The sequence below is a fragment of the Orbicella faveolata genome, unplaced genomic scaffold (genome assembly GCF_042242905.1).
Source record: "Orbicella faveolata isolate gen_17 unplaced genomic scaffold, um_ofav_v1 contig_14, whole genome shotgun sequence".
In the NCBI taxonomy this organism is placed as follows: domain Eukaryota; kingdom Metazoa; phylum Cnidaria; class Anthozoa; order Scleractinia; family Merulinidae; genus Orbicella; species Orbicella faveolata.
This window is the reverse complement of record NW_028301541.1, coordinates 3,068,133-3,209,681: the sequence shown is the minus strand read 5'-3', so window position 1 is coordinate 3,209,681 and position 141,549 is coordinate 3,068,133. Positions and strand designations below refer to the sequence as shown.

The following is a 141,549-nucleotide window of genomic DNA, read 5'->3' as shown; positions in this document are numbered from 1 at the left end:
GCGGTAAATGAAACGAGATGACGGTAGCGTCGCGATGAAAATGCACAAATAAACTAGAAAGACGCATACAAAAGGGGACTGAAACAAAGCAAAATTATGCGAAAAAACCTAACAGAATATCGATAACGTGAAAGCGAGATAAACGAAAAGAATGCGATGATCACGAAAGAATGCACGTACAAACCGAAAAAATAACAAAAAATTAAATGCGGCTGCAACAGGGGGTGTACATGTATACGTTTCAGATGTACATGTAGTGAAGGGAAATATGAATGTGCGACTTTTATATAGTTGTAGTGCTATTGGCGTTTAAAAGGTTTCTGCTCTTGTCAGTTTTCAGAAACCGTGAGATGGTCGACATATTCTTTATGTCCCACCTAGTTTGGTTCACACTACTTATATTTGTTTTCTTTTTCGTTGCTTCAAGGGACTGTTCATCTTTATTTTTCATTGCTTAGCCGATGAAAGGGTAAGTCACATGGCTTATGCATAATCACAGAGATAGACACTGTATATAATTAAATTATTACCCAATCGGTACTCCCCATTCTGAGAAAGGATATGAAGTACACACATATATAGTGAGGATTCTGGCACAGCACTCACGCAACACAGTGCAAGCGTAACACAACTCCTCATCTGAAGATTCGGAGTTGTGTTACGCTTGCACTGTCTTGCGTTCGCTTGTGACCAGAACCCTCACTATATATGTGTGTGTGTGTGTGTGTGCTGTGCCAGAACTGCGTGTGTGCGCAGTGCCAGAACTGCGTGTGTGTGCTGTGCCAGAACTGCTGCATGAGTGCTGTGCCAGAACCGTGTGCGTGTGTAGCGCAACAGCACAGCAGTTATAGCAGCGCATTTTTTTTTCGACAACCATTTTTGGAGAAAGGACACATTTTTTGGTTGCAAAAAGTACAAGGTCTAGGATCTGCGAACAAATACCGTTTTGTAGAGAGCTATTTTACCTCGCAAGCTTGGTTGTCGAAAGTGCGCCCAATTCGAGCGCATTCTTTTTTCGACAATCATTTTTTCGACAACCATTTTTGGAGAAAGGACACATCTTTTGGTTGCAAAATGGACGCAGGTATTTGGGGAGAACAAATTTTCGGTTGTCGAAAGTGCGCACAATTAGACAATAGATGCAAAAACAGAACAAACATGGTTTTGCAAGAAAAACCTGTGGATTTCGACAACCAAACAATAGTTCTCCAACCTTCCAATCTTGTAGCTCTATTTTTCCCAAGAGCCAAAGACGCAGCAGAAGCAGTCGAAGACGACGATGCAGCAGCAGACAAAAGCCCAGCAAATACAGCGACAAAACAAGCCTTCGAAAGCGAAGACGAAGACGCAGCAGCAGACGAAGACGCAGCAAAAACAGCGACAAAACAAACCTTCGAAAGCGAAGACGCAGCAACAGACGAAGACGAAGACGAAGACGCAGCAAAAACAGCGACAAAACAAACCTTCGAAAGCGAAGAAGCAGCAAAACAAACCTTCGGAAACGCAGACACAGCAGACACAGCAGCAGACGAAGACGCAGCAAACACAGCAAACATAGCGACAAGAGAAACCTTCCGAAGCATGGGGCTCCGATACGAAAAAAACGTCGCAGAGCACCTTCTTCTGGAAAACGCGTACCAAAGCAACCTGTTGTCCGACATTTCCAAGGTAGACTATCTGGAAGGGAACCTCGGTAGCACGAATTTGCGCCCGCTGGAGGGTCTGCCGCCATTCGTAGACGACATATTTGTCTTTGGCTACGTTTCTCGAGAGGAGTGCGTCTTCCAGAGAGGAAAACTGTACTGCACAAGTGGGGAGAAGGGGGCGGCAAAACTAGTGGTGGCGAGCATCGCGAACGCTTTGGAAAGAGCCCTGGGGAAAAGGGGCTACATGCAGACGTCCCTCGTGCACACGGTCGCGGTCGGAGAAGCTGCAACCAGCACAATCCGCGCAACAATTGCGAAAATCGAGAAGGACACACTCTACAGTGCGAAAGGAAAATGGAAAGAAATCCACCCGAAAAAAGAGATTGCCGGGTATTTCGTGGCGAAATGCGATGTTTCCGAAATCCCTCTGGAGGATATCCACAGCAGTCTGCATGTTTTCGAAAAATGTCTGGAGGGCTATGGCTACGGAATCTACAGCATAGACTACACGCATTATTTTTCAGGAGTTCTGGATCGCGAAGCGCTTGTGGCCCACCTTGGTTTTCGAAAGGCGGGGGATTTCTGCACAGCAATCGCCGAAGAACAGCCGACGATTCTAGAAAACACAAAAACCGTCGGGAAGCACGTCTGCACCTGGATAGCGACACCCGAGGAAGGGCGCACAGAACGCACAAAAATATACAACAAAGTCGTGTCGAATTTCGAGGCAGGAGAAATCCGCGAACCTGTTGGCGGCCATCTGGCAGACTACGCCGACTGCATCAACCCACACCTCCGCCAAACCTTCCTACACCCGGACGTGCAAGCCCGAGGGTGCACACGCATCGAAGTCTCTCTGTACGCGCCCCCACGGTACGAACTTTCGAGCAAGAAAGCCACAGACTACATCGGGAAAGTCTTGGAGCAAGTTTCCACCGAAGACGAGAAGGACGGCGTATTCGTGGTCCAACCACCCAGCAAACAGTGGCAAAACCTTGCCAAAAACCTGGATCGGTGTCTGGTTCTCGCGGACAGACCGCAAGGAAATATCTTTGTTGGCTGGTACGCGCACACAGGGACAGGAAGAATTTCGGGGATCCACGTACGCCCTGCACCAGCGAAAGTGCGAGACGAAGCAAAGTGGGAAAAAGCTATCTTGTGGGCCGCGGGGGACTTTGGCTTTCGAAACTGTCCAATTTTTCGGGTAGACATCCTGTCCGCAGACGAAGAAGGGGTGGAGCTAGGCCCGTTCCGTTGCTACACGAAAGACGAAAACGCTCGCACAATACTCGCCGCGAGCAAAAAACCAACACAGCTCCACCCAAACGGGGGCGACCCGTCGGAGCTTCTGCCGCCAACAGACAAAGTTGTGTGGGAATGGCGGGACAAAAAATGCCACGCAATCGGCAACGATTCTTCGAAATACGAGCTCCAAGAAATACAAGAAATCGCAGAACAGCGCAAAATATCCGCACTTTCGACAAGAAACAGAGAAAAAGTTCTTGCAGAGATTTGGCACGCCCGCACAGCCGAGGAGTGGAGACGAGAGATTTGGCAAAGAGAAGAAAAACAGCGAAAAAAAGAGGAGGAAGCGGCAAAGGCTCGAGTAGCGGAAATTGCCAACCTGCGAAAGTACGCCGAGGCGAAGAAAAAAATCCAAGCAAAAAGCTGGGAGATTCGTGCAACAGTGGTTGGCACTCTGTCTGGTGCGACAAAAAAAGTTGTGGAATTGCCAGCAGGCAGAAAATGGGATGTCCTAGGTTTTCGAGGCAAAGAAGACAAAGTCCGTGTTGTATTGCGGCATGGGAAAGAAGCGGCAATTGCTGTTTGGGCGACAAAAGGTTTGCAAAAAATCCTTCTAGAATGTGTGGACAGCTTCCGTTCGGACGAGAAAGACAGCACTGGTCGGCAGCTTTTCTGGCTAGTCTCTTTCACAGGTGTCGAAAAATTGGGAGGGTTCGGTGCTGCGAATCGAACCTTCGAAAACTTTCAAAAACTGGGAAGGAAAAACCATCGTGTGGAACCCCATACAAGTGGTATCCGCGCCAGACAGCGGAAGACTTGCATTCTTGCGGGCTCTAGGATCAAAATGCGAGGAGTACGAAGCCCTTCGTGTGGAATTGGCCAAAACCTGTCTGCAGAAAATCCCCGCGCCGGGAAACAAAACGGCGAAAAAAACAACAGACTTGCCGGAAGGGGAGTACATATGCAAACGTTTCGCTACTACAACCTTTCGAAACTCTTTGCGGACCATTCTGTTCTTGCTCCCGCTCGGAGAGGATGGGGAACCGGCAACAGACGAAGAAACTCCAACACACGGAGTCTTGCTAGAAAAAGAGATAGCGGCGATGGGCGGCATCGAAGCGCTAGAAAAAAGAAAAACCCCATTGCGTTGCTTGCTTGGCGAGGAGAAGACAACACCGAGCAAGAGAAAGTGCCGCAGAGTTGCGATAGCGTAGCCTTCTACACGGGGACAATAGTTCCGCCTTCGAAGCAGAAAGGAGAGTCTCCATCGCAAGCAACAACAAAGAGTTCTCCAAGATTCCAGTCCAACCATTTTTTCGCTGTCTCCGAGTCGATATGGCCTACAATGTGCGCCGATTTGTTTTCCAACGAAGAGACAAACTCGCAAAGAGCGGACCAATCCTTCCAGCAAACCTCTTTTTCTTCCAGCTGCTGGTATTTTTTCTCGCATGCACGGAATTGTTCGAAGCGGAAACGTGGAAGCTGTCCTTCTTTTCGAACAAGTTCCATTGCGTATATACTTGTGTTGCTTTTCTCCAAGCGCCGCGACACCTTCTATTCTACAACATTGCACGAACTCCTCTGCGCACAGCCAACGGCTCTTTTTCTGGTGGAAGGTACTTTTTTTCGGGTGGCGTGTCGCTCTGTGCAGCCTTCCACTCTTCCAGTTTTTGAGATCCACATAGCCACAGAAGAAGGGCAACACCACCAAACCCCAAAACAAGTCGGCCGCAGCGCTAGAAAAAAGGAAAACTCCCCTTCGCTGCTTGCTTGGAGACCAGAAGACAACACCAAGCGAGAAGAAGTGCCGCACGGTTGCTCTGGCGTAGCCTACACGGCAACAATAGTTCCGCCTTCGAAGCAGAAAACAAAGTCTCCATCGTAAGCAACAACAAAGAGCTCGCCATGATCCCAGTCCAACCATTTTTTCGCTGTCTCCGAGTCGATATGGCCAACAATTTGCGCCGACTTATCTTCCAACGAAGAGGCAAATTCGCGAAGAGCGGACCAATCTTTCCAGCAAACCTTTTCTTCTTGCTGCAGGTATCTTTTCTCGCGTACTCGGAATTTTTCGAAGGGGAAGCAGGGAAGCTGGCCTTCTTTTCGAACAAGTTCCATCGTGCATATTTTTTGCAGCCTTGCATCTTTTCAGTTTTAGAAATCATCCGCTTTGTCTGCGGGTTTTTTATCGTTTATTTTTTTCGCAGCTAGCAGGAAAAGAAAGCCAAAACCAAAAACTGCAGCCGCTTGCACAAGAAGATACAAAACAGACGTCGCCGCATTGCCAGCTCGAATTGCTGCGTTGCAGTTGTTCTCTATACTCTCCAAGATGCTAGTTTCCTTTTCTTCCACGCCATCTTTCCTTGGCAAATGTGCGGCAATTATTTTCAGGTGTTGGGATATTGCATGCACGTCTTGGCAAAGGTATCCAAACAACTCAAAAAAGGGGTCTTCTTCTTCTTCTTGGTGTTCTTCTTGGGGTTCTTCTTGTTCTTCTGGTGTTCTTCTTGTTCTGGAGCAGAGTGTTTTGGGTCCATTTTGCCGGCTTCTTGCCAAATTCTATACAACCTTGTTGTTCCAGTCCCGAAGCGCTCCCGGATCGATGCGATTGTCTCATCTGTTCCCCGCGCGGCAACAATTTCTCGTTTTTCTTCGGCAGAAAGATTTTTTGCAGGAGGCATGTTTGCATATATTCTAGTTTCTGCAGAATTCAAAAGAAAAGTGGTGCCTTGTTTGGGCGCGGCGGTTGTGTCGCAACATTGTTGTCTGTCGGCCGCGGTTGTGTTGCTGCTGTGCGAAAAAAAACCGCGGGATCAGTGCGAATTATTTTTTCTTGCCCACTCTTATGTGCGCTTATTAAAAACCAGTATTTCTTTTTTCAAACCAGTATTTCTCAAGAAATTTTTTAGCAATTCCTTAGAAATACTGGTTTTTAATAAGCGCGTGTAGGCTACGCCAGAGCAACCGTGCGGCACTTCTTCTTGCTTGGTGTTGTCTTCTGGTCTCCAAGCAAGCAGCGAAGGGGCGTTTTCCTTTTTTCTAGCGCTGCGGCCGACTTGTTTTGGGGTTTGGTGGTGTTGCCCTTCTTCTGTGGCTATGTGGATCTCAAAAACTGGAAGAGTGGAAGGCTGCACAGAGCGACACGCCACCCGAAAAAAAGTACCTTCCACCAGAAAAAGAGCCGTTGGCTGTGCGCAGAGGAGTTCGTGCAATGTTGTAGAATAGAAGGTGTCGCGGCGCTTGGAGAAAAGCAACACAAGTATATACGCAATGGAACTTGTTCGAAAAGAAGGACAGCTTCCACGTTTCCGCTTCGAACAATTCCGTGCATGCGAGAAAAAATACCAGCAGCTGGAAGAAAAAGAGGTTTGCTGGAAGGATTGGTCCGCTCTTTGCGAGTTTGTCTCTTCGTTGGAAAACAAATCGGCGCACATTGTAGGCCATATCGACTCGGAGACAGCGAAAAAATGGTTGGACTGGAATCTTGGAGAACTCTTTGTTGTTGCTTGCGATGGAGACTCTCCTTTCTGCTTCGAAGGCGGAACTATTGTCCCCGTGTAGAAGGCTACGCTATCGCAACTCTGCGGCACTTTCTCTTGCTCGGTGTTGTCTTCTCCTCGCCAAGCAAGCAACGCAATGGGGTTTTTCTTTTTTCTAGCGCTTCGATGCCGCCCATCGCCGCTATCTCTTTTTCTAGCAAGACTCCGTGTGTTGGAGTTTCTTCGTCTGTTGCCGGTTCCCCATCCTCTCCGAGCGGGAGCAAGAACAGAATGGTCCGCAAAGAGTTTCGAAAGGTTGTAGTAGCGAAACGTTTGCATATGTACTCCCCTTCCGGCAAGTCTGTTGTTTTTTTCGCCGTTTTGTTTCCCGGCGCGGGGATTTTCTGCAGACAGGTTTTGGCCAATTCCACACGAAGGGCTTCGTACTCCTCGCATTTTGATCCTAGAGCCCGCAAGAATGCAAGTCTTCCGCTGTCTGGCGCGGATACCACTTGTATGGGGTTCCACACGATGGTTTTTCCTTCCCAGTTTTTGAAAGTTTTCGAAGGTTCGATTCGCAGCACCGAACCCTCCCAATTTTTCGACACCTGTGAAAGAGACTAGCCAGAAAAGCTGCCGACCAGTGCTGTCTTTCTCGTCCGAACGGAAGCTGTCCACACATTCTAGAAGGATTTTTTGCAAACCTTTTGTCGCCCAAACAGCAATTGCCGCTTCTTTCCCATGCCGCAATACAACACGGACTTTGTCTTCTTTGCCTCGAAAACCTAGGACATCCCATTTTCTGCCTGCTGGCAATTCCACAACTTTTTTTGTCGCACCAGACAGAGTGCCAACCACTGTTGCACGAATCTCCCAGCTTTTTGCTTGGATTTTTTTCTTCGCCTCGGCGTACTTTCGCAGGTTGGCAATTTCCGCTACTCGAGCCTTTGCCGCTTCCTCCTCTTTTTTTCGCTGTTTTTCTTCTCTTTGCCAAATCTCTCGTCTCCACTCCTCGGCTGTGCGGGCGTGCCAAATCTCTGCAAGAACTTTTTCTCTGTTTCTTGTCGAAAGTGCGGATATTTTGCGCTGTTCTGCGATTTCTTGTATTTCTTGGAGCTCGTATTTCGAAGAATCGTTGCCGATTGCGTGGCATTTTTTGTCCCGCCATTCCCACACAACTTTGTCTGTTGGCGGCAGAAGCTCCGACGGGTCGCCCCCGTTTGGGTGGAGCTGTGTTGGTTTTTTGCTCGCGGCGAGTATTGTGCGAGCGTTTTCGTCTTTCGTGTAGCAACGGAACGGGCCTAGCTCCACCCCTTCTTCGTCTGCGGACAGGATGTCTACCCGAAAAATTGGACAGTTTCGAAAGCCAAAGTCCCCCGCGGCCCACAAGATAGCTTTTTCCCACTTTGCTTCGTCTCGCACTTTCGCTGGTGCAGGGCGTACGTGGATCCCCGAAATTCTTCCTGTCCCTGTGTGCGCGTACCAGCCAACAAAGATATTTCCTTGCGGTCTGTCCGCGAGAACCAGACACCGATCCAGGTTTTTGGCAAGGTTTTGCCACTGTTTGCTGGGTGGTTGGACCACGAATACGCCGTCCTTCTCGTCTTCGGTGGAAACTTGCTCCAAGACTTTCCCGATGTAGTCTGTGGCTTTCTTGCTCGAAAGTTCGTACCGTGGGGGCGCGTACAGAGAGACTTCGATGCGTGTGCACCCTCGGGCTTGCACGTCCGGGTGTAGGAAGGTTTGGCGGAGGTGTGGGTTGATGCAGTCGGCGTAGTCTGCCAGATGGCCGCCAACAGGTTCGCGGATTTCTCCTGCCTCGAAATTCGACACGACTTTGTTGTATATTTTTGTGCGTTCTGTGCGCCCTTCCTCGGGTGTCGCTATCCAGGTGCAGACGTGCTTCCCGACGGTTTTTGTGTTTTCTAGAATCGTCGGCTGTTCTTCGGCGATTGCTGTGCAGAAATCCCCCGCCTTTCGAAAACCAAGGTGGGCCACAAGCGCTTCGCGATCCAGAACTCCTGAAAAATAATGCGTGTAGTCTATGCTGTAGATTCCGTAGCCATAGCCCTCCAGACATTTTTCGAAAACATGCAGACTGCTGTGGATATCCTCCAGAGGGATTTCGGAAACATCGCATTTCGCCACGAAATACCCGGCAATCTCTTTTTTCGGGTGGATTTCTTTCCATTTTCCTTTCGCCCTGTAGAGTGTGTCCTTCTCGATTTTCGCAATTGTTGCGCGGATTGTGCTGGTTGCAGCTTCTCCGACCGCGACCGTGTGCACGAGGGACGTCTGCATGTAGCCCCTTTTCCCCAGGGCTCTTTCCAAAGCGTTCGCGATGCTCGCCACCACTAGTTTTGCCGCCCCCTTCTCCCCACTTGTGCAGTACAGTTTTCCTCTCTGGAAGACGCACTCCTCTCGAGAAACGTAGCCAAAGACAAATATGTCGTCTACGAATGGCGGCAGACCCTCCAGCGGGCGCAAATTCGTGCTACCGAGGTTCCCTTCCAGATAGTCTACCTTGGAAATGTCGGACAACAGGTTGCTTTGGTACGCGTTTTCCAGAAGAAGGTGCTCTGCGACGTTTTTTTCGTATCGGAGCCCCATGCTTCGGAAGGTTTCTCTTGTCGCTATGTTTGCTGTGTTTGCTGCGTCTTCGTCTGCTGCTGTGTCTGCTGTGTCTGCGTTTCCGAAGGTTTGTTTTGCTGCTTCTTCGCTTTCGAAGGTTTGTTTTGTCGCTGTTTTTGCTGCGTCTTCGTCTTCGTCTTCGTCTGTTGCTGCGTCTTCGCTTTCGAAGGTTTGTTTTGTCGCTGTTTTTGCTGCGTCTTCGTCTGCTGCTGCGTCTTCGTCTTCGCTTTCGAAGGCTTGTTTTGTCGCTGTATTTGCTGGGCTTTTGTCTGCTGCTGCATCGTCGTCTTCGACTGCTTCTGCTGCGTCTTTGGCTCTTGGGAAAAATAGAGCTACAAGATTGGAAGGTTGGAGAACTATTGTTTGGTTGTCGAAATCCACAGGTTTTTCTTGCAAAACCATGTTTGTTCTGTTTTTGCATCTATTGTCTAATTGTGCGCACTTTCGACAACCGAAAATTTGTTCTCCCCAAATACCTGCGTCCATTTTGCAACCAAAAGATGTGTCCTTTCTCCAAAAATGGTTGTCGAAAAAATGATTGTCGAAAAAAGAATGCGCTCGAATTGGGCGCACTTTCGACAACCAAGCTTGCGAGGTAAAATAGCTCTCTACAAAACGGTATTTGTTCGCAGATCCTAGACCTTGTACTTTTTGCAACCAAAAAATGTGTCCTTTCTCCAAAAATGGTTGTCGAAAAAAAAATGCGCTGCTATAACTGCTGTGCTGTTGCGCTACACACGCACACGGTTCTGGCACAGCACTCATGCCGCAGTTCTGGCACAGCACACACACACGCAGTTCTGGCACAGCACACACACACACACACACACACACACATATATAGTGAGGGTTCTGGTCACAAGCGAACGCAAGACAGTGCAAGCGTAACACAACTCCGAATCTTCAGATGAGGAGTTGTGTTACGCTTGCACTGTGTTGCGTGAGTGCTGTGCCAGAACCCTCACTATATATGTGTGTGAAGTAACCCGTGAGAGCGAGTGACAACAAAATTGGCAATACGCGTGCTTTAAGAGAATTCCTGAGGAAAATATGTAAAAGTGCACTTTTTTTTCTTTAACCGATTTTACTTTTTTCCTAGATTCGCACAGAATACAAACGAATCATTTTCTGTCATGGAAGTCGAAGGGATTACATTCGGAAAAGAACGATTGCGAGAACTAGACATTGCAAATCTCCCTCTACTATAGTAAGTATAGAATAGTCATGAGCATGCAGAATACAAAGCAAAGTAGTGTTGGCCTCATCCACGTCTGAAATAAAAAGCACGGCGTATTCCTATAGCTACAGATATGTAACAAACCGTACTCGGTTTATTTTCTTATCTTTTAGGGAAATGAGATTAGTGAAATCAACGGGGTATGATGGCCTTAATGAAAATATTGATTCGGCACAGCTAACACATCTGGTATAATTATAATTATGCTGATGGATTGTTGGGGAAAATGTAATTAATTACTTAGGACAAGAACACCAACAATTTTTATGAAAAGGAGCTGGTGCCTGTTTTGACCGGGTGTCCGGAACGAATAGATCGAATAGAGAACGATCATTGATCGAATAAAGCGAAAATGAAGTACTAATCCCTAGAATAAATCTGAAATTGATTGTGTTTTTGAATTACAGACAACAAGAATTGTCGAGAAGAAAGCCAGAGAATCGGAAGGTACAACCAACTACGTTTGTTTCTGACGAACCTTAATCTATCTTACTCCTCAATTTTAATGCGATTGTTATGCTGAAGGATGCCTTGCTGGACACTAATCAAAAATTGCTCTTGATACTGACGGCTCAAGTTCTGAGCATAAGTTCTCTCAAGCTCAATTTCCTGAGCATAAAAAGCTAGTCAAATAAAAATTGCCATGCTACGAAGCAGAACTTTATAAACTTGCTAACTTAGCTCAGCGACCATTTTTGCGTTTGAGACCACTTGTGATTATTCGGTTCCTGTACCGTTTTGAACTTCCAAAATAGTGCAGGACTTCAAAAATAACAATGACAAAATTATCGTTGGTGTTTCTGGAGTACTGATTAAGTTACCATTGTTGCTTTCCGGTCCAGAACTTGGTCGAGATAAAAAAGGGCTATGACAATGACTTTTGTTTACATTTTCTCCACCCCGCACCCTGTCCAGTGACACAGGTAGCTATAGCGTATCTTTTCCTAACCTACACCTAGTCTAGAACGTAGGTTATCGATTTTCGTACTGACCAGAGCCCCGTTAGCCGTCATTGGCGTTGCCCAGGATCCACGGCAAGGACGTGGGGTTGGCTTTTTGGATCCCTTCTAAAACAAAGGCTAATTATCGTTCCATGAAACTTCCTTGTCTTCGTAATTAATCATTTAAAGTATCTTATTATTTCTTTGTTGTTCTTTTTAGAGAAGAGGATCTCCCACGGTGATGATACTGTAACAGTAGAGACACGCAGTATCCCTAGAGTCAGTAGAGTTATGTTTGCTGATCAAGATTTAATCGAGGCAAGGACTCCCTTAATATCTTAGTATTCTCATTTCTGCCATTTTAAGTACCTAGATGCACATCCATAGCCAGGCTCCTTGGACTATGAAGCCTTCCGAGGACATACTTTCGTTTACTTTAGCACCGACACCGACCAGAGCAGTTACTCGAGAACATCATTTACTTTTCCTTTGTTTCCTTTTTTCGTTTGTAGCATACGCATAACCTTTATTGTCAAAAATTGTAGGGCTTGGACTGCAACCTGCAAATCCCATCATTGTCAAAGGCCAGCGAGGAAAATGCAGATGAGTGCTCAAAAACATGCCAGGATAACAACGTTAGCGAAAGCGATGAAGGAGAAAGCGAATACCATGACGACGAAAGTGCTGAGTCTGATGACGTTTTCTTTGAAGATATATCTTCGAGCTTGATCAACATTCGCAAGGGGAAGGTGAATAGTACCAAGCATTCGACCATTTCTAATCCATTTGAAAAGAAGCTCATTTGCGTTTCAGACTTGGACTACACCCCCTATTACAGTCAGAGAGAAGAACTGTCACACGACAATGAACAGAATGAAATGAAGAAGTCGTCATATCAGCGCTGTCACGGAAGTTGGCGCGTGGTTAATTTGACCAATCACGATTCAATGCAGCAAATTAAGAAAGTACGTGTAGAGGATGAAAATGAGTCGCTCGATTTTTCGGCTGATTTCGATCTCGAGTCCAATTATCAAATGCAATACACTTCTACAACGCGACGAGTTTATCGGTATAGTCAAGATTCACGTGTCTTAACTTCCACTAGGCCTGCGCAAATCGCACTAAGTGAGAGTAGTGTCATAAGCAGTGACTTCAGAATGAGTATTTCAACATTCGAGAATGGCAATTCAGAGCTGGAAGACGATTCCGGGTCTGTTTTTGAAGAAGTAGGGTTTGCAACAAACGACAAAGCAAGTGATAACGAAACATGAATCTGTTACTAACTGAGATCTTTATTGGATGACCTCGATACGAATTGCTTTAACGCTTGACTTTACCACAAAAATGTTATTTCCCTAAAGGAAACGTTTCTGAGATGTTCGGGTAAGTAAATGGCCGACAACCATTATTTTACCTTGAACTCAAATAAGATGCAGAACAACGAACAACGGACTGTATGGAGCTTGCATGAACACTTGGGAGGCACGTGTCGAATGATGTCTCATTGATATATCCGTCGTTCATCTGAGTTACTCCTACCACCATCATTAATGTACGTAATAATCGTAATTATTTAGATAAAAAAAAGAATAAATGCAATAATGCCATGGCTACTCACATAGAGTAGATGTACTAGGTTCGAATAATTCACACCATATTGTGCATTAACAACAAAGCAAAGCATTACAGAACTCCACGGAAAGAGAGTTAGAAATAGTTAACACTAAATAGACTATATTTCCATAACTAAAAGCGAGAGCTGTACTGAGAGAATATCGACGCTGTATAATTCCTTTATAGTGTGGAATAGCGAAGTCGGTGTCTTATCGGTCAGTCCTCTCTCAGGCATCTTTATTGTATAGAATCTATCAAGAAAACCCGACAAATAGGAGGGTGTAATGAAACTCGCTAAATATTCGTAGTTGTGGATAAAGGCATCCACCACGATTTTCTTATTTTCTTTCAGTCAGATAAATTTGTCCAAAACTTATTATGATTATTTAGCTATAGAATGGTAATTGAGTGCAGCAAACAAGAAAGAAAGGAACTATTTTAGGACTAAAATCTATAGTTCTTATCTTGCAAATGACAGTGCCAGTCACTGCGTCTATTTCTCTAAGAAAGAAACACATAATATAAATTTTACAACTAGAATAAAAGTAGAAAACAATAGTAAACTTTACTACATTTTGTCGTAGACAGTTCCGTCAACTTACGGGGAACATTGCAAGCCAGTAAAATACATTCTCCTCGGCCATCAAGCTAACCTTGAGGGTACACTTTAATTCAGTTTAAATAAACACTTAATTATTTATCTATTTTGCTATTAAGTTCAAAATCGCGATTAAATGGCATAATTATAAAACTGTGGAGGAACCAGTTCATGGCTAGACTAAAGGTCTATTCAAAAAAACAAAAACAAAAACAAAAAACTAAGAAAATGATTCAAAGCTAAGAAATCGTAGGTTTGAAGTACGTTTCTGTTGTGGAAAAAAAATATAATAAAATATTTCATTATTTCGCCGAACAGGTGATCGTATTGTTACGCATTTGTTTTCTCTCTTATATAAATCAGCTTTTTCCTTCATAGGTGGGCATTCTTCATACCTTGATTCCATAGGAAAGTGTATTCAGCAGACCCACGGACGGTAACGATTTACGAGATTCGCCTCATTGGCTATTACGATGGCCTAAAAGCCGCACTTTCGAGGGCAATATCCCACACTTTTTATTAATCTTAAAAGTTATGGCCAAATGATTTTACAATTTTTAAGCTCTGTGAGAATTCGCTATGTTGAAATTAACGGTTGAAGACCAGTTCTTGGAGTAAAAATGCGGCAATTTATCAGAATGGTTCCTGAATCCAGCCAAGCATATTTCAGTTTTTTCCATTAAAACATTAAAAGTTTAGCTTTGAAATATTAATGGGAAGACCGCCAGGAGATTTTCGCAGACTTTTACTGTTTTTAAGGTATATAAAATTCTCCAGAGGAGTTCACCCTTAAAAAAGGTAGAAATGAGCATTATTTTCCAGTCCTATTATCATAAATAAATCCGTGTGAAGATAAAGTCAGTTTCCATCGCAGATTTCTGAAAACAGCTGCTCAAAAATGCGACGGCAATTCAACAAAGGATTTTACTGAGTCGACGCGAAAATGTTTTGGCTTTACTCTTTCAGAGATCATTCTAAAAGATCGTCATAATTGGTCCAAGTAACGTCTCTCGTATAAACAAATGAATAATTTTAGTAGTTAGTAATTTGAATCTGGCTCATTTGCCTCAGTGACAGTTTATTGTCTGCTCATGTCGAACCGCGTGCTGAACGAAGGTAAGTCTTAACACCTTTACATTTTTGTATATATATTTTTTCTAATTCGTAAGAAGATTATTTCGTTGTCTATTTTTCCTTAAGGAAGTTTAAAATTTTGTATCACGCTGTGCTTGAAATCAACTTAAAGATTATAGCAGTCAGCGTCAGAAACAGCTAGAAACAGTCAATCAAAATTCAGTTCATCGCCGTTTGATTGTATGACTGAATGGACCACGAGTTTCCTCGTGTATACGCACATGGAGTTCTATATACATGTATGCCGTTTTGATTTATAGTACACGTGGTGTGGTCAGGACACTGAAATAAACGAAAACTGAAATTTTGACCAAAATGTTTTCCACAGCTACTTCTTTGTGTATTTTAAGAGAACCAATTCGGCAAAATGACAATTCTTGAGCACAAGAAATTGGGCAGCATCGCAATGATGCGCTTATTCTACTTTTAGGAGCAAAGAAACAAACAATTCAAGCTGTGAATTTAACTTCTTCATCTTTCGCTTCAACATTTGAATGTGTCCCAAGCTCTGTCGAAGTCTTTTCATTGAATAAATAATGCGTGTTAATTTCTTTGTTCGATATGGATCGCGGCAAACACCAAAGTATTGAGAAAAAGTCGTACGGCTTTGTCAACCTAATGTACGTACATCGAAGTTTTATACTCACTCAGCCAAATTCGTTAATTCAAATGTCAGCTACGCTTATACGCAGACTTAAGAAACTTCATTTCTCTCGCAATAAAAGCGTTCAAGTCAAGTTCCAAAGAAACATTGTTGACAATAAATTTTGACATAAATGGCCACACCTGTTGGAATGAAACACGCTTTGGTTCAGATCCAAAAAAAAAATAAAACAAAACAAAATGAGAATCTGAAATTAAATTGAAAGAGTCATGTTTAAATACAGGCGTTGCGTCACCGGCAGATCATGAAAATGTATATTTTTCTGGTTTTTTTACGAAACCGCAATGCAGTTTTCGCATGACTCATTCAGTCAAACAAAGCGGTGAACGAACAGTGGGTATAGCCGATATTCTTGTTTGCATTCACTTGTCTGTCCGTCCGTCTAAAAAGATAGTTATAAATTTCTGCACGCTACCGTAAACATTGAAACGTGATATTTCTGACATTTAGTTCTTTGTTTTTCCTGAAAGGTTTCCGCAAACCATCTGTTTAAACTGGAGTTGCTGCAGTGGTGGACAAGTCGACAAACATGGCATCAGCTTTGTACGAGGTAAAATTTAGTTTACTTTGAGCAAAGTCCTTATACCTACCGCTACACACGTGTACCATATTAATTTTGCCTAATATGGGCTAGGTCATGATTCTTTTGTTGATTCTTGCCTTTGGTCTATAATGAATTCCAAACTTCCGAATGAAAATGAAATATTCAAGCGGAGAGATGATATTCGAGAAACATAAAAAGGAAAGATGATTTGTAAGCATTATAGATCCTGATTATACATTGTAGATAACGCTGTAAATGTCTCTTGTAAAAGTGATCTAAACTTTCATCACATCCGTACTTCCTTTTTTCTACCTTCTCGAGACACTTCACTTTATATTAAGTTATATGCTTACACTCTGCAGTTTTCATGGGTTTCATGATCACTAGCACTTAAGTTGTCGGCTAAAATACGTAAAATATTGCAATACATAAACCAGTAAAAATATTGCTTAAAAAAGTGCTCAACGCCCAAAACCGACGGTATAATAATCACTTCTTGGTCTCAAACAGAAATGTCCATTTGGTGGCATGGATGTAAGCCGAATAAAAGAGTAATGAATACCTGGAGGTAATTCACAGGCTAAATGTTTTACCTTATAATTAAAAGCTCATCAATTTATGATGCATACAGATGGTGTTCGAGAAAAATTGCAGAGCGTTTTAAATTCCATACGAATAATTATACTCGTGTAACACGGATGTAAACAACAAAACAAACATACAAGCTCAGTTTGGCGCGAGCATTCACGCTATTTACATATTTTCCTTTCTTTGTTAATGTTGATTGTTAGTCTTCACAGAATAATAGCGTAAATTCGCGCGGAGTGAAAGGTAGCCTGTTCTTAATATTGCGCATGCGTCTGGGTTGCGTTCTTAATGTACTCGGTACTTCGGAACTTTCTTTGCGCTGTTTGCAAGAGCACGGTTGTGCTATGCCTATAAATAGTACCACGTATAAATTTAAGCCTTTAGAGTTTTCAGATAAGAAATATGCGGGACGCAGAAAAATTCTGAGTCCCCGACGGGAGTAGAAATAGGACATTCCGCACACAAGGCATGACAGTGAAACTTGTGTGCCGAGCTAAGGCCATTTACTATGATAGGTTTGTATTTAACATACTTCTTGCATACTGCTAGGAACAGCAATGTCGAAAGCACCTTGTGTAGAGTGCGAAGAGGATAATAAAGAGGAACATGGTATATTTCAGTTCGGTATAATCCTTGATCCAAATGGTCCAACAGTTCCCTCTAAATTTTGCACGTATTCTCGTCAGCGCTCTATATAGAGCAACAGTTCGAGTATTACTTTTAATACCAAACCTAAGGCAATCATCTCTATTTAAGCAAATACAAGTACTGAATTAAAAACTAAATTGATTGAGGAATTCTTCACGTCTAGTTGATTATTCCTTATATTCCCCTTATCTAAGGTTGAACAATGTATTAATATTAGAAGAAACTGATTTCTTATCAATAAAAGTAATTGTGATATCTTCGTATATTTCATTGAAGAATGTCGGAGAATGGCGCACAAATGTGGAATCAAGAGACATGCTCTCATCAGACGAAACTGAGCCGTCTGATTTCAAGGGAGATGCTAAAGATCACGACGATGAATATGAAGAGGTAAGCCCAAAACAAAATTCCTTAAAAGAAACATCTGAGAATACCTCACTCGCCAAAGAAAATAGCCACCAACATCATGAAATCATCGGTAACGCCATCAACGGCAACGGCATCCATGAAATACACCGTGAGGATCCACACAGCTATGATGATCGAGACGATGAGGGAAATGTAAAAGATGATATCGACGACGGTCAGGTCAATGGAGAGGAAAATTACAATGACAGAGCAGCTGCTGAAACAAATGAAGATGACCGTGCTCCTCCAGTACCATACTACGGAAGAACTCTTGTGGCCCCGGAATACATGAATTTTCAGCTTGAGGAGGCATCTCAGAAAGAAGAGAAAACCGCAGAGGACGACAACGATAATGAGATCATTGTCGCTGATGAGTCATCAGATGAGCTGGGCTCTCCCAGAGCAGAAGAAGAAATTCCTGACCAAACAATTCAGAAGGAGGTTTTAGAAGAAGACGACATAACGTTGTCTGAAGAGGAGTCAGATGAAGATGAAGATGGTAACATTGAGGAAGAAGACCAGAGGGTAAAAGTTAATTGTTATGTCGAAGAGCAGTATGAGAAAGAAGACCAGGAAGAGGAGGAAGAAGACGAAGAGGACCTGGAGGAAGAAGAGGGGAAGGAAGAGGAAAATACTGCAGGCGAGAACTCCAAGCATACTCCAGAGGTTTATAGTGTAGGCTCGCCACAGCTGGCTCAAGCAGAAAATGATGAGGAAGAAGATGAGGAAGGAAATGAATACGATGAAATGCAGGAAGGGAGCTCATTAAAAGAAGAAGTAGAAGTTGAAGAACAGGAAACTACGGAAGAGGATGGACAGCAGGCAACTCATAGCAAAAGCAGTCTTCAGTTGGCCGAGACAGATGATGACTATGAGCATGATGAAGAAATAGACATAGAGACCACGAATGAGTGCAGTCTTAAGCACTCGGATTCTCTGAAAGTACAGGTGGCTTCATCACCTCTAGACATCGGTGAGGTGGGTTCTGTTGCTGAATCGTTTGACGGCCGTGACGGAAAAAGTGTAACATCCGAAGATAACGACGGAGATAAACTTGACCGGGAGGAACAAGAATTTACTATAGAGGACAGGTCTTTTAATGAAACAGATGACCAACACGAAGAAAGAAGGAAAACGGTAAGGATATATTAGAAAGAAGCCGTCAGGTAATCAATCCGCTGTATGAATGTTAACTAGGCAGTTTTCATAAGTTGCTTTCTTCGCGGAGGCTTCTTTTTACAAATGCGCGCGAAGATATTTTATTGTAAGGAAAATGTAAGCCTGTGGAGTCCTAGAAAAGGAAATATAAAGCCCTCTTTTCTATTCCCCAACGTTCTCGCACGCTCTGATCTCTCTCTTTTGCCCCAATCCTCTTTTTCTCTTTGATTTTCCTTGGGAGCCTCCAAAACCGGATTGAAGTTTAAACATGATCTTGTTGCAAATGATAAAATGTTGGTCGAGCGCCCGATATAATTGCAGCGGACTTATTACTTTTGACTTGCAAATGGATCCTTTTTCTTCATTGTGCTGAACTCCTGACTGATGAAGAAAATAAATTTTTGCCTATAGTTTAATGGGCCGGTTCAAGAGTTTGAAAGCCAGGGGAATAAACACGTGGAAGAAGAGGAGAAAGATGATGACAGCTGTCAAAGTGACGATACAGAGGAAGACAGTAACGATGAAACTGCCGCCATCGTAGAAATCAACGATAAACACACTTGTGATGACGAGGGCGGTGCAGATCTTGACACTATTCCCGAAGGAGAGGACGTGGAGGGTAACAGTGAAGCCCAGGATGAAGAATATTCTGGTAAGAAATATGTGAAAGTGTTTGACAAAACAGAAAAATCTTGGTGCTATAACGTAATAAAAAGGCAACCAGCTATTTTTTTTTTCACACGTTTCAAACTGAAAGGACAGGACTTAGTATGGGCTTGGAGCGGGGGTTTGGAGCAAGTATGACCTGCAGGGAGCAAACCATTTAGAGCTCCCTGATCTTGATAACAAGGTTAGTTGGAGAAGGGCCCTTAGTAGCTTCCTGACCTTTTCACAACGATAAGGAATGACCACAATGCATAGAAAATGTTTGGAGTTACAAAATAGTCCTGGAGGAATGCCATACCTCCGCACTCGCCCCATTTTCATTGTGTTTTGTACTGATGACACGTATTCTTTTATGTCTCTCCGGCTGAATTACTCCCTGAAGTCTATATCAGTTCCCAAGGACAAAGCGACGAGTCAGACCTAGCTGGAAGAGTGAAAGAGCTCGGAAGAATGTTCGATCGAGGAGGTCCAGTGTTTCCTAAAACAGTAAAGAATGACACCGACGCAGGTATCTGCGTTTAATTTGACGTAACATTCAGAGAATAATTATCTTCGCACGCTGCGAAAACCGTTCCCTTTATCGACCTATAAGTAATAGTTGATTGAGCCCGATATTTTTGCCAGAGAAGTTGCTAAGCAGTATCATGAGTTTTCCAGGTCTTCGTATCGCCTCAGTGACTTAGCAACCGCGCATCAGTTCGATTTAACATACGTCTGCAAAGATATCTCCTAAACTGATGGCAATTGCTCCTAGATTGTTTATGCAACTTGAAGGGGAAAAAGAAACCCTCTTCCACCGGCCAGAGATTAGTATCAAGAGAAGTAGATATACTCCTAACGGTTCAAAACAATGCTTTGGGCGGAGTTTAGCTCAGGCTTCATATGAGCTTTGTGGCTAAATTTAAGTTTTTTGATCAAAGTGACGTAAGTTTCCCCAAAAGGTTGCATGTTATTCAGCGTACACCAAAATGACGCATGCAAAAGTCCAAACCTCCTATTATTTATGTCACAGTTTACACGAACAACGTTTTCTCCCCTTTTGTAGTTGATGGATCTCCTGTCAGCGTACGCAGGTACAAAGCGATCTTTGAACAAGATCAATCGTCAGCAGAGAGAGCCCGAGAACCTGGTACACATTTTAGAAACTATTGTAAACAGTATCTGATACGGGAGATTGTAAACAGTATCTGATACGGATATCAGATACTGTATACTGATACTCCCGTATCAGATACAGTAAACAGTATCTGATACGGGAGACAGACTCCATGATAGATTGTGTGGTCGAGTAAGTAGAGAAAATGGCACACGGCGGTCTTACATTGAAGTTCTTCAATCCAGCCATTAACTAATGTTCGGTGTTTTTGTTAGTCCCGAGTTCAACGTTTCGGCCACCCTTGCACGCTAACCATCAAGGCGGTCTCCTGCCAATTTAGATTGAAAAAATTGGGTTTTCTTTACTCAGCAATATTTTGTCATTGCCTGTTTATAAAATGGACCTGGAAGACCCACGTTTAGAGTGACAAACGTATTTAAAATATTAGCTATTTATTTTTATTATAACTGATATATTGTATAAATTCGACGATGACCACTCGAAAACACTATGTGCAGAAAAGAAATGATGAAGAGGACGATATGTACTTTGTGTGTTGCGGTGAATTCGTAAAAATGAAAGGCTACCAAATTATTTTTGTCATGGAGGAATCTCCATTGAGATTTAATTTTTGTTTTCTTAAGGACGAAGGGAGGAGTTAACGGGTCCTCCACGAGGCATTGTCAAAAATTTGCGAGGACTGTTTGAGAATCCACAGGGTTTTGAGGCCAGGAAAGGATAAGGTACAGTACAATGCATGCACTTTTTTAAAACATCTTGATATCACTTCTATCACCCCAAGTGGTTCGGTAAATCAGTGTTACTATTTATTTTTCTCCGATGTACAGTGCTTATTGCTAGTTTAACTTGTATTGAGTTTTCGAGGGGAGATCAGAAACGCCCTCTCCTTTCCCCATTAGGCAACAAAACATAAGCGACTGGGTATAAGGGCCGGTGAAACGCCAAAGTCTATGAAAGGAGAAAACTCCGCAAATTTATATTTGCAAACGACAATCACTCATTTATCTAGGGCCATATAGGGGCATGAACTAAACTGAATTTGACTTTTCCCCGCCCAAGCCCTACAGGAGTCTTGGGCAGATTAGGTTTTTGTCTATACTCTTGTCAGCTATTATCTGATTCCTTTGCAGCTATTGCTATTTCAGTTTCAATAACGGGCGTCATGAAGTGAAATCAAGATCAAGAGATGTGGTGCCGTTTAACCACAGAGACAATGAAGCATATTCTCATACGAAGAATATGAAGAGAGATCTATTATAAACATTTATTAAATAGGTGATACTAGTGATAACTAATCATAAAATCTAGCCAATCACTAGGCATTTATTAAACAACATTACAAGTTTAACAGTCAGCAATTTAGCTTTCATGGCGTAGCATGAAACATGATGAGTAATTGTACATACGATTTTGAGGATACCTTAAATCGTATTGGGATTGTTTGCGTTTTTTGGGTAAAAACCGACAACTGCAGAAATCCAAGTATTATATGTTTCATCAAGGAAGAACGAACGACGATTGGGCAATCTCAGGAGCAAAAATAAGTACTTGCCGTCCGGCGTCTTTACTGATTCATTTCATTGATCATGAAGTAACTAGAAAGTCACCTAATCTCAAACAAAGGTCGGCACACCCTAAAGGACATGTTTCTGGGACAAAAAGAAGTCTTTCTGGGACTTGAGGCGGAGAAAAGCTCCTTTGTGTGTACTCATGGAACGCACGTTAACGCAAGGTGATGTGCCCAAAGTGGAGTTTGGTTCATTTCTATGTTGTAGCAGGGACAGGTTGCAAGAGCAGTGCACAAGATGCGACATTGAAAATTGAGGCCATTTTGTCGCTATTTCATGACACATGAATTCAAACCAGCTGAATTTCACTGTTCCATGCATCATGTTCCGAGGACAAATTTTGGCAAAAATGTTTTGCAAAAACGGGCATGTCACGCCAGAAAAACTGTCTCTGCAACATGTCCCCTGGTGTGTGCCGACCTTAAGAAAAATCATAAAAGCACTCCCAATTTGTTGCTAAGCGAGTAAGCCACGCATGACCGACTGAAACCCGCATAGAAAATGGTACATGCTGATTTGCATCAATCAAAATTGATGGTTTTTGGCCAGAACTGTTTTTCCTCTATAGAAGTAAACACTGTAAAGTTGCAATAACGGATGCTTGAAAGTTTGGGTACGATCTTGCGATATTTCTGCTCAGTAAAACTAAAAGTAAATAAATATTGCTTTGGTATAACAGAACTGGAGCTTGCCTAGCTAGACCACTAACTCGCGCCTTCAACTGATCAGTAATGGCGTCTTGAAGACGTTTTTCGAGCGAGACCTGAGTAATTATTAAAATATTATAAAAAGCAAAACAAAAATAATAAAACTGCTTGTTATACAGTTAAGTTTGTACTCGTCTTCAACTTGACTTAATTAATTGTATGAATCCGATAGTATCTTAACAGTTTGTTCTGTGGCGTTAAGTTTCGCTTAAGTTTAAATGTCCCTGATGGAGGAAAACGTGGCACATAAATAAAAACAGCATTTACTTCCTGTAAGTCCAGCTTTTGTTCCGGGGGGGATACTCCCAGAAAAATTGACTGGGAGTTCATGATCAAAATCTGCGATTTTCCCTACCCTATTTATGACCTGACCAAAAATTCAGGTGGTCTCGCTCTGACAGTCGTACGGATCAGTCTTGCCGTCTATTTGTTTTATTAACAGAGGAATACCGTGTGTGAGATGGAGGCAAAATTGGACTCGAGTGGGAATTGGAGCACAAAGAACTGACGAGATCGTGGTCTGTTAAGGTTATAGAGGGAGTTAAAGTAACGACTGAGAAGCAGGATATCAGTCTGATTGAGGGAACAATGGAATTGCAGGGGAGTAGTAGGTCTCTTCGAGTAGTAAGAAACACTCGCACCCGATAAACTGGAAATCTGAGGCATTGGTGGGATCATTTGACAACACGGCGAGCTAGAGACAACAACCCATTATCTGAGAGACAATAGGGGAGAAGAGGAACTAATGTAACTCAGTCGGTGATGAGGAAAATTCAGTCAACGTACAACTCAAAAAATGATACACGCCACGTTCTATGTCTGGTCTGAGTCTTTAGTTTCGAGCACGCAGAGTCAGAGTAATATCGAGAACGTAGCCACATCTGCTGGCCCACACAGTAGAAATATGAGTTCGCGTGCATTTTTGAGATATTTTTTAAGAGTCTGTGGTATAATTTCTCGTTCCTGGAGAGAGGGAGGTCCTTTCCTTATCTTTACCCAGATATGAGAGATATTCATGTTTGCAAGTTTACAATATTTTCCTTTATTCATCCAGAGAAGAGTGATGTCAATTAAAGTAATTGTTCAGTTCATTTTTGCATACCTATTATAAAGCCGCAAATAGCAGTAAGTAATTTCAAGAGTCTATTGATAATCTTCTCTTGCCGATTGCGTGATTTGCATTGACAGCATTTTATTCTACTCTAAGTGTTAAATTTCCAAATAACAGAACACATTCATAGAGCACTGGTGATGTAGGGCAGTTACGGTCAACTTTTAGGACTGATGAAAGGCTTATCAGTAGCTCTATGTGACTTGTGAAAGACGTTAAAATTACTGTGCAATGGAAGAAGAGGTATGGTTGACATTGTTCAAATGAGCCCAGGGGAAAAGAAAAGAAAACCGTTTTTGTTTGCTAAACAATCCAAAAGAGTAACGTCGCAATTTCATCAAGATTGGCTAATTCATCAGAAAGGTTACATTTTACCGGAACAGTATTCAGACATCTTCATTAATGGGAAGTCTAGTCTGTTCTTATTGTTTTGCTGTCGAAAACCTCTAGTTTCTTGTTTTAGAGGTGGTTATAAAAACCTATTTAGAATGGTAATTGAGCCTAAATTCAACGCAGACAAAAGACTCGATCCTTGCGAAAAATATAGTCGGCCATTGTGATAAGGGCATTGTGATAACAGATAACATGTCAGTCACATTCAAACCCGGCCTCGAGGGAACGGAACTAAAGAAGCTTTCTTTAATTATTACGTGCATTTGGTTCAAGAAAGCAATTTCATCTGGAAGCCTCTACATCTGCATCTACTTTGAAGGTAAGTGAAAAACGAGATACTAGGTTTAAAGGATTTACCCGATCTGTCATACCGCTGTCCGGGGGTTCGGCATTTTTTCAAAATTCTGCAAAATCTTATTACGAAGCCAATCTAAATGTTTATAAAACCCGACGTTTCAGTATTATCTGTTTGTCATTTCGGAGGCCACAAGCCCCGCGCTAATGTTTGTCTATCATGCAATACATAAAGATCCTGGAGTCCTTTTAATCGCTACGTTTACTTGTGCAAAGTTTTTGACATTTTTCCTTTTCTGACTGAAACTCTTTTCGTAGATATACTCGCAAAATCATTCGAGTCGCAAGCGTAATTGACTCTTCTCAATATTATCACCCGGGTCTTATCAGTACGTGATTAAAGTTGGACGACCATTACTGTCCAGAAAGATTTTAAAAAAAATGCTCAGTCGATCTCGCTTGTGGCTTGTATTTTCCATACAAAAAGTCGTAGAAAGAAAGTTTTTCCACTAGACTCGGTAAGTAAAATACAATATCATGTTTTATGATTGTATACTGACGCTATAATGCTCACACTCGTGCACGTACATGTGAAAGTTTGACCTTTGTTTGACTAATCACGAAAACTGTTCATGGAAACAACAAAGACGGAAAATAAAAGTCGGCTATTCTTTGTCCGAATCGGGTTGTTTGCACCGTTTCTTCCAAATACGAATGATGAAATGTGATTTGAATTCGTGATAACACTCTAGTACTGTAATTGGGCTTACTGTCCGATAAGCCGACAAGATTTATCCGGCTGTGGCGTTTTAAGGATCTATTTTGGCACTTTGGCAAACCTGGATTAGCTTTGAAGACTTATTCAAAGAGTACCGTCTACCCATTGTCCTGTAACTATACTATTACTTGGTTCAAAAGCATAATGAAACCAAAAAAAAACAAAAAAACATACATATCTCGCGCTAATTAGGTCAAGTAAACCTCAAATTTTATAGTTGATGATTATGATATTGTTCAGTGTATTCGAGTGACCTCGATTTCAGTTGTAATGCAAGCATTTGAGCCCCAGTGTCAATTGAGTCCGTAAAATTTGCTGCAATATCTGCGCGATTTCCCTTACTTTATATTAACGTTTGATTATGTTTTCATATTACGAGGAGAGAATACATATAATGGTCAGCCTAGCAAGTACTGTGAGTTCGTGATCACTTCCAGCTATACTTTCTTTGTGTGAAAAGAAGTAAAAGATAATTATCCATTGAAATCTTATACAAAGTCAATTGTTGATATTAGATGATTATTCAACCTTTGACGCTTTTTCCGGTTTAAAACGGCGTGTGCCTACCTTCTTAACTTCCCCTTAACTTTCTGTTCTTAATCTACTTAACCGTCTTCAGACGGTTAAAACTTCCAGTTCCATAATGATGTATGTGTGGGAAACACAAGAAAGGCGTCCACACTTTCACAGTCTGCTAACGTTCTGATGAGAGCGAGTTGGAAGCTAGAGAATAAGAAAATAAAATAATTACATGTGCGTCGGCTATATATGAGATCTTCATTTACAATGAAAGCGGTTGAACCCTAACTTGATTACAACGTTGAGTTAGGGAATGTTTTACTTCCTCTGTTACAATGAATGTATCTCGCACTACCTGTATCGTGATCTTCGTGTATCATATTATTTAAATAACCTTTTGTTATCAAGCCCATGCAGCGAATAATCGAGAATAAATCCTCAATGAAGAGCTTTACACTGAAATAGAGTTACCAGTTATTAATATCTTCGGCATCGTTTCAAAGCATGCTAAATATATTGTTTTAAAATATATTTATAGATATATTGTTTAAATATATTGTCTTAAAAGCGCCATTGTTAACCCAAACAAAAAGGGAGTCGTGTTAATTGCTTTTTTAAGCCAACGTTTAATTAATGCTCCACAATGCTAACTCCTAATATCCTTCCCTGAACTGTGAATGATTACTTCTTTGATAATTAAATTAAGACTCGGCTCGACGTCTTGGTGTCAACACAGGTAGCCCAAGCTCAGTATGTGAGCGTCATGTGTAAGAGTTCAACCCTAATTAATCATAAGGGGTGGCGAATGGTAAATGCGAGACTTTACGAGAAGGCGAGACAAGCGTTTTTCCCTGGGAGCCCGAGAAATTTGGACTTTGTAGATTGCAAGACCGAGATTTCAAAGTGTTTTACGTGCAAGCGCGAGACGTTCAGACTCTTAAAACTCGAGTCCCAGATTTAGTTAAGAGCTAGACTGAGCTTGTCCAGCCTTTTAGCCAACTTCTTCGAACTGGCTGTAACTGGAAATTCGATTATAACACACTACGTTATGATATCCTAGAACAAAATAACTATTTTTCTGGCGCCAAATTAAAACGGACGTGTCGGTTAGTTTTGTAGCTTTTTGTGGAAATCAGACAAGTTAGGAGAAGTTACGATTTAAAACTTTTTCTCGGAAATTTTAAAGTTGCTACATTCAATATCAAGTGACGAGAAGTCGTCACTTATGGAAACAGATGAACGAATCGGGACTTCGAGACCTTTAGCCTTGCGAAAAATCGAGACACCGAGACAGCTCCTTATAAAAAAGGAGATTGCGGGACACACAGTAACCGCTAAAAAACGAGACTGCGAGACCCGTGAAATTCGACTAAAATTTTGCGAGACCCAGAGTTTTTGAAGGACCATTCGCCACCCCTATCATACGGAGCGTAATTAGTCATGACCTTCGTTGTAAGAGAGTGTATGGAAAATACTTCTGGCGCTGTAAAGTGTACGAAATTGGCAATAAAAGTTTCCTTGAAACTCACCTTAGTTGTTTTCTTGTCGTTTCTTACGATTCTGCAGCGTTGAAGGCGTCTTAATGCCTGGTTAAGACCTTTCGTGGGCAGGTTGGTTTTCCACCTCCTCCTCCTCACGAGAGGGGAGGGGGGTGGTGGGAAACCAATTTCGTACACCTCACAGTATTTTCCATACAATCTCTTACAACGAAGGTCATGACTAATTAGGGACCTTTAGCAATGACGACGAGAACGTGAACGTCACCGACCGGAAGTTGGGTAAACGAACTTCGAAGCTACCACGCATGCCCAATCGAGCACTACTCGTCGTCCACATCTCGTTCAGGACGCCATTTGCCGCCATCTGCCGTCTTGTCGAGAACGCGAGTATGTTTTATTTGTTTTCTAATTTCTATTTACGTATCTTAGGAATTTCTTTAATGTAAAGGGTCAGTTAATGAATAAATACAGTGCCGAAGTAATTTGATCGTACCGTGATGGAAAAAAACCTTGATTTCTTTCGAGTTGCAGGTAGAGCTTTACAGTATAAAGTGGAGAAAGCAATGGCGGATGTTAATAAAAGTACTGCAGGGTACGTGGTAGTGCTTTTATAAATACAAATCGCGGGCATTTCGTTATAGTTTTGTAATTTATACCAGTTGGCATTTTTAAGAAGACTTCTGGGCTTTGAAGAATATCCGAACTGCTCGGATCGACTATAAACTTAGCTTAGCTCTGAATCACTTGACGTTGATTACAACACTGAATAAACGTTAAATTGTTGTAGTGGATAATTTTTGCATTTTCAAATTAACGGAACATTTGACATTTGTTTGACATTTTCCTGTTGACTGCCACAGAAAGCTGCAGTAAAGGGTTCGTCGACGTAACCAGTTTACTAAAGTGTTTACGTTTCCCGCCGTGGACGACGGTCCCGTTCCAGGCCTCAATCGGTCATGTACGTCGTCGTCCACGTTCTCGTCGTCATTGCTAAAGGTCCCTATTATTACTACGCTCCGTATAATTAATTAGGGTTGAACTGCTTTTTAACCCCGAGCACCCCCGTCCTTTTTATATGGGAGTCTCCCCCCGGATTCATTCGTGCTACCCGACTTTTAAAACTATTTAGGCTGACGTTGACTTAAACGTAGAGCTACACTTGCGCCGAACACTAGGTATCGCCTGGTGTTCTGCATTGCATTTGTTCCCAAAGATTTATATCCAATGTTACAACTTAAACAAATTCATCTGTCGCTTGATACTGATGCAAAGAGCTAGCTAGGAAAAAAACTGGCAAGGCTTAGATTTCTCGAGTGGTTTACTGATTGTATCACGCTATGTTAAGAGGAAGTAGCCGTTTTCTATGTCTTTTCTTAAATATCTGAGAGAATTATCGAGCGTTTATTGGTCAAGAGCTATGGACATTTGGACATAAATTCTTGACAAACTCATGTCGTCTTCGAACAGAAAAAAGAAGATCTTACTAGATGACTCGGCCCGTACGAGCGATTTTCGAATCGATTTCTCTTTCTTTCGCTTTATTATCAAAAAGGATATCATAACTTTAGAATAATTTCTGGGAGACAAATTCATTCTCAGGCTTCAGTATATATTTAAAGGTGCACAACAGCTGTTATGCGTGAAGACGGGGACCTGGGTGCCACCAATCCAAGAATAAACCGCTGGTTAGAGGGAGTGGAGACTGCTATAAACGAGGGAACTTTGTACGGGAGAGAGGAGGACAAATCTGTAAGTGACAATATATGTACAAACGTGAAATGCTTGCTATTAACATACAGTACAAAAGAATTATTTAACGCTGAATTTAGTGAAACAAGTACAAATATTATTTTTGTTCTATAAGGATAATAAGCAATCATTTTTGAGCTTAAAACAAATTGCCCTGTTTTCTATTTCATAGTTGTACTAACACATAGTAGCATTCTCAGAGAATATAAGTTATCAAGCAGTAACAAATGGCAGTAAACAAGACAAATCATGATAACTTTGTTAAATTTTCCTCAGATTCACGTATTCACAGGCCAGATGTCCGAAAATAATTTACTTTGGAAAGCAATTTTCACATAGCATTGGCTTAAACGTTCAAGATTCGCTATGTCTGCCTTTTTTAAACACTTAGACTGCTTGATGCATTTTACAATTTCCTTCTCACGTAAACAGAATGATCATTTTCTTGATTAGTATATCGCCGCTTCAATAGTTGAAACAGCTTTGCAATAGAACAAAAAAGTCAATAAACTGAAAACACAAAATAACATAGGCATACTGCGTTGGCAAACTAAAATATTTCCATTTTGTAATTTCGACTCACTTGCGGTCATCTCTGGGCAACCGCTAAAGCCCGTTACAGAATTACATTTTGATTCAACGTTACAAGTCGAGATATGAAGATAGCAACTGAAATGCGTTAATGAGTTATGTTATTAGTCTGAATTAAAGAGGATTTTTTACTAGCAATACTGGCAGAAATAAATCGTTATTTAAAACATTTTTACGTATCAAAATGAAATGCTTTATAGGTATGAAAAACCTGATTGTAACAATTCAAGTTGTTATTTCATGTTGTAATTTTCAGTTCACGGACATCTGCCTACAGTTTATTTTTTATTTGCATTTTTTCCTCTCGTTTCTACGTTCAACGACGTGCTAATTTTCCTTATTCCCCTCGGTATGTTTTCGTTCGTTTTACGGCAGAGCGCTCAGTTTTTGTTGAAAGTAATTTCTTCCAAGTGCAGTGCTAATTCACCATCGTAGACAACATGTAAGTTTTGTTTATGAAGGCAACTTGGAAGCCAGAATAGCTGCTGAAAAAATACTACAATAAACAAGAACAAGACTTGAGGGCTATCTAGATTGGGCAAATAAGCTATTTTTATCAACAACACCTGTTCCAACGCTGACTGCGGTTTCACATCCTCAAGGCTTGAATTAAAAGGAAAAATATCCATCGCGTTAGGCGGCTGACGAGAATACTTTAAAACAACAGGCATTTGCGTCAATGAGCCGACGTTTATTAAGAAGTCTCCTATAGTGCGGGAAAACTGTCATTCAGTAAGGTAAGGCTTTTCATGTTGCTAATTTACCGGTCTTAAAGAAAAATATATTACAAATATCCGGAAATCCAATTCGGACGCGACGTATGCCGCAGAAAGCATTAGCAAAATGTAAACAGAAAAGCGCTCTAATGCCAAATCCAAAACCGGCTAAATTCAGCTGGTGGCAAATACAGTACTGTCTCACGCGTTTGAATTTCATGTTCGAACCAGTGGTCGACTCGCCGAGTACGATGGCTAAAGAACCATGGAAGATAAGTGGAATTGAAATTTTTTAAAAAAAAGGAACAATAAAGGTAGCTCTTTAAGATTCATTTCAACCGATTTCACTGGCATCACACTGGCTTTCAGCAAAGCAAGCCGGTCGTTTTGTTTTTAAGCCGCGATCAATGAATTGTTGAATAATTTAAAAACCCAACCAAAGGCAAATTATTAAAACGTTTTGAGCCAATGAGATGTACTAAAAAGAAATCAACGCTACTATATGGTTCTTTCAAAATTGATCTCAAGGGGAAGTCTCCTTAGCTGACATGAATTGCCACTCTAATGTCGGTAGGGTCACAAGTTAGCCAGTTCTGATTGGCAAAGAGAGCTTTGCAGTGCGTCCCTAATTTCGTATTGAGCTCTTTAGTAAGGTTGTCTTCCGGCGGCAAGCCAGTCTGCTTGAAAGCGTAAACAGTGATAGACAACATAAACAATTTCATTTTGATTCGTGATTACAATTCCAAATTTAAATCCACACAAGTTTCAATTTTCTGTGAATTAATGTTGAGTTAGAATTGCTCTCTCTCGCTGAGAGCTATTCCGGATTTGACGTCAATTGATATGGAACTTCAGGCTACCTATTTGTAGATTCTAATTCTTTGTCATGAAGAGTAATTCACTGAATCTCCCCTATCTGAAATTAACAGCTCTCTATTGACTTAAGTCCAATTATGTCGAACTTTTCAGAGTCAGAATCATCGCGTTACGACTTTTACTATTTGCACGTTATCGATTGATAAGAAGGAGTTTTAAATATATGATCCATTTAAATATATTTTTTTTAGTTGAGCTTAATTGCGTAGGCGGCCCAATATGCACATTCTCATTGTATTGGACCCCAACACAAAAACATCATTTTCCTATTTGACGCCATTCAGTTGTGTGCCTTTTTAATATATTCTGAATATATCCGAAATACCGTGTTATCTAAATTATCGACTTCTGAAACGGGCCTAAATTTATTTATACAAATTGTCTGCCAAAATTAGGTTGTGGTCTTGCATTAGAAAATGTCTGTCATTCCTTTTGTTGACTAATTTATAGTAATAGAGCCTTATCTAGAGCAAAATTCATTGTGCTCGACTGCAGTCGATATGTTTTCAAACGATGGCAGCCGTGGGAAAAAGATTTTTAAAGCATTCTTACTGAGCAATAAGATTCAGGGACATATATCCAAACGGGCGCAGATCCTGTACTTTTAAAATTCATTTAACCGCGGTGACAAATGGGAATTCGGAATTCGCCAATTAGCGCTGATAATAAGTTGAGTTCAAGATCCATATCGAGATCGTGGTTTTGTTGGGTGGAAACTCTCTGGTGACATAATTAAGTGACGCAAATGCTTTGAGTTGAACTTGCACACAACAAAATGGTAAAGGAAACGTTGACAATTTGGAATGTCATAATGTAGCATTTTGGAACGAGAATCGTCGAAAGTCCGCTAGAAATGGAATAGTCGGTGAGCGTGGTGGATCGTGGTGTAAATTAACATCAGTGTGCATCACAAACAGTGCATTCGTTAATTTGCATATTGCTCAAAATTGAGCTTGATCATGTAGTAGCTTGGCGAAATATTCTCGGTTAGTTTATTGTCTCAAATAACAAGTACTAAGAATAATTTTTGTATTTTGTTTCAATGCATACAGGAGGTGTGGACCGGCTTTAGAAGAAAAAGCGTTCCTTCGTTGTCGATCAACCATCAACTCCGGACAGACGGCATCCGTGATAACAATCACCATATTGAGTGGCTGGATCTTGACAGCTCACGCGTGTGTTATTTTCCTCCTCAAAATTTTACCGCTAAAGACAAAAGCACAGCTTTAATACTACCAGAAATTCCAAGCCAAGCTACTCAAAAGTACCCGAGATCGACAAAAAACAGGTTGGAAGTGATCGATTTGGAATACAAGGTCGAAACTGAGTTAATGAAAAAAGATACACGAATGGAATCAGCTAATAATCCCATGGATGACGACAAATGTGATTGTCAAGTGTCAATAACAGAAGGTGTCAATCTCCTCTCTTTCAATCAGCACAATAACAATGATGAGGAAGAATTGACCGATGACCACTTCTCCAAAAGTGCGCTAATCACGAAATGGCGTGGTTCGACAGGTTCTGTTGATAGCAACAGGGATCAGTTAACAATCACTGAAACAACAACGAACGATATGAGATATGAAACAATTACTAATCATGTTCGGGCTGACACACAGCCAAGCAGAGAGAAGGGAAAGTTTTCATTACCGCCGTTAAAGAATAACGAAGGAAGGCGCCATACTGTTCATGAAGTGCCCAGCATTACAGTGTGTCAGGATGGCGAGATTCGGGTAGGCAAGGACGCAGAGGACTCAATCTTCGATCCCAGATTTCTAATGCCAACCGAGGTAAGTCTTGTTATTTAAACATAAAGTGAGGTACACTTTGTTGCACTGCGACTATTTTTATGCGATACCTCTTTTTACGATCACCAACGCTTGGCTGGGCTCTGATACTAAATAAACTCAGTCGAAACCCGGTTTCAAACAAATCAAGCGAGAGTTAAACGCATTAAAAAAACGTGGATTTTTAAATGATTGATTAATTGATTGATTGATTGATTGATTGCCTGATTGACCGACTGATTGATTGCTTGATCGATTGATCGATCGATCGAATGATGACTCGATCAGTCGGTCGATCGGTCCATAGATCGATCGCTTGATTGGTTGGCTGGTTGGTTGATTGTTTGATTGATTGATTGATTGATTGATAGGTTGATCGGTTGGTTGGTTGGTGGGTTGGTTGGTTGGTTGATTGCTGGCTTGCTTGCTCGCTTGATTGGTGAATTCGTCAAATGATCGACTGTTTACTCTGTTTCTATTTTATCCACTGACATATCGATAACAAAAATTGATTTATTTTTTATCATATGTTATCATAATTGTTTATTTCAAGTCGAGTGTCGAGGAAGCTAGATATCTACTGGCGTCCACAGGAGGCTCTGGTCGACGCCTTAGTGCTGTTCGAGGCATGCGCCGTAGAAGTCTTGATATGGTAGTAGAGGAACAACCAACTGATCCTATAAAAGGAGACAGCTCAGTGACGTCACTGACCTCTCAGCTGAGAGTTCCTCGCCATCGGAATAGATCGCGTAGTCTTGATAACAGCTTTGAAACGAGAAACAGTTTTGAAGCTTTCAAAGAATCTCTCAAGGTACGTTTATCGGACGTGACCGCTATAAAGAGTTAATTTTAGAAGTAATTGCATTAGCAGCCCAAATCTCATATACATTTTTTACAAGTCCGTACACAGTTATTTGTTGATTTTGCAAACTATTCAAATTTATTCTTAATTTGGATCGATATTGTCCACATTAACAAGTAATTTGGACAGTTCCGTGGGTAGCATAATTAACAAGTACGACCTCGTCCAATTTTGGCTGTCCTTGGAATGTTTTTCATTCAGTTATGTCCAAATTGGATAGCATATAGTCCTATTATTTATCGGAAATACGTATTAAAAAGAAGCTTATTATTTTGGGCCTTTCTTTTCTTGTTTACCTCAAACAGAAACCGTCCGCGCGCTTACTTTGTTTCAGGCTGTTACAATGTATTACAAAACAGCCCCAAGAAAACACGCGCGCTGATTGGTTAAAAATCGTGTTTCTATAACTCGATAGAAACACAGAACTAGCACGGGCTGTTGACGTAATGATGGCGCGAGCAAAGAGAATTTACATTTTGATGTAAACAAGTTAACAAGTTGTTTTCCGTTTTTCGTCGCGGTGTTTTCTAAAAGAAATAGAAAACATGTTGTCTGTGTTTCTATCGAGTTTTAGCATAAATCTACTAGCGTTCTATCACGAATGCTGTTTTCTGATTGGCTACCCTACCCACTATCTATTCTGTGATAGGTAGTAAGAAGCGTAGCAGTGTGCCTTTGCTTCATGGCGTTTTCGAAGTGTCTGTGAAGAGGATTTAGATTAAGTTTTGAGCGACTAATAGATTTATACTAAAACAATTAGATTATTCGCTCTCGATTTCTATCGCGCGATAGTTGACGAGGGCGCAGCAGAAATCGAGAGCGAATAGTCTAATTGTTTAATAGAAACACTCGTGAAAGTTTGGGAGAACTCGAGAAAGCTGTGGAAACACTCGCCTGCGGCTCGTGTTCTCACAGCATTCGTCGTCCTCCCAAACTTGCACTCGTGTTTCTATAACTCGATAGAAACACGCTACACGTTTTCTATTTCTTAACTTAAGTGTGGTGGAGATTTATGTATTTTAACTATCTTTCAGTTGCGTGACGTAAAGAAGACAAGGCTTGGCACCTGAGGGAACCTTTGCAGTCGTTGTTTAACTCTCACAAACGCTCGTGAGGCTTGGTTCAAGCAACTTACAGGATGTCGCCACGTTGACAAACCTTTGATGTTCAACGACAATCGTCCTTGAGTTTTAAAGTATCTATGGCGTTTCCAATCTAGATGGGGGTGATACCATGAAGCTCCTTTGAGAAACGGACGCTGTAGAGTGATTTTTATTATTGTGGTCATCTCTCGTATTCTTTAAAGAACTTTGTAATAAAATTCGTTGCAAAACTGCGGTGAAATGAGACTAGAGTGAACACTCGCCGCAAGAAGCCTTTTGTGATGATCGATATGTTTTTTTTTCTAAAAAAGTACTTATACGCGTTGTATTTTACGTTTTTTTACATTTTTTAAAATAATTATTAATTCAGCGGTACACACTAGCTGTGAATATGCATTGTTTTACATTGTGAAGAATTTGTTAATATAATTAGAAAGGTTAGTTTATACTTTGTATCAGTTCTTGCTTTACTGAATAAATAGAAGGAAGCCTAGCAAGTCAGGACTGCAGCTCAGGCCGTGTCCCTGGATATAATTCATCTTGTGATATATAGACTATAAATAAATTCGTTGTGAACGATTCCACAAACCCGTTTATAAATTTCCCGGTCCCTTTTAAGGGGTCTTTTGTTAACTTTCCTAATGTTAAAGTAAAAATAATGATGATGTCGATTCCGCAGAGATTCACAAGCTTTAAGGCTAAACATTTTGCATGTCCCGAATAGGTTTGCTCCACCACTGACAGTCCTCATAGACCTCATACAAAAGCAGCAATGATCACTGACGAAGTCTTACTAGCTGCACGGAGTGGGCCAAGAGTTCGACAAACGCTTTCTAGAGCGAAAAGCAGTTTTTGCCGCTAAACTTCACAAATCTTCAGAAATCGGGAGGAGGATAAAGTTAACGGTTCAGGAAAATATTCAAATAATAGATCGACGCATTGTGTATTATAATATAAATATTGGGAACAACTTACCTATTAAATATCGACATGTAGGAGCTTTCCGAAGACGATGACACTACGAAAATCATGTGATTCCCTGCCTGAGTTTTCCTCAAATACAAATCCAAAATATCTCCTATGATTGTTGCATTTTCAAATTTCTCCGGCGTACCGTGGACGGAAAACATTTGAAGCTTTCTCGGAGTGAAAACGCCGTTTCCAAATTCCTCCGGCGTAGTGTGGACGAGGCCTAAGCAAAATACGACGGCAACAGCAACAAAAACGTTACCAAACAGTGAGAAATTTAAATGAGCTGAAAATGTGCACGTACGTTATAAATCTTTGTACATTTCTCAGCCGTCCTCTGTAAAACAAAATTGTAAAATAACCAAGCTCTGGCTGTTTAGAGAACCCGAACGACTGCGGCTAATTTTTCGCATTTCCTTTCCGTCATTACATGTCATGTTTAGCTTGAGCAAGTTTTGAGCCCGATAGGCACACGGAACAAATCTAGATAATTATGAAAATCGAAAACAATATACCATGTTTCGTTCTTTAGCTCCCGAATATTAAACACTCGCGGCAAACGGCAAAAACTGCCTCTAATTTTCTGTTCTTTTCCTGTATTCCTTAAATCAACCGAACACAATAGAAAGAAAATGCCTATTTGCAACAAATACAAATATTCTCCTTCGTGTACAAACGGCTGAATACAGACAGTAAAAGTTTAAATTTTGTCATCTCATATTTGTAAACGATTGTTAACTTTACTGGTATCAAAACTTTCAGTATTACTTTATTCGTGAATGGCTACATAAACTTTACAGAAATTAACACTTAAAAACACTACTTTGAAACTTACCTCTGTTCCATCCTATAAAATGAGAACACATAGATCCGTATTGCTGCTACAATTCTGTTCACGACACACGAATATTGAGATGCGAATTCTACTTTGACCAGCTTTTACACACATCTCCCCATCTAATATGGTGATCTTCTTTCCCTGGCAATTGCATTTGTCCCCAGTCAGCCTTTAACGACCGGTTTAAATTTCAAATTGAAGGATTTCAAATTATTTTTCCATGGAAAAGTTTTTCTGGTTTGGAGATCTGACGCTCGCGAAGTCACGAAGGAGTGCAAACTGTTCCCTCTAGATGACGGCCCGCGTCAAAAATTTCCCGCCACTCGATCGTGATGTCATCTGTGCGTCTACCCTGGAATGAGGCTATGTACTCAAGGCAAAAAAGAAGACATAGAATCTACTCTTAGTAACTAATTTCAAAGCTATTGTATGAATAAATGAAATGACCTGTTTTATTTGTCTATCATTTAGTGTCTCGAAATGACATATTTATTTACCCTTTCCCATTCTAGTCTCATTCTCTATTGACCGTATCGACCGAGGAGTACTGAGCCCCATATGTATGACGTAAGCGTCTCCACATGCGCCGTTTCTTTTCGCGCCAGATTACAATTTTCCGCCATTTCTGCGAACAATAGCGAATTCTGAAATTCAGTAGCATCTTGTCTGATTTTAATGGGTTTCTTTCATTTTGTCGATACGAAAAGGTTATAGGAACGTTGATGTGGTATATCTGTTATAAATCATGGCTAAAATCCACATCAATGATGTGACAATTCACCAAAATCCTTCCCCATTTTCGAGTCCCTTCGAGTTTCAGATAACGTTCGAGTGCACAGAAGAACTCAACGACGGTTTGTAGCGTTTTATTTGAATTTCAATATTTCTCACTGAGTTTATGTTAGCGTGTATTTAAGTTTAATTCTAAAGTAATATTTTTATGTTGATTGTGTAGATTTAGAGTGGAAAATTATATACGTCGGATCTGCTGAGAGTGATGCACACGATCAAGTGTTGGACTCGGTTTTGGTTGGGCCTGTTCCAATTGGGAGACACACATTTGTATTTCAGGTAAGCGTTCGTTTATAACTACGATTAGGTCGGTCAAATAGCGCAGGATCTAACGATACCTGAGCTAAAAGTATGTCATATCTGTTCTGTAATAATACACGTTTACAAGTGTACATGTACATCGAACAATTAACAATTATTGGACGAGGTTGAGCAAAATATCGTGATTTGTCAGGGGAGAGCAGATGAATTATATATTTTACAACAACTGTCCATTTTCTCGCGCGCTGACTGCTCATTTTTATCATCAATAAGAGTACAGACGGATAAAATTTTAATTTATGCAAAGCTTTCAAGTTCAACTTTCAGCTATATGAGTATAGCTATCAAACTGTCAACTTTTTAACCAATGAGATTTTATGGATTTTTTTAAGGTCATTTCCCAGTATTGCATTGTGCATCCTTACTGCGCATAATTTCTGGCGTCATTAGCATGCATTCGTGCACATGCACATCGAAAACATGGCGGATTTGCCTATATTGAGTGATATTGAGTTCTGTCAGTTGAAAAATGGCTGAAGCTCAGCAACGAGCTCAGGCACCCCAAATTTTTTTCCAGTCATTTTAATCAACTAATCATTAGCTTTGCGTTAGAAAAGACTGATCTGATTTCTACGGTTGAAAATTGAATAAATAAGGAAAATAGCAGCTGCACTGTAGTCTTTTCTATTTTGCAGTTTGATAGCTGTGGCAAGCAATTTGAAAGCAAGCAATATTTTAACAAGGATTCAGCTGTCTGTCAAAATCAAACTTAAAAAGTTCATTGGTGTCCGACATAAGTATCGACTGTAGTTTGAGGCATGTTTTCATGAGTCTGGGCTCACAAAGAGTTTACAATAACTTGGAATGTGTTCTTGTAATAAGCGTTAAATAATGCTAAAATGGGACATTTTCAGTGCCTCACTGCTCCTTAATGAGCATGGGCACCCCCTTTTTTATCTTATAATTAAAGTTCTCATATGATAAATATTCATTGGACAAAGTTTGAACAAAATTTATATGTGGTTTTATTTCAGGGGAATTACCTTAAGTAGCCAATCAAAAAGCGAGAAAACTATTGACAATATTCATGTCATGTTGAATAAAATTCACTTATCTTTGTTGACAGCAAGTTAACGGCGTCGTTTCCCCTTGTTTATTTCCCGGCATTTGACCATTTTGGGGTCTTGTTATTGTAAAAAACAAATCGACAGCAGTTTTTTATGCGTCTGTCCTCTTATTGATGACAAATTTTGTCATAACATTGTCAAAGTTTACTGCGGAACCACTCACCTGCGACTCGTGGTTCCATAACCACTTTGACAATGTTATGATGCAATTTATCATCAACAAGAGGACAGACGGATAAAAAACTGACGTCAATTTGTTAAACTGATCAAATAATTGATCTGCGAGACACTGACAAATAACAATATTTTGTGATGACAGATTTCAATCATTGTTTTATCATTTGAACACCTGCCACCAAATTTGTTTTCTCATTTAAATCACTCTTTGATAGCTCAGGGGAACAGTCTATCATTTTTCACCAGAGATCACGGTTACAGTTACGCATGAGCAGAATATTATTTAAAGCAAAACACATGTAGACTGTTGTGAAGTATATATGAAATAATTCATATTTGAACTGCGGTAGTAGATGAAAGTGAAGAATGATCATCGCAGTAAATTTTCCAATTTATGCAATTGGAAAGAAGAAGCCTGAAAAAAAATCAGGGCTTCAACGGGATTCGAACCCGTGACCTCCGCGATACCGGTGCGATGCTCTACCAACTGAGCTATGAAGCCACACATTGGGAGCGAGGTCAATTAATTGAGTTCACATCTTCCCGTGAGGGATGAAATGATGTGAAGTATATATGAAATAATTCATATTTGAACTGCGGTAGTAGATGAAAGTGAAGAATGATCATCGCAGTAAATTTTCCAATTTATGCAATTGGAAAGAAGAAGCCTGAAAAAAATCAGGGCTTCTTCTTTCCAATTACATAAATTGGAAAATTTAGTGCGATGATCATTCTTCACTTTCATCTACTACCGCAGTTCAAATATGAATTATTTCATATACACTTCACATCATTTCACTCCTCACGGGAAGATATGAACTCAATTAATTGACCTCGCTCCCAATGTGTGGCTTCATAGCTCAGTTGGTAGAGCATCGCACCGGTATCGCGGAGGTCACGGGTTCGAATCCCGTTGAAGCCCTGATTTTTTTTTTCAGGCTTCTTCTTTCCAATTGCATAAATTGGAAAATTTACGGCGATGATCATTCTTCACTTTCACATGTAGACTGTACTACACACGAGCAGACCATTACCAGTATTTGTAGGCAGTTATGTGCAGGTAATGTTGTTGGCTCTTGGCCACTGACAAGGAAGGGAAAAAATGCATCGAATGATAACTGGCTTTGATTGTGTTATAAACGCATGTGAATTTAGCTCAAACGATGTGTTCATTACTGGTATGTGTTTTCTTGATTTTCATGTAGTAATCATAAATGGCAGGGTTTTAAACAGGGGTGGTATTTGATGAGGCAGAAAAAAATAATAATTATTCCGCACTGGTTCTGTGAGAGTAATGACATTGATGGACCAAGAAAAAGTAAAGAAGGGCTTATACCCAGGGAATGTTGGGAGGGGGGGGGGGGGGGGGAGGAATTGTAACCAGACATTACTGGTTGATGGTCAATGACATTGATGATTAATCAATGGGTTATCAATGGCAGGGGTTTCATTAAGGGCTGGGCACTGGTAAATTGTGTGGCTGTTACTTGCCTGGTTTGACTTTTTCTTATAAAGGAGTTCATTTTAAAAAAGTTTTGCCCACCTGTAAACAGGGCTTGAAAAAATATTTGAATTCCACCTTGCCCGTTGGGCAAATAACTCTCAAATTTTGCTTGCCTAGGGCACTTCCCTACCTGCCCAAGTTTTCAAACTCATTAATAATCCATGAACCCAAAAATGGAAGTCAAACTACAGGCATGTTTTAATGTAATAAACCCATCTTGACTGTAGTCCTCTTGGTGCTGATCACTTTCATGTTTTAGCCATTATTAAAGAAGATCTTCTTTCCAAACAAGTATTAGGGAAGCAGAGCAATAGAGGCAGTTACCATCACCAGATGTTTTTATGGCATCAAATTCAACTTTCCTAGGAATTTTCAAATGTGATAAAAAATATGTCATCAGGAATTAAATTTTGTCCCACAGCATCTTTTGCCAGTGCCTCCCAGTTGAATAAACAAAGTTTGCAAAGTTGTTGTTGTTCGTTCGTGTAGTTACTTCCTAGTTCCTGTATTACATGCTGGGTATCTTCGTTATTATACAATCTTCAATCAATTTGTTCAATTCTTCGAAGATCGCGTTCGACTCCTTGAATGTTCACCTGCATCTTGTCTAGCTCCACGAAATCATCGTGAAGAAAAGTGCAAGAAATTTATAACATGCAGAATTAACAACAAGTCGCCTTCCCACTTCAGTTTTGACACAGGCACAGTGTCAAATTTGAAAAGCCGGCGAGAGCATATTTTTTCATTTGGGTGAATGAAAAATAGTTTCAGTCGTTTGAAAGAAACACTATTTTAAGTCATCTTCCAGGAACTCTGAAAGTATTTTGATGACTTACTCATCCATTTCTTTTTAATAGTATAATAGTTTTCATTTCATGCTGAATCCTGGAAAGAAATTTGATCGGGGCAGATTTTGATCACGTGCTAGGCAACCACTTCTGAGCCTTGAGTGCACATCATGCAATCAACAAAACAACGCTATAAGTTGAAATTTTCGTCAAGCTTCATCTAAACACTTAATTACTCTTGAGCCTAAAATTTACCTTTTCTTCTCAAAATCGTTATCAAAAATTTAGTTGGCGAACGGCTTGCCTGGGTCCTTGCCTGTGGGGCAAGTAAGGAGAGAAAGTTACCTGCCCGAAGGGAAAATCTACTTGTCCCAAAACGGACGGGCTGTTTTTTGAGCCCTGTGTAAAAACCAGTTGCCCACTTGCTGAAGCAAATTAATGAAACCCCTGCAATGAAAAATCAACTGCTTAGTCATTTTGTATTCGCAATGATCAATGGATAATTCATGAGTAATCGATGACCAAAATCTTTGTGGCCTATTGATCACTCAGCGATGTCAATGATTTTTTATCAATTCTACTGATTGCTCATTGATTACCTAATGAGTACTCATTGATTACCTAATGAGTACCCATTGATTATTCATTGATTACACATATATTATTATGCTGCATATCAGTTATGATTTTCTGGCATTTTTCTTTTAAGGTACAAATGTTCATTGTTTATAACTCACCTTTTTAGTATAATTTCTTTTAAATAAAAGATTGCAATAAGATCTATCTGAAAAAGTGAAAAACAATTTTTATGAAAAATGGTCAATTTTGGGGTATACTGATACATGTACCTTAAAGGTCTTGGCTTTTTTGGTATGAGGCTTAAAAATTTAATCCAGCGCAGTCTGTAGATCAAGTCCTAATTGTGTCAATTACCTTACATGTATATCTTTCACTCTTCCTAAAGAATGGGTTTCCTAATTACTGTTTTCCTGTTCCAGGCTAAATCCCCAGATCCAAGTCAAATCCCGGACGAAGACCTGGTTGGTGTGACTGTGGTCCTCTTGACTTGTTCTTACAAAGACAGAGAGTTTGTACGAGTTGGCTACTATGTGAACAATGAGTATACAGAGGAAGAGATGAGAGAGAATCCTCCAGCAAGGCCCGTCATAGAAAAGGTGCATGTAGAAAATGTTATTTAGCGATTATGCATAACGTCACTCCATTTAGATGATCTATATTAATTTTGCTTGCTCTGGAGACTTTTTTAAAGTTGATTTCACCTTCAAATACATGGTCATACAAATTGATTTTGTAGCCATGCACTTTCTTAAGGGTAACAGGTACACTAATATACATAATTGCTAAAAAAGCTGCCGCAGAGCATTTTTCATGAAATTATGGGCCAGGTTTCTTTTATTACCTCTGAGGACACCCACAGCTGTCAAATTTTTAAAATCAAATTACGGTCAAAATAGATCAAGCATTACTACATGTACCAATGACAAAGTTATGCATTCATTTGAACAATTTTATTTCACAGTCTTGATTTCAGTACTCCATTCTTGGCAACAAGTTAAAACTTGATTGTATGTTTGATTTATATCTGGCTCAAGCAACAAGTGCGAGAGAATTTGAAACTATCCCAAATTTGCACAAAAATAAAAAATCTAGTTCCAGCAGTTCACCAGTGGCATTTTAAAACTCTTCAGAACACCAAAATGCCATGCTTTTCCTCTGGCATTGGAAAAAAAGATTTTATTTAAATTGTCCACTTTAAGCTTTATAATACTAGTCACTCTTTTAATATACAAAAAATCACTAGCCATTCTGAGCTTCACTGTCCAAAAAAACATAATGAGTTTACTTTAATATCAAGTCAGCAGTTCATTATAATGGATTTACATTTTGCTTTAAAACTACATATGTATCTATTATCTTAAAATTCTGAAAGATCTATCAATTAAAACCTGAGAAGGACAGTCCTATAAACCTAAGAATAGTGCACTGCACTAATTTTTTGTAACAGGGAACAAAACTTTAAAGAATGGTGTTCTTGAAATAGAACACCAACTACACTCATGGGAACGAGTGCTTGTGATTGGTAAAAATAAATTGACTGAGTACATGTACACAATGCAAGCTAGTGAGGCATGTGACCTGCAATTAGTTTTAGCTTTACTGAATGTTTCTTTTTTTTTTTTTTCGTGTTTAAATGAAGATTGTCTTCATGTTAGTCTACAGCGTATGTCATATGGGAGAGAATAACATAGAGGAGTTTCATCCAAGGGAAAAAGGTTACCCACGTGCTACTCTTTGCCCTCTTTAGTCTACAGCTGTACATAATTTACAACACATTCGCTGAAGACAGCCAAAAAATTACAGTTGTTTAAATTAGTTCTTTTCTTTTTTTTTTTTTCTTGGACCTATTAAAGGGACAAAGGAGTCAGTTCTACCTACCTGATTGAAAAATGGTTTTATCTGTCAATAATTTATTCAAACCAGTATTTTTTAAACAATTTCCCATTTCCACATCCCCCATAATACACCTTGTCTGCCCCCCAAAATTTCGCATAAGTTGTCTTCAGTTTCTCTTGGGACGACTGTGATACCCAGGAGAAATGGGAAACAAAGGTTATTCAGAATTCTGGGGGGCAAACAAGGTGTATTATGGGGGATTTGGAAATAGCAAATGAGAATGTAAACTGGATTTTACTCAGACAATCCATGTAGCATGATATTCTCAATTCACTTTGAAGGTGGCCTATAAATACAAGTTCAGGAGCAGTCACATCTTTGAACATTTTAGGGTACATGCAAAACTTGCAATGATTAGATCTGCTAAACTCTGGAAATATGTTTTTGAATTTAGCAGTGAAACTCAAAATGAGTGCAATTATAGAGCAACAAAGGGTCTTTGTTTTCAAGTTAAGGGGTTTAAGGGGTTTTAGGGATTTCAGGGTCTTTGCTTTCAAGACACCCCTGGTGAGAATGATTTTTTTTGTGCTAGTATGTCAAACCTGCAAGTAAAGCTTACCTTTCAGTAAGCGAATAATTTGTTTTCTTTCCACCATGCGAGTATTGATTGATAGATAATTAGGTTCAAATAAATGCTGTTCGTTTCCAACTTGCATTGATAAATGACCTTGATGATCCTGCATTTATTTTTATCTGGTGTCTACTTCAAGCCAGCTTGTAATTTTAGCCCACTTGAGCAGTTACATCATAGTTAATAGAGAGGAATTGTTATGAAACCAGACATTGTTCTTTGTTGTATGTTTTTGTTCTCCCATACACAAAACACAGTAGTTCTTTACTTCTGACTGAGGAACAAACCAATAGAAGCGTTTTGGTAAAGATTGGATTGTGCAAGGTTGTGGACCTTCAAACATAACTCTTGTCGTCTTTGTTTGATATTTTGATGTTTGCTGGGCTTCATAACCATTCCCCTCTATTAACCATGGTTACATGTACTTCAGTCCAGAATACTAATAGATGTTTTTATGTTTGTGTTTTGTGTTGGTTATTTTCTTGTTACAGCTTCAAAGAAATATTCTCCACTCCAAGCCTCGGGTAACAAGATTTAAGATTGACTGGAATGACTAACTTAAATAGAAAGTCTGTTTTCATAATTGTTACATGTACATGATATTGTACAGCTGTATTTATATAGTTTGATTTCATGAGATGTTATCATGAGTCCTTTTGTAAAAAAATGTTGTATTTTAAAATGATTAGTGTGAAATAACTTTGTTTCTTTCCATTTTTTTTCTGTTCTCACTGGCCAATACTTTACTTGTGTACTTAGTGGAAATTAATTTTAAGTACTGCTTAATGGTGCATTCATTTTAATTTTGTGTTTATTATTTGTTGAGTTACATTTAATTTCTTGTGTAGTAATTTGTTCTTTTCCATGACCTCCATGCATAAATAATGTTTACAGACTTGCAAGGTCCTTTAATTTAAAAAGAACCATTGAACACTTTAATACTCATGACCTCTACGGTACATACATTGCACAGGTTCCATAATGGCCTAAAATGATCAAAATGAATTCACCCTGGAAGGTGTAAAATATTATTGTTTAGTGCTTGCCTGCAAAGTTTGCAAAATATTCATTAAGAAAGACTACTGAAATTATTTTATTTCAAGTTTTCTCTTTCAACCATGTTTTTGGAATATCGAAAAATTGTTATTTTTGGGAGAAACTTAAAATAACAACATAATGTTTTTGATATAACATTGTTTAAGTTTTAGACCATAAAAATTAACACATCAAAGTTTTAAGGGCTGGGTGACTGGTGTATTATGCATTACAGCTCACTATTTTGCTTCATAAACCTGTCTGTCTGTTCCCAGCATTCACTTCCTTTTTTCTCCCCCTTCATTCTTCAAACTTAGGGTAAAGATAACAATTAGGGTGGTGAAGGAAAGCTGTATTTTATAGCTGAATGACCCCTACAATTTTATGTTAAGACTCATTCTGCCTTGCTGCATTGTAATAAAAATCACTGAAAATTATCTTATACTGTATATATCTTATATTAATGATCCTCTTTCGAGGCTTGGTCTGAACTTCCACTAACGATACTACATTTAGGAAATAACACACTGGCTGTGGGTAAAATTTGGGTGGCAGGGAAGGATGACTGGGGAGTAGGGGCCCAGGAAGGGGGTCCTCCTGGGGGAGTACAGATCGGGTGGTCCCGGGGGTAGCCACCCTGGAATAAAAGTTCCAGACCTGCCTCCAGGGGTGAGGCCCATATCCCACAGTCCCGGGGGACTGAGGGAACCAGGAGGGGGAGCCCCTCCTGGGGGGAGTACAGATCAGGTGGTACCGGGGGTAGCCACCTTGGAATAGGTAATTTCTCCGGACCCGTCTCCAGTGGGCTAGAGCCTTACTGTGGGGTAAAGTGCAGCTAATGGGTGCACTTCCCTGCCACCGTCCTTTAATAGCAAACGACAGAAAGTCACCAAAATATAGTCTCTGTTCATTGCACCCTGAATGATAAGGTCTAAGGCTTGCTAGGAGACAGATAACCCTAGCCTATAGCCATTAATGGTATTATTATTATTATTATTTTATACTAAGCAAATGATATCATAAGTATATATGGATAAATGTTTTTCTAAAAGTAGCAGAGTAGTAATGTTCAGTATCTATACACGACATTCTGAATTGTAGTGTCAAAGCTTGCCCCCATTTTTTGTTTTTTGTTTTGGCAAAGACAGATTATTAGCCTTATTCATGGTGAACATTTCTATAGATCTAAATGATTTTGTTTATTCGCTTGAAGATGGTCCTAAAGTGTAGTATCAGGGGTTCAGATGTGTAGAGCAAGGGTCCCAGTCATGGGAGGGTGGGAGGGTAAAAGAAAAATCAGTGGCGAAGGATCGGCACAAACGAGACTGAATACAACGAGGAGTGTGTGCTTGACTAGAGGTCAGAAGCATGAGGTGGGCATGTGAGAGACATGACTGGAACCATTGATACACTGTCTTTTACAGATGTAGATAACAGTGGCTTTACTTAGGAAATGACAGGTTTGTTGTGATATCCAAAGGGGGTGATTGTTTTCAACTGGGAATCCCTGATGGACTTTGAGATCAGGAATTGGTGGCATGTTACCTATGTTACTGGGATTTACTTATGAGCATGACACGAGGTTCATAGTGTTACATGTCTCTGAAATAAAGTGTTACAATGCAGTATGTGTGTGCCTGACTTTGAGATATTGTCTCTCAGGTCTCATAAACATCAGTTTATGGCTGCCATAAACTTAAACTAAGATACATATAAGATAATACATGTTATTTCGTCTCAATTGGTCTCGAATGGGATTACCGCTATTAGTTAGATTTAGCTCTAAGAAAGATAAGTTCTTCTATCATTTGTGTTTCATATTATTATCTTAACGGGGTTTTGCCTTGCAGTATCCCTGTATGGACCTAAATTGTTTCAGAACAAGCATCCCTTCACAAAATTACTGTAACAGCTTTTGAAGTAGGAGATAATTATTCCTTCCAACAATCCTTTGCCGCTGCCTCCACTCCCCTCTTGATAATATATTATTGTTCTGACAATAAACCCACCAATAAAGACTTAAGGTCATTCCACTGAAATAGAACCTGCACTGTGATTTTTGTGAAACTTTGCTAATTGATTGTTAGTATTATAGGAAATTAAATTTTGAAACAAAAATGAGGGGTCCCCATGTTCGTTTAGGAGCAACAGCACCTTGTTTATGCCCATATAAATCCTTGTAATAGCACCATGATTGTAGTCACGATTACTCGCTAAATTCACGTTTCCGATGATTGTTTTTTGTTTTACACTGAGAATTGGTCCATATTTATTTTACACAGAGAAATTTATTACCCGGTACTTAGTTCAAAACAACAGAAAAAATGATAGGTCACCATACTCGTTTGCGAGGAAATGACGATTTACCTCCATGGCGAGGTCCAGCCGTAAAGAAAAGGCCGCTATTTTTTAATGCGTGCGCGTTAATCACGCGTGAAATTATGCGCCGTAGGGATGCGCAATGCAATACTGGGGAATAACCTTAACAACCGATATAATGCCAGGGCTGTCATTAAGTCAACTGTAGCCTTGATGTTCACGCCCCTAACAAACTTGTTATCTTTTGGGTGAATTGTATCAACCATAGTCGAGTTTACCCGTAACATTAAGGGCCCAGTAGTAGGTGTTACGAGTTACGGCCCTTATTGACAACCCTCTAATACTAGGGCTAACAAAATTATTTTACATTGAGATAAATAAGACAGGGTCACACGTGGCCTCAAACACTGTAAGACGGTTGGTGTTCATGACACCGGGTCAAGCCATCCAGATTCAAGTCCTGGCCGGGCACACTTTGTCATGTTCTTGGACAAGACACTTTATTCTCAAAGTGGTATCCATTTGTGTGCAAATGGATACCAGCAAATTTAGGTTTGGGAGGTAACCCTGCGCTCGGACCTTACCTTACCTCACCAGTAAAGTGCCACTTGAACTTGAAGATTCTAAAGACAGTGTACAGTCTTAAAGCATTCTTAGGTTTTGAATTCCCCAACAGTGTACCAGTACCTGTTTATTCTGGTCATAAATAACACCGCAGTTAAAGCTATGGCACTGTAACCTGGGGGGGAGGGGGAGGGGGAGGGGGTACTCTAAAAGGGTCTGTATGGTGAGGCTCAGTCCGAGGTCCAACCCCTTACCCTTTTGTATACAATTTTGACAGAAAAGATATACCTGTAAATTTGTGTACCTTTAATTCTAAAAAGGTACCCTTTTCACATACTTTTATAACTGGCCCATATTATGAATAAATTGCCAAGAAAGCAAAGTCTTGTAATTTTCATGTAGTGCCTAATAAATGAAATGCTACAGTCATACAGTATGTCTGTTCCAAAAATTTTAATTAAAAGCCCTTCGCAAAATTGTAAAGACAAATTTTCTTACCCTGTCATATACCTCAGCTTGTGAAATCCCAACCCTTTTATGTGCCAAAGGCCTGAAAACAGTATCCCTTTCAGGTAGATCTTCCCCATATAGGATTATCGCATTATAGGGAGTAACCCCCCCCCCCCCCGGGCACTAATCATTGTTTCTAGGAAAGGGAAGAAGGGGCATTTTTTGTGGCAAGGATGTTAACTCCACTGCAGTACCTTTCAAGCAAGGAAAGGTCTACCAGTTTGACCCCTCCACCCTTCCATCCCAACACCAAATGGAGACTATTGTTTATTTAGTCAGTGATAGGCACGGTTTGAAATACATGCCATTGTGGGAAAAAGATTTTAGAGCTCAGTCTGGAATATACTTCTGGAGTATTGAAAACATAAGGGCCTATACGGGGAAACTCCGCACGAATGGGTTACCTTTGAATATAAAAGGGTTTCAAGTATTTTAAAGATTAGGGATTTCACAAGTTTAGGTATATGAAAGGGTAGGGAAATCTGCCATTTAGGTATATTGTAAACAGGAACTGAGCAAATTGATACTTGCTCTTTAGTTTAAAACATCTCTTCTGGTAATGGTTCATGTTCTCCCGTAGTATTGTAGTATGGTTTATTGACTTCATTCCAAGGCTTTAGAAAAGGGTCGCAGTGTTCTTAAGTAGGTACGTTAAAGGGGTTCCTGTTCTATCAAAGTGGTATACAAAAGGGTTGGACCTTCGGGCGGAGCCTTCCCGTGCAAAATTTGTAGAGTGCGCGCTGGGGGGAAATACGGTGAGCATTTGGAGAACCCCATAGTGGCACAGCCCCTAGCACTTCATAAGGCACCACTGAGTTCGTTTACGATTTATTTTGCCACTAAATTAAGTCAATCTTAGTAGCCACAGTTTGGTATAAACAGCAGCGCATGTTATTTTGTTTTTAATATTACCAAGAAACTTATTTTGTTATACTTATACGTACAGCTTGGTGGATATTTTAGATATTGCACTGCAGTAGCGATTGGGGATTTCATTTTTGCATATGTCTCACTGAGCATTATATAACGTATCAAATCTAACGAACGGTGCATCTTAAAACGTTAGTAGTTCCCCAATCCTTCACAACTCTCTATTTTTGTTTTTCTAACTTACCAAACCAATAACAGTTGAATCCCGCTGTTTTGAACTCTCGGGGCTGACGAAACATAGTTCGAAAAAGAACATTAGGCTCGATTACCAGCCGCTGTTCGAGAAAGAAGCAACGTAGACCAGACAAGAGAGAGCGGCGGAAATCGAACCTAAAAGAACACTTGTTCGCAGGTTAATTCAAAGGAAAGCGTTTTGATTTCGAAATAATGGGGAATTCAAAATAATCGAGTTCGAATTAGTCGGGTCTAACTGTACTTAACATATCCGTTAACTTAGTCTTCAATATTTACTTTTAATGCTGGTCTCTATTTTGATTGTAACTGAAATTTGCATTCTGTACAAGTCACTCGCGATTTTAGAATTCAGGTAAAGAAAGGTTATCTCCGGGTGTGCACCTTAGCAAATCAGATTCGGTTAAACCATGTCCGTTTGCTTCGCAGCTTTTATATTGCATGGAGAAAGTCCTATCTGTTTTAACAAAATTTATATCTTGTGTTTGAGAGTGTCTGCACCAAGCGACTGATAATTGCCAGTGCGTGAATGTGCATCTCATCAAACCACACTAAAGCGTGCGACTACCACGGGGTCCCACGCGCGGCTCACGCGTGATAAGCGAACGCCCTGAGCAGTGTGCAGAGATACAGGCAGATCAGTGTAGTTCTAATTCTCTCCAGCTAGCGTGTCTTGTTCATTGACTTCATTGCTCTGCTCATTTTCGGATTCCTCACTGGCTACAGATGCTGTAGAATGCCTGCTGCCATCACGATGCTGCTGAAAGAGACAAAAACAGACATAGCACAGTCATGATTACGTATAGAAAATTGAAAGGCATTTTTTGGCTCAGCGCCATATATCATTGCATGTGCCAGTGTTGGAGTTTTGTCGTACGTATAAGTATGTCAATACCGCTGGGAGATCTGAGTTCAAAATTATACTTGATTAGAATGTGTTTTACCTCTCCTGGGGGCTGCTCAAAACTAGAAACACTCTCTCCACTTTGCAGGCGATTTCTTACTAGGTTTCTGTTGTACTCATCTGTAGCAACTCCACGCACGCGCACTTGACCATCTGAAAAGTAATTATGTGAAGTTCATTTTAAAACTTCCCTTCTTCGTACATACTGTTAATATGCTCACGGGAGACTATGCTCGGAAAGAACATTATAATTCAGAATCACGCCAGAGGAAACAGTTTCTTGGCAAACCGTAAATTTAAAAGCAGCAACATACCTGATACATGCACCACAAACGTGTTTCTTTTGCTCTCTATTGTCCCCTAAAAAAGTAAAATGTAATAAAATAAACAAACGGACACACTGACAGGCTGACAGACAGATCGCTGACTGAGACAGAAATTCGATTTGTGTGCCCGCTACTTCTCTACGTTCCAGTTAGTTAGTCCAGTTAGTTAATTCAGAGTTTGTTAAGACCGAACGTACAAAACGTCTAGAAATAAAGGCTAGTTATTACGATCAGCACAACTCGAGAGAAAGTAATGATAACCGAAAATTCAACGATACCACACCCCGTGGCATTGAAGGACATTTTTCACCAGTGTCAATTCAAGGGAGCCTCTCCTGTACGTAATTATCGAACTGTGTATGGTTACTGGTGTTATTCTTGCATGAAAGAAACTGGATTTTGTTACGTTGGTACGAGCCATCACGTGCAGAATTCAAAAGACTTTGTTCCTATAAGGGGCATCCATGGCAACTTATCGTTACTTACTAAAGAATCTGCTGAACTACTTATTGTTTGGTTCTTGTTCTTGAAATTGTCGATATGGCTTCTCGATCTCGATTCTGATTTGCTGGTTTCAGAGTTCGAGGGTTTCGTTAGCAAGAAGCGCTTGTCTTCCTCGCGACAGCATAACACTCGAGAATATTCGCGACGAACCTATGAATAATAATAATAATAATAAAAATAATATTTAATATTTCTAAGGCGCAAATTAACATGTGAATATGATCAAATGCGCCTAGAATGAATGGAACGAGTGTAAACTGATGAACAACACTATTTATAGCAAATTACCTACTGGAAACATTAAACGACTATTGAAAGTAAATGTATGACAGATAAAGAGTTATGCGAGTCACTGACTGAGCGATCGACCGGGCTGGTTGGTTGACCGGCTGAATAACTGATTGCTTGACTGACTGAATGGTAACTACATTAAGGTGTTACTGATTGACTGCCAGACTGACTAAATGCCTGCCTGCCTGTCCCCAGGGGGGGGGGGGGAGTTGGGGGGTACTCCCTTATATGGGCTATAGAGGTGTGTGCGGCCCCAAAGGGTATGGTTTTTTTCATAAATAGGTTATCGATTTTGGCCGTTTTGATCACAAATAGGGTGTGGTTTTTGCACTCCAGTCTTGAATTGGGTATGTTTTTTAGAAGCAGCTACTTTATCATCATTATCGATAAGCCCATCAACAAAAGCCCTTCATAACTCATGTGTAGGGCAACTGTGCCAGCCGCAACGATCATAAATAGGATATCGAATTTTTGGTCAGGTTATAAAAGGGGTAGCAAAAATCGCAGATTTTGGTCATAAATAGAGTAAGTGTTTTGGGAAGTGGGCCGCACACCCCCACCCAACTTTTCTGGGAGTACCTCCCGGCTGCCTGCCTGCCTGCCTGCCTGCCTGCCTGCCTGCCTGCCTGCCTGCCTGCCTGCCTGCCTGCCTGCCTGACGGACGGACGGTCGGTCCGACGGACGGACCGATCGGGTGACAGGTCATCCTTAATATTAATATTGGAATGTTGACAAAGAAGACAAAAACAGTCGAAACTAAGCCAACTTGATACTCACCTTCTCGTCTCCAATGCAGTGAAATAAAAATATAAATAAACCCTGAAAAAAAAAAAAAAAAAAATCAGAGAAAGATGCCTTCATTTCAGTGTGGAATGTTTTAGTCAAACAGACTTGGCGTTTCGCTTGGTTGCACAGTTTTCGACTTGAAAGAACAACTTGGCAATTGGACGTTGATAGCGACTGAAGAACGATAAATAGTAGTTGATAGTGATTTACCTGGAGAGTATTAAAGATGGTGAAACAGTACGCCATAAAGAGCGAATCTTGATTGATATAGAACACACCAAACAGCCAAGTAAGGCCAAGAATACATGTTAACAGCATACAGGCTTTTGACCAGCGTCTAAAAAATAACAAATATAAAGGTATTTGACGAGGTCTTGTTGAGAACATTTCACGATTCCCTAGCTTTCCCCGGTGGACTAATTTAGAAGTAACAAGCATTTATAGAAACTATGTTCAACCGAACTTTTAAAAACTGCCATCAAAAGTTATTTATGAAGAAATCCCTTGTTTTGAGCTTAGAATTAACAGGATTTAACTATCGCCAGTCACCTCAAAACCTAAGTAATTCTCGGAACGATATTTATTTACGTACCCAATTAATCGATGGTCAGTGTAATTGTTTAGGGCCTTTTCATTAATTATTGAAAACAAGATTAAAAAAAAAAATGAAAACGTTCTCAGCTCATTTTATCAAATTTACGCGAACTGTTCTTCTGATGGTTTGGTAGTAGTTTTCAATCAGTCTTACTGCTTAAGTATGGGTACTAATTATTTGGTGTCATTTAGGCTTTCATACCGTATTCTGCCTGTTCTTTTCTTGTTACTAGTTGGACCTGACTTAGCCATGACGTTGAATGTGATCCCTAGACAGATGAAATTAAACTGCGAAGGGAAAAAAAGCGATTTAATTAAAAGCAAAGCAATTTATGCGCACCCTTGTGAAAAAGACACAATTTTGCATATATAATTATTAATATTAGTTTTAATATCAATTTTTAATCGCACGTTCTCAGGGTTTCTTGTTAAGTATATGAGTTGAAATAAAGCAATTCCGACAAGGTGGAGACCCGCAATTACGTTTCGTTACGTGCCACCTAGCATCGCAACATTTCACCTAACCATTATTATCATAAAATTTGATACTGTACGTGCGTGCCCTCATTGGAGTTTGTTTCATGATTTTCAGGAAAATGTAAGATTAAAGATAAATTACACGGCTGAACAATATAAAATCTTCAATCCGTTAAATGACTTTTACTGTCTTAAAACACTCCGGGGATTTAAAAACTCTTAAGAAATTTAGAAAGTATTTCACTCGTCTTTCCAAATTCCTATCGTGTTTTATGAGAGTTTAATACATGGCCGTAGGCTTCGGCTTTATCTAAGAAAAACGTCAATTTTCAGACTATTAACTCACCGCAAGCACCAGTAAAACTGGTCCAACAAACGACCAGATGAAGCCACGCTCAAGAGAAAGCCAACAACTACAGAAATAAAGAAAATGATGTCCAAGGTCATTTTGGGCCCGCAATGCGTATATGAGCCGCATGTGTTAGTCAGTTGGTAGCAGCCTCGTTCCTAGGGTCTAACTTCGTTCCCAGGGTCCCTGGAACGAGGTTGAGTTGGTGGCAATGAAAGTTGTCAATGTCAGCTTATATCAGCGATAACTGAGTTTTGTTCACATATCAGTCATCTTTTTCGTAGAGGTGACTATGTCCTAATACAGAGAGACTCAATAGCCATGCATACTGTTCTGCATTGTGGCAAAATACTCTTGACTGCGTCATTGCCTGTTTCATATGTTCGTTATTCGACATCTTTACATTAACTAATCAGTATTACTTACAAAGCAGACGTGCCGTATCCTTCATGGAACAATACTCCAGAAACTACAACTATTAGGACAGGTATACCTACATGAGATTGAAAGAAAGTTGTAGATCACTTTTTTCTGACAGTAAATAATGTTCAATGGCACGTTACAAAAAAGCAAAGGAAGTTAACAACTCAGATCAAACTCACCCCATCCGAGGCAAAAGAAAATCTTCTTGCTTTTTGTTGGTGCAGTTTTAGTGTGGAAAACTTTCACGAGCATCAGATAGAGCATGACTCCCTCAAGCGCCATCCACGCAAACGCGACCAGGAAGAAATAATGAAGGGCTATGGCTATTCCTTTACACACCAACTGCAATGAATAAGAATAGAGGTCATAGGTAAGTACTTGGTGTCAAAAGTCTGCAATGCGTTCCAAGCGCCTGGTAATAAAGGTCTGCAAGGCGTGCTAAATGCTTGGTATTAAAGGCCTGCAAGGCGTGCTAATCGATTAATATTGAAGGTGTGCAAGATGTGCTGTAAAGGTAAGATGGTCAAGTAGCCGCCATTCTTGTTTTAAAAGCCGGGGTCTGATGGACAAACCTGTGATTCCCGGATCCCAGATCGAATTAGTATTTGAACGTGTTGGATTCTGATAGGCGTTTGCTAATTTCTGCCTACATGGCGACGACTAAACTTTATACAACTTAAGGAAGATCAAACTGTTCCGCTGCGTTTTGAGACAAGTGGAAGCACTTGGTTCACGACTATTGGCGGCTTTGACTTGATGTTAGCTGAGCAAAGACAGGAACACTACGCTTCGGTGCTAAAACAATGGTTTTAAGAATTATCGTCGTGAAAACAACGGAACATACCTTGTTCGATGTTTTGTTGACACCAAACATAAACAGCAGCTGGGCGAAGATTAGTGCCAGTGACAAGTTCTTATGGATAAAAGTACGGGCAGATTTGGAAAACCTGTAACATTTATCACACTGTTATAGTTTTCAATCACAAAACGCACTCGCAACTCTTCTGAGTCTCTTAAATGTCGCATCAGCTACACACCCCGATCCTTTGCCACTGTATGTCTTACCTAAAGAAGTAAAATGTGAGGAAGGCTAGGCACAAAGCTACAACAGATATGCTCACTCCGACATAGGTGATGAGAGTTAAAGCCCGCTGATGCTCCTCCTGCAAAAACAAAGACAAAAAGAGACAGGAAATTAAAGACATAGTGTAGGAAAGTATTCACGAATGAAAATTCAGCTTCAACCATAGTTGGAAGGTCAAAAGAATCCGGCGAATTTAAACTTAAAGAAACGACTAAGTTAGCATCTCACCAAGGAGTTATGATTTTACGTTAATTGTCTCTTAAGGCTAATGGGGAGATCAGAAAAAGGAACATGTAGCGCGAACAATTGTCCTGGGAAAAATGTATGAATGCTGCTTAATCCCTGAAGGATTCAAATGGGACAAGGTACGGTTAAGAGCAACTATAGAGCTATTTATTTCCTGCTTTCTTTATACTGGCGGCCTTACATGCTTTTGATCACATACTATGGCACAGTAATAACAGTAAATATACTCACTGATAAAGCAGACACGTCCTGTTTAACGCTCATTAAAACAGCAAAGCTTGTGAGATGATAGCAGTGACAAACAGTGTGAGTAGTGTTTGTTGAACTCACTTCGCATCCAGCCTCAGACCAGCTTATATTTCTTTAAACAGTAAATAAACAAATTAATAAATCGACAAATAAAGAAAGAAACAATAAAATGATCATGATAAAAATGTTAGTCGGTCATCTTGAGCCTTATGATCTCATGTTGCAGCCTGGACAATGGGGATGAGTGAGAGTGAGTGACGGGGGGGGGGGGCTCACATATAAAAAGGAGGGGAGTGTTCGTCGGAAATTTTGAAAAGACTCCCTAAGAGGTATCAAGACCCTACTCTGTGGGCGTGGCTTGGAATTTTTTTCGCTCTTCTAAAACAAAACATCATGTCCCGTCATTTGTTTTCGGGTCAATACCCTAAAAGGTACCGTATAAACTCCCGCTGTGGACCTTTTGAGACTGAACACCCTAAGAGGCAACAAAACCGGTTTTTAACCCGAAAAAGGTACGACGAGTACCCCCCTCCTTTTTATAAGGGAGTCCCCCCCGGGAGTGAGTGATCTTTTAGAGCGCGCTTGATTAACGAGGACAGAAAACCTTCACCGATCAAAACAATATTGACGGTGTTCGTATCCGTATTCAAATTAACTCAGTGAGGTAAAGTGATTCATTTTATTATGCCGAGCTTATTAGGTAATGTCTATTACAATTTTAAAACTTATATAAAAGCCAAGCACGGCTAGTAACTACAAGAGAAGCATTCTAAGGTCGATCTACTGACAAAATTTAGATCAAGTTTCTTACTTGTCTGTCTCCAAGAACACACATGATGGTTTATTCTTTCTACCTTCGCTGTCCTGGAATCAAGGAACAAATAAATATTACCTAAGTCGTAACAGTCGTATAGCCGTTAACTGTCCCAGAGAAATAAAATGTTACTGAAAGACTTAAAAAATCACCTACAGCGTTAAACAGCGGTAAAACTGACTACACGATTGAAACAAGTCATTTGAAAATTCGCTACTCAAGTCAGTTCTGAGTGTCATTTACCGTCAAATTACCGCATCCGAGACATCAAAATAATTCTATAAATCCTGTCCACCCACCATTGCGTTAGTTACATTTTAGTCGTTTCAAGCATAACTTGACGGCGGGAGGGAGACAACTTTGAAGCTGGCACAAAAGTACGCCGAGAAGGGAAGCTTAATAGATAACCGTTGATGTACTACGAAACGTTCTGCACTAAAGTTTAATGAAGCTTTCAAATACGCAGTGAATTGAGTCTGGAGAATTTTAAAAATTGACGCTTGCGTCGCAGAAAGCTAAAGAGAATAAAGCAGACATAGGTGGCCTAGGCGTTTTTGAGAGGAGTGTACTTACCACAGAATGGCGCAATGTTATAACTACGGGATCCTTGAATATTTTCTTTGTAAGTGGACGAAGATTAACGGACAAGATGGCTGAATTTATTGATGGGTGTTCCATGGTCCGGTGGTCATTCTCTTTCCTACAAATTATGGAAAAACTGCTAAGAAGTACTGTCTTTTGGCACTATTATGCTGTACAGGGTGGTTCTAACTTTTAGTCTATGGTCGAAAACCTAGTGTGTACTCGTCATTCGGCAATTGCAATTCTTTATTTTCCGGTTTTTCATAATTCACTCTGTTTGCCCCTCAAATTTTCCATAAACTATTATTTTAAATGATGGATAGTTATACAGTAGTTTAAGCAAAATTTGAGGGGCAAACAGAGTGAATTACAGGGAATTGGATTATGGAGAATTGAGCAGTGTTCTTTTACTGTGCTGGACAAGGAACCTTAAACTTAATGTCTGTCTCGTATGAGATCAAACGTATGCTAAAAAGTGGTGCAATGAGGTTCACCTCAGAGTTGACATTGCAAGAATCCAACTAAACGTAGTATAGTTTGAGCTAGATAAGTAAGTTCACCTTTTCTCTCCTCTAGGAGTCAGCAGAGATCCAAGAGTTTTGTATGAAACAAGGGTGGCAAAATTAGGTTTGGAAGCTGTAAAATGAATTGATTGAATTGAGTATGAGTACTGGTACTGGTAAACCTAAGATGAGGAAGCGACCAAAAAGACTTTACGTCACATTGTCCTCTCTCTCTAAGGCTAAAACAAGGTAAAGCGACAGATCAGATTAGTTTTCCTGTAAAGCTATTTGTTCTTTTTCATAGGGTTACTACACATTGATCTTTCTGCCTTTCATGCAGAATCGAACTCATCTGTTTTCTTTTCTAGTGACTCTAAGAGATAAAGTGAAGGCCAACAATTCATGAAGACAGAATCAATCGATGTTTGTGCCGTTAGTCAACCCAACCATTGAAGACAGTTTATCCATTTATTGCAGATAGCCGGCAAGGGCGTGGTTGAGTTGAGTTATACCTCTTGCATTTCGTGACATTTTTCTTACTAAACGTTTAATTTTATACGATTTTATTCGCTCTCAAAGTTAAAATATGACTACAATTTAAGTAATATATCAAACACGAAAAACCGTGTTTGACCACATTTCCGAACACCGAGAGGAGAGTTGAAAATACACGAGTATTTTTGACGAACTGGAAATGTGGTCGAACACTGTCTTGAGTATTTGATATATCTTCTCAATTGAAACCAAAACTTAGGAGAAAACGGAGAAATAAAATCGTAAAAGTGTATGCTAATTAAGATAAGATATCCAAATACCGTCACGGTCATGATTTCCTTTGTTTCAATTTGATGAACTATTAATGAGTTTGGGAGAGATCGTTAAATCAGCTTATAACGTTTGGTTATAAAAAAGAATTAAGCAATAGAGTACTCGGCTAACAACTTAATATCTTACCGGTGGAAGAATCTCCCCTCAACACAGACGCTGGAAAAGAAACTGCGTTCATCAGCGTCTGTCGACGTTCATCTTGCTGTGAGATAAGGAGGTCTTTTTCACTTCTGACATTTTCCAGAGACTTCACACTCATCACTATAGGATGTAAATAATAAAAATATAGTTCCTCTCAAAACTATGAGTGAATGTATAATGTCTTTTTATTCTAGTGGCTCGGCAAGATTAGTTCTAGGACAGGACCATGCATGGCGTCCTCCTGGACTGGCGCCGTGAGAGATTTTGTCTCGATTAAGAATCAGTGAATTTTTTGAATTGCTAATTTGTGTAATTATTACATGTAATACCGGCTAATTCTACCTACCGACATTATCCATTTCGGTTGAATTACTCTGCGATGAATTTGCCATGTCCAAAGCTACCACATCAAGGCTATCAATAAGGGAACTCGCTTTCTTTGTCTGGGAATCCTACAGATGAAGAAACAGGGTATTTGTTTAGTCAAAGCTGTGCACGTTTAGAATTTATCACTCAAGAACTTTAATAATACCACTTATTTAAGAGAGCACGAAAACGGGAAACTTTGTAACGCTGACTTTCTGTGATGCTCTAAGGTTGTTTTGAATCAGGTAGCACAATTCAGATTTTCGTTTGCTAAGTAACAAAGGGAATGAAAGTTTTAATGAGCAATATCTTACCCTCTCATTTTGTCATCTCCTATTCACTGGAAATTTTTCGAACGACCACAATTTGTGGAGAAAATTACTAAATTTAGAATCAGTTGTAAAGTTCTCAGCTAACATAAAAGTGATTATAATTATAATTCATTTTACCTTTGGCATGTATTTCCACGACTGCAAGTTCTTCTTGTCCAAAATATTGCTCGCAGTGCCAACGACAGCCTGAGGAAAAAATAACTCAGTTAATACGAAATACGTAGTAAATAGGAGCACGCGCGCTTAAAAATCATGCAAAAAATTTAAGATGGCTGCTATAGTTAATTGTTCCAGACAAAGTTTAAAGCCCTGGCCAAACGATCGCAACATTGTAACGGAACATATCGCAACATTCTTGGGCGCAACATCTTGCGCACGTTTGAACACCCTGTTGGGACATGTTGCGATTTGTTGCGACATGTTGGGTGTTGTTGGCTCAAGTTTGAAAATTGTCACATTTTTCATGCAGCATTTGTGGATGTTGCATGATGCTGTACTCGTTTGGCCAGATTCGTGCAACAATTTTACGCCGGGGCATGGGCACTAGTTCGATTTTCAACACCCAACGTGTCGGAACAGAGTGGCCAAACGCACGCAACATGTTACGCCCAACAACGTTGCGTCGAATTGTTGCGATCGTTTGGCCGGGGCTTACGACCAGCGATTTTATAACTGTTAGAACGTGTGATGAACTTTGAGTTCAGAGTTGCCTAATCAGTCCCAAAAAAGTTTGGAAAAACCTCTGTGACACCATCACTGCTAACCTTTACAAATGTCGACGAGGCGTCCGAGCTTTCGTTTTTACTAGTTCCAAGCCCCCTTTGCGATAACACGCCAATAACATCGACCAGTAATTTCAGATCTCCAGGATATAACGGTTTGCCAGACTTGACATCAGTCAGTCCTACAAGCTGATTGGCTACTAACGATACACTGACGTTTGGATTGTTTAGCTGAAATAAATAAAATAACTTTCGTTAACGTCCCTCATTTAAGTAACAAAAGGGTCACTACAGAGTTCTTTATCGTCGAAGTCCGAAGAAATGAAATAAAAAACGTACACAACATTTGCCTTAACAGCCCTCGATGGTGATCAAGAAGTTTACCAAAAAATGTTCGCTTCTATCAGTTTGAATAAGTTTAAAACAAACGACCTTATTTTGTTCTGGCCGTTTTCTCGTCGGACAAAAAACAAGCAAACAAAACAAAAGAAGAAGCCGATAATATTTCTTGAACAAAAGCATTTGGAATGACGTCAATTATTACCTGATTGCTGAGGTCTGACATCCATTTTGAGACGCAATCGCCAAGATCAGGTAGTTCCCAGTCCGCGGGACTTCCAGTACATTGTCTCGAGGCCACCCCTAGGAAGTTAAGAAAAATGATTGAAGTAACAAGCGAGTCGTGCCAAGCATTAGGCATTATCAGAAACTCGCGAGGGACTTCTGGTATTATGTATATACACGTTACATATTTCAGCAAGAAAAAAATTTTGAATTACCGACAGTTTCTTCAGGGCAAGCCGTCTCGTCTTTGCGGTTGACCAAGGTTTTCCTCCATTCTATGCCTGCGAAATTTGCTTCAGGGCAAAAGTCTTCATCGCTCAGTCCATCCGGAATTTCTATAAGAAATTGAAGAATTTTCTCGATTACTAATAGCCGATAAATTACCCTTAAATTTTATACTCTACGATACGAGTCTTGTCCTTTCTTGCTAATGAGCTGTACTTAAAAGTGACAAAGAAAGAATGTCTTACCATCACTAGCTTAAGAAGGAATCCACCAGAAGTTTGAGTAACAAGTGGACAAAATCTTTGTACCGACATTATTTACATCGTATTGCAAACTTTGGTGCGACTGTTTTAAAAATCTTCTCAAAAGACATTATTTCTATCAACACCAAATGTCCAGAAAAACTGAATTTTGAAGTTCATATGAAACACTTGAAATAACTGCATGGTAAAGTGAAACTAATGATGAAATTTTACCTGTGTTTAGACCGTCTGTTTACACAATTTCTCTGGACTTTGAAATGTTTTTTGTCAAGTTTCCATGGGAAATTAATTTCGATGTTAGTTGAGGAAACTATTTACATCTTTAGCTTTTGGAAAATGTAAAAAGGACTGTAATGTACTTAACATTATTCTGGTACAAGGTTTTTATAAACTAAAAACTAAAATTGCTAGATTTCCTATCGGATTTTGTCTTAATTTCCTAGATTGATTTTAGACGTGCAGTTAGGCCTTGGTGGATTGTGCTAGCATAATTTTTGGCATAATTGGAGCAAAAAAGCATATTTTTTTAAACGAGCACTGCCACGGCATAATTAGCAAATTTTAGCACTTTTTGGAGCATAAATTCATAAAATTTAGTAAATATGGTGTATTCTCTTCATAAATTAAATTTGGGTAGTATGTTATTGCAATGCGTGTTTTAGCTACGCTAATAGTAGTATTGACTTTGTTCTGACATGCTTAGTTACTAGGCCTCTTTTGGCGAATTCTGGCGAATTTAGCGATCAGCAGGACAGCGCTCTTGCAGACTATCTCCTGGCCAGCGTGATGCATGTTGCAGTACAATAAGCTCTGATGTTCACTTGTGTATACTACTCTTATCCATGTTTTTTCAAGCAATTATTGGTGCTGAAAGAACTCAGAACTGTCAAGACAAGTTGATTTACTTCGTGACTTGATACTTTCAACGTTATAGTTCGCTATAGTTTGAGTTAGTTTAACTCAAGAGAGTACTATATTCTTTTGGTTCAATTAGTATATACAAGTGTAATCGTTAAGTCGTTGAAGGCATTTTACAAACGGTTCAGAGATGCGAGCAGCTAATTTGGACAGCTGAGGGCCGAGACAAACTGCCATAAAACACAAATAAATTTACAACAACAGTTTATTTGAAAAACATCATAATTTGGTGTCGTTATTGCGCGCCTATATGTATAGAATATACGTCATTTTGTGAGCATAATTTCGGAAATCAGGAGCATAATTTGGGAATTCTGGCATAATTTTGGCATAATTTGGCAAATTTCGAGCACTGCTAGTAGCATAATATGCCACTTTTAGGAGCACAATTCGCCAAGGCCTACGTGCACTAGGTTTACGGTTAATATTGTTTACGGCTCATGATTACAATTTTCCAATTTTTACACCTAACGGCTAAACTTTTGGCCCTATTTACGGCTAACGGTTAACCCATTGCTGGCTAACTTTACACCGACTGTAATCCAACTCACCTTCGCAGTTTCTCCCATCTCCTATGTATCCCAGTTCGCACTCACACTTGTATGAGCCTTCGGTATTGGTACAAACTGCATTCACGTGACACATATGAGAATTATCTGCGCACTCGTCATGATCTGACGGGATGGAATAACAAATTAATCCAAGAGTTGATATATAGGTTTCTCTCTTGAACGCTTGAACTTAAAGTACTTATATTATATGTATCAAGCTTCATGAGGGACAGTCTCTCACTCACTGGCCGTCATGCCCACTAGCACACAGGGAAGCAACAAAGGACCTCCACAGCTGTTGCCAAAGCCCCAATTCTAGTGATACTAGTGATGATTAAATCGCATTTTAAGACCATAGAAGAGTCGACGTTACTGACACTGCTTTTTATTTACCTGGCGTTCTGAAGGGAATGCCAGTGACCAGAAATGGACCGTAGCCAAGTCCGTTCCAAGCCTGCGCATTCAGTGAATAGTTGGTCAGCTGTTTCAGGCCATCAATGCGAGCATGCGTCTGAATGGTTATGATAGTGACTTCTCCTTCGCTTGATCTGGCGATCACTCGATACAAATCAGCGAAGTCGATAGCTCTGCTGTGAAACGGTGAAGTCCAGTTTAAAACAGCGAAAGACCAGCCGAAGGATACCATGGTTACATTAATCGGAGGGTCTAGATATAACAATGAAAAAGAGAAGGTAATCGTTAAAAATAAATAGTACTGGTTGGAGTGGATGACATCGGATAGCCGGTTGTGACTATTTATGTTATAAGTCCGTGCGTGAAAAGGACAGGAAAATCTCTTAAGTTGGAAGACCACTGACGTCGCTCACGCTAGGGTAATTTGGCTTCATAAATAAATCTAGTGTATGTCCTTCGACAACTCAAATAAGTTGTTTGGATTGCGTACATTACCAACCTCGTTTCCTTGTCTTTTCCCTCCCACCTCCCCCCTCCCAATTTCTAGAGGAAACGCATTGGACACGAGGTCGGCAAATTACAGTAACTGCAAGAGACATCTCTTTACTAAAGAAGGGGATAAATAGAATGAAATCATAATTACAGACTGCGCTCTAAACTGAACATAGTTATACTTACCAACGATCGGAATGAGAGGAATTTGTCGCACCACATACGCCATGACATGAAATGTTTCTGCAAAACGCTTTATAGAATAAACACAAGACGTTGCATTTCCATCATACACCTCAAGCATGTTCTCTATCCCAGTATCGTTCCATTTAACAAACACTCGATAGGAAAACACCTTGTATTTTTCACGAGGCTTTTTCCATTTGATTCGTAAGGTCTCGGGTCCTGTCACTTGTAGCGACGTTTCCTTGACTGTGGACTTGTCTGTAGTATTAAACATCGAAACAAAGTGTATCAGTTCAAGCTATGATCAGCTGTTAAGCCGGGTAAAGTCTGCATACGAGCAAAGTGGCCCATCAGGCCGGCGCTTATCTCCGGTTTCTGTGGCATCAAGCAACTAGGAATATTTCTACTCCCCCCTGGATGGGATGCTAGTCCATTGCAGGGTTACCCCCAGCATTAAATTTGCTAGTATTCATTTATACACCTGGACGTGGAGCGGAACTGTGAGGGTAAAGTGCCTTGCTTAAGAACACAACACTGTGTTTCTGGCCAGGACTCAAACCCGGACTGGTTGATCCCAAGTCAACCGTACTAACCATGAGGCCCCTGCGCCTCTCGATCAGTAATTAAACACGAGAATATAACAAGAAAAATTAAAAGAAGCAAAACCGAAGAAAAACTGCACGAGACAGGTTCATTTATCTCATTTGGAAAGTAGTCAAACAAGTCACAAGTTTGCGCGCGTTTGCGAGACTCACGCGCGCAACCCTTACAACCTTCCTCAATTTGCTTTAATGACTGCTATGCGGGATAGCATTGAGCTTAAGTAAACTGTTTGTCGGGTTATTCTTCTCGAAGTTTTGATATTCTTGTATCAGGACTTATCCTCAGAAGTTATAAATTGTAATTATCCGATAGCAGCAGTCTTGCGAAAGTTGATGTTCTCGCTACTTTCTGAATTCTCCTACTAATTCCTTACCATTATCATCCGTCGTAACGGTTGTCACCACAGGAGCGCTGTCAAAAAACCGTTTATCGCCATAACTTGTCACAAGGACTTTGTATGTAGTATCATTCTGTAGTCCTTCAAGAAGGAATGATGTCATCGGGCCTGCCTTGATTATTATGGGCTTTTCGTTAGAATCGGCCATGCTGTACTCAATCTGGAATATTCAAATTCATGCAATTTTAATCTCCAGTAACGCAGTATTCCACTAAAAATATCGGCAGAAGCTTAGGTGATCAGTTTCTGGTTAAAATCATTTTGCGTATTTTCAATTGCAAATTAGTGACTAAGAGTTAGTGGCAAATCTGCAGGCAAGCGTTTCCTCTATACATAGAAAATGCATACACCGAACTGAATGGGTGAAAACTGGCACCATAGCTATTTTTAATTTTACTAGTAAAAGTAAAGGAGGTCTCAGTGGGAGAAAGCATGTTCGTTACTCTACTCTCACCGGCGACCCTTTCGGCGGGTCCCTTGACGAATGCTAGGGAGAGCTGACGGCAGGCAAACGCTGTACCTTGTATCCCGCGACATCTTCATGACTTCTTGGGGGTGCAATCCATTTCAGTAGGACACTGATGAATGATTTCATCTCCACTGTCAAGTTGAGTGGCGGGTCTAAAACTAACCAAAGAAAAAACGACGTCCACTTTAATACCGAGTCTAACACCAAGCCCATAATTTAGAAAACGTATTTCGAGTGGAAGTTCGGTCAGTGATAATAGAAATATCTAACAAGAAACAATGTTCAGCGCTGCTGCATAAAACAATATAATATGATTGTTTACCTTCAGTTTTTGTTCTGCATTCAATCATCTGACTCGATTTTCCAACACCGAAGCGGAAAGCATTTTGAACGCGAAATTTATACGACGAGCCCGGATCTGCAAAAGAAACGTTATCTTACTTACATGGAAATGACAGATGGCAAAATTATATACGTTTCGTTTGGTATGGAAACGGACTGGTGGCTGGGACGAAAACTGACTCTCGTGGAATGTGGTCGCACAGTGTGGCTGTTAGACCTCAGTGAAGAAACGTTTTCAGTAGCTTTTAAGGAGTTACGTGACGGTTTGCGCGTCTTGAAAAGTTTAGCCTAAGTTTTTCAAGTTCGTTGTTTGTAATCCATGTTAATCTTCTCCATCCTTCAGTTTCCCATCCTTGTTCCTTTATGGTTTATTAATTTCTCTTTGGTGTTTTTCTATCTTACTAAACTACTATTTCAGGTTTCCTTCAATTTAAAGGTAATTTGTACGTAGTTAAAAATACTGCCATGACTGAGCCCCTTTAAGATGTTGAGTGATCTGAGCAGTTGGAGCAGTCATACTCGGTAAATCGAGACCAAAATATTGATCATTCTCGGAGTAAATCTCGATCCTGATCACTCAGTCTTTTAAAACATGTACCAACAACAACAACAAGAATACTTTATTTACTTGCGTTTCCGAGTTATCCCCCTGCCTTTAACATGCAAAACAAAATGAGACCAAGGGATGAAAGCGACAAGTAAATAAAGTGTAAACACAGGTAGACAGACCAAACTATACGAGCAGTGGATATTCCAAGGAATTGAATGTTCAAAAAGTGAGCTACCCAAACCACTGTATACAAAAAATAAACCCACCTAGATCAGTGAGGTTCAATGTCGTTTTTTCATTTCCTAATGACAATTTTGTCCAATTGGAAAAGGGATCGCCCCAGTACCACACATTGTACCCGGTCAGTATGTCATACGTCATCGGGGGCGGAGTCCAGTTGATTGACAGCCATCTCATGGAAACTTTACAGGTGGAGTTTAGCTGTGGTGGCTCTGTTAATAAAAATGACAAGTTCACGGTTGCCACAAATCCATAATATTCAATTTCATTCGCTCTTAGTTAAATGTTATATTTTATATATATATATATTTATTTAGCTCTTTTCTTCTTTTCTATCCTGGACGTTTTGTGCCAGCTAAACATTCCCTGTTAGGCGGTTAGTGAAGTTCCGAATACGTTTCTGTGAACTTGTTTAAGAACTTAAAAAACTTGAAACAAGGGAGAAGTATAGGAAAAAGGTACTGTTTCGGCTGTTGTTTTGAGTCATCGTGGTGGGTGGGCACTCGAAATAATTTCAAAAACATAGTGAACAAAGGCATAACAGTACTTACATAATAACAGCATGTAGGCCTCACTGTAAATCTAGTTCTTTCATATCTTACACTCACCTAGCTTGTTAGGGCAAATCCAGTTTCTCTCATGAGATTCCAACTTGCGATAGAACACTGTCAGATCGTCGTACGATGCCTTAACGCCCAACTCTGGTTTTGCAATCTGTGCTCCGGAAAGACTCAAATAGTGTTCCAAAATATTTGACCGATTGCTTCTTCTGGTCGTTTTAAGCATGCTGTCCGATACTAGAGCCATCTGATTGCAGTTCAGAAATAACGCAAGTCCTAATTTGTTATCCCACGTAAACATCACGTGCGACCAAATGTCCGGTTTAAGGGTCAGTGATCCTGTCCATTCTCTTTGCCCGTTATTCACTCTTATCACAATAGAGTTGTTAGCTTTTATGTCGGAATCTTTATATATTGTAAACCCTTCTGAGAAAGCTAGGTGGCTCGACGTGCCCAACAGATATCTCCGACGTTTATTTGGGGAATATTTCAGCCATAGGAAAACCGTCAGTGCTTCTGTGCATCTTGCAGGTTCGGCCAAACAAGAGCCGGTAAAGTTTCCTAGGTCGACCCAGGCCTTACCGTTTGTGTGAAGAAAGCCATCTCTAGGTCCCTTGTAGAGAATATTCTCGATTTTGCCATGTTTGTCTCCAGTAATGTTGGTTTTGATATCCATAATGCCATGATGACGATCAAATGGCCAGTAATGAGCAACGGAATCGAACAGTCGAGGATTTCCTAGAAGAAAAACAAAGTTTGACATGGTTTTGTTTTTACAACTCTTTTGGTAAACCGTATTAAATCCTTTCGTCAGATCCAAAGTTGACCCTCTTCAAAATCCCAAAATCTAAGTTACTTACAAGTAGCACTACAGACAAAGAGTTTGGTACATTGTTTATTTCTGTCAGTTCTATAATACCTAAGTTTTTTTTTTTCCATGGAAACAAATAGATTTTGCCGTTATGTTATATAGACAGTACATGTTAGAAAACAGTTGTGAAGTCATAAAAGAAGCAACAACAAAAACAATGCTTGAGACAAGAAAAGCGATTATGTGGGCTGATCCCTTTAGATAAACATTCTTTTCGAAAAGTGATCAGCAACATCAGCCCCGGAGATCTTTCCAGTCTGAAAGAATAGTCTGGCATTTCAATATTTCAACAAGACTTAAATTCAAATGAATAAAGTTAAATAATATAAAATGAACTGCAGTGGTTTGAAGTGATGTCCAAGTGTTATGCTTGTGTTGCTGTGATAAACCTTCAGTGCATATTCTCTCTCTCTGATTAAAGCAATATGAGTCACGTAGTGCATGCTGAAGCATGCGAATAACCGCTCAATTTGTTCCTTTTCCCCGAAAAAAACAACAACCGTAAGGAAGGGTAATTCACCAAAGCGGCCTAATTCTTCCTTTCAATTTTTCGCAGCCCCGTCAAACGATTAAGGTGAACTGTAGAAAGAAAACAATACGTTACTATAGGTGTCACCTACGTAACTGAAACGCGAATTTTTGCAGTTGAATCGTGCTTAAAACTAACCGTTTTAAATCCTAGCCAGGAGTGACCCCCTTATTCTTTCGCAGCTTTAGAGTCATGAACTATTTGGGAAAGATCAAACATGCATGGCCGTATTTCACAAGTATTAACAAAGATCTGAGCTGTAATAAATCATGGATTTGTTATATCTGGCCTTGAGCGATGTTTCAAAATTGTTGTTATAAACCTCACTCAATGCCTCACTCATTGCCTCACTCATAGTAATTAGCTTTTATAATACACGCGATCGGAACGGAGGACAAGATGATGGTGCACAATCCTTTTCATCTGTTACTTCTTTCTAAAACAGAGGCCATAATAAAGTTCTCGAGAAACAACTTTCTATTAGACATCGAAGTGTTTTCTTTCAATATAGCGATTCAACGAACAAAATCTAGAATGGCATTGATGGCGCAGCGGAAAATATTAAGTTATGCTTGTATGCTCACGTATGATGTTTGTAACCATTAAACAGTTTCACTAAAATGATCGTACCTGCTTTCCCTTTGATCTGTAGAAATGTTAACAGCAGCACACAGCTAGCGGCAAATTCAATTGTGTTCATCGTTTTAGTTCAAAACTGAATTCCACAGTCAAGTCCCTGGCGATGAAAATATTAGTTTAGTCTCCTTCACTCCCAGACAGGCAATCAACACTCCTGCTTAACGTCAACATAAGCTTCTTTCAGCTAAATAACAAAATGGATTTATGCCAGTTTTTAGTAATAAGAAATTCAAGTAGTGATTTATCAACCGTTAAAACTCTCGAAGTGGTGTCAAATGGATGGGTGAAAAATTGAATTGTAAAACATCTTGCTGAAATCAAATCAATAGAGGGATAGCTGGTTACCCTATGCATGACAATTACGTTTTCTCGCTTCACTGCTTGACCATCGGATGAAAACTCGTGAGCTCCTTGCTTTGTTTTCAGCAACTTTTCACCGGTTGGGAGAAAAAGAAGGTTGTAGCCACCTTCGATACACAGTCTTTGGAAGGACCGTTACATAACGTTTCATGAATTTTCACCGAAAGAAACAGCAAGACGATGCTTTTCAAGGCAACAAATAATGAAAAATTTGTGCACGCCCTTTTGACCCTAAGCTTTAGAGATTTGGTTGACAGATTGAATATCATTATCAAGTTGTTTTCAATCAGTCGTACCGGAGGTTTGAAGATGATCAAATATTATACCGTCACTTTAATACACGCACTGTTCCTTCTGTTACTTTTTAATCCTTCTTGATACCAAAAATATAGTATGCATACATGTAAGAGTTAAAATTCGTCTTTTATTTGCTAAGTTGGCTTCTATCGGGACAAAATATACCATAGTTATACCAATAAAGAAATTTATCTGTTGTTCTGAAAGGTTCATTAACCTTGTACAAAAACAGTTTAATTAAATAAAATTGCTCGTTTGCAGGCAGCTGTCGGTCGATTGTGTAAAGGTAGAACACGACAATGATGTAAGGTTCAAATTTTATCTTACCAGGCGGTATTGCGTTACTATTATTTACATTTTCTGGAGTACTTAAGCTTGTAAATAAATATAAAGCTTATTTAACACAAGCAGCTGTCAGTGACGCAGATTATAACAACGGTATTACGTCACAGAGGGAGGCGCGGTGGCCTCATGGTTAGTGCGCTCGTCTCCGGATCGAGCGGTTCAGGTTCGAGCACTGGCCGGGGACATTGTGTTGTGTTCTTGGGCAAGACACTTTACTCTCACAGTGCCTCTCTCCACCCAGGTGTATAAATGGGTACTGGCGAACTTAATGCCTGCGATGGACTAGCATCCCATCCAGGGGGGAGTAGAAATACTCCTAGTCGCTTCATGCTACAGAAACCGGGATAAGCTCCGGCCTGATGGGCCACTTGGCTCGTACGCAGACTTTACCATTACGTCACAGATAGCGTATTTTGAAAAAACAAGAACAGGGTTATTCTTATACGTTTTTCTAGTTCTGCATCAGTTGTTCTTTTGTATCCTCTATCGTTAGTCATTCTCACAGAATCTCACTTGCAAGCGGATTCCCACATTTTTCTAAAAAATCAGAAAACAGCGCGGTGGTTTGACTTCCCTAGGTATGTCTTTAAACCTCCGGGCTAGTTAACGGTAATATAACCAGAAAACTGTTGACCCTAGTTAACATAATCAAGAATTTCTTTAATAGGCCACGTTCGATATATCAATATTATAACGTGGCTCCGAGGCTTTCGGGTCAAAATTGCAAATTTTTCTTAGTTTATTTTGTCTTTCAATTCCCAAAAAGAGATTTAGATACAAAGAAAACAACACCAGATACAGAAGTTTGTCCTGAAAACCTCGGAGCCATGTTAGAATATTGATCATACGTACAGAACGTGGTCTGTTCAAAGCGTATTTTGATGGGAAAAACATGCCGAGACGATAATTAGCATGATAACTGAGGTCTAAGAGTCTGATTTTGTAATATTAGGGATCATAGAATGAAGGCATGAGCACGCCTATATAATAACTTTATCGTACGCCTTTTTACCTAGGTGCCAAAAGAGTGCGGAAATAGCGTTAAATATCGCGTTTGTAGGAAAAAAATCCGGAAGCTGATGATGTCAAAACACTTCCGAAAAGTATGAGCTTTACAACAGTTACGAACTGCCAGTTCAGTTTATCAACGAATTTAGTTATTACCTAAGAAATTTAGAAATGAAATGTGAGCTTAGAAAGCTAAGAGTCGTAAAGTTTTTACGTGTTCAACCATTTGTCGGGGATAACAAAATCCTTTCATAGACGTGGCGCATTTGACCTGGCGCCATATTTGAACTCTTGGCGGGAAACATGGTGGCAAATATTGAGTTAAAGAACTGTTTAATATTGTTTAAAAGTAAGATATGGGCGTAAGTAGCTCAATTCTTATGTAGATATTTCCCATATTGAAGTCACCAGTGAGGCCTAACACTGCCTAGCATTGCGGTGATAAATATTCCAAACATAGAGCTCGCAGACAAAAACTCTAAATTCTGACCTGTCATCAGGCGTTACTCGTCGTAATGGCGAGTAATTTTAACCGTGACATGTTCCTGCATTCATATGCTTGATTTAACTAGGAAGTAGACACTTTCCTTCGCAGTATCTAAATAACAGACTCTCTTCTAACTACCCGAGGAAACCTCGTATACTAGGACATATACGAGGGCACCATAAACAGTGGCCCCAGTATAGCTCCGTTTCAATTCAAGCCGATCGCGGTGAATGCCAAATGTGGCTGAAATACATGCGACTTTTAAATAGATTAGAAGTGATCCAAAGCCGGGGAATTGTGGTGTTTTAAGACTTACATGTAATTAAATGTTTTCAAGTGTCAGTATCCTAAAGATGTCAAGCATGTCCAATTCTTCCGCTGTAAACAGGGATGTGGTTAGACCTACGACCTAAGGAATTCTACTCACCGACCAGTGGCGGGATAATTTGTTGTCAGTAACAATGTTCTACTATGTGACATCCTGATTTGGTTATGATATATTCTCCCGGCACTAATCGCTCTTTTTCGTTACGTGGTATAGGCTTAAAAAGAAAAAAAAGCCTTCTTTCTTACTACTTTCATCAGAAGTACTTCAGATTCAAAACCGTACGTCCGTTCAAAGCAGCTTCTTTAGCGCATATCGATTAAAGACCCAAAGAACCCTGTTTTGTTTTCTATTAATAAGAATAGTATATTAGACAGAAAAATCAGCCTTTCGATAGCAGTAAAGCAATCTTTCTCCCGAATAAATAATAACGAACTATCTCTCTCACCAGAAGTCGAGCTAACTTCTTTCTACTTACATGATAGCACGTTCTCGCATGTAACACTGAAGCGGTTCGATGGCTGAGAGGAAAGCGGCTTTTATATCGAAGAACTGGCCGAGCCACAGTAATCACCTCATTGTTACTCCTCCCGCGAGATGTTCTAAAAACCTGAAACAATTTCGACAGAAGTATGTGCACGTGTGCGTATTATAACAATCAACAGTCGAACATCAGACTGTTTTAATTCTAAGTCTTTTAAATCCGATATCATCCGATTTGAACCATCCTGACAATCAGTGCAATTGACATACACTTATCGACCCCATCAGCTATCATGACAAGAACTAATCTTTCAAGAACGGAAAGAGCAAACACCTTTTTCCCAAATGAATGCACATGATTACAAGCATCTACTATTGTAGCTTGAGCAAGGATCAGTTTTGAACGTGATTCAAGTCATTATTAACTAAGCTGAACGCCATTTGTTCATTGCTTTTAAAAGCTCCGACAAATAAGCTTTGGGTAAAACTAATTAGCTTTATATAGGATCAAAGATTAAATGTAATATATACTGCATGTATAGAGAAGTATGCTGATCGGATTTACAGACTCGAGGCGGAGGCAATTATTCAAGAGTTGTAAACCTGATATATCCTCTTCGTGAGATACAACATGAATTCTACACAGAGCTGCTCATTACAAACACAGGGTGCAGAGTGATGCAGGTGTCTTGTCGAAGCGTGAGAATCTTTTGTAAATCACAACAGCTAGCTAGAAATAATGTCATTTTCTTCGCGTCTCATAAATTTACTCTACCATAATATCTCTTCACCGGTGCAATACATTTGTAACCAAAGAAAAGCCTAAAATCGTAAACGAGGGGCTATAGACCGGCTGAACGTTTTCTAAGTGCGTAGCAAAGCTAGTTGAATAAACTAAAATCACAGTCCTTTACCATTATAAATAAATACTATGTAACTACAGTGGCTTTTAAGCTTCCTCGTAGTTCAGGCTTGAAATAGAAAATAAATCAGAGATGATTATTAAAAGGAAAAAAAATACAAAATTGTTATAATAAATACCTTAATTGTTATTCAATTACTCTTTAATTTTAAGAATGATCAAGATAGGATTTGTCCCAGTTACTGAAACGTTCCAGACAACGTTGTCACTGGGAGATCACCAAAAGTTATGAGAAGTAAAAAAAAAAAACATATAGGAGACATCGTCTGAAATGACTCGTGTTTTGCTCTACTGACAATTGGAAGTACCGCTCTCTGATGTACCACCAAATTGTCACCATATGTGACGGCCAAAAAAATAACTGAAGAACAATCAATCTAAGAAAACTCATATTTCCAGCTTGGTATTGAAACAGTGATATGCCTTGAAACCTAGGCCTTGAATCGTGCACTGCCTCACTCCATGATCATTATTTGCAATACAAAAGCTAGACCTATCAGGTCCTATTATGGTTTTATATGAAGCTAAACGAGTGTTCCTCAGTGTGTTTTAAGGTGGCCTTTATCATACCATACAAAGTGATCATTGTGATGATCCAACTTCTAATTTTGGAAGGTCAAAATGTAGATGAATCAGTGAAAATTAAAAAAAAAACATCTTTTAGGGGTAAGAGAATAGTGCCATTTTATTTTATTACTAAGGCAGATATCTTAGCTGGACATCATGATACCACCTATTATCCAAACTTACTGAAGAGATGAGTACGTTTAGGAGAAGTAATGAATATCCACTGCATGTACTGAACTTAAATAGCGAATATAACCTTTCTTTTCATCACAGTAAATTACCTCTTCGTCTAATATCTGAGGGCTGGTAGGTTGTGGTAGAGCCGTTGAAAGCTCAAATAGATCATAAACGGTATTGCATTGTGAATAAGGGACTTGTTTTTAATAGATTCCGATAAAGGAAAGTTTTGTATTTGTCAGCGATACCTTACATTACTGTGTTCGCTGTTCCAAATTCCTAAGTCAGTGTACATCGCGAACGTATTGTGCTCAATTTGTCCTTGTTTCAGAATGATTTGTCGACTATTTAACGTCTAGGCGAATTATTTACGCAGTAACAAAGTTGACTTCTTACCTTATTCCAATCTAGTTTTCCCCGCTTCTGTTTTCTCGTGAAGTTCACCATTAAAATAGTACTCCATGCGGTCACCAATGTTAATCACTTCAGTTATTTATTGATGGTGTTACAAAGATTTAAATCTCGTAACTCGATAACCGGATTTCATTACAGTTCCACATCAATCGTATGGATTGCTCGGGTAGGGTTGTCATAGCTCCAATACTTTTTCGGTGATGTCTGCATCCAATTTAAGAAATAGGTCCGCAATGAGTACAGGTGGGAGGCAGCCATGCAAAATTTTACTATTCAAATGACTAACAGCACCTCATTTTTTTAATTCAAGTAGTTATACATGAAATGATAACATCATCATCATCATCATCATCATAAATTTACTAATGTGTCGAAATTGTTTTAGCCTAGGGATAACCCTCCACGAATACAGGACAACTACCTAAAAAGAAATTAGGAAACCTAAGAATAGTTTTAAAATTAGTTTATTTACAAGTTGCAAACCTAATAAAAATTTAAAAATTATTGTATTTAAAAGTTTCGTGAAAATAAAAGCATTTTAAAAAAACCTAATTAAATAATTATTGCATAGATCGAAGCTACGGCATCCCTGATCCAGTAGAGTTTCTAGGTTCATCTTGCGTATGACATTCGAACAAGGACCTCAGTTTACGGTAGTTTTCAATTTCTCCCTTGATGAACGATTGCTTTAATGTTACATAATCGTTCAGAAATAACCTAAAGGAAGTTCGGCTGCGTGATAATTAAGGAAACTGAAAGTCAATGAACACTCGGTCACTACGAATGAATCAGGGAATCAGAACTCTTATGCTTGCGATTAGCGAAATTCAGTTTGGCTGAGTGTTTAGCTGCGAGCATCTGACCAACCTGCCAAATAAAATGATTTTGATTCCCATCAAAAGACGTGGAAATATTCTACGTTCTCCCATGCTCGTGACAGGCAATGAACGTAGGTTACAATCAACTCCTCAAAATGGACACCAATGAAAGGCGGAAACCTGGCCGCAGGTGGACATAGTTGGTTGGCTGGTCCTGGCCGAATATTACCTTAATCTAAACTCCCGGTCAGCAGACACTTCTCTAATGGGAAGAGCAAGAAATGATTCCGGGAATGGCGATGTCAGAGAGGGTTCACTATATTTAAAGAAAATGAGGCCGAGTCCAGCCTTGAATAGTACCTTTACTTTAACTTGAACAAAGATCCCACAGAGTAAATTTCGTTGAGGTGCAGCAGCAAACCTTTACTACAGTGACAAGAAGTTCACAAATGGTGAAATAGTTGCATATAACTGCCAATTCGCCTATTACAGCCTTAAAAACTAAGAACCATGATGACAGGTGGCCGTGAGGTTGGTAAAGAAAAAAGAATTAAATTGGGAGCAAGGCTCTTTCCACCGCACCTCCACATAGTTACTTATTTTTTGTTTCTCTCTTTTTTATTTGTGTCCTTCTTACTCTTGTATACCGTAAAGATTGCGAAGAACAGAATCCGATGAAGAAGTTATGATAGAGGCCCCATGCCTCATAAGGGGGCCGGAAAGAGGATTAAGTCAGTTGGTCAATTCTGTGGTATGCATTCGAACACTCTTCTGATGCCAAAGTTGACCACATTTCATGACCCATTTGCGGTCATGTCAACGGATGTAACGGCAATCCTTCAATTTTGTGTTTATTTGCACAGCACACGCATCAGGAGCCCTGGAACCTTTTCGTGCCCGCAAGCCATTTTTAGTTAATCGGTATCTAAAAACAGAGGGGTGTATACGCATGAAACTTCTTGTATGAAGGAAACTTTTGTTCATTGTAAGAATATGTAAATAAAACGGCTCTGTAATCCTAGCGTCTGAGATTTTGCTACGGCTTTTAATCTCTGGGTGCGAAAACCTTTCGGGACCTTCGAGAAACGGGCCCCAGGCTAAATAAGACCGCCGAAGCCTCCACGTTCCTGCAGCTGCTAGCTGTGGCTACCATAACTCAGCACTGTCGAGCTCTTTTTTAACGTACTGGGTACTTTTCTTATTAAGCTTGATCAACTTCTTGTTTTTCTTTCTCATAATTTTGTATGTGCGAGTAAAATTAAGATAAAAATCTTCCACCAGTTTTCTCATATCGTCTTCATCTTGGCATTGTCTTCCTGTAGAGAAAAAATATATAAAGATCTGCAACATGAATGAAAGTAATTTGCGAGACGCCTACAGTTCAGCTGGAGATTTTATCATAAAATATCTTGGATCGTGTTTTAAGATAAAATGTTGCCATAGGTGGGTAAAGCCATCATAGCACCTTTCAATTCATTTTAAACTCGTGAATGCGAAGTTATGATTTCTATTTTAAAATCTTCATGAAACATCTTAGATCTAATGTGTTTAAAGATAAAATGGTATCAGAAATGGGAAAAGCTACATGTTGTATCCATCATAACACCTTTCAGTCATTTTAAACCCTTGAATGCGAAGTTATCAACTAGTTTTGGCAGTTTGTTGAGACTGATTCACCGTGTCCCGACTGACGCTTGGGTGAAGCTCTGGGTGATACAAAATGGATTTTAAGTCACCAAGTCTTCTTTGTATAGCTAAATGCAGGTGGTTAAATTAACTTATGAACTCATTTGTATTACCAGTGTGGAAGCAGTTAAAAAGATAGTTTGATATCCTAGACGATGGCTAACAATAAACTTACCTGTTTGTACCATTTTTCTCCCTTTCCTCTGATAGGCTTCAAAGATAATCCCACACACGATAAATACTCCCAGAGTTGCCCCTCCAATCTGAAGTGTAAGCAAAAAGAATGGGCTTTCTGGCTCAAAAAACACCAAAGATGACTCTTCTTCAGTCTCAGTTATCTGAAACAAAATCCAGACACAATTAACCCTTTGACTGCCAACGGCGCATACACATGTCCTGAGTGGCCGTGCTCTTTGTACCACTTGTGACGTCATCGATTTACATGTCACGAGATATTCTTGATAAGCAGATAGTATCTATCCGCACGTCAGACGGTTTTGGATATCGAGGGCATTCTGACGTAGCAAATTGTAAAACAACGTCATCAGTTTTGGTGCAAAAATGGTGGTAAAATGGCCCATTATACCTACAATTGATCAAGGTCCCATTTCCAGGCTTGCCCAAGAATATGAAACGGTAGTCAGAGTACAAGGGCCCAGAAAAAGGAAAGGAAAGGGGCAAGAAAAAAAATTCGCTTATGCGCGTGTGCCAAATTAAAATATTGTACCGTTTTGTACCTAATCTTGGGGAAATCTATCTTTTTGGCAAAAAATAGCTTTCTCAGCAAAACTAAGGCCCATTTAGCTTCGTGGCGGCCAAAAAACTGATATAACTGTTAAAAAAGGCATTTTTTGTGAAAAATTGGCGGTCAAAGCGAAACAGAAAAGTCTTAAATAAATGAAAGGCGTATTCTTCAAAATGTTTCCATTACCCTCTAGAGCTGAGTTACTTCATCCCACACCGTTGCGTCACCTTAGTAGGAGTTGTAGTAGCGTATCTCAAGAGATTTTGAAGAGCGAATCTCCTTTCATCCCGAATCTAGGCACGCAATACGTGCAGAAGCATTGTGAAGGTCTCTGTCGATTTTGAATGTTACGTGCCTAAGTTGCTAAAAAATTACAAAGGAAGTATTTTTCCTAGTCTTTAGTGCTTTATTGATAGTTTTACAAGCTCTTATGATATCTTAAACGTTCTTTAGATAAATCATTGCAAATTAACCAAAGACTAATTCATTCTAACTCTGCCTCACCGTATGTGCCTCATGCTCTTCCTCGCTTTCGCCTTCGTGGCTTTCCTCAAGAAATTTTGTCTGCACGTTCCTCGCTTGAATAAGTTCCTCAAGTTGCTCTGCCAGCGCCATAGATATTCCTCTTAATTCAATACCATGTGCCATTCCCTTATCGACAATGTCAGCCACTTGAAGCCAGCTCGTGTCATTAAACAAGTCTTTTCTCTTAACAAGTACGTACATATCTAATAGAATGTTGTCTGTGACTCCTCTTTTCAGGGCATAGACTAACTTTTCGATGGTGTCATATTCAGTGCCTGTGACAATGAAATATTTGGTGGTTCATTATTTATTTTGCTGCTTATACATTTATTTGTTAACTTGTATTATTCACTTGTCAATTTAGAGTGGATTTCAGTTGAGCGTCGAAAGTAATCAGAGAATTACTCTGGTTTTGGTTTTGGTTTTACTAAGATTTGAAATTGGCAGCGTAGTCTAACTGGTAAGTAATTGGTTTGGTTTTGGTTTTACGATACTCAATTGAAGACCGCTCCGAGACTTACCTATAGTAATATTACATAATGGGTCCTGGGCTTGTATTTGTCTAAATCGGAAGGAGTTTTGTATTTGAAAACTGATCGAGCTCATAATTGGAAGGGAAGTAGCGTCTTAATCATCTTAGGTCCGCACTCGAATCAGAACTTCATGGCAAAAATCTATGAGCATAACGATCAAAAGGGCGATCGATCGATATCTCAAATCTTCAGATGAATAGCTGAAATCTCTGAAATATTCCTGTGACATAAAAAGAACCAACATCCATACAGCAAGGAAGTTTATAACTGGAAAAACTTAAACTGTTCCTTATTTAAAAAAACACAAAACAAAAAAAAACGACACTTAGCCTAAGCAAACATTAATTTCCCGTAATAGTTACATTTGACGGGATATGAACTTTACAACCTGTCTCGTATGTGAATGAAAAACTGTTAATCATTCATTTTAAAATATGAATACTTACCCATACTGAATCTGTTCGAAAGTTTTGTCACTACAACATGCTTTTCCTTGGAGTCTCTTATCGTTGAAATCTGCTTGCAAAAAAACAGGATGGTAAAAGCGAGGCAACTATACTGTCCACGTAGTAAGTAATACTTTAACTGATAAAGTAGTAATAATATGTTTGACTCATTTATTAACTGAGTTTTGCGTTTTAATTCGGCGTTGTTCTCACGTTAAAGTGGTACTATGATCAAATTTTTACCCCTTGAGTTTTTAGGTGCATCACATAGAATTCCATGAAAGAATAAAAACTCCATTTACCGTTTGCAAATATCTGCATTAGTTCCGGAGATATTTAAGTTTGAAAAATCTGTAAAAGATGCAAATGAGATGACTGATGACGTCTACACTCAACCCAATATTATATCAAGTATATAAATAAAGCTAACTTGGTCAATTTACAGCAGAGACCATTGAAACTTGGTAGGCCAATAGTTCTACATGAAACACACCTACGAATATAAAAAATTCTGTTCCCATGGCACCTTACTCTTCTCCAGTCCCCACCCACTTGATTTCAATATGTTAGTGTTTTGCAGCTCAGAAAACATTAAACGAGGCCACAAACTCTAGCTAACATTTACATACTTGCTGGATCATGCATATGAGGTACCATTAGCAAATATCAAAAAGGAATGCCAAAGGTGGGCAGAAAAGCCTTTAATTTTGGGGAGGTTAGGAACCTAGTATGTTGCCATGGTAACAAAACTGTTAGGCTTGTATTGTGGAGCACATTTAGTAGAATCCTTCTGCAAAGAATCAAACATTTCTGATACAAATTGGCTGAGATATCTTTCTTCATCATATTTGATCAAAATTTGGTTGAGTAGATGACGTCATCACTTGGCTAATTTGCATATTTTAAAAACTTGAATATCTCTGGAACGAAAAGACATATTTGAAAATAGTAAACTACATTTTCCTTCTCATACAGACTACTTGTTTATGTTTTAAAATGGCGTAGATAGGAAAGATGCGATTTTCGTCATAGTACCACTTTAAGTAACTTATTTGAGTTACCAACTACCTCTGCGTTTACCACAACCACACAATACCCTGATTTCAAGATATCCTATTCTATTTTGCAATTACAAGATTTGTTCTCTCTTGACGAGACTCAGCTAGCGTACAACCAATCATTTTCCAGCTGCAGTGGTATGATACTCACGTTCAGCAATTTCTCTGATTCAGCAGCGGGTCCTCCATTTACAACAACCACAGTGAGAGCAGCAGTAACTGCAGCAGAAAACAACCCGAACATGACCAGTCCGACTAAAAACCAGATCATGGCGAACGCCTTAGCTGCATCTGACTTAGGAGTTCGATCTCCATACCTGCAACATAGCAACAACAGGCTAGATCACGATCAAATTAAGATCAAACCCAAGAAAATTATTATTGCAATAATGTGGTAACATAATATTAGCGGCAGCCATTACGATATTAAAGTCGGCACGCACTGGGGGACATGTTACGGGGAAATGAAGCGGGGACATGTCGCAGCGGCAGTTTTCCTCTTGTGACATGCCGGTTTTTGCTAAATAGTTCTAGATCTCTTTCAGAGCCATTTTTTTCCCACAACACGTTGCAAGAAGTTCAGCTGGTTTGAATTCGAGCGTCATGAAGCAGGATAAAAATGGCCTCAATTTTTTGAATCTCAATTTTTCAGCTTTACAAACTGTCTTCTCTACGACATGGAAATTAACCAACATCAGCTTCGTGTGCACCAGCTTGCTTACTGTCCCTGCAACATGCATCCTACGGGTACACATGAGGGGGCTTGTCCCTGCTTCAGGTCCCCTAGTGTTTGCCGACCTTTAAAGTCAGAAGAAAGCCACAACCTGTAGCAAAAATAACGAAAATGCCATTACACAAGAAGGCGAATTGTCTGTTCCTTTTAGGTCAGGTTTTTGACCTCTTGTACATATTGTACTTTGGTTTTTGTTCCTGCAGTACATCTCAAAAAATGCCACAGCGCCAGCTGCTATATGTTATGTAACTCAGTTTCTTGACTACTTGTAAACTACGGTCAGATTTTACCCAGTATCATCGTGTTATGGTCAAGTAAAACTTTAATTTATGCATTTGCCTTTGGTCAGTTTGTCTTTTTCATTACCATTTATTGCTCTTCTATTTCATCTGAAGTTAAAATACACATAACCGTACCCCAACGTTGTCATGGTGATAAATGCCCACCATGATCCTTCACCAACTCCTTTGAGGAATGACGGTGGAAATTCTTCCGGGTTGGTATTCACATCCTAATTTGTTAAGGAAGTGATGTTATTAAGTATCATACTAAAAAACAATGATTTAAAATATTTGAATTGTGTTAGAGAGAACCAGTTAGCAAGTAGCCTTTTCTCCTATTAAAAGGAAGACCTATGACTCCAGGAATACGAGCGAAGTAAAAGCGTGATCAGAATGAATTATACTGCAAATCTTTGAGTCCACTGAACTATGAGTTCGTAGATGTTTGTGCTCTAGCAACAACCTGCTGAATCAGTATAACCTAGAACTTGTTCTTGATTACAGTCATGACATAATTGCATTTCAACCTTTAGATACTTTTTTAAAATGACCTAAACAATAGCAAACTAGAAAATTACGCCGTTTTATCGGCAAATTAAAACCCGGGGGGGAGATATCCTTGTAGAAGTTGAGGGGATGCTCGATCTGAGCGTGACTCAAATTTTATTTGACCCAAAAAGATGCAACTCTAAAACAGACATACAAAAATGTGCTACATAAGTTAAATGATATTTTCATCGAATTTCTTCATCTGTGAAAAAATCTTAAATGTTTCATTACAGATTGACGTAAATCATAAACACGAATTGGTATTTTTTTTCGGAATGCAACCCTAAAATACACCCCGCGTGGCTTGAAAACATTGGCTCTCCCGAGTGGTAGCAAAATTCATAATTTTCGAAGTACACCTTTAAACGAGACGATTAATATTCCACCCTTTGACATGAGAGTTCCTCCCCCTCCCTCTCCGGGTGCCAAGAGAGATATTTATTTTTCTTACCAGTATCCAAATCAGCATGCCAGCTGCAAGTGTCATTGTTCCAAAAATTGCAAATATGGGCCAAGAGTTCACGACGGACGAACCCATCACTTCTTCATAGAAACCTAACTTCTTCTCCGGCTTCCTGTGAATTACTGCGAGACCTGGCACCTCGATTACAGTCACAAACCTACTTTCAGTTGTTGATTCAGCGCCATCGAGGTATCTTATTACTGGAAATGTTATATTGGTATCTTTTGCCAACGTTCTATTTATCTTTGTTTTCCCGCCATTTTCATAATGTTCACAGATGCCACACGCGTCTATGATCAAGGACTCGATGAGCGCTGCCAACGAACCTACGCCATCATGTTCGTCTAGATGACTAGGTTTTGCCACAACTTGTAAAGTTTCTGGACAATCGCATTTTTCTGAAATGATATGTAGATTAGATTTCATAAACAATTACTGTAAGCAATAAGCAGTCACAAATTGAAGACGAATCTCACTTTCTTATATATTGCAATAAATGCTCTATTGTAAGAAATAAATTTTATAAAAAAATAGAACATATCCTGATTCCGACTTTTAAGCAATTATCTTCGTTACAAGCCATTGGCAAACTTATGACTTCTTCAAATCATTAAATCAATATTCAATTAGCAAAATTTATTTCATCTTGCTTTGATCTACGCAATATTCTACTTTCAAATCAAACCAATGTAACTTGATTGCTATATCATAACATTATTATATCATCACGATAATCGTTACTGTTTTAGTTTTAGTTTTAGTTTTCAAAAGCTTTTGCAACACTATGGATTTATGGTCATGCAAATGTATCTAGTTGTTGTTGTTGTAAAGTAAAAGAATGTAACTAAAGTAAAAACCGTAACCTGGGACTTCAGCTGGCGTAAATGTGACCCGGGGAGTACTCCCTTAAATGGCCTATATGGGTATGTACGGCCCCAAGGATATGGTTTAAAGCCTTATTAGTCAGATAGGGTATCGATTTAGGCTATTTTGACCCTAAATAGGGTATGGGTTTTGAGAAGCAGGCCAAACACCCCACTCAATTTTTCTGAGAGTAATCCCCGACCCCGGGAAATCTGACCTTGTCTGTTGTCAGCTGCGTAAAATCTGCCGTTGCTCCACTGTCTGAGCTACGAGACTAGATGGGAGCATGCCGTGGGTTAAAAGTATAGGTAATTGTATGAATCCGAGTGCACTACGTTTGATATTTGAATATTCTCTCAAAATTGCACGAACCTTTATGTAACCATAGGAACAGTGATCTTTTCACGTGTGAAGATAACTTACCCTTAACATAACAAAAGATAACTCACCCTTAGCTTAACAAAACCGAGTTTATGTTAATTGCGTCGAGGCAGAGGCTGTTAACTATTTCTGAAATTCTATTTTTACGACAAGTGACTATCCAGTGATGCAGGTTCCATCCACGAAATCGCTGGGGGTACATTTTGATCAAAACTTAAACTGGATTGTAAAAAAGATTGCCTCTGCTTTGCGTGCAGTTGAAAGAATACCGTATCTTGTTCCTTTTAATGTTGTAATTAATGTGTTTAATAGTTTAATTCAACCATAAATATTTTGATTATTGTAATGTTGTTTTAGGGCAATTGCGGTGTCGGCCTTTCTGGAAAACTACAGAAGCTCCAAAGCCGCGCAGCCCGTATTTTATTGCACGGAAGCCGGCAATGAAGACGATATTGATAAGCTGTTCCAGGCACTCGGCTGGCGAAAACTTAGTCATCAAAAGCTAGTAGCCACCTCTGTTATGATGTTTAAAACTGTACAATGGATTGACCCCTGAATATCCACAATCTCGATTCGTATCTCAAAATGATATAACTTCGTATCGACTGAGGAATTCTCAGAATAAATTGGCTTTTCTACAGCCCCGCACCAATTATTTTAAGCGAGGTTTTTCCTACAGGGTTGTCATGTTGGCGAACAGCCTTTCTCATAAACTCCGATCTATAGTTTAAAGCTAAACTGCGTCATTACAGCTGCCTTGAATGAGACGTGGCATCCTTGAAAAGCAGCTTTAGTGACATCAGTTAGTGACATTAGTTAGTTTAGTTAGGTAGACTTAGATGTTATACTTTTAAATTATGCTGAAGGAATTTTTAGCGTGTATAAATTATTAAAGTCATCAAGTCAACTCAACATGTTTACGCTCGAAAGCTCACCTGGTGTTTCATAGGTGTATATATGATAAAATGATCTAAGTCACTATTATTACCTCCATACACTATGCATTCACTGAAAGGTCCTAACCCTTTCCTTGTGCTGGCAGCTACTTTGATCTTGTATTCATTACGCTTATCGATTCCAGTTACAGTGGCCTTGTTGGCACAAGTCACAATTTCTGTTGTTTGTAGAGTACCGTTCTCTAAAGTGCGATTAATGACGATTTTGTATCCAGTTAACTTGCCGTTGAGCTCGGAAGGTGGGTTCCACGACATATTTATGGTATTGGGAATGGTCCCTTCGATAACCGCTACGTCAATTGGCGGTGAAGATGGTGCTGAAAGGTGCCAATAACATAAGCGGAATGATTGTAGCGCAAAAAAAAGTCAAGAATTAAAATTAAGACATATTGACGAGGAAGGATGAATACAAAGAAAGACGTTTGGAAGGACAGGAAGAGAGAAACTAAAGAGTTAAGGAAGAAAGGGAGGAATAAAGGAAGACTAGAAGGGAAAAGGGAAAGAAGGAAGAAAGTTTGAGTTTACTTGCACTTCACAAATTTTCAAGACTCTCAAAGACTTTTGAATATTACATGCTACTACTGAACAGCCTGTAATTCTGTGTATACCTGTCAACTTTCTACTTTAGAGCGAGATTAGAATTGTTGCTTTATAGTCGCTTTACCTTCCTCGTCTGTCGTAATGTTGAAACACTCACTCCAGTTTCCAGTCCCAATTCTCGTTCTCCCAGCTATACGAACACAGTACTCAGTGTACACAAGTAAGTCTGTAATATTCTTAGACAACTCGCCAAGTTCGAGTTCTATGGGAACGTTTTGGGAACTGCCAGCCTCGTTGCTTATCTGGTACGCAATCAGATACCCTAACAGAATGCCATTGACAAATTCAGGAGGTATGTGACTCCATTCGATTGTAAGGCTTGTTGAGCTGAGATTGAATCCCCCTATGATGTTTGGTGGCATAGTGGGCACTGTTTAAGCAAAAGATGCCATCATAATCTTAAAACAACGAGATAACGTTTTCTCTTATTTCGTCTAAATAGTATTTTGATTATACAAAACTAGCAGTCTTCTGTTTACTTTTCTGTGGCGTTTGAAATTTTATGAAATGAGATTAATTGATCATTAGAGCTACGAGCAGGAGCCATAAGTGCAGATGCATGACTGTATGCCCAAAAGGTGTATGTACCCATCTTGTACTGTTTGTGCTATTGCACAAATAAGGATTTTTGTTGTTTTTTTTTAGTTTTTTTTTTTTTTTAACTTGCAAATCTCACGAACTGTACATGCAGTGAGAGGTTATCGCTGTTGGTAGTTGGCAGCTGATGATTAGTGGTCAGGGAGAGTTCCTGAACTGAACTCAGAATAAAAATGCAATCATGTTTAAGTTTGCAAATTAAACCTAGCTGATGACGAAGAGATAAACCCTTTTTGGTTTGGTCTTAAATTATAACGATGTTATTTAGCGCTTACCGTCCTCGTCTGTCATAACGCAGATCGAGTCACTCGTATTTCCGTCACCTTTACTGTTAAAACCCAAAACTTGAATGCAGTAGTTAGTGAACATTTCCAGTCCTTCCAGTGTCCAAGTAAGATTGTTTCCTCCAAGCACTTCGGTTTCAAGGAGGTCTATGCTTCGACGTCTTCGCAGAATTAATGGCGCCGCCGAAGCTTCTTTTTTGTATCTGATACGGTACCCAAGTATAATTCCATATTGTAACTTCTCTTCAACTGGTTGCCACGTTACGTTGATACCGGTGGAACTTGCATTTTGAGCTTTGACATCCAAAGGTGGTCCGCGGGGAGCTAGAAGGAAAAAAAACGTTTAACTTTCATTCTAGGTCAAAATATCAGTCATTCTCACTGATTTCAGCCCATTTCTTTTGGTGTTAAAATTCAGAAGTGCGTCAAGGCAATTCAGTTATAAACAACTTCCATCACGGTAACTCCGCCTGGGGTCATTCCTATAATTGGAACACCCCTACCGGTCCCAAGCTCGGATGAAGGAGGAGGGTTGTGTGTGGGACTGGCTACCCAGGCACGTAAAAATTCGCCACGGCAAAACATGACATAAGTGAAAATTTTGTCAATGACTTCACTACGTAAAGTCAATACCATATACTACTGGCAACGCTTGTGGCTCTGTGCATCACAAAGAATTTGACATTCTGGAGGACAGATAAAAATCGAACCCAAATTTTCAGTGAGCAAAATGAGTTACGGTGTCACATGAAGAACAACAAGAATTCGATTTGCGACAATTTTAAGTAAGTAATGAAACCAGTCAAGTTCGTGGTTTACTACGAAGACATAATCTACTAAGTAGACTGCGTAACTTTAAAATGCATTATTTCATTTAAACACACAGTGGTCGTAAATTATAGAACCATTTACATACCTTCTTCGTCCGTGTACACGCATTTCGTGTTATCTAACTTAGTAACAATGTCATCATTGTAGAAAGCGACGACGCTAAAACAGTAGTTGGTAAATATGCGCAAATTACTGAACTCGTTGGTCGTACTATCGTCGCAAAATAGTGTGCTAAGTGTTAAATTTTCCTCTGTGCTGGGGTAATAATCTATTTTAATTCCTCTGTCAACGCTGTCATTAATGGGAAGAGGTATTTCTCCCTTCCAGTTCAACCTAATAGATGTGGAACTTTCGTTGAATGCAGTGAAATCCACTTTTGCTGTTGGATATAAGATAACAATAACTATATATAAGTTTCTGTCTAAGGCTATGGTCCACGGGCAATATGGCTTTTAACACGTAAAATTGTCGTCAGGGGTGGACATCAGCCGCAATACATCCAAAATTGAGCCTGATGTAAAGGTTCGACTCAAAGTTCGACGTTTGACCCAACCTTCAAAACTAAATCCCGCTACTTTTTATCATGAGCAATAAAACTTTCTTCATTGTAATTGAGATTAAGTTTTTTCAATTTTAATTGAAAACGCTTTAGTTGTCACATGATAGCATCAAAAATATCCCAGAAGTTGCCAAATAAGACAAGGTCAGTTATTTTTGTGCCTTACACGTTGCGGCAGAGGTTGCAAAGGAGGAGAGGAAAAACTTTTCTTCGGCGTGAATTATTTGTTTTAAACTAGAGGTTCGTATATAGTGAGATATCGCTGTGAGAACATAGCTGTATACACTGAACATGAAACTAGCTTCTCAAGTGAGCAGTATATACAAGTATGAAAGCTGAGTAAAACTACATCATTAGTCTTTCTTTCAATTTTTATTTCTATCTAAATATAAGCGCACTGGCTTACATTCAGGGTTGAGGTGATTACTAATAGGGAGCTTTTTTTGCTTCTGAGATTCGTACGACGTATTTTCTTATAATTAGGAGGGGATGGAGACGTTCGTTTCACAGTTAACACATCTTCCTTATTTGTAAAGATCCATAGTTTGAAGCTGAAAACTACATGTAAACCGAATCAAATTCCAAACCTACGTTTTTCTCCGGTAACTGCCATCATACACGAGGTACTGTTCCCTTTTCCGTGTTCAGTAAAAGCCGCTATATAAACACAGTACGTCGTATTTTCCTTTAGATTAGTGATATTTATCCCTTCTGAGTGACAGCTGGTAAATATCAAAGTTTCCTCTTCACTAGGGTCGTCCATATTTTCTAGAGTAACTAGGTATCCCTGAAGGCGGCCATAGAGGAAGAAGTTTGGACGAGTGTCCCTCCACCGGACATCCAGGTAGTTGTAAGTTGTGTTCATCACTTCAATACCTTCTGGGAAGAGCGTCGCATCTAGACAGATATTTAGCCATTTGTAATGGATCACAAACAAGTTTCATAGCAATCATTTTGTAAAACAAAAAGCAATTAAACAAATCAAAATTGCAAAATTATGCTACATGAACTACATTTGTAATTATGATATATACCTGGTCTAGCTTCCTCTCCGAATATCTCAACTCTCATACAAGGTTTTTGTTGATACGTTTCTGGCCAGAAACGCACTTCTTTAGCCATCACACCATCTTGAAGCAGTTGTTTCTCTTTTTTATAGTTAACGGTATTTCCTTTAAAGACAATGATCTGCCGACAAAAATGATAAAAAAATGAATCAATATCTACATGCAGGATATAACTTATTTATTACTGTATATGGACAGCAAATGAATGTTTCACAGTAAAATTTCCCGCTTTTTCACCGTTATTTGTGCAAACATTCATTTGGTCTATGAATTTATTTTCTCGTGATAAAACAATATTTTACTCACTCGCTGCACTCGTCCGTAAATAAATGAATAATAATAAAAATAATTCATATCTCGTGCCGCCATGTAGTATTCTCTATATATAATGCGCGCTGTTTGGTTCCAAGTTGTTCAAAGGTACTTTACTTTGATACTCGCCTAATCTATCTCTTTCTGGGTGTCACATGCGGTTGAAACATGATTAACAAGTTTGAATCAAATTACGTTATTAAACTACAAATGCTGACAGACCCTTCCATTACTAACCTCAGCGTCATCCTTGTTCCTGTAAAAATCCCACTCATTCTCAGATGTAGATAGCTTAAGTTTGTATGTTTTAACAAAACCGATGTCACTCTTAAAGTGGCCTTGAGTGGCAAAGGCACATATAAAGAAAATGGTACTCAAAGTGACTTGTAGATATCCCTCTACTGGCTGGTTAGGCAAAGTACACCAGCCACTTGAGTGTCCCAGTCGACCGTATGGTGCTAGATTTTGTCCATCGTCTTTATTAGATGTTATGTTATCGTCAGGAATGCCTTCGTACTCCATTCCAAGTGCATTAGTGGTACAATTCTCACCGGGGGATTGTTCAGCTGCCAGTGGGGACAAATAAGAAGACAGATTAGTATTTATGTGAAGGTTTTTTCACTATTAAAACAACTTGGAATTGATGTTATATGAAGTGAAATTTTGATTGCAACTGAATGAGCTAAATGGCGATTGAGCCTGGTTTCAAACCATTGTGGCTTTTTAGGCCGGTGTTTAATTCGGGTTTCCCTCCATAGCATTCATACATACAACCTTTATTCAAACACGATTGCATATCAAGCTTTTAGCTTGTCAGTGGAGTCGCGTTCCTACTAAACTAACAAAACGATTACAAAAGTTCAATATTTTAAGCTACAATAAAAGGGATAGACCTGCATCAAAGTACAAAGTTTATTTTTTATATAATAAGTCAAATTATTCTCTCGTTTTGTTTGTTTTTACTTATGATAAATTGGAAGACAGACGTATAGATGACGAATTAACATTCTTTGTTTGTTTGTCTGTTTGTTTATTTGTTTATTTATTAGATAAAACAGATAGATTACAAGTTGCCGTGGTTCTGTTCAGTAACTGATCACAGAAGACGTCAAAATTTGGTAAGAACATCAATGACACACTCGGCTAACGGCTCGTCCGCCACGTTTTTGCTCTTACCACATTTTGACGTCATCTGTGATCCATTAAACAATTAGATTAGATTAAAATTAGATCAAAACCAACTTAATACCCTCCAAAATTATAGCGAGAAATGGTTATTAAAAATTAATTTAAAAAAGACGCAAACCCTAATTTTCCAAAAACAAAATCGTAAATCAACACGTGACAAATTTTCCTTCTTTCTAAATGGAAATCCAATTGCCAAGGCTTCACAGTACACCTACCTTGGCGTTACTTTTAACACTAATGGAAGCTTCTCAAAGTCTAAAAAGGCTTTAGTTGAGAAGGCTAGAAGATCCATTTTCGCATCCAAACGTTATCTTGATTTCAATAAACTTCCTATCAAAATGTGTAATAAACTATTTGATACTCTATTTCAACCTATACTTTTATACGGATCCGAAATCTGGGGAGCATATGATAGCATAAACCTCAAAAAATGGGAAAAAGACCCTGTGGAAAGACTTCATACACAGTTTTACAAATATTACCTCGGCCTCAACAGAAGAGCACCAAATATTGCCGCTCGAAACGAAACAGGACGGTTGTCATTAAAATTTAATATTCTTCCAAAAATTATTAAATTTTGGCTACATCTTGTCTCTCTCCCAGAAGATAGCGTTGCCAAACAATGCCTCAATATTTCCAATCAACTGGCAAATGAAGCAAAGTCCTCTTTCATGTTAACAGTCAATGAAATCATCAAAAATTATTTAGATGACCAAAACCATCCGCACAATATAAACACACACAATTACAATGAACAAATCATCAAACATAATTTACAAAAACTAAAATGTCGCATCTCAAATGATATGAAAAGACACCAAATGGAGATAATTCGGTCTAACAGAAAGTTGAATTTCTACTCAAGTTTTAAAAGAGATGTAAGCAAATCTGAGTACCTAGAACAAGTAAAGAACCTCAAACATAGACAAGCTTTGGCAAAACTCCGATGTGGTAATCATAATCTTAGAATTGAATCTGGGCGACACTGTACTCCTAAATTACCTGAAACTCTTAGAATTTGTCAGTACTGCTGTTCTAACCAAATTGAGAATGAAATGCATTTCTTATTTCATTGTGACCGATACAATAATATTAGACAACAAGTCACAAATGACATCATCAAGAAATATCCAAAATTTGATTCCTTTAATAACACAGAGAAAACAATATTTCTATTTAACAATGCTGATACTTTTATTTGTAAAAAACTAGGTTACTTTACATATGAAGCACTACAAATAAGAGAACTTTGTAACCCTAGAACTTAAAATGAAGAATCTTGTAACTAACTATTTTTATTTTTTCTTTCTGGTTGCTGTTGTAATTTGTTTCGTTTTTTGAATTTTTATTTAGCGATTCTGCATTTAGGTAACACCATCTATATGGGAATACCAATAAATTGTTGTTGTTGTTGATTATGAACTCGAGATTTCTATCGCGTAATAATTGAGGAGGGCGCAGACCGAGTCAACTATCACGCATAGAAATCGAGAGCGAATAATCTAATTGTTTTAGTATAAATCTACTAGACGTTCAAAATTTTATCCAAATCCTCTTCACAGACACTTCGAAAACGCCAAGAAGAGGCCGTCATTTTGCTAACAAACACACACTGCTACGCTACTCACGATCTATCACAGAATAGATAGTGAGTTGCGTAGCCAATCAGAGAACGGCATTCGTGATAGAACGCTAGTAGATTTATACTAATACTGAACAGACGCACGGCAACATGGAATCTATTTCCTTCATTTAACACTTGTCGAGGTTAAAAGTAGCGTAAAGGGCGGAAATAGAAGTACATCTATTGCTTCAGACCCACTGACTGGCACATTGATTATCGCAGGGTGCACTTTTCTGCATGGAATACCCTGACAGTTCCCTAGAACAAATGAAACACGATGCAATATGATTTGACAATGGGGGAAATTTTGTCTCTGCGGAATCAGCTGGTTCCGAGTTGTCTGCAGGACCGGGTCACCCAGGGAAGTTCCACTATGTACAACGAAAAAGGCCCATATGGTTAAGTTTTCAAATACCATTGGCAAATAAATGGCAAACAAGAATAATATGGACGTACCTACTTATGAATGTACATAATTCCTTACCGAGTTTCTCGCATATATTTCCTATAGACTCGTTTCCATATATGTTATTCCATTTCCCAGTGCTTTTGTCGATTTCAACGTAGTCGACATTTTCACCAGCGTTACCCGTTTTAGGATGGCTATCGTTCCAGTTCTGGTACGAATATTTATCTATAGATTTGTTAAAGGGCCATACAAAGTTCCCTTCGCTAGCTTCGTCGCTTAGCCCAAGCCAAGCGGAAGAACTTTCCATGCGTGACACCAAGAAATTGTTTGCTTCTTCATCCCTCAAAATCGTAATATGTGAGTCGTAATTTTCGCACTCGTCTACCGCTTCTGTTCTATTGAGGCTTTTGTTACTAAAGATGTAGCAGAATCTTCCGAACTTTACCCAGCCATCTGAGCAATCTGTAAAGATGAGAAAACAAAAATAATGACATGTTATTTGACAAAAGTTGACTGCGAATGACCAGTTCAGTCTGAGACTAATATCTTAGAGATAAAGCAATTTTTAGGCCTTTTAAAGAAGAGAAGTGCGACCGAGGGAGGACCGCACCATGACCCCGCAACCACCAATCCCCCACCTTTATGTTAAACGCATTCTCTCTCTCCTCCTTCGATATTTTCTCTTTTGGCTAAGTTTGCCACGCAGGCTAGATTACAACCTCGTTCCTAGGGTCCACTCGTCCCCTTTCTCACTCCAGGGACGAGAAGGAGAACACTCTTGTAACTAGGTTGGCTAGATTCATATTTTTCCTAGTATATGGGGGAGTGAGTGGAGACAAAGAGGAAAGGATATAGGGTAGACTCGGGATAAGGTAGACTCAGTTAAAATGAGATAAGGTCTCGTCACTACTAGATTTAGATATAAGTCTATAAAAAAGTTGACATTTTTCTCAACCTCTTCCAAAATATACACTACACCTGTTAGACACGAACCAAAAAATGTTTGTTTTCCAAAGAGCTGACCATAACTTTAATCTGATGGATGAAGAGTCTCTCTTCATTCATGTATTGTTATCTTCAGAGCGCCAATTATTTCGTTCTCTAACTAACAATTCACCCTCTAGAAATACTTTCTTCAAAAGTATGAAACTCGATTTATTAATCTATAGACATGTTTTGAGAAAAACGCTACCTATACCCGTTAAGTGGCTGTACTGCGGTGAAAATTCGATTTGACTTTGAGATTAATATTCGCCTGGGCGCCATGCACTTGGTGTCTAAAGGACTGACGATTTATATTGGGTCAAATTAAACGTTTCGTGTCTTAATGAACTCGCATTTTAAATAGCCAGTCAGTTTGATCATTATTGTCATCATAATATCACTTACTTGAAGAACATGTAATAATGCCATATTGTACCTGCAAAAAGACAAAATATAAGGTAATCAAAGTTACTTCTGACTTCAAGCCTCGACTGAGATACATATATTTTTCTGCTCGTTTCCACTTTCCTTTCTTTTCACGCATTAAGTGGGTTGTATCCGTGACATGGAAAATAGACTACGCTGTTGCCATAAAAATATTTAATCGATTATGATATCTTCGTGTTGTAGGCGGGTAATACAAAGAATGGAACGCAAAACGTGAAATAAGACAAATTCAAACCAAAGCTGACATGTTTCACGAAACAGTTGGACATTCTGGCGTCGAATTGTTTTACGTGCAATTAGTTCTGACAGTGTTTTCCTAGCATCCAAAACAAGTTTGATATTTTTTTATGTGGTAAATGGGAAATAAAACAACCCGAAAAGTGAAAAAGGAGATTGCGTAAACCGACGCAACTTATAACATGAATCGTTGACATTCCAGAGTCGAACCACATCGTCTAACATGAAGTATAGTGAAAGTGCCGGCCAAGGATGTTTTTGCATATTAATGCAAACAGTTATTGGCTCGCAGAGAGATTTAAAACACGACTTTTACCGTATGGTAAGCACTCAATAAAACAACTCTAAAAAATTATACTTCCCGAGAGAAAGATAACGCATAGTGGTATTCTCGCTGTTCTAGTATTTTATTTTTACGGACTGTATTAAAATAAAACGTACCTGTATGATAAAGGCAACTGCGATGAAAAAATGAAGATCTGAAATCCATAATTTGATGTCCATCGTTCGAATAGGTATCTACCAATCACACAATAAACTTGACGTGGTTGGCGAAGGAAATTCACATTACAAAAGACAATTTACTAAAGAAGAAACATTTAGACTGTAATCTGCGTAACAAGTCATGATATTATACGGAATGAAGCACTTTAGATCAGTTTCAAAGCAGACTCATAATTACGACTCAGCAGGTGTTGAATGAGCTCCTTTGCAATGGCGCCAATGGGAAAGACTTCCTTCAAAAATCTCAAAACGAAGACAGTACGACTACTTAAATTATTAATAATATGAACGAGAACAAGAGCATCAAGACTGAGATCGTTAAGTTAAACACCAAACATTTTATGTCACGTTGACATCATGCACGACATTATAACAATATCGTTTGACACATGATCGAATCGACCGTTTATAACAACGAACCTTAATATTGCTAAGGTATGTACAATTTCCGGTGAAAAACCGGTGGCTTTGTAGAGATTTTCTCAGAGACAACTTTTTAAAAAAATTCCAGTGAAAAACCAATGGCTTCGTAAAGATTCTGTTCTCAGCGTCAAAGTTGTTTTAGTCAATTTAATTGTTTTTTCCTTCTGTTTGGTTAAACTCGCGATCTAGAATTTTCCAACTCCCGCGCCAGTCGTTCTTAAGCAGGCTTTTTGTAATTTAGGAAAAAAATAATAATAATCTTATTTACCAATTGCAAGTTCATTGGGCTCAGATTAACAAAATATTGTAAATATTTTCAAATATGTAGAGAAAGATATTGATCAAGTATTTTTTTTTCGCGAAGAAACGATACTAGGAATTCGGTCAACATTTCCGCAACTGGACTTCAAACTTCGTCAATAACAATTGGATGATTTAAGCATAACAATGGCTGCGATGAGAAGAATCCCAGGTATAAATAGAAAGCAATACATCTGAGAAGATCTAGCTGTTCGTTGGAGTATTTTTATTTTAATGACAAGCTTAAAAGCTTTTCATTAAAATTAATTACACTATGACATCTTAGACAACAATTTATTGCAAGTCAGAAAAACTTTAACAGTCACGCTAGTAATCCATACAAAAGTCGGGGCTACATGATTAAGAGTGAGTGAGTGAGAACTTTATTAAAGTGTCAAAAACCTTATAGCCTGGAAATAAAAACACCATACTAATTAGGGGACATACTAATTAGCGCAAAATAGTTGTTCCCAACAGATATCAGGCATCAGGAATTATTGTCTTGTAGAAATGGGTTTCTTTGTTTCTTTGTTTCTTTGTTTCTTTGTTTCTGCGATTTTTACCGACTAAATTAAATGTAGATGTAGATGTTCAAACATGTGAAATATATTCACTTGTTTCTTCACCATCTACGGGTATACTGCGAACTCACAACGTGACCAGCTCCCAGTTGCCTTGATAGCTCGGTTGGTAGAGCACTTCACCGGTATCTTAGAGGTCATGGGTTCGAATTCCGTTCAAGCCTGAATTTTTTTCAGGCTTTAATTTCACAACTGCTTAATTAAGTTGTATGTATAGCTGCGATGATCAGTCATGTCTTCATATGTTTCTCCACACTTCAAATATATAAAATATTTTCCCTTGTAAAGAAAAATTGTCAGTGTTTTTAATATCTTTAGGGAATCTGAGTCTACTAGACAATCGAATTCTAGATAAGTCTCTGGCTCTGAGAGATTGAGTCGATCTACCGGTAGTGTATGAAACCGAGAAACATTTCGAGGAATACAAAGAAAACAAGAAGTTTCATTGAAAAAAGAAACCAAGAAATAATTAATAGGAGTTTTTTCGCGCTTATTGTAGTCTGCCGTGTTACTTATTTTGTTTCTTTCTTTGTCAATACTTTTACATTGAACGTCTTACATTTCCATCTTACGGTAGGATAACGATTGTATCAAATTCAGGTTAAGGTTAACAATAGTAGTTTTTCTATTAACGTACATCATGAGTATTTGCCGTATGAATACGTTCTACATATACGCACTACATATACTTTGTTTTCATTGTTGCTAATGCTCCTGGCCCCAGTTGTTCGAAGGCTGGATAACGCTATGCACAGGATAAATCGCTATCCAACAAGTAAATGTTCACAAAACAAACCACGCTATCCGCCGGATAGTGATTTATCCAGTGGATAGCGTTATCCACCTTTCAAATAATCCGGGTTTGATCTGCTAGTGAAAAGCAGCATTTAAAATAACGAACATTGTTTGCTTTTATTCTCGGCTATCTTCACTTGCTTATATACTTGAGCTTATACGCCAGTGAAAACCAGCTTTCACTTTTCATCAGAAAAAAAAAAAAAGCGAATGAAGATCGACACTAAAATCTAGTGAAATAAGAAGTGACAAATACTGACTTAGAAAAAAGTTCATTAATACTATTATTTTTAAAACCTGGCCAATTCTGGATCTTTCCACCCTGCATCGAAATACAATGTCAACAGAAGGCTCTTCAATGCTTTGTTTTCGGAGTTACGTAATTCTAGCAAAATTGCGCGATTTTCAGAACGTGCGCAATATTTAAATGAGAAACCAGAAACTGCAGGGGACCGCATACGAAAAACGCTGCTAACGTAGGATTTACAAGACATCTCAACAAAAAAGATATAATGACAAACAATTGACTGCAAGGCTGATACTACGTGAAAGTCGTTTCGAGACACCAACATGACAAGAACCGATACAGCAGGATCGCATTATTTAACTAAGCAGTTATGAGTAGGTAACAACGAAAGATTATCTGACAAGCCAAAACAGTTTCCGTTCTTTTTGGTATAACATAATTACATGTATATGGTAGGATGGTTTTCAATCAGAGTTTCGTGAAGAACGTATCTATGTTTGCGTGAAGTCAGATCTGTCTTGTGAGCCGGAACAAGAAACTGTTGCTGGACAATAATCGTTTAAGCCCGCAGTTTTTGTCCGTCACGTTGCTAGGCAGCGTGAGATATCCTTACGACACCATGGTGATGTGCGCATACTCGCAAGCAACTGCCGCTGAATTGTTTGATAAGGCAATCAGAAACTATTGGAGTGATCCTGCAAGAATTTGCTAGCAATGGCCCTTCTCTTCGGAATTATCGACGGCAAAATCGTTCAGAGGCGGGTAGTGATGAGTTTATCCAGTCGCTTAACAAGCTGAAGTTCTTTTTTGTGTTTCCTCTTCATTGTTGTTATCCTAGCCATAAACGATTGTCGAAACATTTCCACCACTTCGCGTAGCTCTTTAGTTAAAGCATCTTTGTCTCTCTTTACGAAATCTAGAAACAATTACCAAACTAGACATTAATTCTAAATTGCATGTTTTATTAATCATAAAGCAGCGATAAAGCATGATAACATCAGCTTGTGATACTATGAATCAGTAAAGCTTGTAGAAAACAGCTCGCTCAGTTTCGTTGTAATTTTTGTCTAATTGTTTAGCGACAATATAAATCACTTTTGAAACAATAAAATATAATATAATAGAGCGTAACATAACATAACATAACATAACATAATATAACATAATATAATATATACATGCGGTATATGTAACAAAATAATGCCTAGATTGTTCTGTTTATTCAGACAAATGATACATTCTTCAGATCACTTATTTACTAAAAAAATAATGATCGTTTCTTTAAAGGAAATTATCCCTACCTAGCCTTCCTTGCTTTTTTTCTTTCATTCGACGCAAAATCTCATAGGTGAGCCCACAAACAATTGCACAACAAAGTAGAGAACCAACAACAATCAACGTCACCGTGAAATGAGGGCTGCTAATCTCAAAGAAAGTGGCTTCCTGCGAGTGAACTGGTGCCGTGCCCTGTATAGATTAATATAACAAGAGTGAGTAATGTCGTTGTCCGTCTGGGTCAGTCATTGGTAACTGGAATTTAACTTTTCTTAAGCTGAAAAGAACTTTTATTGGTTGAGTTGAGGTGGGGCTAGCTTGACTGGCAAAATGAATACAGCAAGATCAATCTTAAAATAGTCGTCAACGTCAAAATGGAAAGATAGGCAGCAGGGCCGAGTGGCTAGGGCGGCGGACTTAAGATCCAGAGGTCTCGGGTTCAAGTCCTGCTCTAATAGCTAGGCTGGAGTTGTTTCTCGGTAGACCCTAGCTCAACTCCTCGGTGATGCTTGTATTAGCAAACTGGTCTGCCTTCCGCGAGGTGAGATTTTTAGGCCTATTGTGTTTATCTGAAATAAGTCTTTCTCTCAGTTTAAGTGGCATGCCCTCTGAGAACTAGCAATAGTTGTAGCTAAGCGCATTGACCACTATTAGCATTCAACATCTATTTTTAACAACAGGTATATAGGACCCAACCGAAAAAAGAGTTTTGCAGGCACATTTTAATACAGATACTAACAATAAGAACAGTTAATCTTCACACCTTATCTCCGGATGAAAGATAATTCGATTGCACGTTGTTCTGCGTAATAAAATCTTCCAAAGCTTTGTGCATTTTCATGGCTTCTCCTCGAAGAACAATCCCGTGTGAAATATCAACTTCGACAAACTGAGCTACTTCGAACCATGTGCCATTAAATAGGTCTGAACGCTTTGACGGCAGATACATGTCAACAAAAATGGCGTCCGTTTCACCGGATTTTAAGGCATCCACTAGTTCCTCTGCGGTGTCATAACTCTTCCCTAAATAAATTAATGTGAAGAAAAACGGAGATTAACGAGTTAATTGATGTATGTATATATCTAAGCGATTTCGCAAAAACATGGCCGCTAGGATTTCGCCTGGATTCGGGCGAAGCCCGTATCCAGGCCTAATCAGCGACTGTAAACCTTGGGGGGCTCCGTCCAGGCCGGGCTGAAGACGAATCAGGCTAAGCCAGCGACCTTAAACCCAGGGGGGGGGGGGGGGGGGGCTCCGTTAAGGCCAGGCTGGGCACATGCCCAATGACTGGCCTATCTGCTGGTGGCGTGCTGGCGGCCAGCTGTCAGAAGCACGGGGAGGGGAGGGTGTCTTGTACTGACACCCCCAACTAGCTAGACCTTGCGTTTTCAGTGTTAAATAAGCTTGATATTGGCTGTGTTTCTGGGTATTTTAGTCAGTTGTTTGACCTTGTTTGAGGCTGCTGTGTTGACATGGCACCCAGCTGGAGTGGTCCATGCCACGTGCATGCGTGAGGGGCCAATCTCCTGGCAAGGGGGGTGGTCAGAGGACTTCTGACCGCTGGGACTGTCTCTGAGTCAATGCGGGCATGTTTTTGCGAATTCGGTTAGATATATATTTATCACTTGTCGGTTATATTACATTTGTACTGATTTGTCTATAGTTAATTATCTGCTATTATAAAACATCCAATGGCAGGAGATCTCAGCAAGCTCTGTTTGAGCTTTTCTAGAGCTTATAAAGAGCTCATATAGAGCTTATTGCACGGCCTTTCAATGCTTGTGGTGTGCTGTTGGATGTTTAATCATGAGTATCTTACCAATCTCCCACTTCCCATTTAGGCTCTTTACTGCGATGTTGTATTCAGTTGAGTTAGTGACAGCTGATATCTAAAGAAAGCAAACGAAAACATTTCATTAATAATCTTATAATCCAGAAGAGCATTGTGAAAGCAGCGTCCTTTCAAAGAACATAAGAACAAGAACATTCGCGCGATTGAGCTAGAGTCTAGCACACTGTCACATTAAAGGAGCTATGTAACGGTTTGCGAATCTTGAAAAGTCAGGCCAAAATTTTTCAAGTTTGTCGTTTGCAATCCGTGTCAATCTTCTCCATCCTTGACCATCCTTGTTCCTTTGCGATTTATTATTACTTCTATGGTATTTTTCTATCTTAGTAAACCATTATTTTCAGGTTATTAAAGGTTATTTTGTCCGTGCTTTAAATAACTCAAAATACCATGACTAAGCCCCTTAATTAAGCTAATACGCCTCTCAAATCGTTGAGTATCAATCAGACTTGCATTGTAACCATAACCACTATTCGTACCTTATTTTCTTTCTGCTGTAAAGTTGGACCTCCATTGACAACAGTCACCGTCATTATGGCTGCTACTGCTGCTCCAAAAAATGTGTAAATAATAAACCCAACAATAAACCACACAACCGCGAACACTCTGGCTAAGACGCCCTTTGGACAGCGGTCTCCGTACCTGAAAAGGGAAAGAAGAAAAAGAAAGAAAACTATTACACTGCGAATATCTCCATTTTTCCTTCTTTTAGATTTTTGTTTTTGTTGGCTTAGTGATTGAGCGTCGTTATCTGAAGTTCTGATCGGAAAAGATCAAATTATTTGATGACAACAATAACGAATGCAGAGGTGGAAACATAAAATGAAAGACTAAGCGTGATGGAGCCAGAAATCTCGCGTCAATTAGATCAAGACTCAACTCACAGACTGAACTATAATCGCTATCACACCAATTTAGAATGCAAACAGTCACAAGTATCTTGAACTCGTGCGACTTACCCGACGGTTGTCATGGTAATAAAGGACCACCAGAAACCCTCTCCTGCGCCTTTAATGAACGATCGAGGAAAGTCATCATGGTTAATCGGTGAATCCTACAAAATACAAGAAATGTGTTGGAATATAATTGCTTTGAAACGTTGCTTCATGAAAATACTGCACTTGTGGTAAAAGATAAATGAGTACGAAACAGACCGCCGACGTCTAGACTTGTTTATAATTATGTAATCACTATCATCTACTTCTCTACTGCTCAGCATATTCGCTAAAAAATTTCAACTATTAAATATTATTGAAAACTAAATCATTGGATAATCCAATTGAAGACTTTCCATTGGCTTAGCCATCATGGTAATTATGCCATAAGAACCAGCCAGAGATTATCGATGGTGATCTCAATCCCACAAATCAAGGGGAGACCACCCTTGTACTTGCTTGGTGATGTCTAGGAGGCTCTTTAATGTATAATTATGAGCACTTCGATCTCCAACATAATTTCGATCCAAGCATACCAAAATCCAAATAAGTATCCCGGCAAGCATCATAGTCAAGATGGCGAGTACGAATATTGGCCAGTTGTCGAAGATTGACGACGTCACAACCCTCTGATACACCTCACTCTGAAGCTCCTCGTGCCTTTCGATTACCAGCATCCCTGGCACTTCTAAGACAGGTAGGTATTTACTATACTGGCTGCCACGGACGGATGAGGCTGTAACAGGAAAGTTAAGATCTGGCTCTGTATCGCCTTGCTCTGAAGACTGTTCAAAGACAAGCTCAGTTTCACCGTGCTCTTGGCATTTTCCACATGATTCTTTAATCACATCAGATATTATACCAGATAACACACCATCTTTATCCAACGGACTTGGTGTTAACGAAGTCGCAACTGTTTTCTCTCAACGACAAGTTTCTACAATTTAAAAAAACTCCAAAATATTACATGATCTCTAACTGGGATTAAAAGGGGTGGCGAATGGTCCTTCAAAAACCATGTGTCTCGCAAAATTTTCGCCGAATTTCACGGGTCTCGCAGTCTCGTTTTTTAGCCGTTTTGTGCGTCTCGCAGTCTCGTTTTTTCTCACAAGGCTGTCTCGCGGTCTCGATTTTTTTCAAGGCTAAGAAAGTCGCGAAGTACCGATTTGTTTATTTTTTTTTTTTTAGTAAAATTAAATGACGTCACAACATCTTAGAACCTGAACGTCTTGAGTTCGCATTCAAAACACTTTAAAGTCCCAGTCTCGCGATTGAAAAAATCAAAATTTCTCGGGCTCGCAAAGAAAAACGCTAATCTCGTCGTGTCGCAAAGTCTCGCATTTACCATTCGCCACCCCTATTAAACTACCCCTAGCTTCTCAGGGAACGATCCCCGCTCCCATTCTCCCACCCCAAGAAAAACCCATGTCACACTTGTATCCATCTATAATGATAGGTGGTAGCTTCAGGGCTCCTATTGATAGCAGAGGTGCTTTGTAAGCTCCCTGAAGGGACTTCCCTGAAATTTTTACCTTTAGATTTTTACTTATAAACAAAAATAATAGTAATACCAATGTAATAAACTCAATTGACCACTCCCCCAATGGGGTTTCAAGGCCTATGGAAACAAATGATGATTGTTATTACTAAGGATTTTCTTGAATGCGAAATGCAAAAAATACAAATTTCCAGGTGTTGTTTTAATGTATCCGCAGTTGGTAAGACTGCTAATAGATACCTCCAGTGACTTCTTCGCTAAAGTTTCCTTGGCCTGCTGTGGTTACTGCTGCTACTTTAAATCGGAAAGAAGTGTAAACAGATTGGTTGATGAGAAGGAAAGCATTTTCTTCCGGTGATACAATCTCTGTCAACAACTCCGAATTAGTCACTGGCACTCCTCCTACAGCAACTATCTGATATTCAACTTTGTAACCAAGCAACTGTCCATTGAGCTCACTTTGGGTGAGAGGCTGCCATGAGAAAGTTATCTTGTGTGGACTTTCGTGAAATGAGGCGGTGACAGGACGAGGAGCCGCGCTTTGAACTGGAAAGATTGAAAAGGACGCTATGGAGCACAAAACTAAGGACATTTGATTGGTCTAGACCTATGACATTTTCTTTAAAATAGTCTTACTTTCATGTACACATGGAGCTGTGGATAAAATAATATCTTCAATGAAATTCCAAAAAAGCTATTGCACAATATTGTGTTTTTGGTAGAGATTGTGTTCAGATGTTTTATTTGGGAGTAAAAGTACTACATTAAATTTCAGACATTGAGTGACCAGACTTTTTGCTCTACTACTCCTGAAAAGAAGCTAGTCAGGTTGCCTCGAAGCAACAACTTGTAAAAACGGCCTGAACACACCATTGCATGTATGAACCGCCATGACATCAATAGGGTGTAACATCACAGAACGTGCGTTCCAGCCCTTTCGCTTGTAGCATCTTCCATAACATGTGATAAAAATTGATAAACGTCAAGACAACTGTACTTACAATCGTTATCAGTAGCTATGTTCAAGCAGTCAGTCAAGTTACCATTTCCTCGCCTGGTAAAGCCAGCAACTCGAACACAGTACTCGGTATTTTTCCACAAACCAGTCAGTTCTTTCGTCAGGGTTTCTCGTGACACAATGAGTGTTTCGTAAGGGATATTGAATCCACTTGTTCTGGCGTAAAATATCTTGTAACCTAATAGTATTCCGTGGATGTACTCCTGTGGAATTGTACTCCATTTGATAAGGAGGCTTATTGAGCTGGTGTTGTATCCCGTGAGGTTTTTTGGTGCTTTGCTTGGGACTGAAAAAACAAATAGTGCAATGTTCTTTTAAAGGAACTAAGTCACGTTATTGAGCTATTTTGGCCACGCACAAAATTACCTTTACATCGGAGGAAACCTTAAAATAGTAGTTTACTATAATTTAGAAAAACACCAATGAGATAATAATAAACCATAAAAGAGCATAGATGGTTAAAGATGGAGAAGGTTAACACGGTTACAAACTATGAACTTGAAATATTTATGTTAATGTTTTCAAGATACAGCGATCGTGACGTAGCTCCTTAAAGTAAAGTAAACTTCTCGTCGTAATCTTGAGTATGAGAGGAACCAGATAGATGGTGGTTGCCCTGGCTTACCTCTGATTCTTCCAGCTATTAACTAATAAGGGGGGATTCTTCTCCCTTTGGATGGGTTGTTGTGTATTGGTGGGTTACCTCTAAGCACGTCGAATTCAGGGTCAGGTCACCTTAACAATCCGCTAATGTGTTTTCTCATAGTTGTTTTCCGGGGTTGAAGGTAGCCTTGCGCATGTCGCGTGTGACTGATGCCGAGATGTGCTCAATCTACCCCAATAGTCGATGAATTGACATTCCTAAACACCTAAGTTCATCAGGACACAGAGTGGTAGCTTACTTGGAAAACGATAACCTTCTCTTTGGCATGCTTTTTGTACTGATGGAAACAATCAGTCAGATTGTTTCGAGGTGACCCATTCATGGGCGACAGTTTGAAGCGACCTGAATGGAATCAAAGAGTAATCCTGAGAGTACTCACCGTCTTCGTCTGTAAACGCGCACGTAACATTTGTTCTGTTACTTTCTCCGACCCGCGTGTAAGCGACAGCTTGCACACAGTAATTGGAATATTTTTCAAGGCCTTGGAATTCCGTTGTGAGATTTGCTGTGTCCTTGAATATTTCGTTTCCGGTCGGCGTGGAAGTGCGTTTTCTTCTTCTGAGATTTTGTTCCGGCTGGCCGTGGGTTCCTATTAGGTAAACACGGTAGCCTAGGATGAAACCTTGTCTAAATGGCTTGGGGACTGGATCCCATGACACCCTAATCGATGTGGAGCTGGTGTTGTAAGATGTAAGGTTTGCTGGAGGACTTGTTGGAACTAATGAGAAAATTACACAAAGCATTATCAAATCAATATGATCAATATGATACAAGCTCTGTATCACCAATTAATCTACGAAAATGCCCCGTTATTATATTAAGGAAGTCAGTAATGATAAGAAATCATTTTCAAAACAAATGTGATGTCATTGTGCCTCAACGTTTTTTCGCTCTCTTATACTTGTCGTTTTTAAAACAATGTCAATCAACAAGAACGTATTTTGAACTTTGCAACTGAAGATGCAACAACAAATTTTGCGGTGGCACAGCGGATTTCTGCAACGAAGTTTCGAAGAGAGTGTTTTAGTATTCTAAGCATTCCTCGTGTGCGTGGCCTTGTATGAACTTTTTCTATGGTCAGTGTACAGTGACGTAAATCAATGGCCTGTAGCTGGCAAACACTCTCTTCGAAACTTCGTTGCAGAAATCCGCTGTGCTAGCGCGAATCCAATAATTTGTTGTTGCATCTTCACGTAATCACGTAGTCCTGCGCCTGCACTCACATCGCTAACAGTCACGCTCGCACGCTTACTTGTTTTGCGTTCTTCGCCACGGATTTTCGAGGAAAAGAGAGACTGCTCGGAGTCTATTTTAATTTCAAGTTTAGCTCTTTTTCTCATTTGCATTACAATGTATTCCAACGTAGATGAAATGCAACTTTGGGCTGCAACTACAAAATTGTCCCAAGTTTGCCTTGGATGTTGGATTATTCCGGATATCACAAAAACCGAATCTAATAATTGTTTTATGGTACATTGAACGAACAGAAATGGAAGTCATGTTTTTGCTTCTTCACTGACGGCAAGCAACACAAAGCGCGCGAACTTGACATGATTACCCTTCTTAGAAATCATGCACCGCGGGCATGCATGACGTCACAGGTGCTGATTTCGAAAATTCACTGTACGCTTTCGGCCAATCAGAAAAGAGATAGCGAGTTCAATGTATAATAATTGAAATAATCAAGATCTCGGTAGGGGTTATCAGCCTCAGCCTTCGGGTTCGGCTGATAACCCCTACTTCGACCTTGATTATTCTGGACATCATAAAAACCTCATCTAATAATTGTATATTATTAACAATATAATAAATAACTGCGAAGCTCCGCTTTTAGGCTTGGCTAAATCTATATATTACATTTCTTCATCCATCCAGTCATCCATTATTCCATTCCTCCCTCCCTCTGTCTTCCCTCTCTTATCTATCTTTCCTTCGTTTATTCACCAACATTCTCGTCCAATGATGAACTGTATTGGGGTTACTTTTAATGTTAGAGCGGTTTTAATTTGAGTGTACGTCGTGGTTTTGGTTTTACTACGGTATGAGATTGTAGTCTACTTGATGAGTAATTGGTTTGGTTTTGGCTTATGACATTCAATTGAAAACCACTCTAAGACGCGTTAAAAAGTTTTAACGCAAATTTCTAAATGTCAGCGGTGACGCACCATCTTCGTCAGTTAAACCAAACACGCAGTCGCTCATGTTGCCATTCCCATTTCTTGTGAACGCAGACAACTGGATGCAGTAAATTGTAAATATCGTCAAATTGTGCAGAGAAAATCGACGTTCATCTGGACACAAGTCAACCGTAGTAGTGTTGGATTCGTCCGATTTTCTGTAGGAGAGTTTAAAACCAAGTATCGGTGCTTTTGCAAACTCCTCTGGGACAGTTTGCCATGTGATTTCTAATGACGTGGAACTTGTGTTTTGGGCCGTTATGTTGGGGGGTGGCATGGAAGGAGCTGTTAAAATAGTAAACGAGATGGTTTAGTTGCTCTTGTACTAAATATTGTTTTATACTATGACTGGGAAACTTTGTATCCTAGTCTACGGATTAGGCTTCCTTTTATGTGGCACGTTAGTTGGCTGTAATGGAGGGATTCGGCTTACCTGTCTACAGTCTTGTTATCACCCAATGCAGACCGCGTGATGATTCATTTGGGAGGTTACAACTGCAATTTGTCACACGCAACTGATTGTATGGGAGCATGTACAAATAGGACAATTGTAACCTCCCAAATGAATCATCATATGATCTGAATTGGAAGCCAACAGGGATGTAATACGTTAGCCGAATCCGACTATTGGTGGATCGCTGTCCAGTCATACTTGCACACAGTTTACACTGTCGGATACTAGTGTGAGAGGTTCAGCTTGATTATAATTTTTCTTCTCGTGTTAGTTCTCGTTACCCTAGGTCTGTTCAAAGTGCTTTTGTTTCCTGTATAAAAAATTCTGCCATGCATTTAGGAGTACAGTGTTGCTTCAAAGTATGTAACGTCTGCAGCGACTGGCAAATTCCAAACGAGACGAAACAAAACGAGCTCTAGGCGTGTCGCGACAAACTAGTGGGTGGGACTACTTTACAGGTCGCCTTCAAAGGTAGACAAGTAAACCACGGAAAACCAAAGTTGACGGTTATCGGCGATTTATTGCATCAACATAAACGATCGTAAACTGAAATAACAATATGTAACGAATTTCTATGAATTTAGCGGAAAAGTTGCGTAACAAATAGTCAAAACTTACACGAGACAAACTAACGATTTGGAATGGATAACGTAACGAAATTGAATAACAATACATCAAAAATAGCCAGAGTAAATACTACGTTAAGATACTAAATAAGATTCGATACAGAAGTACACAACAAAAGGAACTAATTAACAGCTCAATGTTTTCGAGCCTAAAAGGTGGGCGTTCACTGTAGTAACGTTCAGAACACTTTCTAATTTAGACGATTATAAATCAATTAACATTGTACAAATCTTCTTTGTATTCCTTCGCCCATAGCTATAAAAAACGTAACCTAATCAAAATGACAAATGTACTCACATATCGGTCCCGCTTGAGCCAAGGGTTAGGAAATCAAAAAACATCAAGAGTTCAAGGTTGACAAGACCACGCGAGATGGAAAGGAAAACTACTTTAAAGGGACGCTAACTCAGCTTTTATATGCGCGTGGTGACGCTTAAAGGTCCGATTACAAAACCAATAAAAGAGAAGTAAACATTGTAACTACGTTCGTAACTAAGATAAAGAGACAATTATTAACTAATCAAAATTGACCTTTGTCTAGTGTCCTTAACAAAGTATTTAAGTCATTAGGTTTCAAGACTAAGCCTATGACATGGATCATTTTACTCAATGAATAATTATTTCTATAAGAGTTTGACGAACATTTCTTACCTCCTACATCCGTGGTTACATTCACACATCCATCGTAACATTCTGGTCCACTACCATGTTTGGTTTCACCCAACACTTGCACACAGTACTGTGTTTGTGCGTCCAAACCTCGATACTCCCACGACGTCGGCTGATCAATGCTTACAAAAACGTCCCCAGTAAATATATTTGGGGGCTGACGGTATCTGACTCTATACCCCGTCAACACTCCGGGGACAAACCCCTGTGTTAGTGGTAACCAGTCGACTCGAAATGAAGAACTACTTGTGTTGTACGCAGTCACGTTTGGAGGAGCGGTTGGGACTAAAAAGTAGAATGCAATGTTTACGCTAAAATACACGTTATTTCACGTAAAATCGCGCTAGCTACAGTAGCCAAGCCCTGTTCTTGGTTTCCTTAACGGAGTGGTCGTCTGTTAGACAGCATATTATTAAGTGCTTCTCAAGTCATTAATCGACAAATTACGTGGCTATAAGAGCTAAAGGAATCGGACCGGGCTTTTTTTCTCCGGGGCAAAAAGGTGACAGCAGTAACCAGGTTGGATTATTATTAAGACCGTGACAAGAGGTTACATTTATTTAGGTTCTTCGCTCACCATGTAGGAAGATTCGGTACACAGGTGAACATCCGAACACAAGGTTCTAGAATTAAACTTTTCGAATTCAAAGGGAAGAGGTGCTCAAGCACCGGGTGTTCCGAATATGTGAATTAACCTTGGCTTGCCAAAACTAAGCTTTCTTAAAAACATGCATAATTTCTAAATATTTGGCTCCACAACATGGAGAAGAAAATGGTGTAATTCAACCTGATATAGCCTTCATTCAAACAATCTTAATTGGCACGTCATAAGTGTCAGAAAGTTATTTTCTGCTCACCTCCTTCATCTGTTTTATTGCATTTTGAATTATTGGCGCCTTTCCCGATGCCGTGTTCATTAAATGCTGAGACTAAGATACAATAGCTGGTATACTCCTTCAAGCCGTCAATATGAATTGAGGTATTTACTGTTCTTAGAGTCTTCGCCCGCTCGGGGCTGCCTTCCTCATAGTGTTGCACCTGATATCCTTGAATAGTCCCGTATGTGTAGTATGCAAGGATAGGAGACCATGCGGCATTGAGTGACTTGCGTTTTTCAAACCACACCTTGACGACTGTCGGCGGTTGTAAGGGTTCTAAAGAAAAGTGATAGTCGATCAAAATACTGTTCTACACTGTCATCATGCATGATGACATGGTTTCAGTTAATTTTACATTTGATGGTTCATCAGTTTTTTTTCCCATTTACAAGCGATTCTTTGTGTGTCTATTTGTCTGATTCTCTATCCAAGGCATTCCTGTGTTTGTCCAATTTGACTCTACGTTTATCCGTTTCGCCACTTGTCTGCTCCCATGTCTACTGTTTGTCTGTCCGTCTGTTTGTCTACCGACCTTACTGTCGGTGTGCCTTTTTGTCTGGCTGGCTGTCGGACTGGTTGACTGTCTGTCTTGCTGTTACCTGCCTGTCTCCCTGTATGTTCTGCCTTTCTGCTGTAAGTCTATCTATCCGCCTGCCTCCTTATTTCAATGCCTGATAGTCTGGCTGGCTGTTTGACTGAGTTTTTGTCAAGCTAAAGGTCTCTCTTCCCGTCTGTCTGTCCGCCGACTGTCTGTCTGTCAAACTGTTTGTTAATTTACCACTCTGTCTGTTTTTGTCTTTCTACTTGTCCGGTTGTCTATTCGTTAGTTTCTTTCATATTAATTTCCGCTTTACTTACCGCGTGGCTCAATTTCTCGAAATCCATAAATCTCCGTTCTAATGCATGGAAGGATGTTATAATACCGTGCTGACAGGTAATAAAAGCGAATTACTGATGATGCAACTCCATGTTTCAGAGTATTCTTGTTCACCTCGTATGGGTTGACATTACCATCAAACACCTGTAAGATAATAAATTGTAACCTCAGTGAGTATCTCATGAGAGGTATGGGTTATTGACCAAGTGTGAGGTCAAGATGGCTGGATATGGGCCTCGTTCTTTTTTTTGCGAGTTTATGGACCTCGACTCCGTCTCGGTCCATAAAACACGCAAAAAAAGAACTTGGCCAATATCCAGCCATCTTGACCGAACAAGCTTGGTCAATAAAGGATTTATTATATGGCTTTCGGGGAAATTTTTCTTGCGGGACACGGCGAGTAGTCCCGAGCGGGCAAGATAGCTCCATCTTGCCCGCTCGGGTAGCCAATCACAGCGCAGGATTTGATTCATCTTGCCCGCTCACGGAGCTAGTCATATAATAAAAAGATATATTGGACTGTATGAGGGTATCCATCTGGAAGATTCTCTCCAATAAAAGGCTGATTACGTGGGGTTTGGTGGTGAAGTTGTCAGGTTCTTTTAGATCCTTACCCCTTTTTAGTTCAATATGTGGCAAATTATACAGCCTATATCTTAATCACTTTTTTATTTTGCAAATGTAAAATGTCCAGATTCTAACTCAGTCACTTTGTCCTTATGAACAAACTTTGCGAATCCCTTAACATAAGAATTCTAAAATGAATTGACCTTTCGTCTACTTTACACTTCAAATTTCTAAACAGTTCGAAAAAGCCATACCTTCAGAATACCGTTCTCCCTGTAAAAGTCCCACGTAGAACCTGACGATAGCTGTAAAACATATTGTGTGAGAAAGGAATTTCCACCTCCTTGGGTAGCTACTGCGCAAATGCGATAAAGATGTTGAAGATCAATTTGCATGTATCCTCTCTGTGCGTCATTACCGCACCACGTGGTATGAGAATGTCCAAGCCGTCCCTTACGCCCCCTATAGTCACTGTGTGTGTTATTAAACGTTATAGCCTGATCCGTGATACTTCCGCTTTCCATGCCAATAGAAGTGTTGCTACAGTGAGCTGTATCGTCATGAGCTATACGAGAAACCAAGGAACATGTTAAAACATAATGTTTAAAATGGTATGCATGGTAACAATAAAAAGGGAGGGAATTGGAGGCGGACTGCAGAGACAGAACTTCGGCTCCTAAACCTTAACTGGGAGCAAGTCGCACGGCTTGCCAAGGACCGACAGAGATGGAGGTGTCCTTTTGATGCCCTATGTGCCAGTTGGCGTCTAAAGGATAGCTGATGATGAAAGATGGAAGCTTAGAAACGTTAAACCAACCTGATTTTTCGCAAATGGAACTATAGCTCTCATTGCATCCTACATCTGCCCATTCGGAATTATTTCTGTCAATAAACACACAGTTTTCGTTGGTTGCTCCATTCGGCTCGAATATATTCCAGTTTGTAAAATCACTATAAGAACCATCCGTCCAAACAAATAGGTTTTCTTGTTGTCTGTCAGACAAACCTATCCAAGCGCGATCGAAGCCAGCAGCGGCCACGAGATCCGTGACGAAAACATTCTCTTCGCTGCTAGTGATATCGACGAGTTTTGAATTTAAATCGAAGCATCTTTGTACAGCCACATCCCAGGTGTTTGGTGAAGTATGTACCTTGTAACATGAATCCCTAAACAGTGACCATTCGGGAAGGCATTCTAAACAAACAATTAAAAGCCAAAAGTCATGATCAAAAGTAGAAAACTACTTTTGACACACAAGTGAAAGCGGCTCTTTATGGAAAAAGCACTTTAGCAGTAATTCTTTGGCATTTTCCTGATATTATCTAGCGACGCGCACTAATAAGAGGAGGAAGTGAGTATTCAAGGAACACTTAAATTTTATCCAAATAATCTGCACCTGTATTTGAAAAGAAACAACCACTAAATTGTAAAAGTCGTTTATAGTTTACCGGGGCAAGAGTTCATAGAGCATTGCTTTGTCTCTTTGAGATTGAATGTAGCGTTCAGTCCCTGGAAAATCCCAGTTGGTGGATCCGTACAAGTGGCTCGCCAGCGACTTTGAAGACCATTACCACACGTGACACTACACTCGCTCCAGCCTCCCCAGGGACCAGGCTCGGCCAAAGTACGAACGAATTCTTTGAAAGAAGAATCAGTTATAATGAGTGATTCTGAATTGAGTCGAAAGTAAGAGAGATATTCGCTTATTTGAGTAGAATTTACCTTGGTAACAGTAAATTAATTTATAACGAAACTTACACGCGTTGTGTGTCATGTCTGTTAGCTTTAGAAAGGTGTAGATCGAAAAATTTTCCCTAAATATATTTTAATTCTTTAACGAACGTTTCCGCCTGCACCCTATCACCAGTGCTCCAAACAGGGGAAAGAAAGACAGTACAGATAACAGTAACAGTTACAACAACGGCATCAACAAGCGAGGGAAGCTGAAACCTCAACCTCTACCTTGCCACCTCACTAAAACCAATGAAGCTGCAGAAGCATAAATATGTGTTTACATTTATTTGAGAACAAATAAAATAAATAGAATGTCGGATTTGTAGAACCTCATCTTACGTTACCTTGACAACCGTACAGCTCCACCCGCATTGATATGTGGTTATGCCAAGTCACGGGTAAAAACCGGATATAACGTGTCATGATTGGTGGGTTAAGGTCATGTGACACAACGGTGTTTAGGTCCGTGTTTCCAGTAAATTCCTAAATAAGTAAGATTGAGAATTACCAGACTTATAGAAAAAAACCTAAAAAATTAACTCCTGAGCATTATCCTCACCCCGTACTAAACGTCTTCAGGTTCATGAACGGAGAAAGATTTGATATTCATGTAATATATCAAACACGAAAGGCCGTGTTTGACCACATTTCCAAGCAACGAGAAGAGAGTTGAAAATACGACACGCAGCGGAGTATTTTTGACGAACTTCGAGGTGTTTGGAAATGTAGTCAAACACTGTCTTGAGTGTTGGATATATCATCTCAATCGAAACTAAAACTAATGAGAAAACGGAGAAATATAATCGTAAAAATCTATGCTAATTAACATCAGATATCCGAATTATTAATGAGTTTGAGAAACTATATTCAAAATTAGGACGTTCGTAGTAGACAAAAGACAGTTCCAAACTTCGCATGTCTCCCTGGGAACGGACTCACTGAAGACGAGTTCGGTACGATTTGGAAGGACTCGGTCGGAGTGGAGGATCACCTCGGACCGTCTGATTAATCAGCCAAAGCCTGTTAAGGCTGTTAATTTATTTCATGAAGAAAGCAGTTTTGCTTTTAAAAGAACGTCTCAACCGATATGAAACTGAAACATAGCGAATGCCATGAGTTCACCTTGATTGCAGTTTGTCCTTGTTCTTTGTAGTACTGGAATTCAACTCCATCGTTGCCGTACTGCAGCCGATACATCGTCACCCACTGGTTATGTACAGTTCGCCCCTGAGTTGCTACACCTGTCACTGTAGTGTACCGGTTGACAAAATCTACCTGGAGCCATTGATTAGCGTTATGGACGGCAACTGCCCAAGATCCATGGCATCCTCCCCCTTGCAAGTGTAGCCTGCCACAACTAGCGGCAAGAGAATCAGAATGTTTTGAAGAGGCACTAATTTGTGCGTCAGAGATGGCACCGCTTTCCATACCAAGAGCCTCTCCGGGGCAATCTATATCCACAGTCAAACATATGAAAGCTATGTAAAACTATGCATTAGCGTTCTTTTATCTATAATGTAAATTAAATTAGTTACATGTACATTCATAGGTATTTTTAGTTAGATTTTAAGTTCTCTTTGACTCGACGCATTAACTGTTTTAGCTAGGGGCCTAACAATCCCCAATTGCTCGAGCTTAAAATAAGAAAGTATCATCATCATCATCATCATCATCATCATCATCATCATCATCATCATGCGTCACCATCATATGACGTATGGAAGCTGCCTAAAGAATCATATCTTCATTAGTAATAAAATATAAAGGAATTCCAATGAGAAACATCGTCGCGTCATATCAGGACTTAGGAGAAATATCGGAGGGGAAAATTTCTCTCAAGAGTCAACCCGCACGCTCCGATTTTCGAAACAAATTTCATTGTCAACGTGTGCTGAGCCGCGAATTCAAACCATCTTTTAAAGCAAAAACAAGAATAGCTAGGGACGGAAGTGAGGGCAGGAAAATGCCAGAATTAGGCAGAAGATCAAATGCAATAGGACGAAGTGTGTACACGTCTAAAGACTTAGCTGAGTTTAATACTATATACTGAATGATGTCATTCATATACAAATCAGTTAAAGCTTTTATTTGAGCGAATCGAAGTTAATCTGCCTATAAATCCTTGTTGTATGAGGTGATTTCATTTACCTGGAACGTACATAACCAGATGGTCAGTGGTTATCGGTCTGATTACTGTACCGTTGGGTAGCGTAACACCCACAGCAAAGTATCCTCCATCTTCCTTTTGAACGTGTAGAACTTCCAAGAAGTAAAGCGTTCCTTCCGTGAGATACAGCGACCCTAGGCTGAGGAAACATCGATCAGGCCTTGAATTTAGAGCCGTTTTCAATTTAGATTCTAAAGAATAGTTAGAAGTGCTTTGTTCTTGCTTGCTTCACAACACTCTAAAACAATTCTCACGACATCTGCTGAGCCAATCAAACGCAAAGTCAAAAACAAAGTGTTTTCCCGCGCTTGGCCCCGGTGATTTGACTTTACTTTGAGTTCTTATTGGCCTCTGCTGTTGAGAGTTAAACATTGTTATTGCTCTGATTTTGGTTTTACGACACTTCGTAATGAGTCTGGTCCCAAAGGAGGGTACAGAAAATGCGTATTTTGATCTAAAATGACAAAAAGTGAAAACTAGTAGACTACTCCACCCTAAATGTTTGGAAAGTACCCCCAGAATTTTGCATCCATTTCTGCATGCGTTAATTCAGCCATCTTAGCCTTTCTGATGAACGTGAGGAATAACTCCTAACAAACCAAATTGCACTTACTCTCGGTAACTAGGGGAGTAAATAGCGTCACGATAGCCCAGACTCTCGGAGAAATCTTCATCCACTTTGACTGTGAACCTGCACAGATCATCGCATTTGATGGAGAATGTGTGATGTCCACTCATAGAACAACTGAAATAAGCACGACTACGAATACCAGATTTTCTGTTCAGGTTGTCGACAAATTCGAACGTCGCCGCTTGGATTTGACTGTCTGGCTTTTCTGGATAGCTTTGCAGACAATTCAATTCATTTACATCTTCACCATCAGAAAGGCCACTCCAAATTTCAGTCAAAACACCCATCTGAACTGAGTCTGGATTTTAAAATAATCAAAGGGATCTATTAGTTCTTCTTTGCCAAAGTACGCCTTACTAGGTTTTTTAGACTAAGCTAGGTCAGGTTTTTCGGAGCTTGCGTTGCATTGTGGGACAAACTGTTCATTCTTTCTGAACTCAAGAAAAATTTAAGCTGTAGCAATTAGGTTTAGATCCGAAAGGAATAGAGATCCTTTAGTGAAAAATTACAATAACAAAAAATATTCTGATATAGCCTGTTTTTTAACTAGATGCATTTATCTATTTACGTATCGCTAAGTACAAGTTGTGTATTGAATCAGAGCAACAACAGTAATAGGAATAACGAAAACAGTCTGTGCTGAGACGAATAAAAGGATTCTACAATTTTTACATTACAGTACCATCCCTGAAAAACATTAATTGCAAGGGATACAACTCTGGCTCTAAGCTTCTTCGGTATAGCAATTCTAATTCCTCTAAGTATCAAGTTATTTAGGTTTTAACCATTAGATATATTTAAAGCGAAATACGTTTACAGTCTTGTTGTAGTTCACCTGACAAACATGACGAATTGTAGTGAAGAGCAACGCATTTTGAAAATAAATTCAGCAGTAACTTGAAAGGAAACAAACACATTATCAGTTACAGCAATTCGCATAACACGAAGTATATTAAAACAATTTTATTGAACAATATTATACATTTTCTTCTATTTCAAAATGACTTCACAAAAAAAGAAGTTTAGAATTTTAATCCAAATTTAAACTTGTGTTCCAGTTTATAGTTAATTTACACTTTTTATTTTTGCGGCCACTGACGCTTATCACTCCAGATAACTAGAACCAAAACACTTCTCCCTTGGATTTGTTTCACTGCAATTCTACCGCTATTTTATATCGCTTCAAATATATTTTTAAGTGTGTATAAAGACGTATGTCTTGTTCTTGTCGTTATTTCAACACATTTTAGCCTCGGGCATTTAAGATTTCTCGCACGGGCAGGTGCTCGAGTGACTAAACGTCCTGGTTAAATCTTTACCAGACGAAACAACCATCGTTATGATAATGACAAAAAGACCGTGAAACGGGTATTGCACGAGTACCTACCATCACAAGGAAATATTTATGTAGCCACATAGTCCGTTTCTTTGAATATTGGTTGAGCATGACCCATTGAAGGTAAAATAATCTTAATCACTTAATGAAGTTAAAGATCAGCGAATCTTTTAACCTGAGCTAAAACAAAAGCGATTGTAACTACCAGCAGGAATATCTTAGGAAAAACAAGAATAGAAGCATGCTGGTTTTCTTTTTCACTTTGTTTTCGTATGAACAAAGCAGCTAAAATTGACATTTTAAATATCAAATATATTGTTTTGACGCATGTTATCCCAAAACGGAGGGTTTGTAGAATTCTACTACTTTATAAAGCCTTTTCATATTGAACATTCGTGTTAACGTCGAGAGTATCATTCTCTCGGGTTCATTGTACTAAGTTGGCTTTTTCGTGCGATTGGATTATATTTTGGTCTCTTGTAAACAAGAAACTTAACTTTCATTAAGTAGATCCCATAAAAAAGTAGTTTCTTTTTCTCAGTAGATTCAACTCGTCAAATGTATTTACGAGGGAGCCATTCGTGACCCACTAGTGGCAGTTAATTAGCACGGTAAGGGGGGTTACATTTTTGAAAGGCTTTTTATGTTGTAACAAATTAAATGTAGAATAGGTTACTCTAAGCACAATGCGACTTTTGTAAAACATAATTCAAACGGTTAGAAACACATGGGAACTCTAAAGTTAAGTGCCATTTGCATTTTATCTCATTTTACCTCTGTCTCTTCAAAAGTTTACTGTTTGCCAATTTATTTCAGGCATCTGTAAGAAATCATTAAGGGCCTTTGTCTCCATGGGAACGAATAATGAATGGTAATGACAACAAAGAACTTTCAGATGGGTTTCCGTACCTATCAGGCAATGAAAATTCCAAATGCCTCAGGTCAAAATTACCGACCTAAGACTTTTGTATCTCTTCTTTACCCAGAAAACCAAACGTTTTTAATTTGACTTCAATCGACCATAGCAGCTGAAATAAATCTCGAGACTAAAACAGAAAGATAAATGATAAAAATATGCATTCGTTCAGGATTTCAAACAGACTTTCTACGGACAATGGTTATAGAGTTCAGGAAATTTCTACCTTGCATGTTTTCGTTGCGGTTTTTTTCTTTTCTTTCGTAAACACTTTCCTTAGTTCCAATAAATTTGCATGGCTGCTGGCCACGTGACTGAAAACGCTCTAAAAGTTTTCACGCGAGTCCGATTAACTAACCAGTATGTATTTTAATTCAATGGAGCCTTGACAATAGTATTTGAGAACAAACATAAAAATGTAAGCAGTCGTAAATCTTGTAAGGTGGAGCTTGGCATCGTAGGCATTCTCCTTTAAAGTTTGGTGGGTTTTTTTTTTAACCATTTTTGTCACTGATCACACAATTTATCTTGGTACACCTGCTTAAAAGGATGATAATTACAACTACTAATTAAGAATTCCATTATACACTCACTAATTAGGAAGAATTAAAACCAATAAGTATGACAGAGGGCTCAGTACATCGCTGCCTGCAATTGGCAGCTGTTAACGTTTATAACTAGAGACCTGCATTAATGTTAACGTTTCTCAAGACAATGCGGTCTCTAGTGAAGGCAAACAGTTCGTAATTTATCGGGTAACTCGTTTAGTAAGACCGTCCCACAGAGGACAGCAATAATCGAAATATGGCTTCTCGTCGTTAACATTTCAATTCCAAATATTATACAGAAATTTATATCTTTTAAATGATCTTGCTTTTTTCTTCACTTCCATTGAGAGTTACAAAATGCAAAAAGCATCACTGTTCCCTGTTTGATGATTTTCTTAATTTATTCCTTTTACTCTTAATCTTCACGCTGTAAAGATATTGTACTTGAAGACGAAATAAGATGATTCCTGTATAGTAATTTACTACTGCTGTTTTACTTCTATCCTGTTATTATTATTATTATTATTATTAATGTTATTTATTTTTATTTTTACTGAACGTTATTTGAATTCTAAACGACTTAAAATAGTCACTTTTGAGGCCGTAAACAGTTGCAGTAGTTGCTAAGTATTTAAAGATCATAACTTAAAAGAAACCTTCGTAAATTATTCATTATTAACGTGTAAAAAAACTTCTTGTGAGAAAATTGTAGCATTACTTCCATGCCAAAATACACGCAATTCATAAAACAATTCACTAGTTGGTGGAAATTAAAACTCAAAATGACAAAGAACTTTTAGTTGGTCGCAAACACAACACTTCGTGCATGGAAGGATTTAAACTCTTACAAACCAAAATCAGTATTCATTTGCTTTGAATAATTAATCCCCGTTCAAACTTGACAACAGGTGTTTTGGCGGTAAAACGTGAACAAACAAATGCATTGCGTAAATGAAGCTCTAAGTAATTATATGTGTCAGTAACATCAGCGAGTAAACGTGTTTAATATCAGCTTCAAAACCAACACGAAGACTTCCGGAATGAACCGTTATCAATTCTTACAAGTGTTTACTCTATTTTATGGGCAAGCTATTCTGTGGAAAATCGGGTTTACATCAGAAATTCCAATTGGTAAGTTACCATTTTATTCAGATGCACCAACGCTTTCAATTAAAGCGCTGTTTCACTCGTTAATGTTAGTTTGGGGATGAGGAGAAATGTTTAAACAATTGTTTGCAGTCGATCATTGCCACGAATCGAATTTGGTTCTTGTTTGTGTTGAGGTGACGATAATGATCTTTATTGAAAACGTGATAAAGGTAAGAAAAAGAACGAACTAAAGCGACATATACTGTTTTGCATAATTACAGTGGAGGAATCCGATTCGTAGTTGGTTTAGTTTCCCTTTAGATTTCTCAATAGAGCCGGTACCTGTTACGTCGTGGCGCAGATTGTTCTTTCAAAGATGCTACTATAGCTAAAACTGCGTTTTAAAGAAGTTTGAGTGTGACCTTGGCGAAGTGACTTTTCTATCTAGCTTTCTCAAACCGAACTTAGCATGGCGCTGGGCACTCAGTAGCTATTCAAGATACCCCGGGGCTAGTTTATATGTCGTTTTAAACATCATTATCGCTCTCTGCTTCCCACCATTGCTGAAATTGCTGACTTCTTGCACGTTCTCTGTATTGACTATATAAACAATAGCCCCCATTTGGCGCGAAAATATCCTCGGATATCTGTCCGCATGACATTATCTGTTCCGAGAAGCGAACAGTTTTCCGAGAGCGTACGTAGCTCGAGGAAAACTGTGATCTTTAAGGAACAGATATTGTCCAAGGACAAATATCCGAGCATATTTTCAAAGTCAAATGGAGGCTGTTGTGTTTATTATCCTTCAAATATTTTTCGCAACACGCGCCGTTTTGAAAATTGGGAGTATTTAACAATTATTCGCCAAAGGCAAAGTGAATATTCACCAATGTTCACCGAGCCTGAGGCGAATAATTGTTTTAGTACAATTTGCAGAGGACTAAAACATACAGACACAGCCGCAGTTGTTCGTGTGCATACACGTATGCAGCCGTAGTTTTAATAATCAGCTTACATGTACATCGATTGTCAATCAATTTACTCATCGAATTCGCACAATACGAAAAGTAAATTCATCCGGTACCTTCGTTTTATCGTTGACTTCATTTACAGTTATCATCGTCGCCTAAAAATGAGTAGCTTTAGTTTGAAGAAAAATAAATTTTGGTCAATCGATCTGACCTGCTGGCGATCAACGCAACCACTGCCTTTACGATTCTTAAAAGCCTTGAATACGAGTTCTTGAAAAGATTTTTGGTCCAAGGGCGACAGCAGTCATTTTGAAAATTCTCCATCCTTTCAAATATCCTAGACTTGGAGTGATATCTTCCGAATAAATGAAAAATTCCTTCAGCAACTGTCCGCCATGTTTTGTTATGAGAAAATTCGCCGTTCCACAGACAATTCTTTATTATTTGGAAAATTTTAGGAAAAAACCGACAGTAGCCTTTTTTCAGTTAACAGCTAGAGATCTTAAGTTTTGTTCTTCATTGTACTTTGCCGATTCTTTGTATACCTGAGCGTGTGCAACGCTGTTTCACTAACTTTCATTTAGAAGACAAGTAGTTCGTTATCGGGTCATTTGAGTTTCTTTTTATTATTGAAATCTACCTTCCGTTCCCTCAGAAACTAGCCAGCTGAACTACTTTTCACTAACGAAGTTTTATTAGTTTTCTCGGAAGTTAGCCAGCTGAACTACTTTTCACTAATGGAGTTTTGATGTTTTCTATTCATAGGATAATTTTTCCTTGCTGTCGGTAACACCAATTCAGAATTTCAAATTTAAGTATCTCACTTTTAATTTCCTAAGTTTGTTCTATCTTAATCTCAGCCTGTGTAATTTTAATCCTAGCACTCTAGTTTTAGTTTTGGAAGCCTCGTGGTGTTGATTAGAATTCGCTATCTTAATTAAATACTTTCCGCTCGTATTGTATATTTGAAGTTACATTAGCATATTGTAAACACTTGACGTGTAAAGGATGATATATAAGCAAGTGCGTTTGTAAAGCTTTTTCGATTACATCGGTTACATCGTTACGGTTACATTGATTACTCCGACGAGTATGTCAGTTTCACCCTCAACGTTAGAGTGCAGAATAAACTACTGTTGGACCAAGTTATGTCTCTTCCTTGACGTCCGTAGTGAAGACCATTGAAGAAGGTCCTCGTGTACCAGGAAATCGTGACGAATTTCCGTTCCCGCAGCCAAGCAGTGCTCTCCAAGAGTTAGATTCCCCCAGTTGTCAGTCAAGTGTCCCGGTTCAGTCCGAAATTTACAGTGTTGCAGGAAAAACTTATCGTCACAGTTTACTTGCCGAGATGGCAAAGATGGCGAGCTTAGAAACCAGGCTCTAGCGGGGTGAATATAGCGTCAAAGGATGAGCTTTTCTACCAATCAGAATGTCCAATTCGTATATTCACCTCTGGAAATTATACTAATCTCGGATATTCCCCAGTTTAAGGTGGGGAATTCGGTCACGTGACGCGTTTAGACCAATCGCGCGCGAGCGAAAATATTTGATAGATTATAGAATTATATATTTATCAGAGTGATAACACTTTCCCTTTTCTGTACAACCCTACCAGCTAACCTCTCACGATGTTACATGTTTACTATGAATCATAAATATCTTTTGCGGTAAATTTACAACAATACGGAAAAAACGACACTAAATGTAAGAACATATTCAAGGTTCACTGTTTGTACAAGCATTCTTGTTTGAATGAAGAATCTAGTCGTGGCAGTCAAGGCCTTTTGACTTTACCTGCAAGATTGCTTAACGACATGGACTATTTCAAGTTTAAATTATCAATTGCGTTCGCGGGTCAAGCTGTGTATATTCAAACTTTGCTAAAGCTTCGGAATCTCGCCTTCGTAACTGTTCTTGAAATTACCCGTTGACAAATTAAGTCACCGTTAGAGCCCATTCACGGTGCTCAGGCTGAGAACCACTAAAGAAGCAATGATGAATAAAAAAGGAGCCAGGATTTTAAAGTCAGGAAAGTTTGACAACAAGAATTCCTAACGATAAACTTGAAACATTTAGGCTGAAAGCTCCAAGATGACACGGTTGCTTTTATTTATACCATCGTTTAACTAAAATGATAGTTTTTGTTTTGTTTTGTTTCGTAGTTGCTTTTTCTTTGCTACAGTAGTATAGGAAAGTGATGTAATTTCAACACTCTGACAGTTCTGAGCAGGGGTCAGTGTGTGAATATCAGTTTATGCATTGTATATGATATGAGAATATTCGTTATGAGCTCACGCAAGGGAAACCGCTTATGTTAACAAAAAGTTAACGGATTCAGCAGAAAAAATCATCACTCATACACAACGAAATAAATTTGCATTCCAGGGGGTGGTGTTGGCGGATTTTTTGTAAGACTTTGAGTTCTGCTTACTTTCAAAGGAACTTCTTCAAACAAATGACATCGATGGGTCGGTGGTCCACACAAATACCACATGCTAAAATTCTGTAAACTTTCTAATATCAGGTAAATAAGTACGACTGTTTTAAAAAGGTAAAAAGAAAACGTACTGGCATGGACTCTCCAGTAGGAGACTTGGTTTATAGTCAGAACAACTGAAAACCTCTCATTTAACTGACCCAACTTTAATTACAGACCAATGGAAGATCTTTGCCAGCAAACTGCAACCTTTCTCAGGCGCAGATTCCGCCGTAAAATACCACATAAACACAATAACGATCATTCCTATCATTGGGCTTCACTGAGATACAGAGAACAATTTTTACAATAACTGTCTGATTTCTCTTGCGCTGATTGGCTCATTTTTATCACCAATAAGAGTACAGACGGATAAAGTTTTAATTATGCAAGCTTTCAAGTTCAACTTTCAGCTGTCAAACTGTCAACTTTATGACCAATGAGATTTTATGGACTTTTTTAAGTAGCCAATCAAAAAGTTAGAAAAGCTATTGACAATGTTCGCGAAATTTTGAATAAAATTCACTTATCTTTGTTTACGGCAAGATTACGGCGTCTTTTCCCCTCATTTATTCCCGGCATTTCACCATTCTGGGGTCTTGTTATTGTAAAAAACAAATTGACGTCAGTTTTTATGCGTCTGTCCTCTTATTAATGATAAATTGCGTCATAACATTGTCAAAGTTTACTGCGGAACCACTCGCCTGCGGCTCGTGGTTCCACAGCCACTTTGACAATATTATGACGCAATTTCTCAAGTGAATATGGTGGGGATCTATCTGTCACGTGAGCTTTCCGCCGTTGGAGAACACCTTTAGATAGGGAAACAGACCACAAGTTGGAGGAGAGTAAGGTGGCTATCATAGCTTGGGAAAAAACGGCTTCAGGATTCGTGAGGCCTTGTAAATTCTGTACCAGTCCCCAACGCTCAATCAAGACCGTGGATTGGAACTTCCAGCCCGATACGGGGATGTTTTGGCACGTGACGTGGCTCACCCAAGCTCATGTGACAAATAGATTCTCGCCACATTCACTTGAGAAAGATGTTGTGACAGCGTCGAAAGCTTGTGATCGCTAAAACATTGACTCTGCTTCGGTATCTTGTTTCTTATGATGCAGAAAATGTTTGGAGAGAAATATAGTCTAGAGCAATTGTCATGAAAATGCTTTTCCGACGCGCCATTCAAACGAGGAAACAAACTCTTTCTGTCAATGTACATAACTTCACAAAGTTTTCAAAAAGTATTTTAATAATTATTTGTTTCTTGATAGTATTTATAACCTGCTTATCGCAGTGACCTTTATGATAAAGTTATGTGCAGCTCCTTTTTGATTAGCTTTTGACAATTATCGCTCTAAAACTTATGTGACAGCTGACGCATTAGGAATTTAACAAAATGACATCAGTTTTTTGTGCGTTTGTCCTCTTATTGATGATAAATTTCGTCATAACATTGTCAGAGTTTACTGCGGAACCACTCGCCTGCGGCTCGTGGTTCCACAACGCTATCGAATTCATCGTGAGTAGTGATAAGTTAATAAAGATGGTGAATTTTAAGTTCGGTAATGAAATGTGAAGGTGAATTAATCAACATGACACGAGCGTGGGACAAAGAAAAATTCTCAGTCCCGGACAGGAATTGAACCCATGACCTCCCGAACCGATCCTAGCAGTATGCAGGACACCTGTCATATATGAACTCAGTTAAATGATCTCCATGAGTTCTCGTAGCTCAGTGGATAGAGCGCCCGCCCGGTGTTCGGGAGGTCATGGGTTCGATTCCTGTAGGGGACTGAGAATTTTTCTTTGTGCCACGCTCGTGTCACGTTGATTAATTCACCTTCATATTTCATTACCGAGCTTAAAATTCACCATCTTTATTAACTTATCAATTAGACAGTTATTGTAAAATAATAATTTGCTTGAGGCGGAGCAAGCTAAACTCTGTTACATGTTAAAATCATATTTTTTAATTCTCTTAAATTAGCTTTTCAAGTTGATATTTGCTTTATTTGTATGATCCGTAGAGCCTCCATCTATAATAACTGCCTACAATACAAGCTCTTCATCCATCAATGTTACGTGGGGTTGGCATTCCACAGATTACCAAAACAAGGACAATATATCAGGCTACAAGCTGACGTACAGGGAGCCAAACAAGACTAATGAGGTGTTCCACCTCCTGTGTACACTGAACTCCTCAGTGGAATTGACCAAGTTGAAAGTGTTCACGGAGTACTGCATTGAAATAGCTTCTTTTACTAACAACACAGTTAGTAACAGAAGCCATTGTCTCTTCGTGACCACAGATGAAGAACGTGAGTAGAATTTGAAAAACTAGGAGGGGCCAGCAGAAGAAAGTGAAAATTATATCTATCACTTGCAAAGACCTTATTTAAAAGAGCTTACCAGAATTAGTCGTTTTAGTAAGTCCGAGAACGTTTCGACGGAAAGTCACCTTATTACAAGATTGAAACAGCGAAAAATTTCATGCAAATGTCGTCTGTTGCTACGAAAAGTGTGTCCCCTGAGTTGTAACCATGCAAACTCTTTAAAATAAACGGTTATTGCAAGTAAGTCAGTAAATTCTCAGTTTCTTTTCAGTTATGGCCAAAGAAATTGTTTTTCGTAAACGAAATTCAGGAAATTTGAGTTTGTGGTTCATGTCGTTACAAGTAATATATCTTGCTGATTTCCTTGTTGGTGTTGTTGTTGTTCTTCTTCTTCTTCTTCTTCTTCTTCTCATTTGATCAGAAGGCGACTTAAATCTCTCCCTAAACTTCACGCAAAGTAACTTTTGTTTTTCAGCTCCTGATGCTGCGCCTCAGAATTTCACAGCTTTTAGCATCAGCTCCACAAGTATTCGAGTTACTTGGGATCCGGTGCCAGTCGAAAACAGACGAGGAATTATTTTAGGATACCGACTATTCTTGAACAAATTGTCCGACAGTCGTCGTAAACGCCGAAGCACTGAAGGAGGTGTGGAAGTGAAAGCCAATAGTCTTAGCAAGGACATAGTCGAATTGGAAAAATTCACAAACTATTGTGTGTGTGCTGAAGCTTTCAACAGTAAGGGAGACAGTAATCGAACAAACCGTACCTGCACGAGAACAGACGAAGACGGTATGCACGTAATATTAAACTTAGATACTTTTTTGGGATACCATGATATTTTTCAAACTGCATGTTAAGCCTCTTATTTAAGAGACCTGCATTCACCAAGTCCTGTGTTCTTGGCACGACTTGCACGTGCTATGGAACAGCTTATCATAGCTCAAATTTGAATAACTAAACACCGCGGTTAGGAAAAAAAGGAGTAGTATCCATTGGTTTTTCTTCTTTTTGTAATTAATATGTAACCTAGTTTTCATTAGCCTCAGAAGTAGGATTTTAGTTTATTTAGTTCCAGGACACACCACACTCAAACCCAAGCTGGCTACATGTACTCTAAATTCCATTGCGCCATCAGAACAATGGGACTGAAATAATTACCACGCCCATGGGGTTAGCCCCAAGTGAAAACTCTCTTAGAGTGACAAACGCAAATGAACGTTCATTTGTGTTGTCATTTCATGGAAGTTTTCACAAAGGTTTAACCTCCTAACTTCCTTTCAGGGTGTCTCTTTACTTTACTTTCTGTTGTACCTCATGTGTTCGTCGTTGCTTTGTTTTTACTCTTTTATCAATTGTCACATACCTTCATTTGCATTCTGCATAGACTATTATTGCATTGCATTGCATTGTATTATATTGTTCGTTCAACATGGTTAGCCTCTAATCATGCCAATTTCCAGCCATCTTGATCTCACGCATGGTCAATAAACCATATATACGTTCTACTGAAAATAACAAACTTACATTTACTTTTCGCAGTGCCAAGTCATCCTCCTCAGATAATGCGGGGGCACAATACAAGCTCTACCAGCATTTCTGTCGGCTGGGAGGCAATACCCACAGAATCCATTCATGGAATACTTCTTGGTTACAAAGTGTTTTATGGGAAAACAAGTGAACCTGCTACTCAGTACAAAACCCTTAAAACTGATCAGTTAGAAATCAGTCTGACCAACCTAGAGAAGTTCACGGAGTACTGCGTAAAGCTGGCTGGATTCACAAGAGTCGGAGATGGCAACAAAAGTAGTTGCTTCAATGCTACAACCGATGAAGATGGTAAGTCCATTTCTTGCCCTCAGTCCTCGCTACTTACTAGAGGAGCTGAGGATTTGGAGACAAAATCAAAGATAAGGAAATAATCTCCATCCTGTAAGGCACTCTTGTGCGCCTTGAAACATTTTTCATACAGTAAAACTCACACTTGAATACAGCCCTCAACACATGTTGTTTGCGTGCACATGCCACAAAGGTTTATCAATGGTATGTTCAGAAAAAGTAAAGACCCTCCTGAGCCAATCAGAGCGTACGTCCTCAGTTCTCGATGTTAACAATTTAATGGCTCAGATTACGGCAAGATCTTCGTATCCGCACACATTTGAATTAACACGACTGATTGCATCTGTCTGATATAAAACGGCAAAACAAAGGTAGTACATCCACGTACAGCTTGTTCTCAAGTTTGGGTTGCGTGTCATAGCTTCGATATCGGTCATTTATCAAAGGCAGGCGTGTCATCTTATCATTTGTTCAATAGCAAAATACTAATAAAATCCTTTCCATTTTTTCAAAAAAAACAACAACAAAAAAAGTTCCCAGTGGAGCTCCACAACCTGTGGCGAAAAGCTTCTACAGTAAAACCGCCATCATGATAACATGGGATTTACTTCCCACAAGTGTCTCCCATGGGACCGTGATTGGATATGAAATACACGTCAAAGAAGCCAGAAGCGACACCAATCTTCCCGAGGATCTATTTGAAGAATGGGTAAAAATAGAGAACGGTTCACAAACTTCGTTCAGATTTGGAAATCTCTCTCTAGCCACAAAGTACCAGGTTCAGATGGCTGCTTACACATCTAAGGGCGCTGGACGTTTAAGTGCTGTTGTTTATGCTGGTAAGAGAGACTGTTTCACTAAACAGTCAAACCCCATTAAGACGCCACTTCCCTTGAAACAGGAGGTGGCTGCTTTATAGGGGTTCGTGAGGAATTAGCATGTGGCTCTGCTACATGTAGCCTGAGATCTTAGTAGAAAAGGCAATTTATTTAAATACAAACATGCTTTAATACAATCTGGAATTACGTAATAATATGCGTGTTTTTTGATCAGTGGTCACTTTCTATTTCGGACTCTTATCTGTCATAAAATAGCTGAACTGCGTGTATTAAATTTTGGGTGGCCGCTTAATAGGGGTAAGGAGATGAATAGAAAACTCTTGTTGAGACGGCTAAAAAGTGGCCGTGGTCGGTTAATAGGGGTTTTACTTACAGTATTTTACTGACAACAATTACGGGACTTTGATAACTGGCCGCTTAATAAAGGTGACCGGTTAATAGGGGTCTTTTATTTACAGTATTTTACTGACAACAATTCCGGGACTTTGATAACTGGCCGCGTAAAAGAGGGCTGGCCGCTTAACAAGTGGCCGCTTAATAGAGGTTCAACTTTAGTTCCTTGGGTTGTGCAGTTTAAGACTGAATAAAGACGTTCTACTATTGTTTAATGTTCGTCCTAGGGGTAATAACGGGGTGTTTCCGTGACTGCTATTTAATGAGGTTCAATATTGTCAAGGTACAGCCCGCAATACGTGCAGAGCAACTCAATAATTTTAAGCAAACGACAAAACAAGAAAACTTGGATCAACTGAGGATGACAGAAGTTTCTGTCAAAACCTGTTTTATAAACTTAAACGTTTTGTCGTTTCTTAACATTCTTGACTTGTGTGGTACTATCAAGACCCTTTGGAAGCTCAATAATTGCACTTACACCGTCTACCTGCAACTCCACTGTAGAAACCTGCCGCTGTCCCAAGCGTCTCTCAACGTTTAAACGTCCGTCATCCCTCGACAAAGGCGGACGCGGAGGTATAAGTGAGGTCATCGGCAATGTAATTATAGAATCATGCGGATACTGCATGGAACATGGAAAATCCGAGCTGGTATACACCAGCGTCGACGATGGAGAATCCAACGTTCGCTTTCCGGTGGAAGTGAAGAGTCCAAGAGGCAGCGAGTTTAGTAAGTTCGTGGCTGTGTTGGAGGTACCTGGAGTACTGATCATAAAGCGACGAGATGGGTCTGAACATCGTATCAATGAGGAAGTTATGACTAGTTCCGTCTTCGATACGTGGCCGGTTATTGCTGTGTCTCTGTTAATGATATACTTTGCGGGCGTCATAGTCTGGTTGCTGGTGAGTTTCTTAGATAAAGTGCATGTGAATTGTTTACATTGGAAAGCGAATGTTCAAAGGTGACAACAACGAAACAAAGACTTAACTTTTTGAACCATATATGAAACAACTAAAAAGTTAAATCTTAGAACCTAACACCCCTCATGTTAATCTCAAAGTACCCTAGTCAGCCTCCGAAATTATTGATAATGCATGATGAAGCGAAATCTTGTTTCTTTACTGTACGTTGTGTTCCTGAAAGTATGTTTAATTATCCTTAGCAGTTTCACAGTGATTTCCGTTTCAACATACCCCGAATCAAATATAATAACCCCTAAGAAATCATCTCAGACGTGCAGCAGCTCTCGTAAGCTTGTAATTCTCTTCATTGTTAGCAGCTGTTATTGTTTTAGGGCTAGGGACATTGTTTCTGTTGTTTGTTCTGTTGTTCTCTCAAAGGGTAGTAAGCCATTCATGTGAGACCTTACGAGAGCTGCTACATCACCCAATCATCTTAGAACTCCGTAACAACAGCAATAACCTCTACTTGTACTCAAAATACAAAAAACAAAATAACCCACTGACTCTGCCCGTGTGCGATCAGAGAACACCGGCGGCATCTAATTAACAATTAGACTCCAAGGTCGTCTACTGTTTTTTTCGCTGACAAATGCCTCTCTGATTTATAGATGGCGACTTATATGTTCGATTTCTATTTTCTTTCAGGATAGAAAAGGGAATCCTGGTGATCTTCCCAGAAATTTCATTAAAGGAGCTTACGAGGGATTCTGGTGGTCATTCATCACCATGACAACCGTGGGGTTAGGATATAAATGTTGTCAAATGAGAATAACGCACTTAAAATATAATCAACCATACATTCTAAAGCGCTCCGTTACTTCATACCTTAAAATTATGAACACTGTAAGCCTCCGAAAATGAACCTGCCAAAAAATGAACGTCCACCTCTTTTTTCAAAAGGAGCTACGTCACAGTTTGCTAATTTTGCTCAAGTTCGTTGTTTGTAATCATTGTTAATCTTCTCCATCCTTAACCATCTTTGTTCCTTTATGGTTTATTATTATCTTTTAGGTGTTTTTCTATCTTATATTACTAGTTAGCCACTATTTTCAGACTTCCTCAATTTAAAAGTAATTTTGTACGTTGTCGAAATAACTCAAAATGCTCTCACTAAGCCCCTTTAACTTCCATAACCCCATTTATTTTGCTTTAACAGTCTGAATTTCTCTATTTTCAGTTATGGCGATCGCTGTCCAAGGACCCTCTCAGCCAGAGCTTTTGCTATTATATGGTTGCTTGTCAGCATGGTGCTGTTTACATTTTTTATGGGTACCATATCGTCTATTTTGACTGTTACCGTGATGCATTCAAGGACAACACTGGTTCATAGGGGTGGAAATAAGGTTATTAGCACTACACGATTGGCTTAACATACTCACGCCACCTTTTTATCCAATCACAAGTAAAACCAAGTCCTCCTATGTTTTAATCTCATGCCTTTAGTTATACGGACTGCAGAGACAGAATACTCTCCCCAGAACTGGGAAATATTGCCCAAGTTCCTGGAAATCGACCTAAAGTTGGTCAAAATCACGATGCGCGTAGCCCAGTCTCGGCGACTTTCTAGTCACTAAGTCAGTTAATATTTCCGCCACACTGCCTATAAGTAAGCGCTCAAAAATTTTTCCTCTGTCCATTTCACTGAAAACCAAAGTCTTCTGGAATTAATTTACAGTCCCCAGGACTGGGAAATATCGCCCAAGTTCCTGGAAATCGACCCAAAGTTGGTGAAAATCACGCTGCGCGTAGCCCGGTCTCGGCGACTTTCTAGTCACTAACTGAGTTAAAGAGGGGCTATTTCTCGGCCAGACTGCTTATAACGAAGCGTTCAAAAATTTTTCCTCTCTTTATTTCACTAAAAACGAAAACCTTCTCGAGTTAGTTTAGAGTCTTTATGACTGGGATATATTGCCAAAAATCCTGTAAATCAACCCAAAGTTGGTCAAAGTCACGCTGCGCGTAGCCCGGTCTCGGCGACTTTCTAGTCACTAAGTCAGTTAATATTTCGGCCAGACTGCTTATAAGTAAGCGTTAGAAAATTTTTATTCTGTCCATTTCACTGAAAACCAAAGTCTTCTCGAATTAGTTTAGAGTCCTTAGGACTTGAAAATATCGCCCAAGTTTCTGGAAATGGACCCAAAGTTGGTCAAAATCACGCTGCGCGTAGCGCGGTCTCGGCGACTTTTTAGTCTTTAAGTGAGTTAAAAAGGGGCTATATCTCGGCCACTGCTAATAACCAAGCGTTTAGAAATTTTGCGTCTCTCCATTTCACTGGAAACCAAAGTCTTCTCGAATTAGTTTAGAGTCCCTAGGACTGGGAAATATCGCCCAAGTTCCTGGAAATCGACCCAAAGTTGGTGAAAATCACGCTGCGCGTAGCCCGCTCTCGACGACTTTCTAGTCACTAACTGAGTTAAAGAGGGGCTATATCTCGGCCAGACTGCTCATAACGAAGCGTTCAAAAATTTTTCCTCTCTTTACTTCACTGAAAACGAAAATCTTCTCGAGTTAGTTTAGAGTCTTTATGACTGGGATATATTGCCAAAAATCCTGTAAATCAACCCAAAGTTGGTCAAAGTCACGCTGGGCGTAGCCCGGTCTCGACGACTTTCTAGTCACTAAGTGAGTTAATATTTCGGCCAGACTGCTTATAACTAAGCGTTAGAAAATTTTTCCTCTGTCCATTTCACTGAAAAACAAAGTCTTCTCGAATTAGTTTAGAGTCCTTAGGACTTGAAAATATCGCCCAAGTTTCTGGAAATGGACCCAAAGTTGGCCAAAATCACGCTGCACGTAGCGCGGTCTCGGCGACTTTTTAGTCTTTAAGTGAGTTAAAGAGGGGCTATATCTCGGCCAGACTGCTAATAACCAAGCGTTTAGAAATTTTTCGTCTCTCCATTTCACTGGAAACCAAAGTCTTCTCGAATTAGTTTAGAGTCCCTAGGACTAGGAAATATCGCCCAAGTTCCTGGAAATCGACCCAAAGTTGGCCAAAATCACGCTGCGCGTAGCCCGGTCTCAGCGACTTTCTAGTCACTAAGTAAGTTTATATTTCGGCCAGATTGCTCAAAGGTAAGCGTTCACAAATTTTTCCTCTCACCACTTCACTAAAAACCAAAGTCTTCTCGAGTCAGTTTAGAGTCCCTAAGACTGGGAAATATCGCCCAAGTTCCTGGAAATCGACCCGAAGTTGGTCAAAATCACGCGGCGCGTAGCGCGGTCTCTGCGACTCTCTAGTCACTAAATGAGTTAATATTTCGGCCAGACTACTCATAAGTAAGCGTTCAAACATTTTTCCTCTGTCCATTTCACTGAAAACCAAAGTCTTCTGGAATTAGTTTAGGGTCCCTAGGACTGTGAAATATTGCCAAAATTCCTGGAAATCCACCCAAAGTGTGTCAAAATCACGCTGCGCGTGGCCTGGTCTCGGCAACTTTCTAGCCACTAAGTGAGTTAATATTTCGGCCAGACTGCTCATAAGTAAGGGTTCAAAAATTTTTCTTCTGTCCATTTTACTTAAAACCAAAGTCTTCTTGAATTAATTTAGAGTCCTTACGACTTGATAATATCGCCCAAGGTCCAGGAAATCGACCCAAAGTTGGTGAAAATCACGCTGCGCGTAGCCCGGTCTCGGCGACTTTCTATTCATTAAGTGAGTTAATATTTCGGCCAGACTCCACCTAAGTAAGCGTTCAAAACTTTTTCCTCTGTCCATTTCACTGAAAACCAAAGTCTTCTGGAATTAGTTTAGAGTCCCTAGGACTGGGAAATATCGCCCAAGTTCCAGGAAATCAGCCCAAAGTTGGTGAAAATCACGCTGCGCGTAGCCCGATCTCGGCGACTTTCTAGTCACTAACTGACTTAAAGAGGAGCTGTATCTCGGGGAGACTGCGCATAACCAAACGTTCAAAAATTTTTCCTCTGTCCATTTCACTTAAAACCAACGTCTTCTGGAATTAGTTTAGGGTCCCTAGGACTGTGAAATATTGCCCAAGTTTCTGGAAATCGACTCAAAGTTGATCAAAATCACGCTGCGCGTAGCCAAGTCTCGGTGACTTTCTAGTCCCTAAGTGAGTTAATATCTCGGCCATACTGCTCGTAAGTAGGCGTTCAAAAATTTTTTCTCTCCATTTCACTTAATCCAAAGTCTTCTTGAATTAGTTTAGAGTCCTTAGGACTTGAAAATGTCGCCCAAGTTCCTGGAAATCGACCCAAAGTTGGTGAAAATCACGCTGCGCGTAGCCCGGTCTCGGCGACTTTCTAGTCACTAAGTCAGTTAATATTTCGGCCAGCCTGCTTATAAGTAAGCGTTCAAAAATTTTTCCTCTGTCCATTTCACTTAAAACCAAAGTCTTCTGGAATTAGTTTAGAGTCCCTAGGACTGGGAAATATCACCCAAGCTCCAGGAAATCGACCCAAAGTTGGTCAAAATCACGCTGCGCGTAGCCCGGTCCCGGCGACTTTCTAGTCACTAAGTCAGTTAATATTTCGGCCAGACTGCTCAGAAGTAAGCGTTCAAATATTTTTCCTCTGTCTATTTCACTTAAAATCAAAGTCTTCTGGAATTAGTTTAGAGTCCCTAGGACTGGGAAATATCACCCAAGTTCCTGGAAATCGACCGAAAGATAGTCAAAATCACGCTGCGCGTAGCCCGGTCTCCGCGACTTTCTAGTCACTAAGTGAATTAAAATTTCGGCCACACTGCTCATAAGTAGGCGTTCAAAAATTTTTCCTCTGTCTATTTCACTGAAAACCAAAGTCTTCTGGAGTTAGTTTAGAGTCCCTAAGACTGGGAAATATCGCCCAAGTTCCTGGAAATCGAGCTAAAGATAGTCAAAATCACGCTGTGCGTAGCCCGGTCTCGTCGACTTTCTAGTCACTAAGTGAGTTAAAGAGGGGCTATATTTCGGCCAGACTGCTCATAACGAAAACGTTAAAAAAATTTTCTCGCTCTCTATTTTACTGAAAACCAAAGTCTTATCGAATTGCTTTAGAGTCCCTAGGACTGAGAAATATTGCCCAAGTTCCTGGAAATCGACCCAAAGTTGGTCAAAATCACGCTGCGGGTAGCCCGGTCTCGTCGACTTTCTAGTCACTAAGTCACTTAATATTTCAGCCAGACTGCTTATAAGTAAGGGTTAGAAAATTTTTATTCTGTCCATTTCACTGAAAACCAAAGTCTTCTCGAATTAGTTTAGAGTCCTTAGGACTTGAAAATATCGCCCAAGTTTCTGGAAGTGGACCCAAAGTTGGTCAAAGTCACGCTGCGCGTAGCGCGGTCTCCGCGACTTTTTAGTCATTAAATAAGTTAAAAAGGGGCTATATCTCGGCCAGACTGCTAATAACCATGCGTTTAAAAATTTTTCGTCTGTCCATTTCACTGGAAATCAAAGTCTTCTCGAATTAGTTTAGAGTCCCTAGGACTGGGAAATATCGCCCAAGTTCCTGGAAATCGACCCAAAGTTGGTGAAAATCACGCTGCGCGTAGCCCGGTCTCGGCGACTTTCTAGTCACTAAATAAGTTAATATTTCGGCCAGACTACTTATAAGTAAGCGTTCAAAAATTTTTCCTCTGTCCATTTCACTTAAAACCAAAGTCTTCTGGAATTAGTTTAGAGTCCCTAGGACTGGGAAATATCGCCCAAGCTCCTGGAAATGGACCCTAAGTTGGTCAAAATCACGCCGCGCATAGCGCGGTCTCGGCGACTTTGTAGTCACTAAATAAGTTAATATTTCGGCCAGACTACTCATAAGTAAGCGTTCAAACATTTTTCCTCTGTCCATTTCACTGAAAACCAAAGTCTTCTGGAATTAGTTTAGGGTCCCTAGGACTGTGAAATATTGCCAAAATTCCTGGAAATCCACCCAAAGTATGTCAAAATCACGCTGCGCGTAGCCTGGTCTCGGCAACTTTCTAGCCACTAAGTGAGTTAATATTTCGGCCAGACTGCTCATAAGTAAGGGTTCAAAAATGTTTCTTTTGTCCAGTTTACTTAAAACCAAAGTCTTCTTGAATTAATTTAGAGTCCTTACGACTTGATAATATCGCCCAAGGTCCAGGAAATCGACCCAAAGTTGGTGAAAATCACGCTGCGCGTAGCCGGTCTCGGCGACTTTCTATTCACTAAGTGAGTTAAAGAGGAGCTGTATCTCGGGGAGACTGCGCATAACCAAACGTTCAAAAATTTTTCCTCTGTCCAATTCACTGAAAACCAAGGTCTTGTAGAATGAGTTTAGGGTCCCTAGGACTGTGAAATATTGCCCAAGTTCCTGGAAATCGACTCAAAGTTGGTCAAAATCACGCTGCGCGTAGCCAAGTCTCGGTGACTTTCTAGTCCCTAAGTGAGTTAATATCTCGGCCATACTGCTCGTAAGTAGGCGTTCAAAAATTTTTTCTCTCCATTTCACTTAATCCAAAGTCTTCTTGAATTAGTTTAGAGTCCTTAGGACTTGAAAATGTCGCCCAAGTTCCTGGAAATCGACCCAAAGTTGGTGAAAATCACGCTGCGCGTAGCCCGGTCTCGGCGACTTTCTAGTCACTAAGTGAGTTAATATTTCGGCCAGCCTGCTTATAAGTAAGCGTTCAAATATTTTTCCTCTGTCTATTTCACTTAAAACCAAAGTCTTCTGGAATTAGTTTAGAGTCCCTAAGACTGGGAAATATTGCCCAAGTTCCAGGAAATGGACCCAAAGTTGGTCAAAATCACGCTGCGCGTAGCCCGGTCTCCGCGACTTTCTAGTCACTAAGTGAGTTAATATTTCGGCCAGACTGCTTATAAGTAAGCGTTCAAAAATTTTTCCTCTGTCTATTTCACTTAAAACCAAAGCCTTCTGGAATTAGTTTAGAATCCCAAGGACTGGGAAATATCACCCAAGTTCCAGGAAATGGACCCAAAGTTGGTCAAAATCACGCTGCGCGTAGCCCGGTCTCCGCGACTTTCTAGTCACTAAGTGAGTTAATATTTCGGCCAGACTGCTCAGAAGTAAGCGTTCAAATATTTTTCTTCTGTCCATTTTACTGAAAACCAAAGTCTTCTGGAATTAGTTTAGAGTCCCTAGGACTGGGAAATATCACCCAAGGTCCTGGAAATGGACCCAAAGTTGGTCAAAATCACGCTGCGCGTAGCCCGGTCTCGGCGACCTTCTAGTCACTAAGTGAGTGAAAATTTCGGCCACAATCCTCATAAGTAGGCGTTCAAAACTTTTTCCTCTGTCTATTTCACTGAAAACCAAAGTCTTCTGGAATTAGTTTAGAGTCTCTAGGACTGGGAAATATCGCCCAAGTTCCTGGAAATCGACCGAAAGATAGTCAAAATCACGCTGCGCGTAGCGCGGTCTCGGCGACTTTCTAGTCACTAAGTGAGTTAATATTTCGGCCAGCCTGCTTATAAGTAAGCGTTCAAAAATTTTTCCTCTGCCTATTTCACTTAAAACCAAAGTCTTCTGGAATTAGTTTAGAGTCCCTAGGACTGGGAAATATCACCCAAGTTCCTGGAAATCGACCCAAAGTTGGTGAAAATCACGCTGCGCGTAGCGCGGTCTCGGCGACTTTCTAGTCACTAAGAGAGTTAAAATTTCGGCCAGAGTCCTCATAAGTAGGCGTTCAAAAATTTTTCCTCTGTCCATTTCACTGAAAACCAAAGTCTTCTGGAATTAGTTTAGAGTCCCTAGGACTGGGAAATATCACCCAAGTTCCTGGAAATCGACCCAAAGTTGGTCAAAATCACGCTGCGCGTAGCCCGGTCTCCGCGACTTTCTAGTCACTAAGTGAGTTAATATTTCGGCCAGCCTGCTCAAAAGTAAGCGTTCAAACATTTGTCCTCTGTCCATTTCACTTAAAACCAAAGTCTTCTGGAATTAGTTTAGAGTCCCTAGGACTGGGAAATATCACCCAAGTTCCTGGAAATGGATCCAAAGTTGGTCGAAATGACGCTGCGCGTAGCCCGATCTCGGCGACTTTCTAGTCACTAAGTGAGTTAATAGTTCGGCCAGACTGCTCATAAGTAAGGGTTCAAAAATTTTCCCTCTGTCCATTTCACTGAAAACCAAAGTCTTCTGGAATTAGTTTAGAGTCCCTAGGGCTGGGAAATATCACCCAAGTTCCAGAAAATCGAGGCAAAGTTGGTCCAAATGACGCTGCGCGTAGCCCGATCTCGGCGACTTTCTAGTCACTAAGTGAGTTAATATTTCGGCCAGACTGCTCATAAGTAAGGGTTCAAAAATTTTCCCTCTGTCCATTTCACTCAAAACCAAAGGCTTCTGGAATTAGTTTAGAGTCCCTAGGACTGGGAAATATCGCCCAAGCTCCTGGAAATGGACCCTAAGTTGGTCAAAATCACGCTGCGCGTAGCCCGGTCTCAGCGACTTTCTAGTCACTAAGTGAGTGAAAATTTGGGCCAGACTGCTCATAAGTAAGCGTTCAAAAATGTTTCCTCTGTCCATTTCACTTAAAACCAAAGTCTTCTGGAATTAGTTTAGAGTTCCTAAGACTGGGAAATATCGCGCAAGCTCCTGGAAGTCGACCCAAAGTTGCTCAAAATGACGCTGCGCGTAGCCCGCTCTCGACGACTTTCTAGTCACTAACTGAGTTAAAGAGGGGCTATATCTCGGCCAGACTGCTCATAACGAAGCGTTCAAAAATTTTTCCTCTGTCCATTTCACTGAAAACCAAAGTCTTCTGGAATTAGTTTAGAGTCCCTAGGACTGGGAAATATCACCCAAGTTCCAGGAAATCGACCCAAAGTTGGTCAAAATCACGCTGCGCGTAGCCCGGTCTCCGCGACTTTCTAGTCACTAAGTGAGTTAATATTTCGGCCAGACTGCTCAGAAGTAAGCGTTCAAACATTTTCCCTCTGGCCATTTCACTGAAAACCAAAGTCTTCTGGAATTAGTTTAGAGTCCCTAGGACTGGGAAATATCACCCAAGTTCCAGGAAATCGACCCAAAATTGGTCAAAATCACGATGCGCGTAGCCCGGTCTCCGCGACTTTCTAGTCACTAAGTGAGTTAATATTTCGGCCAGACTGCTCAGAAGTAAGCGTTCAAACATTTTCCCTCTGTCCATTTCACTTAAAACCAAAGTCTTCTTGAATTAGTTTAGAGTCCCTAGGACTGGGAAATATCACCCAAGTTCCTGGAAATCGACCCAAAGTTGGTCAAAATAACCCTGCGCGTAGCCCGCTCTCGGCGACTTTCTAGTCACTAAGTGAGTGAAAATTTGGGCCAGACTGCTCATAAGTAAGCGTTCAAACATTTTTCCTCTGTCCATTTCACTTAAAACCAAAGTCTTCTGGAATTAGTTTAGAGTCCCTAGGACTGGGAAATATCGCCCAAGCTCCTGGAAATGGACCCTAAGTTGGTCAAAATTCACGCCGCGCGTAGCGCGGTCTCGGCGACTTTCTAGTCACTAAATAAGTTAATATTTCGGCCAGACTACTCATAAGTAAGCGTTCAAAAATTTTTCCTCTGTCCATTTCACTGAAAACCAAAGTCTTCTGGAATTAGTTTAGAGTCCCTAGGACTGGGAAATATCGCCCAAGCTCCTGGAAATGGACCCTAAGTTGGTCAAAATTCACGCTGCGCGTAGCGTGGTCTCGGCGACTTTCTAGTCACTAAATAAGTTAATATTTCGGCCAGACTACTCATAAGTAAGCGTTCAAAAATTTTTCCTCTGTCCATTTCACTGAAAACCAAAGTCTTCTGGAATTAGTTTAGAGTCCCTAGGACTGGGAAATATCGCCCAAGTTCCTGGAAATCGACCCAAAGTTGGTGAAAATCACGCTGCGCGTAGCCCGCTCTCGACGACTTTCTAGTCACTAACTGAGTTAAAGAGGGGCTATATCTCGGCCAGACTGCTTATAACGAAGCGTTCAAAAATTTTTCCTCTCTTTATTTCACTAAAAACGAAAATCTTCTCGAGTTAGTTTAGAGTCTTTATGACTGGGATATATTGCCAAAACTCCTGTAAATCAACCCAAAGTTGGTCAAAGTCACGCTGCGCGTAGCCCGGTCTCGGCGACTTTCTAGTCACTAAGTCAGTTAATATTTCGGCCAGACTGCTCATAAGTAGGCCTTCAAAACTTTTTCCTCTGTCTATTTCACTAAAAACCAAAGGCTTCTGGAATTAGTTTAGAGTCCCTAAGACTGGGAAATATCGCCCAAGTTCCTTGAAATCGACCGAAAGATAGTGAAAATCACGCTGGGCGTAGCCCGGTCTCGGCGACTTTCTAGTCACTAAGTGAGTTAAAGAGGGGCTATTTCTCGGCCAGACTGCTCATAACGAAGCGTTCAAAAATTTTTCCTCTCTTTACTTCACTGAAAACGAAAATCTTCTCGAGTTAGTTTAGAGTCTTTATGACTGGGATATATTGCCAAAAATCCTGTAAATCAACCCAAAGTTGGTCAAAGTCACGCTGCGCGTAGCCCGGTCTCGGCGACTTTTTAGTCATTAAGTGAGTGAAAGAGGGCTATAACTCGGCCAGACTGCTAATAACCAAGCGTTTAGAAATTTTTCGTCTGTCCATTTCACTGAAAACCAAAGTCTTCTGGAATTAGTTTAGAGTCCCTAGGACTGGGAAATATCGCCCAAGTTCCTGGAAATGGACCCAAAGTTGGTCAAAGTCACGCTGGGCGTAGCCCGGTCTCGGCGACTTTCTAGTTACTAAGTGAGTTAATATTTCGGCCAGACTGCTCATAAGTAGGCGTTGAAATATTTTTCCTCTGTCTCTTTCACTGAAAACCAAAGTCTTCTGGAATTAGTTTAGAGTCCCTAAGACTGGGAAATATCGCCCAAGTTCCTGGAAATCGACCGAAAGATAGTCAAAATCACGCTGCGCATAGCCCGGTCTCGTCGACTTTCTAGTCACTAAGTGAGTTAATATTTCGGCCAGACTGCTCATAAGTGGGCGTTCAAAAATTTTTCTTCTGTCTATTTCACTTAAAACCAAAGTCTTCTGGAATTAGTTTAGAGTCCATAAGACTGGGAAATTTCGCCCAAGTTCCTGGAAATCGACCGAAAGATAGTCAAAATGACGCTGCGCGTAGCCCGGTCTCGGCGACTTTCTAGTCACTAAGTGAGTTAAAGAGGGGCTATATTTCGGCCAGACTGCTCATAACCAAACGTTCAAAAAATTTTTCTGTGTCCATTTCACTGAAAACCAAAGTCTTATCGAATTGCTTTAGAGTCCCTAGGACTGAGAAATATTGCCCAAGTTCCTGGAAATCGACCCAAAGTTGGTGAAAATCACGCTGCGCGTAGCCCGGTCTCGTCGACTTTCTAGTCACTAAGTGAGTTAATATTTCGGCAAGACTGCTCAGAAGTAAGGGTTCAAAAATTTTTCCTCTGTTCATTTTACTTCAAACCAAAGTCTTCTTGAATTAATTTAGGGTCCTTAGGACTTGAAAATATCGCCCAAGGTCCAGGAGATCGACCCGAAGTTGGTCAAAATCACGCTGCGCGTAGCCCGGTCTGGGCGACCTTCTAGTCACTAAGTGAGTTAATATTTCGGCCAGACTTCTCAGAAGGAAGCGTTCAAAAATTTTTCCTCTGTCCATTTCACTTAAAACCAAAGTCTTCTGGAATTAGTTTAGAGTCCCTAGGACTGGGAAATATCGCCGAAGTTGCAGGAAATCAACCCAAAGTTGGTTAAACTCACGCTGCGCGTAGCGCGGTCTGGGCAACTTTCTAGTCCCTAAATGGATTAAAGAGGGGCAATATTTCGGCCAGACTGCTGATAACCAAGCGTTTAAAAATTTTTCCTCTGTCCAGTTTACTTAAAACCAAAGTCTTATTGAATTAGTTTAGAGTCTTTAGAACTGGGAAATATTGCCCAAGTTCCTGGAAATCGACCCAAGGTTGGTCAAAATCACGCTGCGCGTAGCTCGGTCTTGGCGACTTTGTAGTCACTAAGTGAGTTAATATTGCGGCCAGAGTGGTCATAACGAAGTGTTCAAAAATTTTTTCTCTGTCCTTTCTTCTTCTTCCGCCACTTATAAGAACAGAGGAAAATACCAAATTGCACGAGAGGTAAAAATGGACCGTAGCACACGTGATAACTGTATTTATATTGCTGTTAAAGTTGTTTACAATTTGCTAATTGTTTCCATTCGCAGGCAGCAGCAATCGCTAACTCTTCAGAGGAAAAGCTAGCTTTAGGATCTCTGAGCAACAAGTTAAAATTAAGTATGAGGCTTTTGTTCTTGTGTAGGAACCCACACTGACATTCTCTTTCTCAAGACTTACTGTATCAGTAACCTACATAAAGTACAATGTTCAGAGAGGAAGCTACATCAGCCTTAGCCGGCGTTCATGCAGGTCCTCTAGCCTGGTCGAATTAGAATTTGGAGATGCTGGTTTTTGTGGAGGACGGAAAACCGGAGAACCCGGAGAAAAACGCTCGGAGAGAGGCGAGAACCAACAACAAACTCAAACCACAAATTGCACCGGGTCGGAATCGAACCCAGCCCACACTGGTGGGAGGCGAGGGCTCCCACCACTGCGCCAACCCTGGTCCCCGGCCGAAAGAGTTGTGGGAGGAGCTGGGATGGTGTGTTTCTTGGTGGTGTCGAGTATTTCTTCTGTAGTCTCCCCTGCTAATCGTTAATTGACCTTTTGTTTTTGATCTTTTTTCATTGCAGTGTATTAATTATAGTTTTGTTGAAATATCGAAGAAATATATTGTATGGTACTTCTTTTTGGAACTGAGTCAATTAAGCGTACGTTACTAAAACACTTTCCTAGAAGAAAGCATGTTTAGTCGCTCTAAAATGATTTCGTCGCGCTTTTTAATACTTGATGCACTTAATTGTCACGTTTTGTTATCACAAAATGTGACAAAACAAGGTGTAGCAGCGGACTATACCACAAGACGATGATTTAGATCATTGTGTCTTGACTGCACTCAGTCGTCCGATCCCAGAGGTATCTCGCAATGTACAAAAGTCCGGACTTTAACCACTTGAATCAAGTTGAGCCGATTATTGAATGATTATGTTCCACTATTTCAAGCGCAGCATGCTGCCAGTAGCCGGCCGCGGAGCTGTGGGCACTGTGTATAATCTAAGCGAAGGTCCATTATGTCACTATTGTTATAGGGAAGTCCCGGAAGGGGAGCAGGGGTGGAGCAGTGGTGAAAGCTTTCCCCTCCCATCAATGT

General features: G+C 39.8%; 11 protein-coding genes and 1 long non-coding RNA gene across 21 annotated transcripts in view; 6 read left to right on the top strand and 6 right to left on the bottom strand.

The window, feature by feature from the left end:
* LOC110069392 (uncharacterized) overlaps positions 1–13,706 on the top strand; it is a 39,716-nt gene extending 26,010 nt beyond the window's left edge. For both annotated transcript variants that reach the window (XM_020776919.2, XM_089287247.1), the window contains exons 26-30: positions 428–469; positions 10,101–10,208; positions 10,646–10,685; positions 11,400–11,497; positions 11,725–13,706. In XM_020776919.2, the coding sequence (XP_020632578.1) occupies positions 428–469; positions 10,101–10,208; positions 10,646–10,685; positions 11,400–11,497; positions 11,725–12,450 (1,014 nt within the window). In that variant the 3' untranslated portion in view covers positions 12,451–13,706. The remainder of the gene's footprint in view (positions 1–427; positions 470–10,100; positions 10,209–10,645; positions 10,686–11,399; positions 11,498–11,724) is intronic.
* On the top strand, positions 864–4,776 carry LOC110048253 (uncharacterized). Its single transcript, XM_089287222.1, has one exon. The coding sequence runs from the start codon at positions 1,075–1,077 to the stop codon at positions 4,774–4,776; it is 3,702 nt and encodes a 1,233-aa protein (XP_089143348.1). The 5' UTR covers positions 864–1,074.
* LOC149113650 (uncharacterized) lies at positions 5,735–10,073 on the bottom strand. The gene has a single exon (XM_089287221.1). It carries the CDS (start codon positions 9,764–9,766, stop codon positions 5,735–5,737), a length of 4,032 nt encoding a protein of 1,343 aa, XP_089143347.1. The 5' UTR covers positions 9,767–10,073.
* A 643-nt stretch (positions 13,707–14,349) lies between the features above and the next one.
* On the top strand, positions 14,350–22,716 carry LOC110069386 (uncharacterized). Of its 3 annotated transcripts, none has more exons than XM_020776907.2 (8): positions 14,350–14,507; positions 15,660–15,739; positions 17,246–18,514; positions 18,947–19,187; positions 19,584–19,709; positions 20,247–20,330; positions 20,942–21,040; positions 21,449–22,716. In XM_020776907.2, exons 2-7 carry the CDS (start codon positions 15,719–15,721, stop codon positions 21,037–21,039), a joined length of 1,839 nt encoding a protein of 612 aa, XP_020632566.2. In that variant the 5' UTR covers positions 14,350–14,507; positions 15,660–15,718; the 3' UTR covers position 21,040; positions 21,449–22,716. The 3 variants fall into 3 exon arrangements, with proteins under 3 accessions (XP_020632566.2, XP_020632565.2, XP_020632567.2); XM_020776906.2 differs by lacking the exon at positions 14,350–14,507 and adding an exon at positions 15,438–15,526; XM_020776908.2 differs by lacking the exon at positions 14,350–14,507 and adding an exon at positions 15,450–15,522.
* Positions 22,717–23,802: 1,086 nt separating this feature from the next.
* On the top strand, positions 23,803–35,371 carry LOC110069387 (uncharacterized). 3 transcript variants are annotated; one of them, XM_089287307.1, is made up of 5 exons: positions 23,803–27,779; positions 28,807–28,936; positions 32,172–32,912; positions 33,463–33,720; positions 34,806–35,371. In XM_089287307.1, the coding sequence occupies exons 1-5, from the start codon at positions 27,685–27,687 to the stop codon at positions 34,839–34,841; spliced, it is 1,260 nt and encodes a 419-aa protein (XP_089143433.1). In that variant the 5' UTR covers positions 23,803–27,684; the 3' UTR covers positions 34,842–35,371. The 3 variants fall into 3 exon arrangements, with proteins under 3 accessions (XP_089143433.1, XP_089143434.1, XP_089143436.1); XM_089287308.1 differs by having other exon boundaries at positions 23,804–23,947; XM_089287310.1 differs by having other exon boundaries at positions 23,804–24,416.
* Positions 35,372–37,279: 1,908 nt separating this feature from the next.
* LOC110056947 (histone chaperone ASF1-like) lies at positions 37,280–45,853 on the top strand. Its single transcript, XM_020763509.2, has 4 exons — positions 37,280–37,535; positions 37,637–37,752; positions 42,329–42,505; positions 44,868–45,853. The coding sequence occupies exons 1-4, from the start codon at positions 37,427–37,429 to the stop codon at positions 44,931–44,933; spliced, it is 468 nt and encodes a 155-aa protein (XP_020619168.1). The 5' UTR covers positions 37,280–37,426; the 3' UTR covers positions 44,934–45,853.
* A 3,763-nt stretch (positions 45,854–49,616) lies between these two features.
* Positions 49,617–74,720, bottom strand: LOC110069389 (uncharacterized). 5 transcript variants are annotated; one of them, XM_089287249.1, is made up of 32 exons: positions 74,628–74,720; positions 69,252–69,357; positions 67,270–67,959; positions 66,688–66,873; positions 65,852–65,947; positions 65,581–65,687; positions 65,037–65,220; positions 64,061–64,318; positions 63,362–63,634; positions 62,969–63,091; positions 61,227–61,346; positions 60,992–61,089; positions 60,490–60,678; positions 59,843–59,911; positions 59,374–59,479; positions 59,013–59,147; positions 58,116–58,191; positions 57,547–57,673; positions 56,971–57,023; positions 56,142–56,271; positions 55,646–55,743; positions 55,425–55,527; positions 54,760–54,922; positions 54,584–54,650; positions 54,155–54,221; positions 53,534–53,619; positions 52,948–53,074; positions 52,729–52,770; positions 51,643–51,810; positions 51,145–51,190; positions 50,871–50,983; positions 49,617–50,686 (listed from the first exon to the last, which is right to left on the bottom strand). In XM_089287249.1, the coding sequence occupies exons 2-32, from the start codon at positions 69,319–69,321 to the stop codon at positions 50,576–50,578; spliced, it is 4,281 nt and encodes a 1,426-aa protein (XP_089143375.1). In that variant the 5' UTR covers positions 69,322–69,357; positions 74,628–74,720; the 3' UTR covers positions 49,617–50,575. The 5 variants fall into 5 exon arrangements, with proteins under 5 accessions (XP_089143375.1, XP_020632574.2, XP_020632572.2 ...); XM_020776915.2 differs by lacking the exon at positions 74,628–74,720 and adding an exon at positions 72,561–72,717; XM_020776913.2 differs by lacking the exon at positions 74,628–74,720 and adding an exon at positions 69,606–69,826.
* A 373-nt stretch (positions 74,721–75,093) lies between these two features.
* Positions 75,094–94,675, bottom strand: LOC110069404 (uncharacterized). Its single transcript, XM_089287336.1, has 17 exons — positions 94,264–94,675; positions 93,544–93,574; positions 92,230–92,616; positions 89,171–89,499; positions 88,589–88,742; positions 88,146–88,451; positions 87,081–87,374; positions 86,156–86,488; positions 85,348–85,653; positions 84,716–85,000; positions 82,471–82,880; positions 81,606–81,700; positions 80,608–80,773; positions 79,399–79,468; positions 78,399–78,694; positions 77,325–77,487; positions 75,094–76,779 (listed from the first exon to the last, which is right to left on the bottom strand). The coding sequence occupies exons 1-17, from the start codon at positions 94,324–94,326 to the stop codon at positions 76,610–76,612; spliced, it is 3,858 nt and encodes a 1,285-aa protein (XP_089143462.1). The 5' UTR covers positions 94,327–94,675; the 3' UTR covers positions 75,094–76,609.
* A 2,344-nt stretch (positions 94,676–97,019) lies between these two features.
* On the bottom strand, positions 97,020–98,970 carry LOC149113649 (uncharacterized). The gene is made up of 3 exons (XM_089287246.1): positions 98,711–98,970; positions 97,974–98,139; positions 97,020–97,588 (listed from the first exon to the last, which is right to left on the bottom strand). Exons 1-3 carry the CDS (start codon positions 98,894–98,896, stop codon positions 97,425–97,427), a joined length of 516 nt encoding a protein of 171 aa, XP_089143372.1. The 5' UTR covers positions 98,897–98,970; the 3' UTR covers positions 97,020–97,424.
* An 8,073-nt stretch (positions 98,971–107,043) lies between these two features.
* Positions 107,044–107,626, bottom strand: LOC149113648 (uncharacterized). The gene is made up of 2 exons (XR_016206539.1): positions 107,468–107,626; positions 107,044–107,089 (listed from the first exon to the last, which is right to left on the bottom strand). It is a non-coding gene; the product is annotated as an uncharacterized LOC149113648 (long non-coding RNA).
* A 4,487-nt stretch (positions 107,627–112,113) lies between these two features.
* Positions 112,114–114,981, bottom strand: LOC149113647 (discoidin, CUB and LCCL domain-containing protein 2-like). The gene is made up of 4 exons (XM_089287373.1): positions 114,677–114,981; positions 114,045–114,202; positions 113,019–113,347; positions 112,114–112,379 (listed from the first exon to the last, which is right to left on the bottom strand). The coding sequence occupies exons 1-4, from the start codon at positions 114,979–114,981 to the stop codon at positions 112,227–112,229; spliced, it is 945 nt and encodes a 314-aa protein (XP_089143499.1). The 3' UTR covers positions 112,114–112,226.
* A 3,475-nt stretch (positions 114,982–118,456) lies between these two features.
* Positions 118,457–141,549, top strand: part of LOC110069394 (uncharacterized) — a 28,901-nt gene continuing 5,808 nt past the window's right edge. Inside the window, exons 1-9 of the mRNA XM_020776922.2 lie at positions 118,457–118,625; positions 124,059–124,349; positions 124,840–125,154; positions 125,905–126,201; positions 126,735–127,040; positions 127,938–128,335; positions 129,041–129,135; positions 129,573–129,738; positions 140,507–140,576. Of these exons, the coding sequence (XP_020632581.2) occupies positions 118,535–118,625; positions 124,059–124,349; positions 124,840–125,154; positions 125,905–126,201; positions 126,735–127,040; positions 127,938–128,335; positions 129,041–129,135; positions 129,573–129,738; positions 140,507–140,576 (2,029 nt within the window). The 5' untranslated portion in view covers positions 118,457–118,534. The remainder of the gene's footprint in view (positions 118,626–124,058; positions 124,350–124,839; positions 125,155–125,904; positions 126,202–126,734; positions 127,041–127,937; positions 128,336–129,040; positions 129,136–129,572; positions 129,739–140,506; positions 140,577–141,549) is intronic.

Excerpts from the sequence above, each read along its gene's own strand:
- LOC110069404 (XM_089287336.1), bottom strand. The coding sequence starts at position 94,326 with ATGGACATCAAATTATGGATTTCAGATCTTCATTTTTTCATCGCAGTT. Across the intron at positions 88,452-88,588 it reads CGGAGAGGAAGCTAGACCAG|ATGCGACGCTCTTCCCAGAA; the intron begins GTATATATCATA and ends ATATCTGTCTAG. Across the intron at positions 78,695-79,398 it reads TTCGAACAGATTCAGTATGG|GCACTGAATATGACACCATC; the intron begins GTAAGTATTCAT and ends TCATTGTCACAG.
- LOC149113647 (XM_089287373.1), bottom strand. The coding sequence starts at position 114,981 with ATGGGTGTTTTGACTGAAATTTGGAGTGGCCTTTCTGATGGTGAAGAT. Across the intron at positions 113,348-114,044 it reads TCTGGTTATGTACGTTCCAG|ATTGCCCCGGAGAGGCTCTT; the intron begins GTAAATGAAATC and ends CTGTGGATATAG. Across the intron at positions 112,380-113,018 it reads AAGGACAAACTGCAATCAAG|GAATTTACTGGAAACACGGA; the intron begins GTGAACTCATGG and ends TTACTTATTTAG.
- LOC149113649 (XM_089287246.1), bottom strand. The coding sequence starts at position 98,896 with ATGTATCTGCCGTCAAAGCGTTCAGACCTATTTAATGGCACATGGTTC. Across the intron at positions 98,140-98,710 it reads ATCTTTCATCCGGAGATAAG|GGCACGGCACCAGTTCACTC; the intron begins GTGTGAAGATTA and ends TAATCTATACAG. Across the intron at positions 97,589-97,973 it reads AAAAAAGCAAGGAAGGCTAG|ATTTCGTAAAGAGAGACAAA; the intron begins GTAGGGATAATT and ends AATTGTTTCTAG.
- LOC110069386 (XM_020776907.2), top strand. The coding sequence starts at position 15,719 with ATGGCATCAGCTTTGTACGAG. Across the intron at positions 15,740-17,245 it reads TGGCATCAGCTTTGTACGAG|AATGTCGGAGAATGGCGCAC; the intron begins GTAAAATTTAGT and ends ATTTCATTGAAG. Across the intron at positions 18,515-18,946 it reads ACGAAGAAAGAAGGAAAACG|TTTAATGGGCCGGTTCAAGA; the intron begins GTAAGGATATAT and ends TTTTGCCTATAG.
- LOC110069389 (XM_089287249.1), bottom strand. The coding sequence starts at position 69,321 with ATGAACACAATTGAATTTGCCGCTAGCTGTGTGCTGCTGTTAACATTT. Across the intron at positions 59,912-60,489 it reads CCTCGTCGACATTTGTAAAG|GCTGTCGTTGGCACTGCGAG; the intron begins GTTAGCAGTGAT and ends TTTTTTCCTCAG. Across the intron at positions 53,620-54,154 it reads CAGTTTTACTGGTGCTTGCG|TTTAATTTCATCTGTCTAGG; the intron begins GTGAGTTAATAG and ends TTCCCTTCGCAG.
- LOC110056947 (XM_020763509.2), top strand. The coding sequence starts at position 37,427 with ATGGCTAAAATCCACATCAATGATGTGACAATTCACCAAAATCCTTCC. Across the intron at positions 37,753-42,328 it reads GACACACATTTGTATTTCAG|GCTAAATCCCCAGATCCAAG; the intron begins GTAAGCGTTCGT and ends TTCCTGTTCCAG. Across the intron at positions 42,506-44,867 it reads CAAGGCCCGTCATAGAAAAG|CTTCAAAGAAATATTCTCCA; the intron begins GTGCATGTAGAA and ends TTCTTGTTACAG.
- LOC110069387 (XM_089287307.1), top strand. The coding sequence starts at position 27,685 with ATGGAAAAAAACCTTGATTTCTTTCGAGTTGCAGGTAGAGCTTTACAG. Across the intron at positions 27,780-28,806 it reads GTTAATAAAAGTACTGCAGG|GTGCACAACAGCTGTTATGC; the intron begins GTACGTGGTAGT and ends ATATATTTAAAG. Across the intron at positions 33,721-34,805 it reads CTTTCAAAGAATCTCTCAAG|TTGCGTGACGTAAAGAAGAC; the intron begins GTACGTTTATCG and ends ACTATCTTTCAG.
- LOC110048253 (XM_089287222.1), top strand. The coding sequence starts at position 1,075 with ATGGACGCAGGTATTTGGGGAGAACAAATTTTCGGTTGTCGAAAGTGC.
- LOC149113650 (XM_089287221.1), bottom strand. The coding sequence starts at position 9,766 with ATGAGTGCTGTGCCAGAACCGTGTGCGTGTGTAGCGCAACAGCACAGC.